This window comes from Hydra viridissima, unplaced genomic scaffold (genome assembly GCF_058129835.1).
Source record: "Hydra viridissima isolate aposymbiotic clone 2 unplaced genomic scaffold, HvirCarnegie_v1 scaffold_4, whole genome shotgun sequence".
NCBI lineage: Eukaryota > Metazoa > Cnidaria > Hydrozoa > Anthoathecata > Hydridae > Hydra > Hydra viridissima.
This window is the reverse complement of record NW_028324303.1, coordinates 10,560,292-10,691,491: the sequence shown is the minus strand read 5'-3', so window position 1 is coordinate 10,691,491 and position 131,200 is coordinate 10,560,292. Positions and strand designations below refer to the sequence as shown.

The 131,200-nt window shown below is 29.8% G+C and overlaps 17 protein-coding genes, 1 long non-coding RNA gene and 1 pseudogene across 37 annotated transcripts in view; 13 read left to right on the top strand and 6 right to left on the bottom strand.

Moving 5' to 3' along the window:
- The window catches only part of LOC145183328 (3'(2'),5'-bisphosphate nucleotidase 1-like), a 12,538-nt gene extending 3,580 nt beyond the window's left edge, over positions 1 to 8,958 (top strand). Inside the window, exons 2-6 of one of the 2 annotated variants that reach the window (XM_090084685.1) lie at positions 3,086 to 3,121; positions 3,931 to 4,044; positions 7,020 to 7,124; positions 7,202 to 7,250; positions 7,398 to 8,958. In XM_090084685.1, coding sequence (XP_089940811.1) covers positions 3,086 to 3,121; positions 3,931 to 4,044; positions 7,020 to 7,124; positions 7,202 to 7,250; positions 7,398 to 7,963 — 870 coding nt within the window. In that variant the 3' untranslated portion in view covers positions 7,964 to 8,958. The remainder of the gene's footprint in view (positions 1 to 3,085; positions 3,122 to 3,930; positions 4,045 to 7,019; positions 7,125 to 7,201; positions 7,251 to 7,397) is intronic. The other variant, XM_080058662.2, reaches the window with a different exon arrangement.
- LOC145183329 (transmembrane protein 229b-like) lies at positions 8,356 to 8,832 on the top strand. Its single transcript, XM_080058663.2, has one exon. The coding sequence runs from the start codon at positions 8,356 to 8,358 to the stop codon at positions 8,830 to 8,832; it is 477 nt and encodes a 158-aa protein (XP_079914789.2).
- A 6,346-nt stretch (positions 8,959 to 15,304) lies between the features above and the next one.
- Positions 15,305 to 16,788, bottom strand: LOC149889860 (uncharacterized). Its single transcript, XM_090084686.1, has one exon. The coding sequence runs from the start codon at positions 16,166 to 16,168 to the stop codon at positions 15,515 to 15,517; it is 654 nt and encodes a 217-aa protein (XP_089940812.1). The 5' UTR covers positions 16,169 to 16,788; the 3' UTR covers positions 15,305 to 15,514.
- A 2,045-nt stretch (positions 16,789 to 18,833) lies between these two features.
- On the bottom strand, positions 18,834 to 20,932 carry LOC145182936 (radial spoke head protein 9 homolog). 2 transcript variants are annotated; one of them, XM_090085359.1, is made up of 6 exons: positions 20,646 to 20,932; positions 20,265 to 20,427; positions 19,824 to 19,953; positions 19,557 to 19,645; positions 19,339 to 19,395; positions 18,834 to 19,113 (listed from the first exon to the last, which is right to left on the bottom strand). In XM_090085359.1, exons 1-6 carry the CDS (start codon positions 20,870 to 20,872, stop codon positions 19,066 to 19,068), a joined length of 714 nt encoding a protein of 237 aa, XP_089941485.1. In that variant the 5' UTR covers positions 20,873 to 20,932; the 3' UTR covers positions 18,834 to 19,065. The 2 variants fall into 2 exon arrangements, with proteins under 2 accessions (XP_089941485.1, XP_089941484.1); XM_090085358.1 differs by having other exon boundaries at positions 19,339 to 19,399; positions 20,646 to 20,931.
- Positions 20,933 to 24,205: 3,273 nt separating this feature from the next.
- LOC149889859 (uncharacterized) lies at positions 24,206 to 27,550 on the top strand. Its single transcript, XM_090086526.1, has 5 exons — positions 24,206 to 24,333; positions 24,498 to 24,537; positions 25,782 to 25,925; positions 26,061 to 26,294; positions 27,143 to 27,550. The coding sequence occupies exons 1-5, from the start codon at positions 24,241 to 24,243 to the stop codon at positions 27,241 to 27,243; spliced, it is 612 nt and encodes a 203-aa protein (XP_089942652.1). The 5' UTR covers positions 24,206 to 24,240; the 3' UTR covers positions 27,244 to 27,550.
- A 2,877-nt stretch (positions 27,551 to 30,427) lies between these two features.
- On the top strand, positions 30,428 to 35,415 carry LOC149889858 (glutathione S-transferase Mu 1-like). The gene is made up of 11 exons (XM_090085855.1): positions 30,428 to 30,566; positions 30,950 to 31,025; positions 31,433 to 31,497; positions 31,611 to 31,658; positions 32,566 to 32,599; positions 32,731 to 32,780; positions 32,888 to 32,950; positions 33,025 to 33,117; positions 33,215 to 33,304; positions 33,419 to 33,439; positions 35,246 to 35,415. Exons 1-11 carry the CDS (start codon positions 30,528 to 30,530, stop codon positions 35,336 to 35,338), a joined length of 672 nt encoding a protein of 223 aa, XP_089941981.1. The 5' UTR covers positions 30,428 to 30,527; the 3' UTR covers positions 35,339 to 35,415.
- A 12,453-nt stretch (positions 35,416 to 47,868) lies between these two features.
- On the top strand, positions 47,869 to 48,900 carry LOC145188296 (uncharacterized). Its single transcript, XM_080064879.2, has one exon. It carries the CDS (start codon positions 47,869 to 47,871, stop codon positions 48,898 to 48,900), a length of 1,032 nt encoding a protein of 343 aa, XP_079921005.2.
- Positions 48,901 to 56,256: 7,356 nt separating this feature from the next.
- On the bottom strand, positions 56,257 to 62,541 carry LOC145182111 (uncharacterized). 2 transcript variants are annotated; one of them, XM_090085586.1, is made up of 6 exons: positions 61,468 to 62,541; positions 57,745 to 59,473; positions 57,456 to 57,665; positions 57,013 to 57,219; positions 56,859 to 56,921; positions 56,257 to 56,580 (listed from the first exon to the last, which is right to left on the bottom strand). In XM_090085586.1, the coding sequence occupies exons 2-6, from the start codon at positions 59,325 to 59,327 to the stop codon at positions 56,511 to 56,513; spliced, it is 2,133 nt and encodes a 710-aa protein (XP_089941712.1). In that variant the 5' UTR covers positions 59,328 to 59,473; positions 61,468 to 62,541; the 3' UTR covers positions 56,257 to 56,510. The 2 variants fall into 2 exon arrangements, with proteins under 2 accessions (XP_089941712.1, XP_079913499.2); XM_080057373.2 differs by lacking the exon at positions 61,468 to 62,541 and having other exon boundaries at positions 57,745 to 59,794.
- Positions 62,542 to 63,610: 1,069 nt separating this feature from the next.
- Positions 63,611 to 66,248, top strand: LOC149889857 (uncharacterized). The gene is made up of 2 exons (XM_090086396.1): positions 63,611 to 64,829; positions 64,870 to 66,248. Exons 1-2 carry the CDS (start codon positions 63,637 to 63,639, stop codon positions 65,714 to 65,716), a joined length of 2,040 nt encoding a protein of 679 aa, XP_089942522.1. The 5' UTR covers positions 63,611 to 63,636; the 3' UTR covers positions 65,717 to 66,248.
- A 718-nt stretch (positions 66,249 to 66,966) lies between these two features.
- On the bottom strand, positions 66,967 to 68,670 carry LOC149889856 (uncharacterized). Its single transcript, XM_090086542.1, has 3 exons — positions 67,561 to 68,670; positions 67,237 to 67,389; positions 66,967 to 67,154 (listed from the first exon to the last, which is right to left on the bottom strand). The coding sequence occupies exons 1-3, from the start codon at positions 68,626 to 68,628 to the stop codon at positions 67,005 to 67,007; spliced, it is 1,371 nt and encodes a 456-aa protein (XP_089942668.1). The 5' UTR covers positions 68,629 to 68,670; the 3' UTR covers positions 66,967 to 67,004.
- Positions 68,671 to 77,754: 9,084 nt separating this feature from the next.
- On the top strand, positions 77,755 to 80,002 carry LOC145183496 (uncharacterized). The gene is made up of 3 exons (XM_080058858.2): positions 77,755 to 78,244; positions 78,325 to 78,575; positions 79,705 to 80,002. The coding sequence occupies exons 1-3, from the start codon at positions 77,923 to 77,925 to the stop codon at positions 79,819 to 79,821; spliced, it is 690 nt and encodes a 229-aa protein (XP_079914984.2). The 5' UTR covers positions 77,755 to 77,922; the 3' UTR covers positions 79,822 to 80,002.
- Positions 80,003 to 82,740: 2,738 nt separating this feature from the next.
- Positions 82,741 to 90,655, bottom strand: LOC145181992 (uncharacterized). 13 transcript variants are annotated; one of them, XM_090084231.1, is made up of 12 exons: positions 90,460 to 90,639; positions 90,199 to 90,290; positions 90,026 to 90,121; positions 89,854 to 89,945; positions 89,720 to 89,774; positions 89,386 to 89,518; positions 85,639 to 85,787; positions 84,821 to 85,424; positions 84,395 to 84,576; positions 83,732 to 83,885; positions 83,467 to 83,576; positions 82,741 to 83,184 (listed from the first exon to the last, which is right to left on the bottom strand). In XM_090084231.1, exons 6-12 carry the CDS (start codon positions 89,492 to 89,494, stop codon positions 82,876 to 82,878), a joined length of 1,617 nt encoding a protein of 538 aa, XP_089940357.1. In that variant the 5' UTR covers positions 89,495 to 89,518; positions 89,720 to 89,774; positions 89,854 to 89,945; positions 90,026 to 90,121; positions 90,199 to 90,290; positions 90,460 to 90,639; the 3' UTR covers positions 82,741 to 82,875. The 13 variants fall into 13 exon arrangements, with proteins under 13 accessions (XP_089940357.1, XP_089940358.1, XP_089940366.1 ...); XM_090084232.1 differs by having other exon boundaries at positions 89,690 to 89,774; positions 90,460 to 90,624; XM_090084240.1 differs by having other exon boundaries at positions 89,690 to 89,774; positions 90,026 to 90,117; positions 90,460 to 90,624.
- Positions 90,656 to 94,217: 3,562 nt separating this feature from the next.
- Positions 94,218 to 96,861, top strand: LOC149889855 (uncharacterized). Of its 2 annotated transcripts, XR_016452198.1 has the most exons (4): positions 94,218 to 94,713; positions 94,832 to 94,898; positions 95,000 to 95,229; positions 95,311 to 96,861. It is a non-coding gene; the product is annotated as an uncharacterized LOC149889855 (long non-coding RNA). The 2 variants fall into 2 exon arrangements; XR_016452197.1 differs by having other exon boundaries at positions 94,218 to 94,898; positions 95,311 to 96,860.
- Positions 96,862 to 103,347: 6,486 nt separating this feature from the next.
- LOC145182937 (mitochondrial import inner membrane translocase subunit Tim22-like) lies at positions 103,348 to 105,851 on the top strand. Its single transcript, XM_080058221.2, has 2 exons — positions 103,348 to 103,801; positions 103,981 to 105,851. Exons 1-2 carry the CDS (start codon positions 103,603 to 103,605, stop codon positions 104,325 to 104,327), a joined length of 546 nt encoding a protein of 181 aa, XP_079914347.2. The 5' UTR covers positions 103,348 to 103,602; the 3' UTR covers positions 104,328 to 105,851.
- A 1,151-nt stretch (positions 105,852 to 107,002) lies between these two features.
- On the top strand, positions 107,003 to 109,115 carry LOC145182830 (small ribosomal subunit protein uS9m-like). Its single transcript, XM_090085625.1, has 3 exons — positions 107,003 to 107,799; positions 107,908 to 108,074; positions 108,254 to 109,115. The coding sequence occupies exons 1-3, from the start codon at positions 107,604 to 107,606 to the stop codon at positions 109,013 to 109,015; spliced, it is 1,125 nt and encodes a 374-aa protein (XP_089941751.1). The 5' UTR covers positions 107,003 to 107,603; the 3' UTR covers positions 109,016 to 109,115.
- A 91-nt stretch (positions 109,116 to 109,206) lies between these two features.
- On the top strand, positions 109,207 to 110,590 carry LOC145182831 (uncharacterized). Its single transcript, XM_090085627.1, has 3 exons — positions 109,207 to 109,595; positions 109,836 to 109,956; positions 110,196 to 110,590. Exons 1-3 carry the CDS (start codon positions 109,311 to 109,313, stop codon positions 110,336 to 110,338), a joined length of 549 nt encoding a protein of 182 aa, XP_089941753.1. The 5' UTR covers positions 109,207 to 109,310; the 3' UTR covers positions 110,339 to 110,590.
- Positions 110,591 to 110,881: 291 nt separating this feature from the next.
- Positions 110,882 to 114,406, top strand: LOC145182982 (dnaJ homolog subfamily C member 17-like). Of its 2 annotated transcripts, none has more exons than XR_016451921.1 (10): positions 110,882 to 111,008; positions 111,167 to 111,236; positions 111,410 to 111,468; positions 111,561 to 111,648; positions 112,339 to 112,438; positions 113,291 to 113,407; positions 113,490 to 113,567; positions 113,676 to 113,753; positions 113,841 to 113,936; positions 114,014 to 114,406. XR_016451921.1 is itself a non-coding variant. In XM_090085626.1 (10 exons), the coding sequence occupies exons 1-10, from the start codon at positions 110,958 to 110,960 to the stop codon at positions 114,158 to 114,160; spliced, it is 861 nt and encodes a 286-aa protein (XP_089941752.1). In that variant the 5' UTR covers positions 110,882 to 110,957; the 3' UTR covers positions 114,161 to 114,406. The 2 variants fall into 2 exon arrangements, 1 of the variants encoding a protein (XP_089941752.1); XM_090085626.1 differs by having other exon boundaries at positions 112,339 to 112,415.
- A 1,437-nt stretch (positions 114,407 to 115,843) lies between these two features.
- Positions 115,844 to 118,790, top strand: LOC149889854 (uncharacterized; annotated as a pseudogene). The gene is made up of 5 exons (XR_016451969.1): positions 115,844 to 116,283; positions 116,357 to 117,578; positions 117,675 to 117,795; positions 117,907 to 117,950; positions 118,040 to 118,790. The product of XR_016451969.1 is annotated as an uncharacterized LOC149889854 (transcript).
- A 1,424-nt stretch (positions 118,791 to 120,214) lies between these two features.
- LOC145201014 (zinc finger MYM-type protein 1-like) lies at positions 120,215 to 123,993 on the bottom strand. Of its 2 annotated transcripts, none has more exons than XM_080074628.2 (5): positions 123,199 to 123,993; positions 122,432 to 123,074; positions 120,640 to 122,356; positions 120,405 to 120,567; positions 120,215 to 120,302 (listed from the first exon to the last, which is right to left on the bottom strand). In XM_080074628.2, exons 2-4 carry the CDS (start codon positions 123,057 to 123,059, stop codon positions 120,432 to 120,434), a joined length of 2,481 nt encoding a protein of 826 aa, XP_079930754.2. In that variant the 5' UTR covers positions 123,060 to 123,074; positions 123,199 to 123,993; the 3' UTR covers positions 120,215 to 120,302; positions 120,405 to 120,431. The 2 variants fall into 2 exon arrangements, with proteins under 2 accessions (XP_079930754.2, XP_079930753.2); XM_080074627.2 differs by having other exon boundaries at positions 120,225 to 120,302; positions 120,464 to 120,567.
- Between the last annotated feature and the right edge of the window lie 7,207 nt (positions 123,994 to 131,200).

Below are 131,200 nucleotides of genomic sequence, written 5' to 3'. Positions count from 1 at the left end.
TTTTCAGTTGGTAGAACTTTCACTTTTTGCTTATTTAAGTCAATTATTGTAAACAGGTCAATGTATTTTTTTAATATGGAAAAAATATTCCCAGTGATTGATTTCTTATTTTTGAAGGTGAAAAAATACTAAACAAATTCATGAACGATTATTGAGTGCATAAGAACTGTTCACCTTTGCTTGTAATAGTAACTGGGTTGCTGAGTTTAAATGTGGACATACAAGCCTTGAAGATGATACACAAACTTAGCATCACATACTTAGTGTCACAACACCAGAAATCATTTGAAAAGTCCATGATGAGATATTAGACGATCAACTATTAAAAGCATGTGAAATAGTCCAAATTCTTAAAATGCTTAATTCTCAAGCATGTTTGGATTGTTTTAAACAAGAAAATCATTTCATATCTGTTGATGAAACTTGGATTCACCATTATACACCAGTACAAAAGCGTCAGTTAAAACAATTGTTTAAAGCCAGTGGAAGTGCAACAAAGAATACAAAACTGATGCCCTAATAGATCTGAGTGCATGATCCAACAGCTGGTAAAGGTATGCAACAGTTTTCTGGAATGACAAAGAAATATTTGTTAATAGATTGTATTAAGAAAGGTAATCTGAATATCATACTTTTGAAGCATATCTTTTGGATCAACTGGATAAAAAATTTGTGAACAGAGACTGACCAAAGTTAGCAAAAAAAAAAAAAAAAAATCATGTTTCATTAAGACATAAAAAGTATTATAAAAAGTTCATAAAAAGTATTTTGACAAGGACTAAAATCAATGAATTAAAGTATAAAGTGCTTAGTCACCAGATTTGGTCCCTAGTGACTGTTTATCTCCAAACCTGAAGAGATTTAATCCTGGAAAGGCCTTTACATAAAAGGAAGAAGCCATTGTAGTGTGGGTGGTATTTTGTAGATAAACTGAAATTGTTTTATAATGATGAAACAGAAAAACAAAAATCTAAAAAAATTTAACCAAAGTATTTTAGAGTTGAGGGAAATTATTTTGAAAAATATTATTCATGCCAAAAATAATTTTTTTTCATTAACATTCTAGAAAGTTATCGTACACCCTTTATATGTATATGTATATGTATGTACATATGTATGTAATGTATGTATGTATGTATGTATGTATGTATGTATGTATGTATGTATGTATGTATGTATGTATGTATGTATGTATGTATGTATGTATGTATGTATGTATGTATGTATGTATGTATGTATGTATGTATGTAATGTATGTATGTATGTATGTATGTATGTATGTATGTATGTATGTATGTATGTATGTATGTATGTATGTATGTATGTATGTATGTATGTATGTATGTATGTATGTATGTATGTAAATCTATATAAATAAATGTATATGCTTATATGTATATGGCTATTTTCATAGTTCAATTACTTATCATGCAGGAGATTTTCTTTAATTAAAGTTTTTCTATAATTCAGAAAATTGTTGCTCTTACTCTAAAATAACCACAAATTAAAATGCTATAATATAAGTTTAATATAATTTTAATGTCTCAAAGCTGATTTAAGATAAAAATTAAACCATGAGTTCAGTGACGCAACAAAGAATAAAGTATTTTTTCAAAAGCACATTTTGAATGCAATTTCTTCTGAAATTTCAATTCTGGTTAAGCTAATTAGATTTTGTTATTATAATCTAGTTATTTGGCAATTACAAAATCATAAAAAAACATAATTACTAAGTTTTAATACTGACTTATTTTACTGAAAAGAAACTATCAGTTCAATGGCACAGCATTGAGCATTCTGTCAATTACTCCTTTTCCATACATTGCTGTAAAGAAATGCCAGTATAACTTTTTTTTGAAATACTTTTTAAATACATTAATAGCAGCCATAATATTCTTGTTTTTAAATTGAGAAGTGGTATTGTCTCTGTGTACTTCTTTGACGGACTTGTTGATGAATGGTATAATTTAAGATTTGGATGATCAGTTGAATCAAGAATTACAGCAAATGTTTTTAACTCAATGTGCTAGATTGCAAGACTCATAGTTATAATACTTTGATTAAAACAATTTGCGTTTTCAGCACATTTGACTTGTATTATTTGTATTACTGCAGTTTGATGTATATTTTCCATTGAAACTTTCTTTAATTTCTTGAAAATTGTTGATTGGTTTTGCTTAATAAGTTCAAGTTTGAAGAATTTCTCACATATTACTGCAATTTACTGGATAAGTTCTGGTCCAACAGACCTCTTCAAGGCCTTTTTGATGTTTGCACAAGATTTAGTTTAGAGTTTCCTCTACTCATGCAAGATACTTCAAAGTTAAGTGTTTCAACAGTTCAAATTGTTTCATACCTTTGCATGCAGTGGATTTGTCAATGGTGCAATCAGATGTGAATGGTTTATAAAGAAAATTTTTTATCATTTCATAAACAACTTTGATTGAAGCCGGTTGAATTAATTTTTTTTAATGCATCTAAATCTAATTGCATATTTTCATGCAAATGTAAACATGAGAATATTTTGTCATGTTTCATGATGTATTGGTGAAGCTTATAGAAATTGTTGACTCCATTTTTGATATGCAGATGCTTTCCCTTGAATAATCTGAGAGCTTCTTTAGAAGTATAATATAGATAATGAAATGGAATGTTGTGTGTTTTTCTGACAGGTAATTGTATTTGAGTGAAGTCTTTTTTGTTAATTTGTATTTAAGAAACCTTATCTTCATTATAAAAGTTAACAACTGCTAAAATATCACTTCAGTCCATAAAGCTTGTGCTGGAAATGAAAGTGGATTTTCTTTACACACAGAATTATTAAAAGGAATTAAAAGAATTTCCACTTGTTTTCCCTTTGCTTTAAGCAGGGCTTCTTTTTTCAAAGTTTTTTTCTCTTTGTTGAACATTTTTAAAAAATAAGTTCAGTCCTTGAGATTCATTTGGAGTTTTCTTTTCAGAGCACAACTTTTTTCAACTCTAAGTTTCGCTCTAAAAAAACAAGTTCTTTTTTTATGGGGATCTTCTTTTAATTTTTTTCAATATTTTTTAAACCTTTCTTCTGAAATTTTTTTCTTTCTTTCAGGACATTGAGAAACATCAGCCGCATATTCTGCATAAGGTTTTCCTCTTTCTTCCAATTTTGAATTCAATTCTAAAAAATAGAGTTTTGTAAGAAAATACAAAATTTATTTGAATTTTTCTCAAAGAATTACTGTTTAATGCACAATACAAAAAAAAAACTTAATCATGTAAAAGCCATTATAAAATTTGAATGAATTCAGCTTGATGTTTTGAATATATTAATTACCCCTTTGTCTTTGTTAAGTAATGTAATAGTTTTTAAACTATAACTATTAGTTTATCTAATGCACTTTAAAAACTTTTTGCAGAGAAATAGTAAATTTACTTTTTATTAAAGGATTTCTAAAAGAAACTCATAACTTAGTCTTAACTACATAATTAAACTTTTTTTATGACACGACCTTATTTTTTCAGACATGTGACAAAAAGCACTTAAATTAAAAAAATCCCCAAGTTTTTTATTTAAGTCATATATTTAACTTTAAAGGACTGTTTTAAATATAAATATGTTGTTTTTTGGTTTAAAATGTGGCAGAATTTGACCTCAAATTTCAGTTACTTTTCCAAACCATAGAGAGGAAACAATTGCTAACATTGAGTAAACACTATTTTCAAAAAAATTTTCTGCTCAAAATTTATTCTAACATAAGTAAGGTTTTTTTAATTAAGTTAAAGAAAAAAATTTATCTCTTCCATCCTGGAAATAGTCATATATATATATTCGTTTTTTTACTTTTTTCAATAAAATTTTTGTATCATTTTACTCATGACTTTTTATATAATATTTCAATTTTTGTAATATAAAAATTAACTGTAATTTGCTACATGATAATTTGTTCAATTTAGGCTGTGGAAGGAGAGCAGTTTGATCCTCAAACTGAAGCAGATCGTGCTGCTCAATGTGTCATTATAGGGTCTCTTAAAAATCAATTCCCTGGATTAAAAGTTATTGGAGAAGAGGTACTACGTTTAAACTATGTTTAATCTTAAGCAGAAAAGTTTTCTTATACATTTTTTTGTGGGTAAACAAATAATTAGTTATCATAACTTAAATCTAACTTAAATATTAAAATAAATGTGAAAGCTTAAAAATGTTTAAAAGCTTTAACTCTTGAAGTTTACTCATACACCAAGTAAATTGAAAATAGTTTTGTGCTGAGAACGCTTTTTATATAAATATATTTTCATTTAAAATATTTTAATTAATGTTAAATGATAATCATTAGTCTCTGATTTAATAAGTTTTAGAGTACGGGATTATTCCAAGTAAGAATTTAATCTTCAGCTATTAGTCTAATTCATTTATTCAAGACTTCAAGACATCAAGAGAAAAGCTATTCCATGGGATATGTCAATGTTTTGCCATCTTTTTTTTTTGTTTGACTAGTACTTACATTAAAAAATTGTTACCAAAATTCAAATCTTAATCCAAGAATTTTTTCTAAAGTAGTAGTCATCTAATTCCTGGATCTCAATAAAGAGATTTTTCCCTCTCAATCATCAGTGTAGGAGTAATAAAAGCAATCTTAAAATAGAAGAGATAAATGGCACTGTAAGTGATGTTTCTAAAGAATCAGTCTTAGAAGTTAAAAATAAAGGGGAAAAAAAAAACAATTCAACCTGATGATTTCTCCATTTTATCTGTTTTAGATTTTTATTGATAGTTCAAACAGTATCTTCTCACTCAATGCCATCACTTGATAAGAGAAAGCTGTTGTAACTGCTCTTAAAGTTGATTAAGATGGAAATTACAACCAATACAGATTACTTGTGTGAGTGTATGACAAGCTAAAGATTGAAGACTGAGGTTTTCATAATATTTTTCCAGCTTCTTACTTTTTGATCAAGACTGATCAGAAGAATGAAGATCTTGATATGGAGTTTAGTTTCAATTGTAATTAGAAAACAGTGCAGAGTCCTGAAACAATAAAAATTTGTTTTTGTGTTCGAAAAGCACTTATTGCATACTCATCTTAGCAGCAATCATTTTGAAGTGTGATGGTAGTCTGATGATAACTTCTTATGTATTTGCTATTACTCTTAAAGTCTTCTAACTTGGAAATGAATAAGTGAATGTATGAACAGTATAAATACATATTTCTCTTTCTAAACTTAAATTCTTAAGATAGACCATTTTTCAAGAAATATAACACTTAATAGAATAAAGAGTTTTGATGACTTTTACAAAAAAACACTAAATGCTTGGTTGTAATTTGGGAACAGTATATTTTTATGAAAATAACATTTGGCATTTTTTAATTAATACAGGGTGCAGCAGCGATTTGCAAACTTTTTAGAAAATATTTAAAAATGAATTTTTAAAGCACTAAAAAATCATATTCATGGAATGTTAGTAGAAGAAAAGTTGAAGATAGATGCTTTCCTCACCTTAACATTCAATTAGGTTTCCTTTTTTTTGATCACTGCCTCAAGTCTAGGATGGAAAGACTAACAGGTGCTGATTATATATAGTCCCTTGACATTAAGTTCCAAACATGGGTAATAGATGACTTTAGTTACTTAACACTTGAGTGGGTCTTTTTGCAACCCTTGTTCTCAACTACGCTCCACACACTATAGTTAAGGGGATTCAGGTCAGGGCTGGATGGTGGCCAAAAGTGTTTGGGCCAGAAATTAGCCATATTGTCCTGAAGATATCATTGAGTCTTTTTGGACCCATGACAAGGTGCATTATCCTGTTGAAGTATATAATTGTTTTCTGACAATGTGTTCTCCAGCTATGGGATATAACATAACATTTTAATAAGTTAATATGCACATCAGAGGTAACTTTTTCTTTCTCTTTGATTAGTGAACATTTCTCTCAATTAGAAGCGATGATTTCTAGCATCATGATGGACTGAGGGTACTTGGTTTGACTTACAGGTGGTGCTTTTTCACCCTTCTGCACCATGAATCTGTCATTTCACTTATTGATCACACAGTCAGTACTAAAATGTTTTTCATCTGAGGAAACTTTAACTGTTGACAAAGCATGGCTTTTTAGCTGACTCAGGAGCTTTTTTGATTGCTCCTGAGTTAGCTAAAAAATTGACATGAAGGTCAGGCCACACTGACTTTTCCAAGTGTTTTTAGAGTTCTTCTGACTGTCCTCTCATCAACATTGAACAGTTTTACTGTCTTTTTGATGGATACATGAGGATTCTTTTCAACATGCTTTTTAAGCTTTTCTGTGAACTTTTTATCAACTTTTTTTTTATCAACTCTCACTGGAGAGGGCATTTTGGCTCTCTCAGCACTGAAGTTTTTTCACTTTGCAAAATGTAGTTTTAGACACTCCAGAAATAAGAATCACTTCAGGTGCAGGCAAACCTGCGTGAATCAAATTTAAAACTTCGGTTCTTTTAGCTTCCAATGCAAAACCTTTAACTAAAATGTTTTTTATTCACAATTTGATTCAAATATAAGATGGTCATTGAACATTAAACAACAAAACAAATTGCGGAAGTCTTTTATTTACATCACAAAACCTAGCCAAAAATTAATTTGCGAATCGCTGCCACACCCTGTACAAGTAATTGTTGAACCAAGTTGCATTAAAATCTTAGATGATTGGTGCCATGGCTGTCCTGGTGACATGGAATGACTCCAATTTTTAGTTAGGGATGCTATGTTCAAGCTTTTACTCTACTTCCTGTAGATGCTGCATTTATTTTGATATCTGCATTAAGTCCAAAAAGGTAATAAAAAGCAAATTAGGGTGGCTTCTGCAACAAAAGATTCTTAATAAATTTCAAGTTCTAAAATTAGATATAAAGCTTATTTAAAGCTAAATGAAATGTAATGCAAACTAAATAAATATCTGTTTTTTAAAAGCTTTTTTTTGTCATTTTGTGGAGGATAATTTGGTATAAGTGTATTTATTTCTTGAAAACAAGTTAGAAATAAGTTCTCACTTATCTAACACTTTTTAGGATGATTGTGAAACCGCAAAAGAAGAAATTCTGCAAAAAGAGTTTGATGAAGATGTTCTTAAGTACAGTTGTCCTCCTGATTACGAAAATTTAAATGTAGATGATGTGAGTCTTTGTAAGACTTGCTTACTAATCTATATATATTTTTAAACGTTTTTGTTGATTGGATGAATATGTTTTAGATGGTGGTTTGGGTTGATCCATTAGATGGAACTACTGAATTTACAAAGGGTAATTTAGTCTTCATAAATGTTTTCATAGTATTTGTTAATTGTTACTAGCTGATTTTTTTTTTTTTTTTTTTTTTTTTGCAAAAATCTGATTTTGTTTGAAAATTTATTGGCTCAAGGTTATTTAATTTTTTTTTTTTTTTTTGAGGTCATATTGAACATGTCACTATTTTGATTGGTATATCTTCTGCTGGTAAAGCTATAGCAGGTGTTATACATCAACCATTCTACTCTAGTGAAAGTTTAAAATTCTGTGGTAGAACAATTTGGGGTGTACGGGGTATTGGGTCTTTTGGCGTTAACAGAAACCCGCCTCCTTCAGGTAGGCGTTTTGTAGTTACTACCTTATCTCATAATAACTCCTCTGTTAATCAAGCCATTGATTCTATGAATGCAGACAAGGTTTTTCGTGTTGGTGGTTGTGGGTTTAAAGTACTTCAAGTTATTGAAGGGTCTGCAGATGCGTATGTGTTTGCCACCCCAGGAACTAAAAAATGGGATACATGTGCTCCAGAAGCAATTATCACTGCAATGGGTGGGCGTGTGACAGATATGTTAAACAGAGACATAAATTATGGAAATACGGAAAAAAAGTTGTACATGAATTGGTGCGGCGTGTTAGTTACTTTTAATGATCATGAAAGTTATAGCAGTAAGGTACCTGATACACTGAAGAAAGAATTAAATGAAATTTATGAAAGTAAATTGCGTTAGGTATTTATTCAGATTTTTTATGCCAGAAAAAAATCACTATGTATTTTTCTTTTTTATTATTATATATATTTGATTTAAACAGACATTTTCGAAGCTATCTGAGATAATTGTAAAAGTGTTTTTTTACTTTTTTCTCATCTTTTAACAAAAATACTACCATCATATATTTATTTTGGGATATTGGATAAACACTCTTTTTAATGAAATACGCTTACTCGCCTGCTTTTTATTTTTATTGTAGAACTTTCAATCGTGTCATTTGTGTTTATTGCTAAACTCTAAATTTTAATAATCTTTAAATTAAAGATTTAAAGTTTTTGATTTAATTCATTGTTTAAGTCATTTTTATCCTTTTTTGTTTGAAATTGAAAAGTTTTTAGAAAAGTTAAAAGATGGGCAATGTAAATCATCAGGGTCTTCCTTTGTTTTCCAAACTCGCTCTCTACGGCATGTGTGGCTTCTTTGTAGAAGTTGTTTTTACAGCTTTGTGGTATTTTGTTGATCCGAAATACACATATGGATGGACCTTACACGGTTGCACATCGTTGTGGTCTTTTCCTATATACTCAATATCTACACTTGTGACAGAAAAAATCTACTTGTTTCTTAAACCTAAAGTTGTTCTACCTGTACGGATACTTGTTTACATTATTTGGACATACATGTGGGAGTACTCAACTGGTTCTGTTTTACGTCTTTTTAATGCATGTCCTTGGAATTACGAGAGTTACACCACATATCACGTACACGGGTTGATAACGTTTGATTATGCGCCGTTGTGGGCTGCAGCATTAGTTTTAGGAGAGTTGGTTACAATTAGAACGGCTTTACAACTGCAATACGTGTCAGATTCTGAGAAAAACGACTGATGCATCAGAAATCGACGAATTTCGCCATTTTTTTAAATTGTATTAAATGTAGATAAAGAGTACTAGTAGTTCGTTTTTGTTAGAATAAAATTTTTCAAGCATTTTGCTACATATCGCACACTAAAATATTACGACTTTATTATTTCCGTGTGCCGTTGTCTATGCAAAACATTAATCACCATGTCACACAATTTATCAACTTATTTATTAACAAATTAATCATGTCACAACAGTTAAAGTCACAACAGCGAGATAACATTTTATCTTTAACTTCAGCAATAGAAAATGTTTACTAAATTTTAACGTGGAGAAAAAAATTGTTAGGAAAAAATGTGAATAGGTAGGATCCAGGGTTTCATCAGGATTATGTCTACTCTGAGTTACTTAAGATTTTTTGTTACCAAACAAAAATTTTTTGTGTTTTGTAGCTAAACTAAAACTTTGGAGGCAAGTTATAACAATGTCAATATCTCATACCGCCATGAGTAGAGAAATTATATTTTTAAACAAAAAATGCTATTAGAGCCTGCTAAATATTAGTAAATATCAGCCCACTCCCACCCCAGAAGCTACTAAAAACTGCTTTCTATCTCTCTATTGTTAGACACGATACAGTTTAAGGTAATAGCTTTAGCTTATTGCTGGTGTGATTTTCCTTAACATATGCATGCTGATAATAAATGTGGAGACAGTAAAGTGTTGTGATTGTTAAGTCTTCCTGTTTAACAAAAATATTTTTTCAGTTAAAAGAAAAATTGTAAATGTAGTAAAAACAAGTAAGAAAAAGACTATAGAAAACCAGGAGCAGAAGACTTTAACTTGCTCAATTTAACTGATGAAAAAGGTGTTTGGTTGCATGAAGATAAAAGCATATAAAATCTTTAACAAAAGATAGAGCTTATTGTTAACATATCTCATAAAGTAAATGAATAATTTAATGGAAATCGTGTTTTTTTAAGTAACATTCCAAACTTTTGATCGTGACTATAAAGTCCTAGTGTGCTTTATAGTTTTCCTATAGTTCTTCAATATCGCCCAAAAGCATGTTCAAATGAGCAAGAGTGATCTAAACACCACGGGTAGGCTCTTTGATAAATTTTCATAAATATATACAAATGCCTAAAAGTAGCAAGATGACGAACGTTTTGAAAAGCACTTATATCTTATTCAATAACTGTTTCAATAAGTAAAACTTTATCAAAAAGTGGGAAAAAAATTATTATGCGTCACATATGTATAAAAAAAAAACCATATAAAAATTAAAAATAGCCTGGAAAAAACTCATTAACCAAAGTTACCTCAAATTATCATCTTGCCCCGTATGCGGGGCAAGATGGCGGCTTTAAAAAAATAAATTCCATTATACCATTACCTTCTCAAGTAACACGATATTATAAATTCTAGTTAATAAGATATGTAATACAAACGGTTATGTAATTTTTTCAACAATTAAACTATATATTTATATAGGGCTATGCAAGAAAAAGTCTACTAATCAGTTCATAGCAAATTCCAACGCAACAAAATAAAGCAAATGTCAAGCAAAACATTTTAATGCATAATAAAGCAATGCAATAATGACTAAGCTACACAAAAGTTATTACATTACAGGTTTATGGTAAAACATGTACTTTGGCGAAAGGACAAATGAGTCATCTTGCCCCCGTTCATCTTGCCCCTAGGCTACTCAATCTTCAAAGTGACTCAGAACTCTACATAAATAAGTTATCATAGCTTAATACTACTTAAATGGCTTCCAAATTGAAAAAACTGAAAGAGAAATTGTTGCTTACCTTGTGGCTGGTGATGTAATGATGAAATAAATCAAATACAAGTGGATAAATTTTTTTTTTCCTTAATATAGGAAAAACCTTTTAAATAATTATCTTTGATTCCGAAAATAATATTTATAAAGAAAGCATAAATAAATCTACTTCCCTTTCAGCTACAGTTAGATTTCATATTTAGTTGAGTTTTGAAGATAAAAATATGTTTTCATCTTGCCCCATTCGTCATCTTACCCCGTGTTCCCCTATCTTGCGTATTTATAGCTTGACGATGTGGTAGCATTATTGTGGCCTAAAATTTGGTGATATAATTTAGAATTACATCACAGGACTTGTAGCTATTTTGTAACAGTTGTTCAGAACAAAATACTTTCTATTATATATTTTTTTTAAGTGTACGTCATTAAATGTTCTCAATTAATGCGTCGTCACATTCCTTGAAAAAGATCGCTCCTTTATGGAGAGCAATCGAGACTTACAGATTGTAAATAAAAAGACAGACGCTGAGACTCCAGTTACTTTCTCCATTTTAGTGCCTATGAAAAAGTGTCATACTTATTAAAATGTGTTAAATATGATAGAAAAAAAATGATGGACCCAGCGTGACCATCAAGGAGATTATTTTCAAAACAATAATCATGATATATCGCAATTCCTGGAGGGGGGTTTATCAAATCAGTACCTTTAGCCGCAAAAACTGTTTGATCACATCAAGCCGTAAATGAAGAGTCTCAGTTACAATAGGCCTCTACCAATAAGCGTTGATCAAGTGTAATGATCTACAAGCCCTATAGAGTATTTGCAGGCCTGCAAACCATGTCTTTTTTACCAGCTTTCACATGATGACACTATCCCAAACATGCTTTATAAGGAGGAGGATTTCGATTCTGATTATTGTTACATTTTGTCGTATATTTAATGAGTATTAATTTTACTGCATGTATTCAAAGTATTTTATTTTAAGAATTAAACATTTCGAAGAATTATCATGTAGAATATCCTGTTAAAGTGGAAAATAGTGACAATACCAAAATTTTTGTACATAAGCTGTACGCAACCTGTAAGTAGGGTAACTCCATGTAAAAGTAGGACACTCATTCTACTCACCCCCTCAAATTTCCATTGAATTTGATCCTGTGGTACCTATCAATTAAACATTAAAAAAATGCAAAACTTGAGCTCTCAAATCCAGATGTTTCAAAAGTTATGATGTTTTAAAATTTAGCCTAAAATACCACATTTTTTTCATGTCTGCCATGATGGATTTTACAGCATCACCTTTTTTCAATAATTCAAATTCTAGTGGAAGAAATCAGCTGAAAATTAATACCAAACCATTTTTGAGGGTGCTGAATCCAAATATGAAGAGAAAGTAGACAGTCAATTTTTGATTTTAAAATAGCAAAGACAAATTTCCTGTTTTTTTTTACAATGGTTTACACTTTCACTTATTCCTGGAATTTCCCAACTCTCATGGGCTTGAATTTTCTTCAGATAAAAGAAGAGATGTTAAACCAGCTGAATATAAAAGGACGGTTTTGGTATTTTGAATCATTATAAAGATATGCTATTTTGAACTTTAGACTGAAAATGCCATTTTTTGGACACATGTTCTCCATTATGGATATTTTAGTGGTAACCCTTTCTTGAATAATTCAAGTTATAGTAGAAGATGTTGGCTGAAAATTGGTATCTGGCCATTTTTGAGAGTAGTGAATCCAAAGATAAAGAGATTATAACCCAATTCAAAATTTTGATCATCATTTTTTAATTTTAAATGGTCAAAAACTTCTACGCTTTTTTAAAGTTTACATTTTGAAAATATAATTTATATATCTGGAAAAATTGGGATGCATGGAGCTTTACCATGAAATCATTATTCTCTTTATCAATTTTTGGAAACCATATCAAGCCAGTAAAGTTCATCATATTGCCACAATAGATATTTAGATTTTGTAAAATTGTCAATAGGAACTTTTTTTTGAGGAAATCAAATGTTAGACCAAAATCATCATCCTCAGATAATCGTTTCATCTTTATGATTGAAGTAGATGAAGGTGAATATCTTTATGATTGAAGTAGATGAAGGTGAATATCTTTATGATTGAAGTAGATGAAGGTGAATATCTTTATGATTGAAGTAGATGAAGGTGAATATCTTTATGATTGAAGTATATAGATAGAAATTTCTTGTCCCAGTAACAGTGATTGCTATTGAAAATCTATGGGCAAGTTTCTTTCGTAATAGCTTCATTTCTTCCGCAGTGACATATACAAACTTGATCCCACTGATTGACTTTTGACAGTATTCAAACATTGTTTCTGCAAACAGTATTTCTGCTACGGTTGGACTCTAAAAACTAGCAGTGACAGAATCTAACCGCAGGTCAAATACTGTCTTTTTAGAGTGCCAACATACTGTCCTTTTTACAGTGCCAACATACATTGCCATCACATGGCGATTTGCCATGTCTTTTTGCAAAGAAATTCCAGATGCAACTAACAAAAAAAATCTTCAGCATGGTGACATTACAAAAATGTTTTTTAAACATTCATCAACAGCCATCAGAAAAAATAATGAAATTTTGTGATTATGAGACAAAGATTAGTTTTGATATAATCAATTTTTTGATGCATAACTTCATGGATAAATCCAACATCATAGTTTAAATCATCTAGATTAGGTAAAAAGAAGATGCTTCTCTTTTATGTAATAGATGACAATTGGGTGAAGAGAAAATTGTTTCTTATTCCAATCATAGCTCATAACTGTATCTCATCTTGTACTACAAAAGTGTAATTCTCAGCAAAATTTCCCAGAACAATAGCCTCATCAATACTAATTCTCTCTTTAAGATGCTTTAGATAGTTTGATTGTGACTTTGCAATAAATGAATGAGAAGTAATTTATCAAGTTTTTCACACAGAAGCTCAATGAATTCACTCAATGGAAGCTTCATTGTTAACAGGCCAGTTATATCTATTGTTATACATTTTTTGAAATTTACTATTGGCTGTTCATTTTAATCACTTTCACCACTTTTATGCTGTTCTTCTGAATCATCATCTTGTGTCAGATACTGTTGTAAAAAATGTTAGGCAGCTTGTATTCCGGGACAACTGTTGCATCGTTGAATCATGCGAACTTTCGACTCTCTGCTGGAGACAATCATTTTAATAATTTCATGGAATCCCTTTCAAGGCCTACGGTATTCAAACCATATTCAAATTTTGGTGTATTGTACACATACACACACACACACAGACACACACAGACACACACACACAATGTGTACCTTTTGGACCAGCAAGGATAAACATTTAGGCCAAAGACTGCAAAATTTAGAAAATCAAATTGTGTGGCCTAGGCACTTTATCTTACATGCTGCATAGAGTTCCTTCAGGATACACAAAATCAATTTTTTAGACATGTATTTATTTTGTCCAATATTAATGCAGTCTTTTTGACCAAGTATCTGCCTTGAATACTCATCATTACAATAAAAAAAGTTTTACGAGTTCTAAAATCGATTCTGAATCGATGTCGTTTAATCACGTCAACAAGGTATTCTAGATCGTCAGCTTTGGTTTGAATTTCCTTTTGAACTTCAATCTTCTCTGGTGCAGGAAGATCAGATTCAGTGACATTCAGAACATTTAAAATTATCCTAGTCTTTCTTAGTCTTCCTTAGTTTTTCCTTTCTTTCCTAGCTTCTTCTACTTGTTTTAACTTTTTCTTCCCAAGTGAAGGTTTTTTAGAGGATTTCACTAAATGAACTTTTATAGGAAACACTTCAAGTTCACACAAAGTACTGTTCAGCAATGATCATGTTGACTGTAGCATAATTTCTTTCTCTATATCATCTTTAATCCTCATCTCGTACTCTTCTGATTCTTCACCTGATGCTAAGTTATACCTGCATTGTGGACAAAGCTATTTACCTGGTACTATGAATTTGCCTTTACTTCATAGTGACTTCGCTGTTTCCAAGTTGATTTGACGAAGACTGCCAATAAAATAAAATTAACCCGTAATATCTATAAAAAAATGTTTATAACTTTGCGCTCAATATATCGCAACTGATTTTACATAACTATATTTAGACTAACAATATCTTGATAAAGATAAAATCTATTTTTAAACTTGTAACATTCTGCAACTAAAAAAATGACTTTCTATTTTCTCTGAATATTTGAATTCAACACCCTCAAAAATGGTTTGGTATTAATTTTCAGCTGATTTCTTCCACTAGAATTTGAATTATTGAAAAAAGGTGATGCTGTAAAATCCATCATGGTTGACGTGAACAAAAAATATGCTTTAGGCTAAATTTTAAAACATCATAACTTTTGAAACATCTGGATTTGAGAGCTCAAGTTTTGCATTTTTTTATGTTTCATTGATAGGTACCACAGGATCAAATTCAATGGAAATTTGAGGAGGTGAGTAGAATGAGTGTCCTACTTTTACATGGAGTTACCCAGTAACAAGAATACAAGTTTTTAAAATTTTAGAATTTCTAAACTAGATGAATTAAAATTTTAAAAATTATATTTTTGACTTGGAAGAGTCGTTGCCAAAGAGCCGCACGCGTCTCGCGATGAGTTAGAACACCAAATTAGAAAAGTGCATTTGAGAGATAACGATTAAAACAAGTTGTTTGGTGGCAAGAAAAAAAACCAGGTAATGTTAAATATTTCTATTTACATTATATACACGATGTTAAATATAAGGACGTTTACTAATTAATCACTAACTAAATCTTGATTTATCAATAAATGATATTTGAAAATGTAAGACTTTGTGTATGAAACACAATGAGTTAATATATTAGATGTTTTTGACCCGAATATTTCGACAGCTAAATATAATGTTTGAATAGAAAAATAAAAGATCAGATTTCTACATTAACTTTTAAAAGATCATTTCTGGAACGTAGCTCTTTGCTAATTTCAATTTCTGATAATATTGTCTTCCACCAATCAATGTATCCAGACTGATTCTTTGCAGAAACTTCAATACAAGGATGATCGGTACTTGAAACATATCTGTAAAAGCCAAACCTTGTTTTGATGCTGTTTTCGTCTTTTAACGCAATATCCAATTTATTTGCCAGCACAATTACAGGTTTGTTCAGGTTCGCGCTCTTCATGTATTCCAGGATATTTACTACGTCATCAAAACTTTTTACATCGCTTAAGGAGCAAACCAATAAGATACAATCGCTTGACAAAATTAAACTTTCGTACGCTGACGGAATGCGCAAACCAAATTCCCGAGGGATATCATGTATTACGACTTCGTGAATGCATTCTTTGATACTTCCATTTTTATTATCTGAACTTGTAGTCAGAAGAGACGAGTATATTTCTAATCCTCTTTTATATGCTGCAGGCAGATGGTCATTAGATAAAGCTCTGCACAAACTTGTTTTTCCAGAACCATATGCGCCGAGAACTCCGATGTTTGTCTTGATACAAACTGTTGTGGGGCTAACCTGGGTATGTTTCTGATGTAAAATATTACGAATACCTTTTAAAGATGGCATTCTAATAGAAAATAGAAGTATCTTCTTCACAAAACCTATTGAACGCAGTTCTGTTACACCTTAACGTTTAACTGATAACAACAAGTATGTGGGCACTATTTAAGAGTTGTCAGGATTGTATTTAAACAATGTTATCAGTTGTTGATTGCGTTGCCTCCGATATATATGTATTTTTTATCTCTATCAATTACATAAAACGGAAATCGAGAAATATATTTCTTGTTTTGATAAGTAGAAAGAGTTGGTCTTTCATCTAGTAGTAATTATACATAAACTTATATGAAACAAAAGTTTAGAACCGTAAATCGATTATAATATTGTACATGTTATGTTGAACAAATGAATTTCAAATTTTTTTTACATTGTTATTTTTAATTGCCCATCTCAATTAAAGCTTTTAAATAATTTTTCCTTTTTTTTATTTTCTGGTATCTATGACGTGATCGGCTTTATTCTTAAAACCAATTAAGTACCATGGTATATAACATACACATTTTAATGGTCATAGTGACTATTTTTGCGTAAATTCCAACATTACGATATTACGTTGACTTTCATAGATAAGTCGGATGATGGATAAATAGATTTTTATTATACAAAAATTTTCGCCTAAATTCAATTATATATAGTTATAGTGTTAAAAATGAAAAAAAAGTCATCCCAACCGACTCTTATTTTTTGAAAAATAACATTTGTAAAAAAAAAAAAAAGAAAAAAAAAAGAAAATTCAATCAAAGTTCTACAATTACCTCGATTTTGTTTACTGCTACATATAATAAACTAATGTAAAGCTACCCAGAACCACCTTTTTTTTATAATTTGTTTAGTTTCAATTCTTAACACAACATGTAATAACTACAAATAATAATAATGCAAATTTCTAACAATAAAAATCATTCAAAGTTGTAAACTACATTTCTTGTTAATTTATAAAATGATTCAACTTAATGAAGAGGATCTTCTGATCCAATTCATAAAGTTGAAGTTGAAAGCACATCATTAAAAATCATATTATAATTACAGCACGAATATCAATTTGGTATTGCAACCTTAAGCGTGTTAAGATTAAATAATTAAACGAGAACCTTTACATGTTCGCCTCAATTTCTTATTTCGATTGCTTAAATTATGTGATTCATCAAAGTTAAAGTAGAATAATAATTTAATAAAAAACTTCAAAATCTTGATAAACTTTTAAAAGGTTTTTACGGGGTAAAATCAGCAATAAAAACATACAATATATATGATAATAATTTCAAGGTTAATAATAATCTTTATAAGTTTGACTCCTGCATATGGAAAATAGTCTCAACGACAAACTACTTTTTTCAAAATTTAGCAAAATAAAATGCTACGAGCAAATAAAAATCTCGACAATTATACATCAAAGCTCTTCATCTGATCATCTTTTATCCTTATCGCCCCTGGTATTTAGTTTTTCAGTCAATAAATCGTTCTTTTAAACATGACTGAAGAGAGAATTTCTTATTTAAAATCTTTTAATGCAGCCATGTTTATTGTTGAAACACTCAGTATGAGGTTTATCGAATGTAAAGCCCAATGAAATGCATGCTATTAATGATTCATGTTAGTAAAAATTCTGGGCTCTTTTCTTCTTCTTAATATATGTAATCAGGTGAAATATCAAAATAATCTAATGGGAAAGAGAAAATCATTTTATCATTTATTTATATCTAAAGCAGTTTATTCATTATTTCTATAGTCACTACTTTGTTATCATGGTTACGATTTTTTAATGGAACACTGAGTTCTTTATGCTTTTGATCCAGATTTTCCAGCAATAAAATTTTTTTTATGCTCAGTTTTCATTGGCGTAACGATAGTTCAACTTATTAATAGTTTTCGAATATTTGGCGCTGTCAGTTGGCACAATAAAATTGAATTTTTTTCTCACAAAGTAAAATAAGTGAAGTCTTGCTTAAGTAAAAAGAAACAGCGGAAATGTTTTAGAAAATTATAGAAGTTTTTAATTTTCTTAAGCTTTTTTACAAATTCGTTCATGAATTGTTTTGTATGATTATGATTAAATTGTTTGATTAAAAACATTAAATAGAGTCGACCCGTTGGTGAGCAGAAAAAGATGTATTTTGCTTACAGTCATTGAGTAAATCTATACAAATGTCTCTACTGTATCCGTAGCATCAACCTAACAGGCCAATCTGGCAGTGTTCGATTAAAGGTCATTATGGTGTTTTGTTTTCGCACAGAATGGAGAGTTTCTCACTTTCAATATCTATGTAACACTTTCAGCTTGTCCAATTGACGTCATTAAGAATCAATCTTTAATGCATGTTTAGTTTTTGTAATTCAGCAAATTTTAAAATGATGCTTTATCTTTTAGCCATGTGGAAGAGAGCGATACTACTTACTTCTAAACACTTTTATATATATAAGTCGAAGATAGCACTCTCTTTGGTAAAAGAGGTTGTTTCTTTAGATAATCTTTTTAAAAAAGGCAGTTCTGATTTTATGTAATTATGTTATTTTATGTAATTATGTTATTTTATGTAATTATGTTATTTTATGTAATTATGTTATTTTACTAGATAAATTTAAATGAATATACTTATAATTTAAAGGATGTAAAAACTGTTTTAAATGACCATCATAAATTTTTAGTAATCATAATAAAAAAAAAAAAAAATTCAACCATAGAATAATTTATTGTTAGCAGATTGATATTAGTGTGCACATGTAAATGACACACAAGAAAACCTTATATACAACTTGAGCAGCCAATAACAAAGGTTTACTCAATTTTTTCTACAACATAAATGGCAAATCAAGATTCTTCTCTCCGTTTCCACAATAACAATATCCAAATATTGGTGTTCCTGGTAAATGGTAGGCAGTAAAGCCAAGCCAATGTAAACTCCTTAAAACAACAACAGCACCACCCCGTTCTTGTTGTACACTCCAAGAACCTAAATAAATGGTAACACTATACAAAAAATTAAATTGCTTATGTAATATTGTGCCAATACATGCTCTCTTTTAATAGAACAATATTTACAATATTTGTGAATATTGTTCTATTTGAATAGAAAATATTCAGACTTTTTGCATAAGAAAAAGACAATACCTAATATTAAGCCAGAAATAAATAGTAAACCATTTATTTAAAAAATGAATTTAAAAAATTCTCTCACCTCCCTGAGGAATATCAACATCAATCGGATCAAGAAAATCAATTGCTTTGTTGAGGTCTGCCTTAAATCAAAATTAACAGTTAAAGCTAAATAAATATTTATAAAGATAGTTATACAGATAAATTTTAAATAAATGATAATTAATTTCAAAATCAAAATCAATTTTAAAAATCTTTTATTTACTTGCATAAGTTTATTTAAATCAAAGATAAAAATACTTTTTCCATTAGAGATTTCTCTTGAAGGAGAACTGGATTGCGGAAATGAAAATAAGATGAAAGTTTAGTGGCTTCAGTTAGGGCTAAACCTGAAACAAGTAAAAAATGAACTATAATAGTGCTATTACTATTATTATGCATAATTAGATATTTCAACTAAATGTAATGAATTTATTTTTAATTGGACATCTTTAAAATGTTTAAAAGTTTTGGAAAACTGTTATTTAAAAAAAAAAAAAAAAAAAAAATCCAAGTAAATACATTTACCTGAAAATGATTTATTTTTATGAACTTGACCCAATGATGTGCGAACATATGCCCCACGAGGAACAACAGCAACATCATGGATTATATTTTCTACAACAATAGCAAGTCGATCTTCTTCTTTTATTGATATCTTACAACAAAACATGAAATTTATTAACTTAAACTTAACATTATACATACAGGAAAAACTGTTACTAATTTAATACCACTGTAAATTACTGTAAATTCATGCAATGCAATCATGAACAATAATTACAACAGATTTTAAAAGTTTCTATCTTGCTATTTTAAAAAAACTTATAAAAAGATTTTAGAACTAACTCAGCAGTCTTTTTATGAAGAATATATATATATATATATATATATATATATATATATATATATATATATATATATATATATATATATATCATTTTTTACTTATTTTACAAAAAATCTTACAATATTGACTCCTTCACTTGGGTGCTCATCGTCAAAGTTCTTCTCTGAAGAATTCTCATATATATGGGAAGGATCACCAGTGAAACGTCCTTTGAACATTGAACACTTCCGACGTGTTTCTTCATTTGGATTAGGAATTAGAGCCCATTTTATACAATCAAGACTAAGTCAAAATTAAAGACTGGAATAAGTGATAACATAAATATCAGCTCATGCAAACCAGTTCTAACCAAATAAAAGGACCTAGATATATAAAGAGATTGTTTTTCTTAAAAAAAAATTTTTTTTTTACACAGTTTAGTTATTTCAAATTCTTTAAAAAATATTCTTTTACTATTTAAAAAAGAAGGAAAAAAAGATTATAAAAAAATACATTTTTACCTATACAAATTTTTTCTATTACTCAATTCATCATTTTCAATACCTTGACATATATAATAATCATTATGAAGACCAATAATTTTTCCCAAAAAGTAGACTTTTACAAACTTTTGTTGAGCTTTAACAAGTATCAATGAAGCTTGAAGAGCAGTTTTCTTTTCTACACTGAGAACAAAGCCACTGCTACTAACATAATCACACGCAGATTGCAAATCATCTGCATTCATGTTACAGCTGATTGTGTTTTAAGTTAAATCTTAGAAGAAGAAAAAGGAAAAGAGTCTCGGACAGTTAATCATATAGAAAATCTAGTAAGAAATATTTGGAATTTGAACTAGAAAATTAAAAAGTATACGTGTCATTTTCATTAAACAATAGGGATTGCCTGTTCTTATCTATAATCATTTCTCAGTCATATTTATAATCAATTATACAATCTCTGAACTCTTCCATCTAATCAAGATTAAAAACTGTCTTTTAATTGGAAATATTTCACCTCAAAGATAACCAAAGAAAAGAATTTTATAAAGACAATTTTTACAAGAAATATTTCTAAATAAACTAATAATTTTTTAAAATATACAGCCACCATAAACACTTCTTTGGTTTCTGGAAAATAGGGGTTTATCAGCTAAGAATTTAGCTATTTATTACTTAGTTTTAGGCACTTAGTTTTTATTCAATACCTTGCTGATACAACACTTTAACTGTTAAACAACTACATAAATGATGCTTCTTCAACTTTTCCATAAAATATTTTTTTAAAAAAACCTCAGCATTTATTTTTATGCCACAATCAAATTAAATTTTGTTGCTGTTTAATACTTATAAGTCTTATTTCTCCTTATTTAAAAATAAAAAAAGATATATAACTTAAATTAATTGTTAACAAAAAATAAAATTAAAAAACTGTAATAGAAAAAATAGCTATTAGGTTAAGTAATTAACTGAAGATTTCAGATTTAAGAAAAGCATTTTTTTAAATAGAAGGACAGGTTTATCAATTAAATATTTACCATACACAACCTGAATATATTTTAAAGACATATCATAAAGAAACATACAAATTCTTAAATACATTATATACACAAATATATATACAGTACAGTAAGTCAATACAGTAGAATATTGGCAAATTCATTAAGATACATGTAGATACATTAAAAATTATTAACAAAAATTTAACCCCACATGGTTTTTTTTAGTTACTAATTTTTCTGTAGATTAACAGTTTTATTCCAAGCTTTAAAATTACTGCGTTTTTTAAAAAAAAAAAAAAAATCCATCTGCACTGATTCCCCTCACAATGAAGGCTTTTCCGCTTTAGCAACAAACAAGAGCCATTAATACGAGACGATTGTTAACGTTTGATTAAAACTATTTCTCCTTTTCACATAAGAACTCCCCCTCTGAAAATCCTCTCTCAGCTTTGTTCACCAAAAAAGTAGTACAGAAGTAGTAACTGTTACAATAAAAGTTTTAATAACTGTTACAATAAGAGATACAATCAGACAACCGAACATTCTCAATCATCGTAACAAGTTTGTTTAAAAGAAATTTTTCAACCAGGGTTAAAATGTTTTACAAAAATTAAGTAATAAAATACAACTTTTCATCAGTACGCGCTAAATCATAGTTGAGTTGTCATTCATAATTAGCTCCTCGGTCTAAAACTGATTACGAAAGTTTTATGAATCTAAAGAATATTTAGTCTTGGCAAAATATGGACTCAGGGTGGAGCAAAACTACATAGTTTTAAAAAAGTTGTTATAAAAATATACAAGAGGTTTTAGGTAAAGTTATAATTTTGTAAAAATTTTTTGTTATAATTATTTTTTATAAAGAACAGTTTTTTAGCTACATTATTTTCATTTATATTTTGATAAGTAAAGTCTATGTTATTTAATAACATAGACATCTAGATTTTAGATAAATATTTTAAATATGGTTTTACAGGAAGAAGACATGGATCTCTTGTAAGATTTAAAACTGTTTAATTAAATCAAAAGAATTTTTTGTTTTATGCTGCATATTTTATGACAAAAATTTTGATGATTTAAAGTTTGTCCCTCAATTTCTTACTGATAATAAAAAAGTGAAAATGTTTAGCTGGAATTACAATAAATGGTCCTTAATTTACTTGACTGCAAACTAGGAAGGAAAAGAAAAATAAAAGAGAGCACATTGCTTAATACATTAGTAGTAAGCACTCAATGGTAAGATATTTTAGAAAATTTTGCAATTATTAAAACGTTGAATACAGTAACCTATTTTTTATACACCTGTAAAATGGTTATCTGTTTGGATCTTCTGAGAAAGAGATTTTGAGTTTAGAAAGTTAAATGAACTCTAATTCTATGAATTCTATTAATGTGAACTGCACGCTGCAGAGGTAGAGGGGAGGGGGAAAAAATTACGCATTTTAGGGAGAAAATAAAAAGAGCGATACGAGGAAACCATTTTCATTACATATGATAGTACTTACATAATATACCGAGCTTACAGAATTTTAATACTAAAGAGCTTTATTTTAATCATACAGAGCTTAATCGCATAGAAATTGAATAGTGAAGTGCGAATAGAACTTTGTAAAGTTTTAAATATGAACATTTTGAACCATAACAAAAATACAAATGTGAGAGAGGAAACGAGCAAAAACTGGAACATAATTTCAAACGTTTTATATTCATGATGGCTGCATGCGGAAACCCGCAAAGTTCAAATTTTTCATCAGGTTTTTCTTTAATATTTGAATATGTTTTCTTATAATACATCAGGCTGAGCACAGAAATATTCCATGAACTTCAAAATATCAATAAGCAAGTATTTAACTTTGTGAAAAAAAAAACACCAATTTTACGTTAGTTTTTTAATAAAACGTTAGTTTTAATATAAAACGTTAGTTTTCATATAAAAAGTTAGTTTTCATAAAAAGTTGAGCTTTGTATGAAAACTAACGTTTTATATGAAAACTAACGTTTTATATGAAAACTAACGTTTTATATGAAAACTAACGTAAACTAATGTTTCGAATTGCGAGAGAATGTATTCTAAGCTGATCCAAAAAAAAAAATGCTACTGATATTTATATTTAACGTTTTTCTAATCAACTTTTAGTAAGATTTTTTGTTTGTTTATGATTCTAAATTTTTTTCACCAAAAGAAAAAAAAGTTATTTATGAATAATAAAGAATGTATAATGGTATAAATAAAAAAAAACTTTCTTAAATATTTTAACTTTCTGAGTAAAAGAAAAGATGAATAAAAAAGTGAAGGCAATTTTAAAAGACATTACTGTAATCTAGATAAAACAAACAGAAGAAAAATAAAACTTGATTTATTTTATCGCTTGGACGAAGATAAAACTTGATTTATCGTTCGTTCAAAGAAAAAGGTTGCAATTGAATTTTGATTCCGAATTTTATAAGGAACTGATTTTTTTTTGAATGTGAAAACCACTACCGATATTCACCAAACACAGCATCATGTCGATGCATGTAAAAAAGTCATTCGCTGCTCATTGTACCCTGCTGCTATTTATTTAAGCCAAAATGAAATATTTAAGAGGCGTGTGTTTAAAATAACAGTAACCCACATGATGAACATTTTAAAAATGTCTTCAAGATTAAAAGTAAAGTACGGTGATGAAATTCGAAGAAGTAAGATAAGCGAAGAGCAAGTCCTTCAGGTGATGACTTAAAAACTATTTGAGAACTTTCATCGATAAAAGAGTTATTTATCATTTATATAAAAATTTATTAGACATTAAATAAAATTTAGGCATTAAATAAAATTACTCTTTTAGACAAAATATAATTTTTAAAAAAGAAAATAGCATTTGTTTGTTTTTAGATGAAGCAGATGTTAGAATTGACAGATCATCAATTAAACGGTTCATATTGTATTCAATATTTATTTATTTGTTTTTTCTGTTTTTAAAACTGATTTTAAATTTAAGCTAATTGAGAAGCAAATTGCGAGAACGATTCGCATATTACAGAATGTGGACTGGTCAGTTTATCATTACAATTAGGGGAGAGCGGTGCTAGTTGGCTACAGGGGGTAAATTGATAAACTGCGTTTAACTTTGGAATTTTCCACCGGAAATTTCCAAAAATCACATGGAACCTTCTCACTTAACTAATTCATCTTTCAGTGTAGTATCAGGGCTATTAGCGTATGCGCATAGAAATTATAGCGATTTTTGTGTTTTTTTACTAATTTTGTAACTTTTGTGGCTATATTACTTTTTCAATTTTAAAAAGCAATAGTATTAGCTACAAGTAAACTCGAATAGATGTAGGTGCTGTATGGCTCACTCTAACCAGTCACATTTTGTGTTTCTCAATATTTTGCGTTTTTGGGGATTTATAAGCCATTTTGTGAGCAAAAAACCTTTAGGGTTAGTTGGCACAATGATTGCGGGGCTAGTTGGCAACATAGGCCAACTTACAACTTTTCGCATTAGCCGTAAATTCACTTAAGTTATATAACACTACAGATATACAAACATGAGAAATTATGAGTTACAAAAAATGCTGTTGATGCTATTTTTATAGAAGAAAAGTCTATTCGATCGACTTAAGTGTAATAAAAGTTAATGTCAAAAAATATTGTTGAATAAAAATCATCAAGAGTTTTCATAAAGAAGATGCGCTTGAAAAAGATGCTTAATGTTGCTAAACTTGTCTCTTTTAATATGGTGTGCCAACTTACCCTGAGAATATAGGCAACAAAGTTGGCACATATTTTTTTCTTTTTTGGAGGCCCTTTATGGGCTACCAAATATTTTTTTAATGTTTGACACTTGAACATGCTTGCCAAATTCGCATTCTTTTGAACTGCAATTTGATATCCTCAAAAAAGTTCACCCAGAAATGTACAGAGCTCAAAAACAAAAGCTGTAGCCAACTAGCCCCGGTCTCCCTTACTATCATGCATTTCAACAACTGCATTTCGATAGCTATCATACATTTTATTAACCAAAATGCAATTAGTTGCAGAATATTTTTCTTAAAGTTTGTTTTATTGTGTTCAAACTTGTCACTAAATTTTTTCAAAACCAAGCAAAATGTCTTTTAGAAAAATGTCTTTTAGAAATGTCTTTTAGAAATGTCTTTTAGAAATGTTTTTTAGAAATCTACGAATGTTTTAATTCAATCGACATAAATGGTTCTGGGAGCATCAGTAGTGTTGAGCTTCACAAAACTATCAACTTATTTAAAAACAATATATCATTAAAAGATGCCGAAGAGATAATCGAGGATATTGATACAGAGAGTAAGTTATGAGAAATGTTTTAATCATTACGTTCTCTTCTTCTCTTTGTTTCCACGCTCTTTCTTTTTAAACAATACTACTTATCGAGCCACTCATCAGTTTTTAAAAAAGCTTATTTAAAACTTTTTTCTTTAGATAAAGGTGTAATCGATTTTATAGATTTTGTTAAAATAGTGGGCAAAGAGTTTAAAGAGCCTCTGAAAGAAGAAGATGCTCAGAATGTCTTTAATATCTTAAACAGCAATCCAAGCGGTTTCGTAACTTCCTCCGAAATATACCCCCTCTTAACTTCGTTTGGTTTTGAACTAACTCCTACGGAAATAGATGCTACCTTTAAAAATTATGCGGATGGTTTGCTCGATTACACTGGTAATAACTAATCCACTTTCCTGAACTTTTTTGTTTGATATTTTTCAACTTTGTCTAAAACTGTATTTGTCTAATATTGTAAGCTTTTGATCCGGCCTGCAAAAAACAGCATTTGGAAAAATGTCATCTGTTGGTTTACTGATTTCAAAAATTTTTTTTTTTCAATTTTTAATAACTTATTTTTTTATTTTAATTTTTCTATTTTTTAATGACTTCTTTTTAACTTTTAATAAAAAAGAGATTTTATAAAGAAAACCGAAAAAAAATGAAATGGAGATTTATTAGTCACAAAAATACATAGAAAACCAGGAAGTCCTCAAAACAGGTGTTTATTTGTATCTTTTACAAAAAATTGTTTAAATAAGTCAAGCCACATTGTTTTAAGGTTCAATATTTGTGTGATAATGGGTGTGCTCACTTCTACTTTTGAAACAACTTTTTCGTAATAATAATTTTCGGAAATAAGATAAATTGAAAGCCAGCGCTTTCAATTTACCTTATTTCCGAAAGAGTATAAGATAAAAATCGTTCATTTTTAATTATTTAAAGAGTAAAAGATAAAAATCGTTCATTTTGAAATTTTCAACCCTACCAAGTAGATCTGAAAATGATCGACTTCATAGAGAAATAAAACCTTTCATATTATATAATTAAAAAAAAAAAATTGATGATTGAAATTTTCCAATTTTTTAAAATTTGCTCCAAAAAAAAAAAACCAAAAGAGTTTACTCTTGCTTTTCAGGAAGCCATTGCAGTTTTATAATTTTGGTTATATTTTTTATACTTTCAATTGAATTGGTGATATTAATTGATTATTTTAATCTTTTTTTGTGTTCTACTCAATCTAGAAATAAAGAAGCTTGTTCAGCAAGCGCATTTGAGTATAATTGGACCCGATGTAATTGGACTCGAAGAAAACTTAAAAGAAGAAACCAAACTCGATGACTAATATAAAAAGGAGTTTAGAGATCGTTTACCATAATAAGAATAATTAATTTATTAAAATAAAAACGTTTCTTCGAGTTTTTATCGTCGTTTACTACGAAAAAATGACATTATCGAGTATGATATGATTGTGTTAAGTTATCATTAGAAAACGTCGTTATTTAAATGCACAAAATAATAAATTATTGTATATAACACTTATAAACAATACATATAAATTGTGCATACAAATTTGTTTATAACTGTATTCGTTAAATAGCTAAATAAACTATACATTTTAAATTGCTTACAACTAGCCAAACTCAACAAAATGGATTGTTTCTTTCAATATGTTTTTGTTCCCCCACGAGTGGAGCTGATGAGTTATGATATATTTTTTGTTGATCCACTAGTTGAGCTAATGAGTTGAAATATGGAACACTTTTTCGAAAAGCTTGAAACCTCTTTCTTAGTCACAAATTTTGAAATGAATAAAGTAGTGAACCATAATTTTTTAAAGCTAGTTTTATTGACCATAAAAACATTTTGTCAATTGTTTTTATAACAATAAATAGTAAAACAGAAATTATAAAAGAGGCAATCAAAATACTTTTCATAAAGTTTTATTAGTGCAATCTCCAAAAAGAAACAAAAGGAAACATAATATTTATTATCTAATTATTTTGATATAATGCTTTAAAATTGTTTTCTTAAATTTACTTTCCAAATAGAAATTCTTTTTTTTTTTAATTCTATAACCATATGCTTTATTTTATTGTTTGTGAGTCAGCTGTGAGTGCTCCAGTTAATGCGAGTAGTAAATACGAGTTAATTTCTTTAAAGGTTTTTGATAACGTTACTGAAATTGCTCTCTTTAAAGTCATAAGGATATGTAAACGGTGTCATGGCAATTATTTCCGACAATCATGATAATACATTGTAAAAAGTGACACCGGTTTTCAATCAGATTACCACCGTTTTTCCTAAATTGCGAACAGCTGGGATGAGAACGTAATTTTACCGGTCTGAACACTTTTACCAAAGAAAATAACGGTGGATCCATTAAGGTGGTCGTCTAGTAAAAAAATATTAAAAAATAAAATTTTTGTTTTTGGTGTAGTTTAAAAGAGAAATTTGTGCTCTTTCAGAAAATATATACTTTTGAACATATTTTTTAAATAATTTTTTTTTAAATTTACTTACTTTAAAGACATGCATAAAATCTTTACCTTAGCAACACCTTAAGCAACAATGCTTTTGGTTGTTTGGGGCTAAAATTATTAACCAAAATTTATAATAAAAACTTTCTTAAGAAAGCAGAAACTTTAGCTCTGATATAGTGTAAACCGAGCTTTAAAATATATGGAACTTCAATATTAACATCTGTGATATGCAGTGATATGAAATCTGTAAAACTTGCTGATGGAAAAAATATAAGTGGAAAGGGAAGATTGACTGATAGACTCATTAACAAAATGCAAAACTTTTTTGGAATGGCTATCAGACAAAATCTTGGCAATTATATGCTATGAAGAAATCAGTTTTAGCTTGACGTTAAAAATCTTGACGTTAGGCACCAGTTTTGTCCTAGATCTGCAATTTCATGGTGCAAATATCAAGTTGATAAAATATCAGGATTGTCTAAATACAATTCAACAAAAGGTGTTATTTCTGAAATTGTTAAAAAAGAAGTTGAAAAGTTTTTGTTGATTTGAGTAGTGATAAGCTTTTGTCGCGATGCTTAGAAGGCACGAATCAAAATGCTTGTGAAGCATTTAATCAGATTCTCTGGCGGAAATGCCCAAAAAACACTTTTGTTTCAAAAGATGTACTAGAAATGGGTACATTTTCATCAGTAGTAAGCTTTAATGACGGATGTTTTAAGAAGGTTATATTTTAAGCATTTTTTTGCTGATTCAGAATTAAAAAACGTAAATTTTTTTTTTTTTAAATTTCTTTTTTTTGTAATACAAATATAACTTCTTTATATTGAAAAATAAAATAAACTTTCCAACAAATTGCATTTTTTTACTAGACGACCACTTTAAGATGTTTCATTCTGCATTCATCGGAAATAAAACTTTTTCGAAAACCGATATACTGCTTATTATCATAAAGTTCTTTCGGAAAATTTTGAAAACTTAGGAACTTCATTATGTTTTTTCATCTTAATCATTCTTGAATGGATTTTAAGAGTAGCTATAGTTTCAACGCACAATATTTTTAAACAAAAATAAACCTTTTGTTTTTCAATTGCCTATATAGAGTAATTATTGAGAAAAGAGTCATTTAATATATCAATTCTAAAGAAAATGCTTCTCGTGGACTTTATCCTTATACATTTATTGCATAGAAGTCTGTCAACTCGGACTTTATTTTTCAATGATGGTTTCCTCTGCACTCAGATGTGCGATGGGTTAGTCTGTATTGTTTACAGTGAATATCGATTTAAGTTATTTTAACAACTTTGGATGCCTTATGTTAGTTTCGTAACTACCGTTATACATTTCATCTTGTTATCAATAAATTTTGCTTTTATAAACATTTATTGACCTTGTAAAACAATGCCAAATGAATCGTTTTTCAGATTCATTTAAATCCATATTCTCGTCAGTGCTGGGCAAACATTTTCGGAGTTTTTTTTAACATCCAAAAGTAATTTTATCTAAACACTGTTGAACACAAACATTTTTATATAAAAAATCATATCAAATCATTTTTTTTTATAAACAATCATATCAAATCATATCAAAATTTACCGATATGTATTAACTTGCCAATAAAACATAAGGGTAAATCCACGGCACAATAGGACACACCTCCAGAAATGGTTTTTTTAAAAAATTATATAATTTAAAATTTTTTCTTATTATTACTATTAACTTTATAACTTTTTTATTGAGTAAACTAATTTTACATGGTCTCAGCAAATTTATTAACTTATATTTTGTTTATTCTCTACTTTTTCTTTTTTTTTTTTTTTATTTGACCTTTTCTTTAAAAATATTTCTCATGTGGGTGTTCCTTAGTTGCAAAACTGCACATGGTGAAAAAAGTCACAAAAGGCGGACTATAAATGGTGTAATTATTGAATGTACTTTAAAACGATATTTTTTTCAGTTTTTCTCTTGGATAAGCAATGAAAGTAATAAAGTTTCTTGAAGTAGATAGGTATTAGATCAACACTAAATTGAAACTCACTTAAAAAGAATAAGGGTATTTCAAACAAATGTTAAATATTTAGCATATTTATTTCTTAGTAAAATTCTCTTAAATTTTATTTTAGAGCAAAATAAAATAAACTGGGAAATGTCTACTGTTACTCTTGGTTACTGGAAAATAAGAGGGGTATGAGTAACTCTGTCATTTGTATGTATGTATGTATGTATGTATGTATGTATGTATGTATGTATGTATGTATGTATGTATGTATGTATGTATGTATGTATGTATGTATGTATGTATGTATGTATGTATGTATGTATGTATGTATGTGTATGTATGTATGTATGTATGTATAAAACAAAGAAACAACAATTATGTATGGTACCTAAAATTTCATGCCTTACTGCCATAAGGCATGAAACTCTAAGTACCATACATACTTGTTGTTTCTTCATTTTATATTTTATATATATATATATATATATATATATATATATATATATATATATATATATATATATATATATATATATATATATTTATATATAAAATACATTTTATTTTAGCTTGCTCAATCTATTAGGCTACTACTAGGTTACACTAAAACTGATTTTGAAGACAAAACATATGAGTTGGGTGATGGTAAAAAATCTGCTTTATTTGTTTCGTAGCTCATGAACTATCATTAAAAGTTTGTGAATATTTACTGTTAATATTTGTTGCTGAATTACTTTGCTTTAAATTTTTATTAATTAAAAGTCCTTGATATTTTTCCTGTTAATTATTTAACAGTGTCTAGACCATCTTTAAACTCATGGTTTTATACAAATTAGAAGTTTTAATTACATGAGTCCTACAGTAGCATGTTTTATTTTCAACCTCTTTTTGTTTATTTGTATATTTTTTACTATGCTATTCTCCTCACCAGATTGTTCTAAAATTTTTTCCTGTGTTAAGCTGTTGTTCAGGTGGTTGAAATCTTTGAAGCATGCATTTTTTCAATATTAACTTTATTGGTACTGACAACACTTTTTTTTTTCTCTTGCAAGCACCAACATATGATTCATCATCATGGACAAGTGTAAAGTTTACCCTAGGATTGGACTTTCCCAATGTAAGCTCAAAAATATTGATTTTTTTTAGCATCTCATTTATCTTTCTTGTTTGTCAGAAATCTATAAGATCAAATATGTGTATTAAAATTATAAATATTAAAATTACTTGCAGCTCCCTTATTTTATTGATGGAGATGTCAAGTTAACACAGAGCAATGCGGTAAAAGTTTTTCTTTTTTCTTACCATGCTTTGAGTTTATATACTTTTCATCTTTCTTGCTGGGTCTTGCATTTACAGTAAAATGCAGTTATTTAAAATTTCCCTGAAATGTTCATTGAAATTGCAAAAAGAAAAAAAAATGTTCAAAATAACTGAATCTTTATTTAAATCATATATATTGCGTTAAAAAAAAAAAACAAAACAAGAAAAAAAGTGTTTGAAGACAAGATTATCTTCGCTTCTTCCAATCATTAAACATTCTGACAATCTAGAGAATTTTGAATGCCTAATTTAGATATTTATAATTCTATAAATCATTCCAATTTCTTTAAACTGTTTAAAGTTTTATAATATATCAGAAATGAAAATGTTAAAATAAAATTTTTAATTTTATTTCTTGTTTTTACTTATTTTCCCTCAAAAGCTTGAATTAAAGGATGGTATTTTTGTTATGGGACCAGAAAAAACCTTTAAAATAAATATCATAACTTACAAGAACTTCTTAAGGAAAACTCTAGGGGTATAAAATTTTGTTCATACTTTTACGGCATGTTTTAAGTATTTTCATCTCCTTTTAAGATGTTTACGTAATATTTTAGCAGTCAAGTTAACTACTTTTAAATTTGATGGTAAAAAAGAAAGTTTGTTAAAGATTTAAAATTTTAGGCACTTTTCAGAAAGAATATTTATTATTAATAACTATTTTGTTCAGTTAAGTTTCTTCTTTATTATATTGCATAAATTATGTTTGCTTGTTTTTGATTGCTTCATTTTAATTTTTTCAATATTTTCCAAAGCTATATAGTGGAGAGTTTTTAAAAACTTCCTCTTAAGCTTTTCTGAAATGAATTAAGCAATATGGGTTCTATGCCAATTTAAATGAACTTTTGTTGTACTTATTAACTAGATACTTCGTTATATTGCCAGAAAAAATCATTTGGGTAAGGGATGTTTTTTATTTACATATAATCTAATAAATGTTCTTATTAACTGATGAACATAATAATACTTTCTGCTAAATAAAGTTTTTTTTAGAATTTTTTATTTGAAATTCAATTTTTACACTTATTAGATGGAAACACCGAGAAAGAAATATGTAGAATTGACATGATGGAGAATGAGGTACTTAAATATATAATATATAATATGTAACACTTTTAAAATGTTTATTCTTGAGTTTTAGTTTTGTATTAATGTTAGCTTTATGTTGTTTCATTCTGTTGTTTTAGTTAATGGACTTTAGAACAGGCTTTGTTACCCTTTGTTATCGTACAAAGCCTGAAGACTTAGATGTGAGTGATTCTTTAAAATTTTTACAAAGTTATTATATCTGAATAGTTAATAATTAGCTTTTGTATGTTCCTAGGAAGCAGTGAAAACTTACAAAACAAATGTTCAACATCGCCTTAAACTGTATGAAGATTTTTTGGGAGAGTTTCCTTTTTTAGCTGGGGACAAAGTAAAACTTCATTTGTAATTAGATTTGTTGTTTAATAATGTTTACTCTTGCACCGCTTTTTACTTTATTCTTAAGTGAGTTTAATTTAATTTTTTAGCTAACCTATGTTGACTTCGTTTTCTATGAGCTTCTTGATCTGCACAAGTTTTTGCAAGGAGATATATTAACCCCTTTTCCAAAACTGGAGGTAATTTTTACAAACTAATAAAAATCTTATGTTTTACATTGAACATAATATTAACTAATATATTTTTTCTTTGTTGCATTAAAAATGATATTCTTTTTAATTTGTTTTATTCAGGCTTTCTTCAAAAGGTTTGAGGTATGTATGCATGTACAGTAGCAGTTAAAAAGACCACCTCTTTCTTGTTTTGTAACTTTAAAGACTACAGTTAGAAATTGCTAGAGTTTTTATACTACATAGTTGTTAGTGCCACTTGTTTATCTTATTTGCTTTCTTTATTATTGTGGTATTTCACAATTTTTGATAACATATAATGAAAACTGCACAGAAGTTTCTTTTGGTAATATTTCAGAAATTTTTACATGCTTTATTTTATTTGAATAATTTTAAACAAATATTAAACTGTAAATCATGAAACTGCTGAATGCAAAGATCAAAAGTAGTCTTACAGGAAAGTGAGGAACTGGTTATTCAAGAAGTTATAACAGGTTTTTTTCTCTCTCAGTGTCAAGTTGCAGCTGAGTTTAGGGCTGTTAAAAGATGAATTTGTAATTTTATTAAACAATGTAAAGAGCAGGTAGTTTTTTGATTAAAAAAAAAAAAAGTACAGTATAACCTTATTACAAATAAAAGCAGACAGGATTATCACAAAGCTCTCAAAAGATGGTCTTAGAAAACCAGCTACTCAATGATTGTGGAATTATGCTAAAAGTACTGAATGAACTATAGTGCTAGAACTGTAAAATGATGTCTTCATACTCAGGATTGTTTGGAAGATGCCCTGCCAAGAAACCATTGATAATTTAAATGAATTGCATTACCTGAATCCAATTTTATAAACCCCATATTTAAGTATCAACTTTATGTCAAGCATAAAATACTTCTTGTACGGAACTATTGGTAAGACTAATCTAAAACACGCTGAGAAATCTGTTCAGATATTTTAATTCAATTGAAATTATTTGAAACTATGAAGAGTGACAATTTGAAGAAAGAAATTACAGAAACCTGGAATGAGATACCCCATAGAGACCCTCATTAAGCTTTTTTTCAATAATAATTAATAACAGCTATCTACCATAAAAATTCCATCAATCTCTAAAAGATAAATTTCAAAGTTTAAATGTTATGATTTTTCAAAGTTTTTCTAATAAGATGTATGTATTTATGTATGTATGTATGTATGTATGTATGTATGTATGTATGTATGTATGTATGTATGTATGTATGTATGTAGGTAGGTAGGTAGGTAGGTAGGTAGGTAGGTAGGTAGGTAGGTAGGTAGGTAGGTAGGTAGGTAGGTAGGTATGTATGTATGTATGTATGTATGTATGTATGTATGTATGTATGTATAGGCGTAGCCTGGGTACATGTATCTGGGATAACTCAATTTCACGAGGTAGCTCAGAAACAGATTTAGCACTAATGTTTTAAAATCTTAACTTCAATATACTTTTAAAGAATACCTAAGCGCATTAAAACATTCAAATGATGATCAAATGTCAATATATTTTTTGAAATCCTATGTACTTCTAATCAGTTTTTAAGACTCATAGAAGAGTAGAACATCTTTAAGTCAAAAAATGCATATATTTTCCATTTATCTTGAATAAACAATAAATCAACTTTAAAACATAAAAATTCTGTTTTCAAATAACTGGTCCATATTTGGATTATCATTAATTAGGAGGAAAGTAAGACTCTTTAAAACTTATTTAATGCTGCAGCTCGTCAAATTTGTAAGCAAAGCCTAACAAGTTTAAACTTGTGTAAATGGATAAACAATGTGATGAACAGCATAACTGCTGACTTTTAAATTAAAGTAATAACTTAGTGTTTTCCACCCGCTTTCACTGAGAATTCTGGCTACGCCTGTGTGTCATGTACTAAATCTTTTTGTATCTACTAAATCGTTTAATTAAGTTAAATCGTTTTTGTTTTCAGGAAATCCCGGAAATATCTGAGTTTATGAAATCCGACAAATTCTTTAAAGGGCCATTGAATAATAAGATAGCACTTATCGGTGGTAAAATATGAAATATGCAATTACTGTAACGAATGCTTAATGTAATGATTTTTTTTTTTGAAGAATAAAAATTTATAAAAAAATTTTACTTTATTCTTGTTCCTGTGTTAAAGCCAAATTTCCCAGCTCTTTGTAACTAAACAACATGAATGAAAACAGTTTCGGTCCTGAAACTTCTCATTTGTGGTCAGAGTAGTGAATTTTAAAATTTGACTTTTTCAAAATACTATACAAAGTATTATCAATTCTCATGTAAGCTTAGAATATTATACAAAGTACTATCAATTCTCATGTAAGCTTAGAATCTTACAAAAGGTTTCATGACACTATCATTTGTAAAATAAGGAAAACAAGTGAAAACAACACCAAATGACAATAGAAAATATTTGATCAAAGGATGTGAGATGGGATCAAGAGGCTGCAATCGTTCTCCAGATGCGTTCTGCTACATATGTGTTTAGTTCAACAAGACAAGACCAAAGAAGTTCTCAATGACAACCTTTAAAAAATTTTTTACAGCTTTCAAAGTATAATTTGGCATACTAGTTGGAGACCAAAACAAGACCTGGGCACCTCACTTTGCTTGTGAGCACATATAATTGCACTGCAAGAAATCTTTAGAATTTAAGAATAAAATTATCTTATTTTAACAGTGTAATCTAAAAGTAAGGTAAATCATAATTAAAATAGATGTATTAGAAACAAGTATATTACTACTATGACTTGCCGATTCTGGCGCATTGATATATTTTTGTATGCATTGATATATTTTTTGTATGCAATATCGATTCTGGCGCATTAACATTTTTTAATACTTAATGAATTCAAGATGGCGTCATGTTTTACTATTCTGGCGCATTGATATTTTTGTATGTCATATCTATTCTGGCGCATTGACAGTTTCTATACTTAATGAAATTCAAGATGACTTACCTTTTTTGTGTCCTCGTGTTCTAGACTGAAGAGTCCATAAATGTAAAGCACGGTTTTATAATTAAAAGGTGGGTGTGAATTTCCATCCGAGTTTCGCAAACAAGTGGGAGCAAATGTCGTCGTAAAATCTCTTCTAGTCGATGGTTTTTAAAACTGAAAAATCTTCCATGCGACACGGATGACTTCTATTTTGGAGCAGCTGAAACAAAATGTACTGCGCGTTCATGAAACTTTTTCTTTTCAACTCTTTTGGCTTGTCTTTTCCGTACACCAGATCGTATAAGAAAGACAATTCCTTAAAATCTTTGATCAACTGCTCCTCCAGATATTCTATATCGTCCCGTTTACCGACGAGCACGTAATAGATGTAGTTGGCGTTTTCATACTGATTAGTATAGTTGAGTTGTTTTAAAAAGATTAAAATGTGTTCTTTGGTGATGCGAGAATATTTTACATTGGTGTTTTCAGAATCAATCAGCAAGTTGAGCGCCTTGAATTTTTTCTCCAATTTTTCAAAGACTTCTTCAGGAATCTTGCAATTTTGTTTGCCTTGATATTGTTTTATGCACTCTTGAAAGTGAATGATACGCGAGTAAGTGTACTTGTTCACTGAATTGGATCGGTCGTAGTCTTTGTACGGAACAGTCGTCTCTAACATTTCTTGCTGACCCGAACACACGAGGCAGTATTTTTTATTGCTTTCGTCCATTTCAAACTGGCTCGGGTCGTCGTTGATGCAAAATTTACATTTGGTATGCAAGACGAGTTTTTGGGCAATTTTAATATCGATCCACCGTCGTTGAGAAAGCGTTTCTTCTGCAATGGTAAAATATTGACGTTGAAGCTGGTTTTTTTCTTCGTCAAATTTGGCGCGATCCTCAAACGAAAGCTGCGTCTGCAGGATGTCTTGATAACGCTGGATAAGGTGGTTTGTCTTGGCGATAAAAGTCATTTTCTCGGTCTTACGTTTATCCAATTCGTCTTTAGTCTCCATCAGATGCTTAATAGCTTCATCTGACAGGTCGTGTTTGTTTTCTAAAAGAAGAAATATGGATCTTAAGTGCGCTATATCGTCAATGTTATCCTTGTCAAACTTTTCCATAATTTTCGTGTTTAATAAGGCAATGCTCATTTTTTTAATGAGAGCGAGTTTATTCTTTTAATTCGTCATCGTATTTTTCTATTCTACAGTAAACGATAGTGACGTATATATTGTGAAGATGCAAATTTTATATATCTGAAAAATATATAAAATAGTTTTTTCTTTGTACAATTTACAAGAGTTTATTCATAGAATAGCACCTAAAAAGGGAATGCTATTAAAAGGTGAGTTAGGTCCGAGAAATAATCCAGATCCAATAGATTGATAGTCTTTTCCATTTTTAACAAAGAGTCCTTCACCAATAGTAGGTTTCACCCAAGGTCTTAAAAAAACTCCTGATCCTGCAGCAGTCATTTTCATTCCACTTCCATTCTTTTTCAAGTAAACAATTCCTCTTCCTGCAATTTTATCAACCATAGCAGAGCCAGCAGAAGAGCCTACTCCTGCTAACAATCCAGTAGCGAGAGCTGGAACTACTCTTGTTGCAAGTGTGCTACCTATCATACCTAATAACGGCAGAAGAGCTCCGATGAATCCACCTTCAATGGTTGAGTTGTGTGCAAGTTGTCTTTTGCTTAATTTAAGAGTGACTCCTTTACCGGATTCATACGCTTTTGTAATTTTGTTCAATTGCGCATGAGTAATAGCGAGAATATGTTCACCGTTCAAGTCTTGATGAGATAGCCTTATATTGACATCAGTCTTGTCTTGAATCGCTTTTTTTATTTTGTCAGATTGACTTTGTGAAATGTTTAGTTTTACTTTTTGGTAACTCATTTTTAAAATAAAAGAAAAAAATTATCGTTGAACAGCGCTGCTCGTAAAAAGGTCTTGAAGCACAGAGGTTATTCTTTCTCTCACGTGAAATCTGAGGATAATGTCTTCACCTCTAAAGTCGATCAAGTTACCGTTTTGATCTAAAATTCTTGTTTCCATTCTTGAAATTCTACCCACCATGATGGGTAAGTATATCAAGTGGAAAGGCTTTTCGCTAATTTTGTAGCCTGGAGGAGTGTCAGGATGAAAAGAGTAAATGTCAGATGTTCTTTTTCCGTTATCATAAGATGCTCCGATCGCATCGTTTGTGATTCTGATGATGGTCACATCGTCTATTCTCGAAAGTGCTTCAGACTCGTAATAGTCAATATAACTTGTGACTTTATCCGGATTAGCCGGATCTTCTTTTTTCTCTACATAGGTATATTCTGCTTTATTAAATCCAAGAACAGGAGCTAAACTGTTGTTCACGTTGAAATCCACCCAATATTTTGTTGTAGTTCCAGGTTTTCCAAATTTCAGAGTAGATCTTAAAGTCATTAGGTTTGCACCGATAACAACACCATCCTTTCTATACAAGGTTCCAACTTGTTTTTCCATTTCTTTCTGAAGATAATCATTAATCTCGCTAATTTCATACGCTCCTTCTTCGATGTAAATGGTGTAGCTGTTTGAACCGGCGTTGGGGCTGTATCTGAAAACATTATTTGTCGAATTGATGTTGGTATAGCTGTGAATAGTGTCAAAGCCGACAAGAGCCATTTCATACTTTTTATTAGGATCAAATTCAATGGGGTTGTCAAACTCGGTTTGGATGACGCTGTTTCTTATGGTTGGAGTTTCTTTTTTTGCTTTTGTAAGGAGATAAAATCCGCTCATCTTTTTATATAGAGTTGGGAAAATAAAAATTGTCGAATCCGCTTCGATATTTTCCACAATCCTTTTTAGAGGATAAATCAATGACGACGAATCCGTGAGGTTGAGACCAACAATATTTACAAAACTTTTTAAACTCTTCTTTTTCCATATCACTAGAAACGTGATCTTGATAAATGTGGTTAATGTTTTTAAAGTCTTGAGGAAACAAGAAAATGAAATTGGCATTTTCTCTGATGGTTTGTCTAGGTAGCATAAAATAGTTTTGAGCGAGGTAAAAGCAGTCAACGTTAGAATGTCTTCCTCGGATGTAATATTTTTCACACTTGTTTTGTTTTGTCAATTGCAAATCGTCAAAGATCATTAAATTGTTTTTGGATGAATCAAGATCTTCAGGATTAGGAACATCGTCAGCCGTTTCGAAAAATTGACATTCCATATCCTCTGTGTTATCCCATTTTTTTGAAATTTCATCAATAACACATTCAGGGCTTACGTTTAATTCCTCAATTTTGCTTTGAATGTTAAACAAATCAAGAATAACTCCCTTTGGCAATTTCTTCTCGAACGAGTTTTTGAGTATTTTATATTCCGGTTGAAAAAGAGATTTTCCAAACACTTGCAAATGATTATAGTCTAACCACCCAGGTCTTAAAAGTAAATTGAGTAGCAACGTTGTTTTCCCACATCCTGATTTCCCAATAATGATTCCGCGTATACTTTTAGGCAAAAGCTTGTTGTTTTTCCTTTTGCTTTTATTTACATTCCATGACAAATCAATCACTTCCATTTTTTATTTAAAAATATTTTTTTTTTAAATAAAAAAAAATGTATTGTGTCAAATGCAAAAGAATAACAGAAACGAACAACTTGTACCATTCTATAAGCAAGAGCAATAGAAATATGCTTAAAGGAACTTGTGCCGTCTGCGGAAGAGGCAAATGCAAGTTTGTTCCTGCGAATGAAGTCAATGGAGGAGACTTGGTGGAATCGATCAACAATTTTTCAAAAAAAATAAAGCTTCCATGGGCAAAGTTTCCAGGAGAAATGCACATTCCAGGGATGAATTTTGCAGGACCAGGAACCAATTTAGACAAAAGACTCACATCCACCGATATGTATCAAGATTGGAGCAAACCAGTAGATCGAGTGGACAATGCAGCATACCACCACGATTTAGCTTACAAATATTTAAACGATGTTAAAAGCAGAAATGTAGCAGATCAAATGATGCTTGAAGAAATGAACTCCATTCCAAACCCTACTCAAAAAGAGATTAACGAAAGAAAACTGATCACTCCCATCATCAAAGCCAAAGCTAAATTCGGATTAGGTGTATCCAAAGGATTTAAAAAAAAGCACCGGAGAACCTGAAATGGACGGATCAGCTTGCAGAGGAGCTTCATAAACCAGTAATACATCATTTTAAAAGAAGAAAAGTGTTTGTGAACGACATGGATGAAATATGGGCTGCTGATTTGGTTGACATGCATTCGTTTTCAAAATTCAACAACGGGGTAAAATATTTGCTCATGGTGATCGACGTGTTTTCAAAGTATGGATGGATCGTTCCGTTAAAGAGTAAAACTGGAGTTGATGTAGCTAACGCTCTAAGCAAAATAGTTGAGGAGAGAAAGTGTACAAAGATGTGGGTGGATAAAGGTAAAGAGTTTTACAACAAGCATGTGAAAGCGTTGGGAATACAATTATACTCCACTGAAAATGAAGAAAAAAGTTCTGTTGTTGAACGATGGAATAGAACGATGAAAGAGAGAATGTTTAAATATTTTTCAGCCAACAACACCAATAAATACATTGACGTATTAGATGAGATGGTGAAAAATTACAACCACACCAAGCACTCTTCCATCAAAATGACTCCAGTGGAGGCTAGCGATGAAAAGAATAAAGGTAGGGTATGGTGGAATCTGTATGGAAAGGATCAAACATTACCAGCAAAACCAAAATTTTCAATGGGTGACAAAGTGAGGATCGTAAAAAAGAAGTCTCATTTTGAAAAGGGATATACACCGAGATGTACTGAAGAGGTTTTTACCGTGACAAATGTTCAGCATACGAATCCGCCTACGTATAAAATCACTGATGCTAACAATGAAGAAATACAAGGTACATTTTATGAACAAGAAATGCAAAAGACGCAACAAGACATATTTAGAATTGAAAAAGTCATTCGTAAGCAAAAGAACAGATCACTAGTCAAATGGCTAGGATATCCAGACTCTTTTAACTCTTGGGTGAACAATAAAGAAGTGATCTAAAAAATCGTAGATTTTCATTATTCCGAAAAACGAGTTAAATAATTTTCTTTTATATAGAAAAGAAATGAATTTTATTACAATTGAAAGTTTTGATGAGAGTAAATTATCAGTTGGAGAAATTTACGCAGCGACAAAACCAGTTGTATATCAAAAATTGCCATTAAAATATTCTTATTCAAATGGAGATGGTCCTCTTGTATTACGAACACCTATATTATTTTCGTATGGTGTGTGTGAGAATAAAGATCCAGCAACACAAAAATTGACTGGGTATTCCATGTCTTTTGTCTGCTTTGATGCTAAAAAAGGAAAGACAGAAGAAGAAGCAAAGTTTATTAGCATAATGGAAAAGATTACTTTGTTCATTAGAGGTGAAGTAGATAAATTGTCAACCAAACTTAAAAAAGGAGGAAGAAAAAAGCAAATTAATTCAGAAGAATTGAGTATTTTAAAATATAAAGCTGATAATGCTGAATCTGCACCAGTCTTTTATGCAAAGACGTTTACTAAAAATGTGCAAGATGAAATATTTATTACTTCTGTATTTCATAGAAAGAAAACAGATCTTGATATAAAAAATGGAGTCAAAGGAGAACGTGGTAATAAAAATTTGGTCAACTCTTCTGGACACGATTTTATCAACCAACGATGTTATGCTATTGGAGGACTTAGAATTGAGGGGGTGTATATTGGTCCTTCGATTGTGTCTATTCAAGTTAAACTATCCGAAGCTGTCATCGTAAAAAATGCATCTTTACCTCATAGCATCATGATGTGTGAAGACATGAATTTAGAGGTGAAAGAAGATGAAATAGAGCAGGATTAAAAAATTTTTTTTAGATTCTTTGAATACATAGAATTTCACATGTGAAATTTTTAAAATTTTTCTGAATTTTAAAAAAATGATCAACGTTGAAGGAATTGTACTACCGAATAAACCTCTTACCAACTTTCAATTAATAGAGGCTGCAAAAAAGCTTAAAATTAAAAACTTTAGAGGTGTTTTTGTGAGGGATGAATTACCTAAAAAGCCAAGAAAAAAAGAATGTGGAATTACCAACACGGGAGATTCTAGCACAGATGGGTTTCATTGGGTGTGTTGGTATAAAGACGGTGATAAGAAATACAGTTTTGACTCTTATGCCCAGCCTCCTCTTGTCGAGCTAGTTCATTATTTGAAAAGCTCTGTTTATTATAACAGCGAGAGAGTTCAATTTGGAAACACGTCTTATTGCGGTCACTTGTGTCTATACGTCTTGAAAAAATTACAGGAAGGGGTGAACTTTCAAAGCGTTGTTAACACACTTTGGTGAAAAATTTTTTCCATCATTAAAAAATGATTGACAAATTTGGAAGAACTGAATTAGGGAGGTATTTTTATGATCCTTATTCAGCAACAGCTATAACAGGTGATCTCTATGTCAGAACAGATGGAAACAGCACCATCACTGCAGATTTAGATTACAACTCTCATAAAATCATCAATTTGGGTGAACCCACCAACGCCCACGATGCTGCTACGAAAAACTATGTAGACACGCATGCGTCAGGTGGAGGATCATCGATTGGAACTGCAGATTTGGATTTGAACTTTCACAAGGCGATCAATTTGAACGAACCTACTAATTTGCATGACGCTGCCACCAAAAATTACGTCGACGTCAGCTCGAGCATGAATGTGAAAGTAGATGGATCAAGCACGATCACTGGAGCCTTGGATTTAAATAGCCACAAATTGATCAACGTTTCCGATCCTACCGCTTTAAAAGACGCAGCGACAAAAGGGTATGTAGACACCAAAGTCTCTTACAACACTATTTCATACACCGACATTAACATGACAGCTCATAAACTGACTAATTTAGCAGAACCTACATCAGCTTCGGATTCAGCTACGAAAAATTACGTAGACACGCATGCTTCAGGTGGTACAACTGTAGGTGCAGCAGATTTGGATTTGAACTCGCACAAATTAATTAATGTGACTGATCCAACCAACGCGCAAGATGGATCGACAAAGAATTATGTAGACTTGCTATTGCAAAAATCGAGTTTGACCAGTGTCGTTCCAGGATCTAGTTTTACCAGTTTGGGATTCAAGTCTCAGACGGTAGCAGCATTAACCACTTCGCCAGTGTTTGCGTTTTCCGGAAAATCCGGAGTGTTGAGAAGATTGTGGTTGGCTTTATACAGCTCCTCTGGTACGAATATTCCTGGTCAAGTTTTTATTCGAATCTTTACTGACGGAGAAATCAATGTAGGGAATTATGCAGAAACCACGGAAGGAGTTGGAGTGGATCAAACAGGACTTGCTGCCGATTTGCTTTTTTCACCATTGGGAGGAGCTTTTTACGCCAACTCTTTGCAAGGATGCAACATGTTTAACACCACTTCCTTGGGAGGATATTTCACGTTGGACATGCCTTTCAGAAACGACGTCTCCATTCAACTCGTCAACAGAAATGCCACAGCCATCACGTATTGGATTCAACCGTTCATTTCCACACTTGCTTCCATTCCTGCAACCATCCCTCTTTACAAGCTGTACTGCAGAACGTTTCGATATTTGAATACCACTTACGGCAGCGAATACGTTTTGCTGAACACCAACGGAAAAGGAAATGGTGTGTCGTTGAAATACATCAGGATGCACATCATTGGCGCTTCTGGAAACTGGTGGGAGTCCAGAGTCAGAATGTACGACGGAAATCTACCTCCAGGTAACGGAACCGTTCTCACTCCTTGGACACCATACAACACCAACAATTACACCTACTTTCCAGGATATGACGGTGACAGCACATGCATCTTTTCCTCTTCTGGACTGGAAGATTTTTACTTGTCCTCATGGAATGGAGCAAATTTAACTTCCTTCAACAACAAATCGACTGGACTTTTGTATCAATCCACTTCATCCATCGGTTCCACCACCACCATCTCCTTTTACAGAAATTTCGGAGAAGCAGATTCTATGCCTACTGTCGCAGCTGGTAGAAGACTCGTTGTCACGCTCAACTCTGGTGATGCTCAAGTCGGTCAATCCGGAAGCTTTTACCTTCTTCTAGGACAAGTCTATTATTACGCTTAAAAAATCGCAGATTTTCCACGGTTTCAAAGAAACTAAAAATCACTAGTGATTTCCATGAGCCTAATGTACAGATAAAAGAAAAAATTGAAAATGAGTTAAATAAATTTCTTTTCATATAAAAAATAACAATGAGTATGTCAGATAATGAATTTTTAGAAGATCTCTATGAAAGCGAAGACGATGATAGTTCTGTTGCTGAGGATAGGCCCAGCAATTGGTATATGTTGGTTGACCCTGAAGATGATGATCCAGAGGATATACCTAACAATAATATTGAAGCGAGTGCAAACAGAATACGTCCTCGCAATAGACTTATATTTGTTGACGCTGATGAAGATGATCCTGAAGATTTACCTTACAATGAATTACCGAGGGAAGAGAGACGAGAAACAATAATTAGACGTACCCAAGGAGGAAATTATGAAACGAGAGCAAACAGAATACGTGATGAGAGAGAAAGAAATCAAGAACATGATATTATCGAACGACGACGAATAATTGAACGTCCTCCGTCTGAAATAATTATAACAGAGCCTACTGAACCTGGTGGAAAAATTAAAGTTAAACTTATTATAAGGAGACCGTCTGTAGTTGAAATTACATTAGAAGAAAAATTAACTCTTAAAAAACAAAAACGATATGAAATAATTGAAAGAGGACCAACAGTAATACTTAATGGACGCAGGCAATAGTCATTTTATTCTTTACATGTGGAGAATAAAATGGTGTATTAAAAATAATTTTTTTGTAATAATAAAAATGGAAAATAGTGTGTATAAAAAATTATTTAATAACGACCGAAAGGCTCGTCATAAATCATATATTTTTTTCGACAAGTATTTGAAGCATCCTCCTGTAAAAGTGGGAAGTAAGTATGAAATATTTGCTCAAAAAGACATCACACTACTTCGTCTGAGTTATCAGAAATTAGATTTTATGTTTGGAATAAAACTTAAAAGCGGATTAGCTTTAGTGAATTTGAAAGAAAGCATAAAATCTAAATTGGATTATTTCAATAACATCAGGATGCTATCAGAGCCGGTGGATAATGTGATTATGGATATTTATAGTAACAGCAAGTCAGATGTTATTATTAAAAAAGGAGAAAGTTTAGGATTTGTCAATTTCATTAATGAGTGAAAAAAAATATTTTTTTTGTAATAAAAATGGAATACAATCACGATGCTAAATCTAAACTTTATCCAGGTCTTCCAACAGCTCCTGCAGATGATGGACACATTTACCGTCTTCAAAAAATAAGCGAGGTTCAAAAAGAGATGGACAACGAGAGGAAAAAGCGAGTGCATCTCAGCAAAAAGTATCATCGCGCTTTCAGAATCATTTCTTTTGTAGACTCTACGTTGCAAGCAGGTGGTGTTGCACTTGGAGTTGTTGGAATTGGAACTTTGAGCACCATCGCTGCTGCTCCTATTGCGATTGCGTGTGAAGGTGTGGCTATTGGAATGGGGTTTTTATCCATTGTAGGAGGACAAGTCAACAAAAAACTAGCATTAAAAGCGGAGAAGCATGAAAAGATTAAAGTGTTGGCCGAGTCGAAATTGAACACCATCAACAGTCACATTTCAAAGGCATTAGTAGACAACATTGTGAGCGATTCAGAGTATGAATTGATTTTAGACGAGCTTCAAAAGTTTAAGAGTCTGATGAAAGAAATAAGAACTAAAACAAAAATCAACATTGACGAGATAACTAAAGAGTCGTTGATCCAAAAAGGAAGAGAAGATGCAATAAAAGCGTTCAACAACATGTTTAAAAAAGGATCAACGTAGTCGTAAAACGTAGTCGTAAAAACGCAGATAAGTTTGCGTTTAAGTTTTTTTCTTGCGTTTTAAAAAATGTCCTTTTTTAAAATGCTAGACCCTAACAAGAGGGATGAACTGGTGAAAGAATTTGTTGAAAGAAGAAAAAGAATCTATCAAGATAGTTTGAATGAGAATATTTATGATGCTAATCTTCAGACTGATTTGAGCAAGCTTTACAAGCCTCTGATTGAAAGCAATGAAAAGATGATCAAGAGCATCGAAGAAAGTAGCCATGAAAAATCACTTCCAAGTTTTGATGAGACAAATCATTTAGGAGACATTTCATCCGTTTATTTAAATAGGTATAATAAGCGTTTTGTAAAAAGTTCTAAAAAAAGAGCTTATGAAATTAGTAGAGATGGTAAACAAATGCACATTGGAAAAATGGGGTTGGAGGTGGATGGAAATGATATCATTGTTGGAGGAGAAAAGTATGAAGGAACACAAGGTCTTTGGGAGTTGCTAACCAATCCGAACATTTCAAAAGAGTTTTTGAACAGCAGCGTTATAAGCAAAGAAGATAAGGATAACTATACAAAAATTCTTTTCCAAAGTAGATCTATTTTTTCAGAATCAAATCCAAACAGGATAATATCTTCAAGAAGTCCAAAATACACAGAACTTATAAAGCCTGTTTGGGAAGAAATTAAAAGTGAAACCAAAGTCAAAAAAGGCAATGGTGTGATTATTCTTCCAAGCGATCCAAATGCTCTTGTGGAAAATCTCAACTTGAGCATCGCTGCATGGCATGCTGGAAATAAAGGATCTAGAAATGTGGCTGTTTCCATTTGCGATGAGCTGTTGAGGCAGAATAGGATTAATAAAGACGAGTACAAGGCTATGATGGCGTATATCGATATGAAATAAAAAAAATCTTTGGAAATAAAAAAATGATCGTTTATAGAAATAGATATGTTAAGAAGCATATTGTGGGTGGAAGTGGAATCATGGACACGCTTAAGAATTTCTTGAGAAGAGCAGCATCTTCAAGCGCTTCAAGAGCGGCATCTACTTTGGCTAATAAAATTGCAAAAACTGAACTAGGAAGAGAAGCCATCATGGCTACTAAATCTGCAGGGAAAGAGCTAGCTTCAACAGCCATTTCCACTGCTAAAGATGTTGCTATTGATAAAGGTAAAAAGACCATTGAGAAATTGTATGCAAAGACTGGAACTCCAAAACCGCGTGAAGCTGCAAAGAATGATCTCAGTATTAAAAGCAAGGAAATTATTTCAAGCATTGTTAACAAAGCAGCGGCAGCAGCACCACCAGTTATAGATGAATATTCTATGTTTGGATCAGGATTGTCAAAGAACAACGCGATTAGAATACAAGACTTGGTAAAAAGAGGAAATGGACTTTTGATTGCATGAGGATGTAAAAATTTTTTTTCTTTGATGTATAAAAAATGGCAAATTCCGATGTTTTAAATTTTACAGAAGAGATTATTGTTGATGAAGAAATTGAGAGATTCGAGTTTCACGAATACGAGCCTGTGAATAAAAATCTAAACGTGGATGGAGAAATAAGAATCAATATTGAACAGCAAGATTTGTTCACGCTTCCATCTGAGGCATATTTTTTGGTTGAAGGAAGACTTTTAAAAGCGGATGGAACTTCCTACGCTGATGCAGATGTCGTTACTCTTGTTAACAACGGTATCATGTTTATGTTCAGTCAGATTTCTTATCAGTTGTCGAATCAAGAGGTGGAGACCGTTTACGAACCTGGACAAGCTACCACCATGATTGGATACCTTAAATATCCAGTAGAGTTCCCAGTGTCTGAAGGAATGAATCAGCTGTGGCAAAGAGACACAACAGCTTTAGCAGATCTTGTCAACAACTCTGGATTTAAAGCTAGACAAGACTACATCATCAAGCAAACTGAAGAAAAAGGAACGTTTTCGTTTTGCATCCCTTTAAAACACATTTTTGGATTTTGCGACGATTACGATAAAGTGCTCTATGGATTTAAGCATACACTTGCTCTTGTGAGAAAAAGCGATAGTGATGTTATTTTTAGAAAAGAAGCAACAGCTGCAGGAAAAGTAGATCTAACTAAATTATCTTTGTTTATGCCTCATGTCACACCCTCTGTGGCAGCTAGCAACAATCTTTACAAAATCATTGAATCAAAAGTAGATGCTCCATTTTCGTTCAGATCTAGACAATGCGACACCATCGCTGTTCCTGTATCCAACAACTTTAGTTGGAGGCTAAGCGCAAGATCTGCTAGTGAAAGGCCTAGGTATGTTGTTGTTGGATTTCAAACCAATAAATCTGGAAGTCAAACAGAGAATCCTGCAGTCTTTAATCACTGCGACTTGAAGAACATATATGTCACTTTAAACAGTGAAAGGTATCCCGCTGTGGATTACAATTTAGACTTTAATAACAACAAATACTCAAGAGCTTATAGAGATGCTTCTAAGTTTGACAATAGACTTTATGGAACAAACGAAATTATAGCTCAACCCAATATATCTGCTATGAATTATAGATACATTTGTCCTCTTTTTGTTTTTGACGTAAGCAAGCAAGCTGAGAGGTTAAAAACTTCAGTGGTAGATGTGCAAATAAAAGCTACATTTAATGCGAACGTTCCTGCAAACACTCAAGCCTTTGCCGTTCTCATTTCCGATAAATTGCTCAGAATTAAATCAGATGGAAGCAGAATGAATGTTGTTTATTGAAATGTTTTCAAAATAATATTTTTTTAAAATAAAAATGAAGTATACGAAAAAGGATTTGAAAAAATTACTGAAAGAAAACGGAATTTCCAAAACGTCAAACAATAAAATGTCATTATTAATGCTTGCGATTGAAAACAACTTGATTGATAAAAACATATTGATTAAAGACGTGAAGGAAGATCGACCTGTGGGTAGACCGAAAAAGGATTTAAATCTGTTAAAAGAAGAATAAAATGAAACAGTTTTTTCCATTTTTTCTAGAATGTAGTATCAAAGAGACTGATATAAATAAAAAAAGACATCTTGAGCTTCTTGCATTTGAAAGAGCAGGTGTGTTTCGCGAATCTGTTTACATCACTGAAAACGGAGATTTTAATATTCCAAAAGAGTACAGTGATGAAGAGAGAGACAAGCTTTACCTACTTGTATGGAGTGGTGAGACAGAATATTCACGAATGGAAAAGAAAATCAAAGAGCATCTCAGTACTTGGAAAGTCTTGCCTAAAAAAGAAAAACTAAGAATGATTGACAATTATGTGCTTGGTTTGGATTGTGATTTCGAGGAGAAGAAAAAGATTTCTGGAAATCTAAAAAGCGCAATTTTAAATCATTCACTTGATCCTAATGATATTGTATATAAAAACTTTAGAATAATTTTCATCAATGACATAAATTTAAAAAAATCGAATTTGATTTAAAAAAAATCTTTACAAATAAAAAAGATGAAATATACAAGAAAACTTTTGAAAAATTTGTTAAAAGAAAACGGTGTTTCCAAAACGTCAGACAATAAAATGTCTCTCATGATGCTTGCAATTGAAAACAATCTGATTGATAAAGATGTCATTTTGGAAAACTCGAAAGACAAGAAACCTGTTGGCAGACCTAGAATACATGAGAAAAAAGAAAAGAAACCTCTTGATCCAAAATATGCTAGACTTGGTTTAATTAGAAATAATCCTTTACATTTAAAAATAACTCATGTGGATACTGGTGAGGTGACTGAGTACAAGTCTGCTTACGAGACTCATAAAAAGACAGGACATAGCTGGCAGTACTTTGAATGCAGAAATGGAAAAGTGATAGATGGTTACAAATATGAGATTTCTGGAGGTAGAAATTTTTAAATTTGATATATATCAAATTTAAAAATTGAAAATGGCTTAAATAAAAAATCTTGTGTTAATAAAATGGAAAACAAAACGGTGAAAGAATTAAAAGAAATTGCTAAAGAGCAAAAAATAAGAGGATACTCTAAAATGAGAAAAGAAGAACTTATAATGGTTTTACAACCTCCTAGAGTTGTCTCTGCTCCTGCTGCTTTTCGTAGACCTACTGTGGTTAGGTTTGTTCGGCCAGCTGAAAAAGTTTCTATAAAACCTACAAAAGTTTCAATAAAGCCAACAAAAGTAAGGATTGTTCCTTCCGCAGTGCAAAAGCCTCCTATTGCTCCAAAACCTGTTGTGCGAAAGCCTCCTATTGCTCCAAAACCAATTCATTTGCAAAGACCTATCCTTGACGAACCTGTTTCAGATTTAACACCTGCTATAACACCAAAACCAGTCATTCCACCTAGACCTTCATTTTTTTCAAGTCTGAAGGCAACTACAAAAAGTGTGGCGTCCTATGTTAAAACTAAGTTAAATGATGTTAAAGAATGGGTGGAGCCTTACGTTCCTGAAGTAGTCAAGAATCAGGTAAGCAAAGCAGTGAACAAAATCGATGAAAAGATAAAGTCTATCAAATCGCTTGTATCAAAAACAGAGTATAAACAACCTGCTGTAAAACAACCTGTGGTAAAACCAATTAAAGTAAAGTTTAAAATGACTGAACATTCGGCAGAGAGTTCTGTAAGACAATTTTCTTACGAGCCTTCTTCTCAATATCAAGACATTGCATCCTTTTTTAATTTGGTAAGAGAGTCTGCCATTCAAACCATGGAAGGAGAAAGGAATACAAAAGTAAGAATTATTTTAACGTGTGAAATGAAATCTGTAAGCATGATGACTGGTGAAGAAGTGACTCGGGAAGCAAGCTTTTCATCAAGATCAGAGATTGTTCTAACAACTACAGATGTAAGAGAGCTCATGGGTGAGATGGAAGGAAAAGTCTTGGAAAATAGTGTTAAATACAATGCTTTAGGATCTAATAGTATCCTTTCTAAGATTTTAAGGATGGACATTAACTTTACTGATTATGAGCCTATCAGCGGTTCTTCCTATATGGAGCTGCCTAAAGAGCTGAAAGACAAAAAGGCAATCATCAACATGGAAAACAAGGACGATCAATGCTTTAAATGGTCAGTCACTAGAGCGTTGAATTTAAAAAATAGAGACAACGAAAGAATCGACAATGATCTTATTTTAAAATCAGAAGAGCTGAATTGGGAAGGAATAGAGTTTCCTGTTAAGCTTAATAAAATCAACAAGTTTGAAAAGAATAACCCAACGATTAGCATTAACGTCTTTGGGTATGAAAATAAAAAACTTTATCCTTTGCAAATATCTGACTTTGTAGATCGAAATCACTGTGTTGATTTGTTGCATATTTCAAACGAAGACACTGACCATTACTGTCTCATTAAAAGTATGAGTCGGTTATTGTCTACACAAACATCAAATCATCAGCACAAAATGTATTATTGCAGAAATTGCTTACAAGGTTATGACCAGGAAGAAAAGCTTCAACAGCATCAACCTTATTGTTATGACAACGATGCAGTAAGAATCGAACTTCCTAAAGAAGGAACGACAGTTCATTTTAAAAACTATCAAAGGAGTATGAAAGTCCCATACGTTGTCTATGCTGACTTTGAAAGTTTCATCAAACCTCTTAACACTTGCACACCGAATTCTAAAGAGTCGTACACCAAACAATACCAAAAGCATGTTCCAAGCTCCTTCTGCTATTATATCAAATGCTTTGACGATAGCCTTTACAAAGGAGAACCTGTCATGTATACAGCTAAAAGCGGAGAGGATGATGTAGCTCAAAAGTTTATAACCATGCTTGAAGCTGATCTTATAAAGATTCTTGACAAGATTGATATAGTAAAAAAGAAAGTGGTAACGGATGAGGATAAAAAGAATTTTGAGGTTGCAACCCTGTGTCATATTTGCGAAGATGATCTTAACAGTGATAAAGTATGGGATCACTGTCATTTGACTGGAAAGTACCGTGGTGCTGCTCATAACAAATGCAACTTGAATTATAAACTTCCAAAATTCATTCCTATTATTTTACATAATTTGTCTGGCTATGACAGTCATTTGTTTATCAAGAAATTAGGTGGAAAATTAAAATGCATACCCAACAATGAAGAAAAATATATCAGCTTCACAAAAAGCATCAAAGTGAGAGAATTTACTGATAAGAAGGGTAAACTTCGTGAAGTATGGAAAGAATTAAGGTTTATTGACAGCTACAGGTTCATGGCTGGTAAATTAGAAGATCTAGCTAAAAATCTAAACAACAATCAATGCAAAAACGTTGCTCAATATTACTATGGAGAAAAGTTTGATTTATTAAGAAAAAAAGGAGTTTACCCTTATGACTGGGTGGACTCGATTGAAAAGTTCTCTGAAACGCAATTACCTCCTATTAAAGCTTTTTATTCTAAACTGAATGATGAGGGGATAAGCTGTGAAGACTATGCACATGCGCAAAACGTTTGGAATGTATTTGGATGTAAAACGTTTAAAGATTATCAAGAACTGTACAACAAGTCAGACGTTCTGATACTTGCTGATATCTTTGAAAATTTCAGAGACGTGTGCCGTAACTATTACAAGCTTGACCCTTCTTGGTATTACACCTCACCTGGTTTGGCTTGGGATGCCATGTTAAAACTCACTGGAATTCGGTTAGAGCTTCTGTCTGATATTGATATGCTTAATATGATAGAAAAAGGGATACGCGGTGGAATTTGCATGATCAGCAAACGACATGGAACTGCTAATAACAAATACATGAGTGATTATGATCCTTCACAACCATCGAAATTCATTCAGTATTTAGACGCAAATAATTTATATGGATGGGCTATGTGTAAGCCTCTTCCAGTTGGAAGGTTCAGATGGATGACTGAAGATGAACTTTTAAATTGGAAATCCATGCCTTGTATTCTCGAAGTTGATTTAACCTATCCTAAAAGTCTACATGATTTACACAACGACTATCCTTTAGCTCCTGAAAGACTAAAAATTAATAAAGTCGACAAGCTCGTTCCCAATTTAAACAACAAAGAAAAATACGTCATTCATCATGAAAACCTAAAACTCTATGAACGACTTGGATTGATCATTACCAAAATTCATCGAGGTGTTACCTTTGAAGAAGAACCTTTCATGAAACAATACATCGATCTCAACACTGGATTAAGAGCAAAAGCTAAAAACGAGTTTGAAAAAGAATTTTTTAAACTCATGAATAACTCTGTCTTTGGAAAAACCATGGAGAATATTCGAAAGCATGTTGATATTAAACTGGTCACCACTAAAAAAGAAATCTTAAAATTGTCAAGAAAGTCTTATTATGATAGAAATACCATTTTTGATGAAAACCTTACTGCGGTTCATATGAAAAGAACAAAACTCTTTTACAACAAGCCTGTTTACTTAGGACTGAGCGTTCTAGACATAAGCAAAACACTCATGTTTGATTTCCATTACGACTATATCAAGCCTAAATACGGAGATCGAGCAAAATTACTCATGACCGATACTGACTCGCTCATCTATGAAATCGAAACGGATGATTTTTATCAAGACATTTCTGGCGATCTTGAAACCAAATTTGACACGAGCAACTTTTCTAAAGACCATCCTGCTATTGAAAACGTTGGGTTTAAAGCAGGGTTAAATAATAAGATTATCGGCATGTTCAAAGACGAGGCTGGTGGAAAAATAATTAAAGAGTTTGTCGGACTTCGTCCTAAGCTCTACTCTTACAAGATCGCTAAAGATGAACACAAAAAATGCAAAGGGGTTAAAAAGAAAGTCGTTGATAAACACATTACTCATCAAGATTATAAAGACTGCTTATTCAGTGGAAATGAAAAGCTTGCAACCATGAACGTTATCCGATCACATCAGCATAACATTTACACCGAAGAGATCAACAAAGTCGCTCTCAGCGCTAATGACGATAAAAGACACATCTTGCAAGACGGAATTCACACCTTGGCTATTAGACACTACATACTAAAACCGTGCTTTACATTTATGAACTATGATCAACTCTTTGGTCCAGAACACGAGGACACAAAAAAGGTAAGTCATCTTGAATTTCATTAAGTATAGAAACTGTCAATGCGCCAGAATAGATATGACATACAAAAATATCAATGCGCCAGAATAGTAAAACATGACGCCATCTTGAATTCATTAAGTATTAAAAAATGTTAATGCGCCAGAATCGATATTGCATACAAAAAATATATCAATGCATACAAAAATATATCAATGCGCCAGAATCGGCAAGTCATAGTAGTTATATTCGTTCTTTTCCAGGGCTCAGAGAGGAAAAATTAGCCATTTATTAGTCAAAACGAAAAATTCACATAACCAACTGCTATTTTTGTATGGTGGATCTTTCCAAACGCAGAACTGGAAGAAATGTACCATCTATTTCTCATCCAGATGTTTCATCTTCTATTGCACCAGTACCACACAGTGCAGATCTTCCGGCACCTGCAACTTCAGCAAGGATTGAACTATCAGAAGAAGAAAGGAGTAGTTCAAGAGACATTAAGGTATTGAAGAAGAGGTTATGATCTTAATGGCTTGGTGGTTGGCAGAAATGCTCACAATCCAAACCAGGAAGAATTCAATGACCTTATCAAAGATCTTCGCTTCACAAAGTCAAATGTTGAACTATTAATTTTAAGGCTGAAGGAGTACGATATGTTGGATGAAAGTGTACAAGTAACAAGCCAAAGAAAACGTCACCAGCAGTTCTCACGCTTCTTTACGAAGCAAGATCTGTTTTGCTACTGCAATGATGTATCAAGCTTGTTTGAGGCTATTGGAATTGCATGTAATCCAGATGAATGGCGACTCTTCATTGACAGCTCTTCCAGAAGCCTTAAAGCTGTGCTTCTGCACAACGGAAACAAGTATCCATCCCTCCTCTTGGCGCACTCAGGGATCAAATATGGTGCTACACAGTGTTATTTATAGTTTTCTCATGAGTATTTTAACCAAAAGAATTCTTGCTCGATAGATTTCTTAAGTTTTTCTAAAAATCTTCAAAAGTTCTTAAAGAATTGTCTTCCATATTCTTCTCTTACTTCCATCAAAGATACCTGCCATCTATTAATGTTTTTTGCATAGGGGAGAGGGAGGGGTTAATTTGTGACTTGTTTTGAGTGTCAAAAACGGCTATCTCAAAAATTTTGCATTATGATCTCCTAATCAAGTTGTAAAAGAATAACAGAAAAGGAACATGTTTTGATGCTCCCCTTTGGTCTTGAATTAATTTGAATGCCATAGTTGAAGAGCACAGTATTTTTAATTTGCAAGTAAATTGATGAGAAAAATAATTTCTTGTAAGCTAGAGGGGGGGGGGGGCCTTTATATCATAACCAACCTTATTTAAACTTTTATAAATCATTACCGATATAAAAAAGCAACTTTTTCTCACTATTTGAATTAAAATTCTTTTTCAAAATCAGTTTTTTTTTAATATTTTAAAAAAATTTGTTTATATTGTTAAAATTATTTTAGTACTTATTTTTGTTATTGGGTCATTCCAGTAGAATTCAACAAAAGGTTGGTGGCACTATGTCTCAGATTTTGCTCTTCTTTTGAAATTATGTTAATAATAATAAAATATGAACAATTTGAAAATTTCAATGCATTTGCATTATCCGTTACTAAATTATCGGCATTAAAAGATTTGCGATGGAAGCCTACTTTTTAATAAACTGTATTTTTGGCATTTTAATACGTTTATAACTTTTTTCTGTAATATAATAAATGCATATTTTTTTATTTACTAAATAAATGTAACTTAGCCTAGATAAAAAACAAGGTGCAGCTTATTTATTTGATTTCAGAAAAAAAATATCAGCACACAAAACTTGAACAATTTTCATTAAATTGAAAAAAGTACTACTTTTATGCCATTATAATTTTTTTCTGATGTATAATAAACTATGTATAATTTTAGAACTATAATCTTTGCCATAAAAGTAGAATTAAAATTTAAAAAATCTTCATTTATTGTTTAACAGAAAAAATATATACATCGTTAAAAATTGCCATTGATGGAAATCGACAAATTTTGGGCTTAATTAAAATAGTCAGTAAAATTTTCTGATACCTTGTACCAAACTAATAATGACAGCAAATAATATTCATGTATAGTATATTATTTAGCAAATAAAAGTTTTCATTTATTCAGTAACATGTTAAAATGACAGGCCATTATATATTATGACATAATCTTATAATTTAGCACACTAATCTCCGCCATAACTAATTTTTAGAAATATTTTTACATAAACTGATATTACAATAAAACATTTTTATTCAACAATACAAAAGTAATGATGCCATCCATACATTATTTCAAATCAAAAAATATAAAATTGTCTTTTATTTGTGCTTTTAGGGTACAATTTCGGCTTCCCCAGAATTTCTTAAACTCATGTCACAGGTTCCCATAACAGGAATCATGCTGAAAAGTAAATTTATATATAAAAATAAAGATTAGACAGTAAACTAATCTTCTTCAACATAAAATTATGAATGTCTTAGATTATTAAATAAAAATAGGCTGTACATGTTAAGTAATGACTGAATATCTGATTAAATTCATAATTTAATATATTGCACATCATTGTTAAAAAATTGATCATCAACTAAACTAATCATAGTTATGATGGTTATTGACAATTATAAATAGTTTACTAATAATTTATTTCTCATATTTTATCGGAATATATATTGCCTCACCTGATGTCAGTCAATGTGTTGGATACAGAAGTGGATTGTATATTTTCACATACTTTGATTTTTCTGAAATTTCAAAAAAGGAATAAATCACAAAAATGTATGCTTCCTGTTTATTGTTATTGCTATTATTTCTTTTAATTAAAATTATATTTACTTTTTTTTATTAAATAAGCTTTCTTTAACTGGAATAACAAGCGTTCCATTGATATGCAAACAGAGAGTATAAGCAGCAAGACCATTATCTGTTATTCGAAAGGCATGGAAAGATCGGGTTCCTCTTATTGGATCAGTCATCTTTTGGTATCGAGTCTGTAGAAATGATTGGCATTGAGAAACAGCTAACTTATCTACATAGATGAATCTAAAATTAAAAATCATATTTATTCATTACTATATCATTTTTACTAATTATTTTTCATACTTTTTCATTCATTACCATTTTTTAATTATTTTTTTTTTATCATTTATTTTTCTATTTCAATTTTATTATTATTTTATTTTTGTATTTGAACAAATATTCATGATATGTTTGAAGTTGAATTGTAACAATGTTATTGATTCAAAATAAAATACAGTTAGTGAGTGTAAAGTACTTACTCTATTCCTTTAATCTTGTCAATACAACAGTTCATAAATCTTTCAGCATTGTTAAGAAGGTGTCCCTGGAGTGATAACTTAGACAACACTCGTTTCACAGTACCTCCAATACCGTCACATACATTTTTGCCGTGGCTTGTGGCAAAAAAATTCCAGGAGGCTTCTACACCAAAATCGTGTTTGTGGTTTGCAAGATTCACTAAGTTGTATCTAAAATCGTAGAAATGTATGCTGTACAGCTTTACAAAGGTTGTTAATAAGCCTATTATTACAGGTATAGATTACTCACCGATTTTTGTATTGTGCAGCTGATCCATCACTGAAATAATGAATGTGTTTCAATTCTGAAACCAATGATTTGAATTTTGGTAAAAGTTCTTTAAGGAATGAGTGAACTGCAACATGGTTATGATCCATGGAGTTTGACAGTATGCAGTAACATTTTGATGTTAAGCCATTGGTTGTGTTGTAGTAGGCAGCAAATGGATGTAATGTCACTTGAGTGGCTGAGAAGTATGCTGCTTGTATGGAATTTTGAACAATACATGTATAATTTTCGGCAAAGTCACCTATAACCAGAATTTCATTTTGCGGTAGAGAATCCTTCAGATTTCTAAGGTATGCAGCTTGTCTATGCCTGACAAATTCATGAATGGATAGTTTCCAAATATCGAGACTTAAATTTTCAATGAACACATGTGCATCTTCTGTGATTGTTGTTAATTCACTGCGGTCAACATTTACCCATTGTTTGAAAGTGTAAGTGTCACTATTTGTAGCATATCTTTCCAGTTCCATCTTTACAGCGTTAACTCCGCCACAGTTTTCACACTTGTGGAGCATGCATTCTTCTGAATTTACACTGCATACTTGTATAGCCATCATGGTTTTTAGCTCTAAGGTACTATCAAGAGCACAAAGTTTGAGTTTTGGGTTTTCATGATACTGACATACGCAAACACTGTGTGTACCAGAAGACCCTGCCAAAACACACCATTTAGGCCTTAAACTGGCAAATGTGGAGAAACCAACCTTTATTTCTGGGTATTTTAATTTGAACGCAGCATAAAGTTCCTTTAAGTTGCATAGAATTAAAATTTTTTGTTTATGTGATTTTCCTACATCAGTATTAACACTAATATAGTCTTTCTTGCCGGGAAGTAAACAAGAATTTTCTTTATTTTCATAAAACTCTTTTATTGTTTTAGTAACATCAGGTGTCAACTTCTTTGGTTTGTTGTTTTCCAATATTCGATCTCCAAGTATGCCTTTTTCATCCCTTAGTTTTCTTGCCTCTCTTACCATATACTGTGTAGTGTTAAACTCTTGCATTGTAAATTCAAGTGTCCAATGTATTGGGACAAGTGTCAGCAATTTTATTTTTTCAGTTATGTTAACTTCTCTGTCATACTTCTCCCTTAACTTCATAACAAAATAGTCTAATGATTCTGCTTTAAGAGTTGTTTCTGCATCACTGGCTTCAATGATATTAACAGAGTTTACTGATTCATTCAGCCTTCGAACTTTAACTTTGACTCTACTTTGAAGTTGTTCATAGCTTCTTTTTTTGCTAATTATAGGGGAATGTCCAAACGATGTTAAACTTATGTTGAGATCTTCAACATTTTTTTTTATATGTCCATCATCTATATAATCAGGATCATTTTCTATTTCAACACTGATTCCATCATTTTTTGCTCTCAGCTTTCTTAAGCAGGGACAACATATCTTTTGGCCAGGAATTAGGGAGTTGTGGATGCTGTGATGAACAAGAGTTATAGGGGTTAAATTCTTTTTAATGACCTTTGTGTGAAGATTCAGAGGATTACAACAGCTACGAAAATTATTGCCATAGTATCGAAAATATTCCATTTCATGATGAGTGCAAATTGTCTTCAAGTTTTGTACACTAATTCCTGTTCTCACGCTAAGCAAATATTTATGTTCATGTGTTATATCACAAACATCTGACTTTGAGACATAGGATAATTTGTGGCACTCTTGATTTAAATGATCACCTAATGAACACGTATTGTTAGTCATTATGCCTGAATAATAATAAATTTTTACTATAAACTAAGAGTTAATAGTAAAAATTTCAAATGCTTATAAACTAGTTTCTTTAGTGACTACAATGTCTTTAAAGTGTTTATAATAATTTAAAACTAAATATGTTTTTAAAGATGTTTTACTTCAATTTAACACATACTATGAAAGAAAAACAAAAACCTAAGTACTTTATTAAAAAAAATTCTTTAATTATGGCTTAAAGTTTTCTACATTTTACTTTAATTTACACACACACACACACACACACACACACACACACACACACACACACACACACACACACACACACACACAGATATATATATATATATATATATATATATATATATATATATATATATATATATATATATACATATATATATATATATATATATATATATATATATATATATATATATATATATATATATATATATATATATACCCAGCAAGCACACAACGTTGAAATAACGTTGATCAACGTCGATCAACGTTATTTCAACGTTGTTTCAACGTTGTGTGCTTGCTGGGTATATATATAAATATATATAAACGCTCATATCTTTTAATAGGTGTCATTTTAACATGTTACTGAATAAATGAAAACTTTTATTTGCTAAATAATATACTATACATGAATATTATTTGCTGTCATTATTAGTTTGGTACAAGGTATCAGAAAATTTTACTGACTATTTTAATTAAGCCCAAAATTTGTCGATTTCCATCAATGGCAATTTTTAACGATGTATATATTTTTTCTGTTAAACAATAAATGAAGATTTTTTAAATTTTAATTCTACTTTTATGGCAAAGATTATAGTTCTAAAATTATACATAGTTTATTATACATCAGAAAAAAATTATAATGGCATAAAAGTAGTACTTTTTTCAATTTAATGAAAATTGTTCAAGTTTTGTGTGCTGATATTTTTTTTCTGAAATCAAATAAATAAGCTGCACCTTGTTTTTTATCTAGGCTAAGTTACATTTATTTAGTAAATAAAAAAATATGCATTTATTATATTACAGAAAAAAGTTATAAACGTATTAAAATGCCAAAAATACAGTTTATTAAAAAGTAGGCTTCCATCGCAAATCTTTTAATGCCGATAATTTAGTAACGGATAATGCAAATGCATTGAAATTTTCAAATTGTTCATATTTTATTATTATTAACATAATTTCAAAAGAAGAGCAAAATCTGAGACATAGTGCCAACAACTTAGATGGAAAATTGTTGAAATCTACTGGAATGACCCTATTATTACTTCTGATGCTTATTGCTTTTATCATACTTTTAAAATTCTTTGTATTACTGTTATTACTATTTATTATTTTCATTATATTTTTGAATTCTTTTTGTTATTAAAGGTTGTTGTTATTTATCTTAAATAATAGCTAATTTTTGAATATATTTTTCAGTTGTTTTTATTTACTATAATTGCTTATGTATTTTATTTACAGATGCTGTAAAAATATCATTTTCTGGAAAAAAAGAGTTATAAATGCAAGATCGAGCAATAGTTAAGCTGAAAAGTTAACCAGTTCAAAAGATGTCATGAAATGTATATTAAAGCATTATGTTGTGTAGTTAATATAAACGTGGTTTGAATTAGTGGACACTCCTAACAATCTAACCATATGTATTTGTATTTTTCAGCTACTTTATTTATAGGATAAAAGTAAATAAGTATTTCTTGTTAATGTTTTAAATATTTATGATTGGTATTTGTACATTTATATTTCTATTTAACAGTTTTATTTTTATGCAACTCTATAATCTAACTGGTATAAGCATTGATATATACATAGTTCTGTGTTGTTAGCACAACTACAGGGTGCGGCAGCGATTCAAGAACTTTTTAGAACATTTTTTAAAATGAATTTTTAAAGCACTAAAAAATCATATTCATGGAATATTAATAGAAGAAAAGTTGAAGATAGATGCTTTCCCAACCTTAACATTCAACTAGGTTTCCTTTTTTTTGATCACTGCCTCAAGGCGAGGACGGAAGGACTGGCAGGTGCTGATTATATATACTCTCTTGACATTAAGTTCCAAACATGGGTAATAGATGAATTTTGTGACTTAAAACTTGAGTGGGTCTTTTTGCAACCCTTGTTCTCAACTACGCTCCACACACTATAGTTAATGGGATTCAGGTCAGGGCTGGATGGTGGCCAAAAGTGTTTGGGCCAGAAATTAGCCATATTGTCCTGAAGATATCATTGAGTCTTTCTGAATCCATGACAAGGTGCATTATTCTGTAGAAGTATATGATTGTTTTCTGGCAATGTGTTCTCCAGCTATGGCACCACATATTATTTTAATAAGTTAGTATGCACATCAGAGGTAACTTTTTCTTTCTCTTTGATTGGTGAACATTTCTCTCAATTAGAAGCGATGATTTCTAGCATCATGATGGACTGAGGGTGCTTGGTTTGACTCACAGGTGGTGCTTTTTCACCCTTCTGCACCATGAATCTGTCATTTCACTTATTGATCACACAGTCAGTACTAAAATATTTTTCATCTGAGAAAACTTTAACCGTTGACGAAGCATGGCTTTTTAGCTGACTCAGGAGCTTTTTTGATTGCTCCAATCATAAAGTTTTTAGTCTTTCTCTCAAAAGTTGACATGAAGGTTGGGCCACACTGACTTTTCACAGTGTTTTTAGAGTTCTTCTGACTGTCCTCTCATCAACATTTTACTGTCTTTCTGATGGATACAGGAGGATTCTTTTCAACATGCTTTTTAAGCTTTTCTGTGAACTTTTTATCAACTTTTTTGTTCACTGGAGAGTTTATTTTGGCTCTCTCAGCACTGTGAAGTTTTTTCACTTTGCAAAATGTAGTTTTAGACACTCCAGAAATACGAATCACTTCAGGTGCAGGCAATCCGCGTGAACCAAATTTAAAAATTCGGTTCTTTTAGTTTCCATTGCAAAACCTTTAACTAAAATGTTTTTTATTCACAATCTTATTCAAATCTAAGACGGTCATTGAACATTAAACAACAAAACAAATTGCGGAAGTCTTTTATTTACATCACAAAACCTAGCCAAAAATCAGTTACCGAATCGCTGCCGCACTTTGTAGTTCTGTGTTGTTTGTTTTTTGTTTTGTTTTTTTTTTTTCAATTTAATGTATTATTATAATGAGACTGACTGAATTATGTTTAAATATTAAATGAATAAGTTTATATTTTTTCCTTTTTATTTAACACTTTTTATTGAACACTTGTATTTTTATTGAACACTATATTTATGCATTTCTATAATTTAACTAACTATAAGTTTGAATAGGGCAAAGTGACCTAATAATGGCCGGGTCTTATTAAGAGCCAAATTTGGGTCAGCTTTTGTTACATTTATTTACTTGGCGGGACATTTACCTAGTTGATTAATATTATTTCGTGTTTCTTTGATATATCTATGTTTTATTTGAGCTTTTGTAAATTTTTCTATTAGTCTTGATTTTGTAGAAATCTTATTTTTGTCAAGGTTAGTAGAAGTTAATATTTTATACCGGCGGTACTCATTTTTGTTTTTTTCAAGCAACTTTGAGACGCATTTAACGAAGTATTCCTTCGTGTACGGCTTTATGATATATTTTGATCTGTTTTGTTAGTTTATTATGTTTATGTAAACTGTTTTATTTGTCAACACACGAAAGGAAGAAGCATAAATGTAGCCCAAGCTCAAAGATCTCAAATAGTCTCATTAATAGCCACTCGTTTGACCAAATAAGAGCCGTGGCTCTTGTATGGTACTAACGTGGCTAATATTAGGATCTTAGTGTAATTTATACTGTATAAACACTATAAAGTAAAATTGATTTCCAATTTATTTCAAATGCATCAGCTATTTATATAAACATAAGATATAGGCAAGTGCTGATGTAACATTAATTTAGTATATAGCTAGTAAATATATAAAATAGTAACTTATCTATACAATACATGTATATACTTTATATACTTTATATATATATGTATATATATATATATATATATATATATATATATATATATATATATATATATATATATATATATATAATCATTTTTAAGTCTTATGCTATATTTTAAAGGTTGTATGTTATTTCTTTAAGTTGATTTTAATCATGGAAAGCACAAAAAGGAACAAGAAAATAAAAAATAAAACTGCCTCTAGTTTTAACTCAAAGTTTACCCAGAAAGTGACAAAGATTAAGAGATTTCAGTGGTCTAGTGTTGATATGAAAAATGCAATTACAGCTGTTGAAAATAGTTTAATGTCACAACGAGAAGCTGCATTACAATTCAATGTTCCCCGGTCAACTCTTGGTAAATATTTTAGAGGAGATTCAGTTCTTGGTGTTAGACCTGGACCTAGTCCAATATTATCTAGCAATTTAGAGAACAAGTTAGTTGAATATGCAGCAACAAGGGCTACACTTGGATTTGGATTTGGAAAAAGACAATTTAAAAAATATGCTTCTGATTTAGCCATGAAACACAATTTAAAGTTTAAACATTCAACTCCTTCAGAAAAATGGTGGCGCTCATTCAATAAGCGACATAAAAATTTAGTTTTGCGAAAGCCTGAAGGTACTTCATCAGTTCGCCATCAATGCATGTCTGTTCCAAAAGTAGCAAAATATTTCTATTCACTTCATGAAGTTTTGCAGGAGACTCATGCACTTTTAAAGCCATCTTTGATTTGGAATATGGATGAGTCCGGGTTACAGATGGACTTTAAACCTCCAAAAATAGTTGCAAAAAGAGGTACAAAACACCTTCAATCTCGTACTACAGGAAAACGTGAAACCATAACCATTATTGCTGCTATAAATGCTGCAGGTGATTTAGTGCCTCCACATTTAATAGCAAAAGGTAAAACGATTAGGTCTCTTCAATCTTTTAATACTACAGATGCACCTTCAGGCTCAAATTGGAGTTTTAGTGAGACAGGTTGGACAAAGCAAGGGATTGCTTATCTTTGGTTCACCAATACTTTCTTGCCTAACATAGGCAGAGATAGGCCACAAGTTCTCATAGTTGATGGTCACGATTCTCATAACTCAGTTGAATTATTGTCTGTTGCAATTGAAAATAATATTCATATTGTGGAAATGCCAGCACATTGTTCGCATTGGCTCCAGCCTCTAGATCGAACAGTATTTGGTCCTCTTAAAACATATTACAATCAAATCTGTCATGAATTGATAAATGAATATCCTGGAGTTACTGTTGACAAGCCTAATTTTTGTGGTCTTTTCAAGAAAGCCTGGGATCAAGCCCTCACAGCTGATAACATTATTTCAGAATTAGGCAAGTAAGTTGTTGTATGGAATAGACAGAATTAGGCAAGTAAGCTGTGCTATTCCAAGCACAGCTTACTTGCCTAATTCTGTCTATTCCATACAACAACTGCTTGATGAAAATGATCTGCTTGAATCAAGTTTGCAACCTATCAAAACTGACACTAGAATAACAACATCAGAAAGTTTAATAGAAGTGGGAGTTGATTTTGAAATAGAATCAAGCGCAAACAAATCTGAAAATACGTCTGAATATAAAAAAACATATAACACTGATTTGGTAAACCTTTACAATAATACTGCTTCTTTGGTTTGGGATACTTATTTAACACATGAGCAGTTTACAACTTTCAACTTCTGTATCCAGAATTGTTATGACATTCCAGATCCTTTGTATAAAGTATATAAAGAATTCAAACTGAAAAAGAGTTCATGCATAAAGGATGTTTTTGACATAGATATTCCAGTGTCAAATGAAAACACAGATCTTCCTATTCCAATTCTAAACGAAACCATTGTTCAGTCAAATTCTATGCCAAATGAAATCACAGGCCAGCCTTGTTATTTGACCAATGAAACCCCCTCTCATTATAATCAGATGCCAAATGAAGCTATTGTTCAGCCTATTCTGACACCAATTCAGTCTTGTACAAAGGGTTCTGCTAATGATAGTGACAATGATATTTTGCCTTATCCAAAGATATATACTATCAAGTCAAAAGAAAATCGAAGAAAGGTTCAAAAATATTTTGTATTAACTTCACAAGAAGCTATGCAATCGAAATTGAATAATGAGGAAAAGAAAAAAAATAAAGTCAAAGCAACTGAAGAAAAAAGATTAAAAAAGAAAAAGAACAACAGAAGAAAGAGACACAAAATTTATCTAAAAAAGCTAATTTAGTTCAAGAGATTAATAGCAATTAAAAAATTTCTCAACTGATTTTTTTTATTTCCTATTTGATACACTAGCTAAATTTGAATAACAAATAAACACTCCGTTAAAGTACTGCTATAAACCAAGAAAAAAATATTTTTTAGCAAAACAGAGTATATTTTACTATACTCTTTTTACTAAAAAATTTTTTTCTTAGTATCTAGTAGTTCCTAGTTCATTATTAGGCTATAATCATCTGATAAAATAATACTTTTTGATATATAAGCATTCTTAGATATGTCAGTTATAGGTTATGTAGGTGGCTCATAATAGGTACCATTTCTCAATTTGCTGGCTACTATTTGGTCTACCCGGCCATTAATTGGTACGAAATTGAAATCTCTGTTTAAATACATTTTTCTCTGAATGAAGCATATTTTAGTACTAACTAGGACTTTTTTTAGGTAAAGCCGTTTGTCACCAATGTAACAGTGAAAAAATAAAAGCTCCGTTAGATTAAGGCATTCTTCACGGCTATCAATAAGAAATTTATGGCCATTAATTGGGCACTTTGCCCTATAGTTCAGTGTTGTCTTCTTTTCCAACAAATAATGAATCATTGTAATAATGTATTTCTCTTTAGATGTTGACATGTATTGTGGTAGTAAAACTTTTTCTATTTTCAAAATATACGTATGACGGGCATTAAGGTGTGTGTTCACTATTATTCTAATATTCTTAACATTATGAAAAATGTTTAGAGCTCTAAACATTTTGCATAATGTTAAGAATATTAGAAACATACTCTAAGCTTTATTATTCTTCACACACTTTTCTTACATAAAAATCTCTTATATTATTAACATCATATTCTTAAAAAAAAAATTAGTGATAAAGGTTTATTATTAATTTTCTCTTATTAGTGTTGAATTGTTAATAAACAAAAACGTGAAAATTTAGCTTTGATAAAGAGGTCTTAAAGATGCAATCTAGAGACCTCTTTCAAATATCTTTTAAAGTACGTTTTTCTGTCCTGATTTTGTATTGTTGCAATTTTTGATGTTATTACTATCTGATCATCGATTCTTTTTTGTCTTAAATGTATAATTGTTTTAGATTTAAACTCACGGGAGTTATAATTGAAAAGAGAAGTACACGTAGAATTTTTAAATGGTTGATTTCAACCTCGTCCCTAGAACATTCTCCTTAAAATAACAGCAATCAGATAGTCTGAAAATCAATACTAAAACCGACGCCTGAGCACGAAATCAACAAAGTTCCCGATTAAGTCAATTAAAAAATAATCACAAATTTATTATTTATAATAGTTCACATTTTGCCGATACAGCCTTGAAGAACTTCCTGCATCTTTTGCAGCTGAGTGTTTTCGCAATACCGCCATCTTTAGAATGTTCTGTAAATTTAACCGCTCTCTTTCAGCAACAAAAAGCTGCGCATCAATTTCCTGAAATAGTATTTTCACTTTGATAATTTTTATGATTGTTAAACTTACATTAAAAAAGGATCTCAAATGTAATTACGATTACCATTCTTTTCTTCATAAGAGCATTCGACCGGCGCGTTGCAGCTTTTAACTTTAAATTGATCAATCTAAAATACTCATAGTTGTCTGCATCAAGCAAAAAGTTTTCATCAAGTTTACCTTGAAGCATTTGCTGATATTCGAGAGTTTCTTCATCCTAAAAAAAAAAAAAACCATCATTTCGACTCGGAAATATCTTAACAAAACCAAATATTTGAAATGTTTGAAACGCACGTGTTTTATCTCAAAATATTTTTAATGATTTATTACAAGTAATTTTTAATTTTGAAAAAAAATTCTACAAGTATTATTTTTCTAAAACGGTTACTATTTGATCTTCCGCTCTCCACAAAGTGTTCCGAATGTTTCTACTTTTTAAAGATCGAGTAGGCTCTTCTATAGAAAACCTTTCTTTTTTCTCTTTTGGATTATCGTGTTCCTCTTGATTTTCATCGGAGTTCATATTTGAGAAATATGCGTCTTTTGATGGGAGTTTATTCTCTACATAATCAAGTTTTGATGTCACATAATCGTTTGGCATATAAGTCATGTAACTTTCATTCACTAAGTAACTTCGATAGTTTTTTGTTTCTTGCATATCGTATGGTTTTTCATTTCTCATTTCTTTATACAGATTTAAAGACTTTGGTCGTGCTTCCTTTAAGTTATTTGATATTATTTGCGCTGAGTGTTGTTTACTTTTGTCCAAAGTTTTCTCTTTAAATGCTTCAGTTAAATAATAGAGTGGATTTTTTGTATTGAATCCCGAATTTATAGAAAAGTTTATACGATCAGTATTTATGTCAGACAAATTACTATCTTGGGCTTCAGCATCCAATCCGGGATCTGGAACCACTTGGTTTAAAAAACCATTTCCTCTAGTGAAACACCAATCCTGTTGTTCACCATAACTTTTTTTTTTCAGAGTGCTCTCTTGCTTAAAACTTGAGAAAGTTCCGTTTTGTTTATGTTGTCTCCAATAATCTACTGGAAAATCTTTATAAAAATTGCAGTTTTTTAACTTTTCTTTTGCAAACTTTGAACGCAAAACTAGTTCTTTATTTTGAAGATACGGAATCGGCTGATTTCCATACAATCTTGGTCTGGAAAGTTTACGAACGGACTCAACTGGAATGTCTGTATTGATATTATAAAAGTTTTCGGTGTATGACCTCGGCGTAGAAATCGCAGACTTTAATTCAGCGTTTTTTTCTTTGCTTTCTTCTTTAAAACGATTAAAAAGTGGATCAACAGAAATTTTTTCCTCTGTAAACCACGGTATGTTAGAAAGATCGGTAAGAATGTTTTCTTTTTCCAAGTATTTATTATTACTATGGTAAAATTCTTTCCCAATTTTTCTTTCGAATTTCTCCTTTAACTTTTGTACAGAATACATCTTTTAAATAAGTTTAGCAAAACTATCATTAATGTGGTTTACAAATAAGGCGAGTCATTAAAGATTCAAACTTGTAAGCATGAATTATTTACATTTGTTTCTCAATACTCGTTTTACGCCTTAATAATGAATATAAAGATAAATTAAATTTAGATTTAAATGTGACTGCCAAATCAAATGTGACGTTCTCTGATTCTTCAAATTAAAAATGTTCGTATTTAGCAAGTTTATTCAGTCTTATTATCTATTTGACATGCTTTCAGCAACTAGTTTCTGAGTAAATTTCTAAGCAAAAATAAATATGTAACTTAAAATCTACGAACCATTTATCCAATTCTCTAATTTAAAATAAGTAGCAAAAGTATTTCTTTTTAATTTATTTGGATGTAAAAACTTTTGAAATTAACTTTTAAAGCTGTAATAGCTTCTTTAAAATCGAGAAACTTGAAAGCGAGAAACAAGAATTTGCAGAAAAATGCTAGATAATAACATTATTTGGATGGATGCAAAATATTATTTGGTTCTAGTGGTTATAGACCTAGTGGTTATAGACCTAGTGGTTATAGACCTAGTGGCTAGTTTGTAAAAACGAAGACTTAAAAAAACACGGCAGCCTTAAAAATTACGAAAAGCCGTTATTTTTAATAAAATAGCGACGAACTTTTTAAACAATTGTTATTCACAAGCAGTGCTGTCTTATCGCATAAGTAAGGTTGGCCTCCAAAATTTATTTGAAATTTTTTATTTTCAATATTTTGTATTGATTCCAGAGTTTACAGAAAAGGTTATTTTGTTTATAGTTGTTAAAAAAAAGGCATATACTGTTAATATATACTGTTAATATATATTGTTAAAACTCAGATAAAGAAAAAATTGTGTGTGTGTGTGTGTGAGTTAGCAACAGTGCAACTCTTAGAAACACAAACTTAGGGTGGAATGCAAGAACCGAACTTCAAATTTGAAGTCGAACTTCAAACCTAAAGTGCGACTTGAGCGAATGCACAAAGCGAACTTCAACTCAAGTCAGACTTGAAAACCGCTAAAAATAGACCTTTTTCAAGTCTGACTTCAAACCAGACTTGAGAGAGCAAAAATTCCTTCCGAATGCAAGAACCCAACTTGAAATTTCAAGTCAGACTTCAAATCTCAAGTCTGACTTGAACGGAATGCAAGAAGCGAACTTGAACTGAAGTCAGACTTGAAAAACGAGAATTTTTGAATTTTCAAGTCATTTTTTCAAGTCTGCTCCAGACCAATCTTGAAACCAAACTTGAAAAAAAAAAACAGACCGCCATTATCATTTTGCTGATGCGTAACAAAACTTTACTATTACTATATAACTTATTACAACCTTTGCAAGTATGAAAATGAGTTTTTAACAAGCAAAAGTAGTTACTTGGGCATATTCACCTAATTAATTTAGAAGGTTACATTGTGAAAGTATATTTTTAAATGAATTCATTACAGAAAACTGAATATTAACATTGCGAAAACGTGTGTCTTTTAAAACATCCTGTAACTCGTATGTAATGATTCAACATGTCATATTTTGATGCCATTAGAAATGTTTATTAGCTTTTTGAAATGTCGAACATCCTAGCATTATAAAAGGCTGTTGATTAAGGCACATTTTTGTGATACAGTATAAAAGTAAATTCCATTTAGTAATAAATAGTTGCAGTTATACAAAGAGGTGATACGTGTAAAAGGAGTAAAAGAGAGTTCATGAGAAGTAGTTACAATTACATGAAGTATTAAAAAAACTTTTTTTTAAATGTTCAAAAATGAATCGGTATGAGCTGAATTTTAGAAGAAGAAGAAAAAATAAGCCAAGTCACATACCAAGGTTTATTATTGACAGAGCTAATCCTTTAGAAGTTTACCACGGTATAGAATTTAAAAGGTGCTACAGATTTTCCAATAAAAACCTTTTTAATATTAGCTAATGACATTATTAACAACAATTTTAACAATCGAGGGTGCCCTCTTTCAACTGTACAACAACTGGCTATTGCATTTCGGTTTTATGCTACTGGTTCATTCCAAGTGAGTAGATATTCAAGAAATGGTATCAGAAAATGGCACCTTCTTATTGTAGATTTTACATTACGTTTTTAAATAACAACATTTTATACCAACAAATGATTATAACAATAAATAAACTCTTTTAGAGAATAATAGGAGATTTGGAAGAGCTGAAACTCAACTGTTTGTCCAGTGGTTTAGAACATTTCAATTCAAATGGCTAACAAAAGATATCAGTACATAAAGTTTCCAACAGAAGCTGATTTTTTGATAATTTAGCAAAAGTGCTTATAAGTTTTCATGGATATCTGATTTTGCTATTTCATACAAACTTCAAACTTTTCTTAGATAAAGAAAATATTTATATTTATCAACCATTATTTAGATTTTACCAAATTCAAGGATTCCCAGGATGTATAGAAGCAATTAATGAACACATATTCCTATAATAATTCCTTGTGGAGAAAGTGCAGAAATTTATCGAAACAAAAAGGGATTTTTTTTTTGAATTGCCAGGTCATTGCAGGTGCTTCATATGAAATTTTATCTGCTTGTGTTCAATGGCCTGGAATTGTTCAGGATTCATTTGTTTTTGCTAACTCAGCTATTAAACAAGTTTTAGAAGCTCGCCAACATGTTCATGTTTCAGGTGATTCTGGCTATCCTTATAAACAATATTTAATGACAACTTTTTCTAACCCAAAAATGAAAATGAAATCAGATACAATTACAACATGAGAAGTACACCCATGTTGAATGTTGTTGTTGAATATTGTTTTGGTATATCAAAAAAAAACAATACCCTTGTCTTAACATTCCCTTAGGAACAAAACTGCAAAATTCCATAGCTATAATAATACCCTGTTTGGTGCTTCACAACATTGCCCTTCTACAAAATGATTATTGTGGAGGCAATGAAATACAAAATAGCAATGAAGAATGTGGTGCTAAAACATTCACTAAAGATATTTTTGCAGAAACAAAGCAAAAGTCAAATTTCAGACTTATTTTTTTAAAAAAAAATTTGTGTCTGATAATGGATAAAGGGTGTAATAACAAAAACATTATTTTCAAATATTTATACTACATATTATTTCAAAAGAATTACATTTTATATTTCAAAATAGTATTATATATGAAAAAAACAATTTCACTAAAAAATAAAGTGATAAATTAAAACATTCCAAAAGCAATTTGGATCTGATATTGTTAGAAAAAAATAATCCTCACAGAATAATTCTGTTGTGTTGCTTTTTTAAAACTTTGTGAAAATTTTAACTGTGAAAATTTTCACAAAGTTTTGTTTGTATTGTTGCTTTATCTGGAGAGAGTTTTTTTTTTATATCATCTATTTCTATTTGTTTTTGCATTAGTTCTTTATCAAGATCATGAATTTCATTATATTGCTTTTTTGTATTTTTTTTTATTAAGAGATTTTTGTTTAACGTTAAACTTTGTTCTTTTTCATGTGTTAATGAGCAAGATGCTATCAATGGTTTTTAAAAGTTTTCTTTTCTGTTTCTATAAGTGGCCCAATAATTTCAGAAGACCTGTCTCCATATGTGATCTCTATTGACTTACATATGTAAATGGTATACTTACATATGTAAATGGTATACTTACATATGTAAATGGTATACTTACATATGTAAATGGTATACTTACATATGTAAATGGTATATATATGTGTAGGTATATATATATATATATATATATATATATATATATATATATATATATATATATATATATATATATATATATACACACACACACACACATAGTATTATGTAGTATTAGTATTGAGAAAACTAATTTTGTTTAAAGTAACTTTCTCAGTATTTTTTTAAAAAAAACCATTATTTTCATTAAAGTATTAGTAAAAAGATAAATAAAAATACATTGTAGTATAGTATCATCCCCAAAAAGCGTCAAAATAAGATTCTGCATTTTCTAGAACATTTCCATGTATTTTAATTCAAATGGAATCTGTTAAAATGGAGAAATCAAGAGAAATTGTCTTGATCACTTAAGTGGTACATATGACCAACCGTTGTTTACCAACAACTTAGGATTTGGAACTGAAAGTGCCAAGATGAATTTGTTTTTCTGATGAAAAATACATAGCAAGAACTTTTTTTTTTTTTACTGTTATTAACTTTTTATTTAATCGTATACTATACAAATATCATTACACGGAATTTGTTTCAGTAAAAGGTTTTTCCCGTAAAAAAAATCCATTACCGCTATTGGTTGCGAAGTGCATTTTCCGATAAACGCCCTAAATTCAACGCCTCGACTATTTTTCAAGTTCGACTTTCTCAAGCACGAACTTGAAATTTTCAAGTCTCGTTTACGCATTCGCTCAAGTCAATTTTTCAAGTCTGACTTGACAAAGTCGAACTTGAGATTTCAAGTCGAACTTGACTCAAGTTCGGTTCTTGCATTCCACCCTTAGAGAAGTTTTAAATGGATTTTAGTGTCCAGATCTTTAATTTATTCCATCTCATAACTTTCTTTTTTCTTTTGACATTTTCATTTTCAAAATGAACTTTAAATAAGAAGTTTTTGCTCAGATAAAAATCATTTAAACCAATAAATAAACTACTGTATTTTATTTTTTGTTCGATTATTTATTTTTTGTATAGTTATATTTATATTTATTGATTAGATATAGATGTTATATACAATACTGCTCAAAAATTTAGCACACATAAGATTTAAGTTTCATTTTTCTTCTTTTAATTGAACTTTTAGGCGGTAAACTTCTTATGCCTTTTCAATTTTTTTTATTTACAGTTAATTAAAACATACCTTATATAGAAAAAAAAAATTGAAAAAAAAGTTACGTTAATTTTACCATCTATTTTTAACTTAAACAGAGACCGCTAATTAAAGCGGTGTAAAAAAGCTGCTCATAAGTTTAGCACACTTGCACTTCTATTGTCTTTTAACTGCCGCTCTTTACTTTTTGACGACAAAATTTTATTAAAAAGTAAATTTAACTATCCATTTTTACATAAACAAAACTGAACAAAAGTTTCAAAGATATACATAGTATGTATTACCTCATTTGAAATAAACTTGGTATTTTTCGCTTAAATTTTGTCCATAATGTGACCAATAAGACGGGAAAAAAATCAATTAGCTCTGAAATAAAACAGCGTGTTGTAGGACTACAACTTGGTGGTTTCAACAGCTCTGAAATTGCTCGAACTCTTAAGTCTGTATCTTGTTAATGTGTACTCAGAACAACTCAGAAATTTGAAAAAACTGGTACTGCTGCAGACAAAAACCGATCTGGACGACCAAGAATCACAAGCATCACCGATAATAACAGTATCTATAGAATTGCAAGAAAAAACCCTAAATACTCAGCCTAAGAGATTGCACAAAAAATGAACTTGGCTCTAAAAAATCATATCTCAAGACAAACTGTAAATAGAAGATTGATTGATCGAAAACTTTGTTGCTACGTTGCTGCTAAAAAACCACTGCTTAAACCAACAGATCGGTTAAAACGTATCAAATTTTGTAGAGCTATTTTGAAAATGACTAATTATGAACTAAGAAGAATAATATTCAGTGACGAATCCAACTTTACAGTTATTAACCGAAAGAACAGAGTGATTATCCGAAGACACTATAATGAGATGTTTCGTAGTCGCTTCATTGTGCCGCGATTACAAGGTGGTGGAGGTTCGGTAGGCATATGGGGTTACATCACTTATGACGGCCCAGGTCTCTGCTACTTATACAATGGTCGTATGGATCAACATAAATATATCGAAACGCTTGAAAATCATTCAATCCCGACTAGAGACATCTTTTTTAGCAATGAGTCAGAGTGGCAGTTTCAACAAGATAACGCTCCTTGTCACAAGGCAAAAACGGTGACTATTTGGTTTCAAGAAAACAACATTAAGGTACTTCAGTGGCCAGCTAGATCACCTGACCTTAATCCAATCGAAAATGTATGGACTGTACTGGACCGCAAACTCACTAAAGCTCCCGTAACATCAGCTGACCATCTTAGGGAAAGTTTGAAAGAGTCGCTCGACAGCTTATCAACTGATTATTGCCAAAAACTTTTTGATTCAATTAAAAGAAGATGTGAACTATGCATAAAGAACAAAGGTGGACATATCCCTTATTGATCTTGCTATTAAAGCAAACTTAAATCCAGGTGTGCTAAACTTATGAGCAGCTTTTTTTTTAACTTATTTATATATATTAACTTTGATTAAAGGTATTTAGTGTTAGACATTTGTTTTTTTTAGTTTTTTTTCTCTTAATGTAATTAAAAAAGTCAAATAAATATTTTTTGTTTTTTAAAAAACCTTGAATTTCTTATTTTTTACTTTTATTTCGTTTTTAAAGAAAAAAACGCAACTTAAATCTAATGTGTGCTAAATTTTTGAGCAGTATTGTATTTACATCTACATTTACATATTTTTTCATATTTTTCAACAGTTAGTAAGTTTTTCGCGATATTGCTATAATATCCATTAGAAAGGAATTCAGAAATGGCCGAGATATATTTTCATCTGTGCTTCAATTTGCTGGTTCAAAGGTGTTGCATCAACAACTTTATGCAAAATTTCAAATGTGTTTTTGTCCGACTGTTTATTTAAAGTTTACTTATGTAAAATGTTCAACTTTATGACAGGGATTTGTACTTTTTTTTTTTAAATATCAAAAAATTTTTTACTTTTTGTGTTATGAGGTTGAGAAAGAATTTAACAGAAACACTGCTGAGTAAGCAAAAAAAACTGAAGAGTTGTAAGTATTAACTCACCATTAGTTAACCAATCAATTAACAATTGAAAACGTATCAAAGTTTTCATCACGCAACTTAACAAATAAAAACTTTGATGCCCTAATGACATATAGCAAATAAGAACGAATAAGAACGAATTTTAAAACAATACCTATTACAATATTTATTTTACTGGCATCATTTTTAAAACTTATTTATTCCTGGTAAAGAAATGAACCGAAAACTTATGTCATCTTTTTTTTATCTTGGTCAAAGTTTGTTTAACAAAGGAAGAAGTTAAAATGTCGATTTGATCGTGAACTATAAATAAAGTTGTTCCATTGAAAAATACCTTAAATTTTTTATAGTTTTGACATCAAACAACCTGTAGCAACAACCTGGAGCATTCCGGTTTCCACCATGTAGAGTCGGTGTACCTTTACTAGTTTAAAATGAGAGTTAAAATCAAATGTTGAAATAAAAATACTAAAAATGGTGGAAATTTTTATGCGTTAAGTGTGCGGTTCATATAGCTTTTTTTTATTATTAATCGATACATATATTGAAGGAGGTGGATATGCTTTGTGCATCATTACTAATTGCATACAAGTTAAATTGCAACATATATTATCGGTTCATTAAATCTTACCGGTAATATAAAAGAGATTTTAACGCAAGACAGCGCGATATAGAAGAAATACCGCACTAACAATATATATCAAAATCCGTAACCATTGTTTTAATGGTTTAGTTAAACAAAAGAAGATTTAATAACAAATAATCCAAAAAAACTAAAAAATCATTGATACCTTATCAATTAAAAGAAAAAAAAATTCCAAGGCTCGTGGAAACGATAATTCATTTTATTAGAACCATTAAACTCGGTTTGGCATCTTAATTAGGATAGTTTGAGGAAAATTTATAATTAGTTAATCTTAAATTCTAAGATTATTGCAACTTAAACATTTTTCATCGCGTTTAATTTTGAAAATTTTTATTTTGATTCATCAAAGCAAAACTGTTACCAACCAACAGTTGACAGCTGTTGACTAAACCACAGTTCAGTAAGTTTTACAATGCATAAAAAAAAAAACAACCCAAAATTAGGCGAATTAAACCAACAAAAAATCAAAATGCATTTAACAAGAATTGCAAAGATGTTTTAATTTCAAACTCTAATAGCATTTCAATATTTTTCCATTGTAAAATTCCTTCTGTCTTTGTCGAGGAAAATTATTGGCCCCGTTCCGTTCCCCATGAATCTTTTTTATCTTCTTAGTTCTGTATTTACTTATAGTTTTAAATCAACATGAAGTAAACTCTAACCACAAACATATAAAAGCAATAAATTAAAAAAAAAAACAGTTATGTCAGCAATCATAACTTCTTCACTTTAAACGATTTTAAAATCTCCATTAACTTTATTTCGTGTTTGACATTTTGATCGAGACCGGTAGTCTAGTATTACATAATGTCATTTCAACTTTTATTGCCTTCCTGAATGGAAATAACGACGTGGGAAAGTTTAAGAATAAATGAAATATTAAACATTGTAATAAAGATAAAAGTTTGCATTATTTTATGGGATATACAATATAATATAATATAATATAATATAATATAATATAATATAATATAATATAATATAATATAATATAATATAATACAATATAATATAGTATAATATAATATAATATAATATAATATAATATAATATAATATAACATAATATAATATAATATAGTATAATAAAATATAATATAATATAATATAATATAGTATAATATAATATAATGTAATATAATATAATGTAATATAATACAATATAATATAATATAACATAACATAATATAATATAATGTAATATAATATAATATAATATAATATAATATAATATAATATAATATAATATCATGTAATGTAATACAATAAAGTATAATTTAATGTTATATAATCTAATGTAATATAAAAAAATGAAAAAGCATTTTTTAGTCCAACAAGTTTTGTACTTTTTTAGGAAAGCATCAATATTGCAGCAATCCTTAATTATTCCACGCTTTATTTGGAATTTCTCAATTAGCCAATTATTAGTTCGCCACTATATCTACTTTTCCATAACGAGTTTCGGATTTCGTGGTAAGTTTAATTCAAAACCGCTGAATACCTCATCAACCCCAATTTAAACATCTAAAAATGTATAGTAGTAAATATTTAAAGAAAAAATGGTATGATAAAGAAAAACAACTTGAAATGGAAATCCTTATAATGCTTGTGCTATCAAAAATAAAAGACCAATCAGAAACTTATAATGCAGATTAAACACTTTAAGTAGCGTAATGATGTCTTCGTGACTATTAACTTCTGCACAATGTAATAAATTGATCAATAGAACAATTAATTGGAAAGCATGAGTCGAGGTTGCTATTTATAAACCAGAAAAGTATCAAAGATTTCTCATTTTTAAGCCAACCGTTTAAGGTAAAAGATATAAGCTAGCAGTAGTTAAAAACATGGAATCTTCAAGATCAAAATTATCCTTTTCGATTGAGCGAATATTAACTATCCAATCTTCTAAAAAGAACGAACTCAGCTCAGCTACTCAAGGTATGTTTATATGGCAACCTTACGAGCTGGACAAAATTTTTTATCCATCTTATGACCATTTAAAAAACGAAAGATATAATCGAAACAAATCACCCTACGAAAAAAAAGATATAAAGTGTTATTGCAAGGTGCTGAAAAAAGAAAAGATTTGCTTTGGTGTAACAGAGAGATCAATTTCAACTGAAAGCGAGAGCGTTAAACAAGAAGCCACTCCTGAAAAGTTAAAAGGTAAAATTTTTTCGTTTTTATTGTTTGAACTTTTTTTAATTTTAAACTAATAAATTGGTAAATAGAATAAGTTTATTTAGGACAAAGCAAGCTCTGTCAAAACAAGTGTTTGGGGTCACCACCTGAATATTCTGATATTTCATTTTGTGAAATCAGTTCAAACCCTGATGACTCCAGTAACCTGATAGAGAACAACAGGAGAAATCGAACAATATTCACAAAAAGACAATCTTATATTTTGGAGGATGTTTTCAAAACTACACATTATCCAGATTTAAAATGCCGGTACGAAATCTCTCAAAAAACGAAATTAGCCGAGAACAGAATACAGGTATATTTTGTTCATCAAAAAGATTAATATTTTAGCAAATAAAAGTGACAGTTGACGACAACAAATTGTTTATGGTGGGACAAATTATTAAATTTAATTCGTTTTTCTTTTAGCTTTTACAAGTTTTTGTTTTTTTTGATCATTTTATAAACAAATAAACAAACAATTTAGAATGTTTTAACATAATTAGCTGTATAAAAGAATCCAAATACGTTTAAGCCCAGTGCAGAGATAAGAGGCTCTTAATAAGATCAATAAACTTGCCAGTTGATATTGTAATTTCGGTTAATCATTTTATGGTTCTTATAATAAAGCACAAAATGTTTCATTCCAAACATCAAACCTTCTCGTCATAGGCTCTGGAAGACTCATGTTTTTACTTTGTGGGAAAAAAATCATAAATTTATGAAATGCAACAAATAAAAACAAATTTCAATCACTGCAAAAAAAAAAAAAAAAATAGAATGTAAAATGGCGGTTTTTGTTTGAAGTTTGGAGACACGCTTGCTTATTTCCGGCAATTAATACAGAGATTATGCAGTTGTTTGAATATTGTTTTTCTTTCTCTAAAAGAATTGTTCTATCTAGCATAATCTGCTTACTACTTTTTCTGTTCCACCCTTAATGTTTCAGACAAAAAATGTTACGTAAGTTTTTAGTATTCGTTTTCGATTCATAAAATTATGCCTAACTCTTCGATTTATTATGTTCTGTGATTACTATTGGTTTTAAGGGAATTTGAAAGAGAATTTTTTTTTTGAAAACGAAATAAAAAGGCGATACTTGTGGGCAGTGTTAAGTTACATCATTTTTGAAGGGGGATGAAAAAAAAACCGCCGCGCTTCGTGGTTATTATAAATGCGCAAAAGCAATTGACAGTAATAGGTGCGTCCATCAAGCGGAATGTAATTAACTTCTGGTTAAACCACAGCCACGCGAGACTCGACCACTTTCTTCTAACATTCTGGTAATAGGGGGAAAAAAAAAAAATCTATTTACAGCTTAAAATTAAATGTCATGAACTAATTACTATTTTAACATATTTTTAGCTTTCATTATTGTTTTGTGTATAATGTGTTTTGGAAAATTTAGTGCAAAAATAGTCTTTTGATCGTTTTGATTACAATAGGTTTGGTTTCAAAACAGACGTGCAAAGTGGCGTCGTACCGAGAAAGTTTGGGGGGAGGGCTCTGTTATGGCAAAATACGGACTTTACGGAGCAATGGTTAGACACTCTTTGAAATAAAAAGAACTTGATCTCTTTGATCATAACTTTAACGTATGTTAAATTATTAACTTGTAAATATATTTTATTTGTATTACAAATTAAGAAAGCTTTATCGACAACAACTGCATTTAATAGATATTTAGAAGTTAGCTATTCAGAAGGAAATAAATAGTAATTAAGAAGTCATTCAGAAATATAAAACTGGATTTTATTTATGTTGTATTTAAATCACCCCACGAATCTGTACCCATTTGAATTTCGCACTTCAAAAAAATTGAGTTACGAACAGCAAATTAGTTTTGTTGCTTTTAGAAATCTCAACACTTTTAAAAACTAATGATTAGGCTTCAGAGAAAGGAAAATAATGCCCATTTTTACTTTGTCCGTTTGTACTTTTAGAATTAGATTTCTTTATTATTGTTATTTTCTAAGCTTTCTTCGAAGTCTTATTTGAAGCGCTTTAGCGGAAACACTTTGAAATAATAAGTATAGCTATAATAGTTTAAATAAATATATATAGCATGTTTAAAAAAAAAATGCAACTGAAGGTAGTTAAATAAGGATTAAAAATCAAGATAACGTTAAAAATTTCTCATAAACTGAATTTTTAACGTTATCTTACTAATCTTAGTTTTAGTTCAAATGTTGTACATTCCCTTTTGTACCAACATTTGAATCAAAACAAGGATTCGTAAGATAACGCTAAAAATTCAATATATGACGTTATCAATTTTTCAGCAGTCAAAAATTTCGCTAATTCAAGCTTCTGATCGAAATCTGCTCAGGCTTATCATATTCTATTTACTTTAGAAAATCTTTCTAACATTTGGTTACATTTTTTATGTTAGTAAAGATCTGGACTCAGAGAAAATATCTTATTACAAAATTTCAAATACTTGTTTTCGGTCTAAAAATCTGCTTTTTTCCGTCTAATTTGATAATAAGCTGTAAATCTGTAAAACCTGGAAGCGAAGTTGGTTAGAGAGAAACTATTTTCCAGACTACTAAGGACTGATTTTAATTACATCTGTTTATATCATAAACAAAACAAACTTTTTTGATGGCATTTGATAATGTGAGGGTGGCGATTTTATATAAATAATGTGAGTAAGAGTAAGATGATGATGTAAGGGATTAGGGAAGGTTTAGACTCTAGGTTTATGTGGAAGGAGTATTTGGAAGATTGGGATCGAGATTGATGGTCTTGGGATTACTTGGTTAGGAAAGGGAAAGGTTTAATTAAAAAGGTTTAGGTTGTGTTTGCCGTTCTCAGTATATTTTTTTATGCAATATATCTCAATAAACTTGCAATATTTGTGTAATGGTTAGCACTCTTTTATTCATTAAGTTATAAAATGCAAATAATACTCTCTTACTCTACTTGTAGTGTTCAATACTGTTTTTATCAATAACTCCTCTTTAGCTCTTATAGCTTTAAACAAATATCTTTCTTCTTTTTCTTCTTTATTAAAGACGGAGAAACTTCTGCTAACTTTTCTTCAATCAATTTTCCTTCTGGCTTCTATTTATTTCTTTACTTCTTCTGTTTTTTCAACAATCTAAAATTCTTCAATAATGAAACTCTTTCGCTAAGAATTCTTCTTAAAAATCTTTCTTAAAAGTTCAGACTTCTTCTCTTTCTTTTTTTCTATACATGAAGAGGACCTTTTTCTCCTTTTTTTTTGTTTACTCAATAAGAGTAAGAGTTGTCTCTAAGACTTCTCTCTTTTTGTTTATTCAGAAGTCAAACTCTATTCTTGAGCTTTTATAGTTCTCCATTATCATTTGTTTCGTTGCTATATCTATTTATCATTAATTTACTTGAAAGGTAAATAGGTCTCTGTGTGTACGTTTATTCGCTGTTTTTTAACTTTTCTCCCTCCTCACAGTAAAAAACACAAAAGTAAAAAAGTATTTTATATCTTTATGACTGTTGCAGGTGTTTATGTGTTTGTTGTAAAACCTATTTTTATGGGATGATGGGTACTATATGCATTAAACCAGCTTTGATATATAAAACAATGAACGAAAATTAAAAAGGTGGTTTTAAAGACAGCAAACAATGTGTTTTAAAAAAAATGTTTTTTAAAAAAATGTTTGATTTTAATTGACATTCATTTCATATTGTTTTTAAATGTAAAGTGAATTAAATTTTTAATTATTAATGACATCATTATGTCAAAAATACCCATAATTGCTAAATGAGTTGGTAACTCATCAACTTGATCATCAACAAAAAACTGAAAATCTATTCAATAACTCATTATTGTCAGTTCCCCGAGCAGTACGCAAAACAAACCTGAGAGTCAATATAAAAATCCGTACAACAGGAAGAAAAACTGTTGTTCAAACTAAGAGCATTAATACACTCAAAAAAATCTTTCCTTATTTTTAAGGAAAAAATTAAGGAAATAATCCCTTATATTTGACACTAGGAAAGATTCCCTTAAAATAAGGAATTTGGTTTTTAAGGAAATTTTTTTCCTCAAAAATCTTTATTTTTGAGGGAAAAATTAAGGAAATATTCCCTTATATTTGACACTAGGAAAACTTCCCTTGAAATAAGGAAATAGATTTTTAAGGAAATTCTTTTCCTCAAAACGAATTCCCTTAAAATAAGGAAACCCATAATAATTCCCTTAAAATAAGGAAACCCAGTAATAATTTTCTTAATATTACAAACATTCATTCAATGTATTCAAGGCGAAATTTGATAAATTTATGTAATATTACTGAGTTATTTTTAGGCAGTTATTTTTTTTGATAAAATCAAAACTGAGAAAAGATTAGTTAGAAAAACTTCCTTACTGAAAGTAAATTTTACTATAACTGCTTAAAGCAGATTAAAACTTCCTTGCTGTCATATTAATTATTATTGTAAGTTTAAATCTATTTTTGAAAAACGCATAACCGATATCAACAACAAAAAAATACATATACATATTAAAAACTATATTCTACAAATAGTACACCGTAAAAATTTGCAAATATCTGGATCACAACTTAAGAGTGGCAAAGTTACATTTTTAACAGTAATAAATACATATACACAGGACAACAACAAAAAAGTTGTTAGTTCAATTGAAAAAGTCGATCGACACTATTAACTGAACTGGGGGTTTTTTCTTTTCCAAAACTTAATAGATAAACTTTGTACTGTAGGAATTTAAAAAACATTTCCAATCCATTTGGATATTCTAAAGAAAACACCCAAAACATTTTAAACAAATAGTCGACGCACTCAACCATGCTAAATCCTGCCACACAGACTTTGCCATCACAAACAATACTTCCATTTAGCTGATTATTATCATCAGCAGATTGCTCGATATACAACTTTGGATGAGCCAGTTTTTCTGTTAGATTAATGGAGCTACCTGGCTAAATTAGGAATTCAAAATTAACTTTAGATAATTTATTATAAGCATATATTTTTTCTAAATACATATATATATAATTTTTTTTTAATAAGTATTTTAGCAAATAAACTTATTATTACTACTTGCTACTTATAATAAATGTTTGAAAATACTGATAAAAATAAAAGATCTTTAGGCAGCATTAACTTTGTTTCCAAATAAAACTTCAAGAAATACAAATAACTGAAATATTATTCATACTATTATTCATAATATACTATGCATTTAATTAAAAATAGTCCACCTCCACATATGTAATCAGCAAATCAAATGATTCTTTTGCTGTTAACCGTTTTTTCCCAGTCATCGGTAACAAAAAGATCAATGCTTTAATTGCAGACATTACCTGAGCATCTATGAAAAACAAAAACATTAGTTAGAGCAAAAACTTAATCAGCTGGAAAATTTGGCAATTGTGAGTTCACAAGTCTAAATATCATTAAATAAATTTTTTTTCATTGCAATAAAAAAAGCTATTATTGAAATTAAATATTTAAAAAAAAACTAACTTGACCCTCCAATAGCTGCATCTTTAGTACATTCTTGTAGATATTCCAGTGTTGAGTTCGAACAATGAGCAAGAATTGATGGAACCAATGTCAACATGCGTGTAATAAAACAATCAGCTTTGTCTGGATGCATGCGTCTAAAATCTTGCAGCAACTAAACCCAAAATCATTGATAAGTAAATGAGTAAAGTAAAATAACATATATCACATTTTTACCAAATGTGAGATTTCCACAAACTAATTTGTTACTAAGTTGCCTAACAAAAAGAAAAAAGTTGTCTAACTGACCACTAGCCATCAAACCAGAGACACATATTATCTTATGTTCAATAGGCACTATGAGATATGTCCAGGACAAACAACAATTAGTAATATATATTTTTTAAGTTAAGCATTTAAAAAATACTATAACAGTAAAAATCTTAATATTTTCAGTTTGTAATTAGAAGCTATAAGATGCTTTACTAAAAACTTAAAAAAAATAACTATTTATCCTTAAAACCCATCAATCCTCTACATAAAACCATATGAAAAAGATAATTAATGAAAAAAATAAATAAATAAACATTACTCTAACCATTTCAAGTGTCTTTTGGTAAATAGAATAAAGTTATGACTAAATTAAAAGTTAACTTTAAATTAGAAATAGTGGTTTACACTTACCAGTTGTGGTAGTAACAAATAACATGGCATCTGCTGAGCACATTCAAGATATGACGGATGCTTTTGTTCTATTTTTTTCCGTCTGTAACAAAACGTTTTCTTTGCGGCAATTAGCAAGTCTTCAGAAAATACTGTTGCAGACAATGTTGCCAGTTTAAAAATTTCAGTTTTAACATCAGCACCTGTTCATTCATTAAAATAAAAAATGAAAAAGCTTTATTCCATGAAAAGAAAAGAAACACATAAAAAAATATAAAGAATATTTTATAGGTTGGATTTATGACAATTAATCATTTGAATCATATTCACTATGAAAAAAGTGTCTACAAACATAACACATTATAACATAACCTTTTAACATTATACATTATATCTATATACCTTATAACACTATACCTATGAAAAGATTGTCTACAAACATTATACCTTCGCAAAATTCACATACTTCTAATCCTCTATAGCAACCGACAAATGAAAAATCATCTTCTGTGAATACACCACCCTTTTTTTGAATTTCTAATGTAGTAATTTTATCAAAAATTCTTTTTCTATTTTGTTCCCCTCGTTCATTTTTTGGAGACCACGTCCAGCGTTTTTCACTGCAATTAAGGTTTCTGCGAGCATTTTCAATGCATTTTGCCAAAAAACCTTTGTGAGATTTAGGCTCAAAAAAATCTTCCGGTTTTAGACCAGTGATTCCTGAAAGGAAGACACTTACCATATTTAGCTTGTCTTTTGGAGGGTAAAAACCATACAGATCAATAACTTTAGCAGCTGTGACATAGGTGATGAAGACTCTTTCAGCAATGCCGTACCCAACAGTTTTTAAGCGCAACATATGCAGCTTAGACTTGCTATGTTGGAGCAAAAAAGACTCAAGTGATGCTTGAGTCATAAAAACACCAGATACAGCTTTAGAAGGTGTTTGAGTTAACTCTATGTTACTGTTAATGGCATCAGTAATACTACTACTGGTATCAGTTCCAGCAGCAGATGCTGCCATAACAGGGTTTTGAATTTCTCTCACATTCTAAATATGGAATTGTTTAATAATTGTTTAATGCAATAAATATTAATATATCACAGTCTGTAAAAATTTGGCAAAAATATTTCAATATGTGTTTCTTGGCAATACCCACTCCATTTTATAACTTTATTTGAAATTACCCACTTCATTTTAAAAAGTGGAAAAATTCAAATAAAGTGGGTAATTCCTCATTTAGACATTAAATACAATACTTTACCTGATTCCAATTTTCATTTGCTTGTAATACAATAATCGAAGTATCAGAGCGTACCACAAATGGGAAATCTTCTGGATCAATTTCACAACCATTAGATTCCAAAACAAACCTTAGTGGGATATCTGTATCTATCTCAAATTTTGTGTGCACTAAAAACAAAATAATTTTTAAATAGTTAAATATATTAAACAAAATAATTGTAAAATATTATTGTAAATACTGATTTGAGAGTTTGAAATTTTTTATTAATAAAAAACTATACTAAATATAGAAAGAAAACTATAAGACTATTAAACATTAACTATATTAACTATGAAACGATTAAAACTATTAACTATAAATAAACATAAAACCAGGGTTGTTTTGATTTAAAACGATTGATTTGAATCAGTTGATTTAAATTGATTTAAATCATCAAATCAGTCAAATAAAAATCATGATTAAAATTAAATTTTTGGATTTCAATTGCTTTTAATGGTTATTTATTGATTTAATCTACTTAGAATCAAACAAAATAGATAAATATAACTCATACATAAATTAGTATATTAGTCAAATAATGCATTATATGATACATATTAGTCAAATAATTTGTTATATTAATGTTTATTGAAGGATTTTTAATAGGGTTATCAGCTATATGATGAACCTATTGAAGGTGAAACAGCCTGTAGAAGGAAAAAGATAGATAAGTGTTTTTACTAATTTAATACTTCTCTGTTTAAGAACATTGAGAACTGTATTTGTAGAAATACATACATACATACATACATATATATATATATATATATATATATATATATATATATATATATATATATATATATATATATATATATATATATATATATATATGAAATATTTAATAATAATTAAAAAAATAACTACAATTAAAATTTAGAGCATATACAATTTGTTAACATTTTCGAACAAACCAAGAATAGTCAAACCAAGTCATCAAAATCGTCTACTGAAGACATACATGATACAAATAGTATTACAAAACCAAAAAACAAGAATGCAATTAAGTATGCTCATGTTATGGTCATATATATTACACTTTAAAATGTAAAAAACATAATTGCTTAACTTTAAGCAACAAATGGTACATTTTAAACATATATAATACAAAAACTACTTAAAATAACAAAATGTTGGAAAAAAAGGCTAAAAAATAACATATCTGGGAGCAACAAAAAATAACTCTTTCTCTTCATAAAAAACTTGATGAATGTTTAAGGGAATATGATCTTTCAGTTCATGGACTTGCTTACAGAAAAGTGTTGATTGTGGATTGTAATTAACTAAATAGCCATGAAAATGGCTATCAAAGTAGTAAACTGTAAGCATCCGCATTATCATGAAAATCGTGTTATTAAGGTAAATTACACTTTCAACAAAACCAAATTCAGGTATACCATCATTAAAATTACATACCGTAACACTTTCCTTTAAAATCTTATAATGCCCAATTTCAAACCATTTCAAAAAATGCACTGTTTCAGTTTGAGATAATAAAAAATTAGTCTGCAAAAAATGATTAATGTCACTAGGCTCAACTTGATTAACAAACAATTCATATGTTTTTCCATTGATGATGCAATTGCTGAATACTGAGTGAGAAATGAAAGCATTTGCTAAAGCAAGTTGACCCCGCTTACTTAATGAAAATGCAATGTTTTTAAAACAGTGGGTACTTCGTGAAACTTGTTTAAAAAAATTGTCAAGATTCAAACCGCATGCACCAGTATCTGCATGGAGGTCCACACTTCAGTAGAGCTGTAGGATAATGCACAAGAAAGTGATGTTTAGGTGTTAAACGTTTATATGGAAATAACTGGAGATAACTTTGATGATGCTCTGCTATTAGGTGTGATAAATAGCTTGCTAACCCAACATTAACTTTTGGAGCAAAGACTATGTCTAAAATATCCATAAGCAACAAAAGTAAATTCCAATATGGTTCATCTCGTGGAAATTTGTGTCCTATAATGAATGGTATATTTCGGATTAAGCACCAGCATTCTGAAGCAGTCATTTTTAATCGTTGAAAAGATACAAAAGTTGTGGGTCAACTATTTCTGTCAGAAGATTCAAAATTAAATTCAGTCAACAACAAATTAAATTCGCTAAGAGAGATATACCCATCGGCACTTAAACTACCTAACACATCACTTAATTCAATAGAAACTATCCCTTCCAATAAATCATGCATTGCATCAACAGCAAAATTTTCCATAACATGAAAGAACTTTAGCTCATTAAAAATGCACCCATTTTTAATTCCAGTTTCAGACTCCTCATAATTGGGTTGACCAACTGAATTAACTGAATGATCATAAGACTGTTTAGTTCGTTTAACATAATTAGTTTCAAGAAACTTAATTTGACTTTCCTCCTTAATCACTTCACATAATCTGCAGAATTTCCGTGCATTAAAACTCTAAAAAAATCCAAACAATGAATGGTAACCCAAATTATCAGCAGAAAAAAGTGCTAGACATGCTCGCACTTTTATTGTTTCATTGCAGATGGAGACATTTACACCCTCGTCAGATTCTAATTGCTTTAACATGTTTATTAATGGGGCAAGAATTATATCATACGACCGTGTTTTATCTTTAGCATCTAGAGCATACCACATGCCCACCAATAAAATTGAAGATTCTTTAGAAAGAAATCTGGAAGGTAAATTTCTCACTGTTGTATAAAGAGCCTCCATTTTATGTATCTGTGTATGCGGACCAAGTGGATTTGTTGTTTCAAACTCATCAATATAAAAATGTAAAACCATTGCATCAGGAAATTTAGAAAAATAGGGATGTTGCTTGAATGAGTCAGTGTCAAAGTAATCAGTTATGTTCCCATCATTATTTGCATGGTCATAGCAATTTAAACTTAAGGAGTGATGTTTACATTCAATTATTATTCGTGCTAATAATAATTCAATAGGAATGTATTGAGCAGTATCCAGTATGTCTTTCATTTTGTAACTTCCTAATGAAACTGATTTGCATTTCTCTTTCCTTACTCCAAGAAACACTGGTTGTGGAACTATATAAAAATAATCTTTTTTTAAATATGCTATCAGCTTATGGTCAGTATCAACTTTATCAATGCAAGTAGTCACAGTTGCAAGATCTTCATAAAGATTTTGGACACAAGTAACATTTTCATCAATATTTAGTTCATTAAAAACGAAGCAAACATGCTCTAAAGTTAACTGCAGTGAATCCTGCAGTAGTTCCTTAACACCATCAGTTACAAATTGTGCATTTGTCAAAAGAATGTTAGATTGTGCTTGAAGCTTTGCAATAAATGAAACAAATGATTTCTGCATACTATCTTGTATATTGCTTCTATCTCTATCATCTAAAGAATCTACACTGCCTTCCAATTGCTCATCTGTTGAGACATCATTTGTATCATTAAATAAATATTGGCTAGAAAATTCACATCTAGATTCTATATTGTTTACATGTATCAAATCCTGGTGATACTTGCAAATATGCACTCTTAAATTGCGAAAACTAGAACATCTTTTAGGACAGTCACTTTGGCCACATGGAATATCATTATGTGCATAGACAGCATGTGCCCGTTTTAAATGCCATACCATTAAGTTTACAGCACCAAATGATTTTCCGCAGACAAAACAATGCAAACTCATACTAAAATAGGGTTTTAAAATATTTTGATAGTTCTGATATTTTCTGAATTATGCAACTATTAGACAAAAATATTAACCTGACGATAAGAGTCCAGCTATGCCTTGATCGTACTTGTACACTACTACTTTTTTTTTTGATCGATCTTGGTTGAACATGTGAAGAATTAAACACCCAGAACTCTCCATCAATACCAATAAAAGAATACTCAGCTAAATAAGAAACAATTTTCAATTTTTCAATACTTATTACCTTTTGCATTAAAATATTATTTATTTCAACTAAAAAAAAAAATTAATTTATGGTAATATTAAAAAAGTAGAAAGTAAAAATTTAAGTGCAGTTTTAATCATTGCACAACAAAAAGTAAAAGGATAACAAACCTAAAAATAAGTTTAAACTTATCTACTAACTCAATTAGATACAACTATCTTGTGGATAGGTACAGCTGATACTCCAACAATCAAGCTGCATAAAAAAACATATTAAGTAAAAGTTAAATGCAATTTTAATTATATCACATTAAAAAAGTAAAAACATAACAAACCTGAAAACCTAAGTTCAGTATAAACTCATCTACTAACTCCTATACATACAATTATCTTGTGGACACGTACAGCTGATACTCCAACAATCAAGCTACATAAAAAAACACACATTAAAAAAAAGTTAAATGCAATTTTAATCATTGCACAGAAAAAAGTAAAAACAGAACAAACCTTAAAACCTAAGTTCAATTTAAACTTATCAACTAACTCCCTTAGATGCAACTATCCTGTGGATAGGTCTAGCTAATACTCCAACAATCAAGCTGCCTAAAAAAAACACGTATTATATAAAAATTAAAACCAATTTTAATCATTATACAGCAAAAAGTAAAAGCATAACAAACCTGAAAACCTAAGTTCAGTATAAACTTATCTACTAACTCCTTTACATACAATTATCTGGTGGATACATACAGCTGATACTCCAACAATTAAACTACATAAAAGAACATATATTTAAAAAAAGTAAAATTAAGAACAGTTTTCAATGAACTATTTCGATATAAAAATTACATTTTAGTTTGTTGCAAGTTAAATATAGTTTTTAAAAGTTGAATAGTAACAGAATTTAATACATATCATTTAAAACTGAAAATACAATAAACCTTTTTTTATACGCTGCTATACACCAGTATTGGAGTAATAGTTTGATTATATCAAGCCAAAGCTACCAATAAATTCCAACACAAGAAGTTCAATAATTTAAAAAAAAGTATTTTAAATGTACTAAAATAAAAAAATACAGGTTAATAAGACAATTTTTCTTCTTTAAGTTTTCTTATTTTCCTGCATTTTTAAACTGAAAACAAATTTATGATCAATTTATTTATAACAATGATAAGAGGACGCCAAATCTCCCTTGTTGCAATAGAACTGTGAAGTTTCTTTATTACCACGAGGTAAAATTTCTTAAGCATTTCCTTATTTTACAGCTGAACCGTGATTGAATTCCCTTGATTTAAGGAAATATATTAAAGGAATAATTTAGTTCGCTTAAAGTAATAGCTTAATTTCCTTCCTTTCACATAGTTTAAAAAATTAATTTCCTTAAAAGAAGGAAAGATTTACCGCAAAACCCGTAAGGAAATTTCTTTCCTTACTTGCGAAGGAAAGATTTTTTTGAGTGTACAAAGCGTGCCGTGATACCGATCCAAGTATTGCAAGAGGTATTAATAGAAAACCGCTGTGGGCATTAAGCACACATAAAAAGTTTTTTTATAACGATTTTTATTATTCAAACTGATCCTAATTGTTTGCAAGTTCTCTTCAACTGTAAATATTTATTTAAGAATGAGGACCGTTAACCCAATGTTTTGTGACAACCAAGACCGAGATAGGAGACAATAGTTGATCATAATTACTTTGAAATGTTGGTTGAAAAATAATTACTTTGAAATGTTGGTTGTTGGAAAACTATACTGGCGCCCATTTTTTGGCTTTAAAAATCAAACACACACTCCATTCGGTGTTTAATAAAAAAAAAGCACCATTCAATTTTTTTTATATAAAAGTGCACCAAATGAGAAAATATAGCAATTGAGTTCCATTTTGTACAGTCCAATGAACCAATAAAAATCGACCAGAATACTTATAAAAATTGTATGCCTAGCACAACTAAAAGCAGATTTTGAAATTCTTTAAAACTACTACCACTTCTGCTGTTTATGTTGATTGAAGGACTTTTATTAAGAATGGTATCAATAAAATTCTAGTTAAGATTTGGTTTTTGTGATTATGTGGCTGAAGTCAAAAACATGTTTCAATATTAAATATATTCAATATTCATAATTCATGATTTTGACTAACAACATTTTGTGGCTTGAGAAATCTTTTTACATCAATTCTCATTGTAGATGTATAGCAGATCACTTTTTTTAACATTTAGTATTTGTGTCATACAGCATCATTCTAACGTTTTTCCATCAAAACTTTGTTACTTGAAAAAGTTGCACGATTCACTGAACCTTCAAAATCTGTTACCTTCACAACTTTCTGAACATGTCACCATCAAAACTGTGGAGTTTTGTAGAGAAGGAAAGTTTTTCTACTCAAGTGGTAGCACATTTCGCACTTTGGTACTATCTTTTGTTAGTCATTTCAATTTCATCTGGAATAAAAATTGAATGATCAAACTTGTTGTTCGTCACCTGATTCGTAATCCATGTACTCTTGATTGATATTCACTCTGCAACTTTAAACTTTTTTACAATTTATCTGTTAACTTTTTAACAGATAAAGTGTAAAAATAGATACAATTTTTGATTGCAGCCATTACTACCTTAGAACTAAATTTGAGTTACATACAAAAAATAATTTTTGTAATTCATTAATTTTTGTATTCTTTATCCTCACAACACGACCGTTTTTACCAGTTTTTTTTACTAATCAAAAACCTTTTTACAAATTTGGGTTCTTCTTCTTTTGATAATTGACGTACCCATAAACTTGGTGAGTTTTTATTATGACATACCTGATAAATCTAACTTTTTCCCTTAAGTTTTCAAGGATGTAAGAGCATAAAAGCTTTTATGAAATTTAATTAAAAACACTCGAGCCAAAACCAGTTTTAATTAATCTTAATAAAAAACATTCCAGAAAATCCAGTATATATGGAACTTAAAAACACTCGAGCAAAAACCAGTTTTTATGAAACTTAATTAAATACACTCGAGCAAAAAACAGTTTTAACGCAAGAAGTAAAACTTTTTTTTTAGAAATAACAAAAAAAAACAACTTTATCAAAACCATCCCTAATCTAAGAGGGTTCATACTCCATAAATCATCCCTAATCTAAGAGGTTACGTACTTCATAAATCATTTATAATCTAAGAGATTACGTACTACATACCAGCAGTAATCGTATTTTATTGTACTAAGTATATAACTTTGCTTCCGCCGTTTTTCGATAGATGTCGTTAGAGACACGTGGTGAATAGAACTGTCGGATCTAAAGTGTCATTTGGCAACTATAAGTCTGTCGAAAGCACCATTTCCAAACATAAATTATATTCTACTCGTTTTATGTATTTTTAATCGCTTTAAAATCCCAGTTTATGAGGAAAATTCTCGTCAATTGCGGGAAGTTTTACTTTGCGCATTCAATTCAAAGAAATCTACGGCTTAGGCTCATCGAATGCTCTTGGTTACGTATGATGAGGCAGTTATTAGTGAAAGAACGTGTCGTGAATGGTTTCAACGCTTCAAGAACGGTGATTTCAACGTCGAAAACCGGCATTGTGGTGGTCGACTTTACTCGACGAAGACTCGTGCCAAATCCAATAAATGTTGGCAGAATCATTGCATGTGACTCAGCAATTTCCAAACGCCTCAAAGCCTTAAGAATGAATATTACGAAAAATTGGATTGATTCGTGGATCACCTCAAAGGAAGATAAGTTCTTTCGACGCGAGGTTCGTTTTCTGCTTAATAGATGGGAAAAATTAGTGGTTAGCGATGGACAATACTTCAAACCATAAAAATGTACTTTCAATTTTTGAAAATAAAGCCTTAAATTTTGAGAAAAAAACGGCGGAAGCAAAGTTATACACCTAATATATATATATATATATATATATATATATATATATATATATATATATATATATATATATATATATATATATATATATATATACAAAATATATAATGTATTGTTATAGTATAATAATACAACTCTTGTGCGTTTGAGAGTGCTCGATACTATTGAATAATAGAGCAATATTTCTTTGCATGTCGGCACTTTGATATTATTTCATATCTTTTGTTAAGTAAGTTTTCTCTTTTGTATGATAATATATGAAATTTTTCGCGGAGACAAAGATTACAAACTTTTGCTGCTTGATTGTAGGGCTTGCATTGTGCTACAATCTTCCACACTGTTAAAAATTTCCGTTAAAAAACGGAAAAATATTCTGTTACTTGCACGGAAAGTATCCGTATATCCATGTATGGGATGTACAGATACATTATGTACGGAAATTTTCCGTATCTGCGGCCAAATTTTCAAATACGGAAGTTTCCGTTGTATTAATAACTGCAGTTATAATCAACATGTTAAACCGCCATAAGTGATGATTTTTCAAACTTATATTTGGGTACACATTTAGCTTCAAAAAGAAATAGAAATATTTATAAAAGTTGACAATTGCATCTTCTTCTTCTTCGATTATTTACTGAAAAATTTGTAATGCTTTTATCAAAAGTTGGATTTCATTCTAGATATAATATTTATAACATAACTTTTTATAAAATATAATAATATTATATATTAATTTATATAAATATTATATATATATATATATATATATATATATATATATATATATATATATATATATATATATATATATATATATATATATATATACTGATGTATTATCAACTCCAGGGATATTAAATTAATTATTTTTAATTATTTTGTGTTTAGCAAAAATATTAGTAATAAAGAGAGATATAGTGGTTTTGTAACAATTTTTAGCTTAAGCAAGAAAAAGTTAATTTTCAAACATTCTTAGAATAATGAAATGTTATTTCATAAATTTAGTTTTTTTTTTAGCGATGATTTAGGACCAGATGGGTTAAAGTTATTAATTTTCTGTTATAAAATATTCATTTTTCATTATATTATAATATATAACAATGGTATATAAAATAAGTAAAATAACTTAGTATAAAAAATTTAAAATTTTATTTTTTAAATGGTTTTATAATAAATCAAAATAAATTTTTATTAAAGATTAGAAAAGAACATTTAGATTGTTAAAATGTTTATTAGAATGAATAATTGTTATTAGAGTTAAAATAGAGTTTTAAACTTTTTCTTAATTTATCTGCTGCTCAAAAAATCATCGTATTATTTGGTAGGTAAATTTAGTAATTGATTATTAGAATTTGATTTCAAAGAAGTTCTAAAGATTTTTATTTACTTAATAATATAAAAAAATCTAATTTTCTAATTTTAATTTAAATCTAATTTAGTACTGGCACCAACAATGGTAAAAAATTGGCCTTCGCTAAATCAGTCATATAGAGTAACAACTTTAAAGTAATCAATCATTGCACACAATGAGTTTTTTTTTAAATTTATTACTTTATTAAATATTAAAATGTTTCCTTACTCAAAAACTTATGCATTTTTATTTTTAGTTGATTCGAAATGGATAAGAAAGGAAATACTATATTTTTTTGCATTTGAGTTGATTTATTTATATTTTACGAAACTAATATATATATATTAGATAAAAATAAATTTTTATGTACTGTGGGGTGCAAAAAAAAGCCACACTGATATTTTTTCTTGATTTCAAGTATAAATTGTATAATCAAGCAAAACAAAAAAAATTGGATGTGGCAGTGAAAAATTCAGGAAAGAAGAGGTATGCATATATATAAACTAATATTTATATAACAAAAATCATTAGAGATACAGAATAATATGGGCACATTTAATATTTTAGAAAACAGCAAACGGATATAGAAATTGGACGAATTATTGAAGCTGCTGACCGAGGAGAGTCTCATAGAAGCTATGTAGAGCGTTTTAAACTCCACTATTAGCAGATTGGTGAAGAAATATAAACAAAATGGTACAACTGAAAGCTCTATTGGATCAGGGAGAAAACCTAAAACTTCAAAAAAGGAAGATCGCTACATTCTTAATGTTGTCAAAAAAGATTGTAAAATCACATGTAGTGAGATAAAACTAGATTTGAACCTTACTAATATCTCAAAGTGGATAATATCTCATCGAATAAAAGTATCAGGTGAATTTTTTTCTGGAAAGCAAATAAAAAAACCATTTGTTAGTGAAATCAATCGCAAAAAAAGATTAAAGTGGTGCATTGAGCACAAAGATTGGAGATGTGAACAATAGGCTAAAGTTATTTGGAGCGACGGGTCTCCTTTCATCTTGTTTTATAATGGTCGACCTCACTGTTGGAAATTAATTGGGGAAAATTCAACCCCCAAACATGAAACGCAACCATTAAACATGACAAAAAGGTCAATGTGTGGGGTTGTTTTAGTGCACACAAAGTTGGACAACTTTACCGGGTGAAAGACACCATGGACCAGCATTTGTATCACAAAATCTTAGTTAATCAACTTGGACCAAGTATAAAAGAATTTTTTCCTAATGGTGACTACATCTTTCAACAGGATAACGATCCCAAACATACAGCACGGTTGAATAAGAGATATCTAGAATCTAAATTGATACCAGTTATGTCTTGGCCAGCACAGTCTCCTGATTTAAATCCAATTGAAAACCTATAGTCTATATTGGATAAAAAGTTGAAAGATCGTAGGGCAACAAATGAAGATAAACTGTTCCAAACTCTTCTTGTTGGTTGGAATGCTTTGCCAAATGACTTATTAAAAAGGCATGTAGATAGTATGCCTTCTAGATGCGCAGAAGTCATAAAAAACAAAGTGTGGCTAATTAAGTACTTATACAACTAAAACTTGAAAAATACTTCACAAATCCTAATTTCTTTTTATTATATGCAATATAGAATAATGTCAAAAGCATTTCTATCAAAATTGTCTTATATCACTTTTATTATATGAGTTTGAGACATTTTTTATTGCTTTTTTTTTATTAAAAAATTGAGTGTGGCTTTTTTTTTGCACCCCACTGTAAATTTATATAGGATTATGTAATATAATTATATTATTATGTACTAATACTTTATTAACTATTTTTTTTTTTTTTTATTTGAAGTTGTTTATTTACAAATTGATTATTTAATCACGGAAAATTTAATATTTTATTGTAAATCAAAAATGATTTGTTTTAGATAATATTTTCGATAACATTCAATCTATTTTACATTTAAAATGTTCACTTTTTAAATTTTCATATGAACAACATTCCTTTCATTTACGAAAACTATACGGCAGTTGAGTTGCCACAACCTTTCTGTTGTTTAACGGGGAAAACGCATTGATTTTCAACGGAAATTTCAGTTTATATGCGGAAAATTTCCGGCAGCTACGATGACAAAACCTCCCGTTATTTAACGGAAATAAACGGAAAAAACCCATTGTATTTAAACGGAAATATCCGTTTATTTACAGAATTTCCGTTTACATGTGATGGGTTTTTCCGTAAAGTAACGGGAAGTTTTGTCATCGTAGCTGCCGGAAATTTTCCGTAGAAAACGCGATATTTTTTTAACAGTGCATGTAATCACCGGTTTCAGATTTTTAGATTTTAGCATCCATATTTCTTTGGAAAGTTCGGTGTCATTTTTATTTTTAAGTGCGTTGAAAGATTTAAGATGGTTGGCATATCTAAGTTTAAATGTAGTTTCACTTATACCGAAATAAACTTTGTCTTTGAATTAAGGATCCCCAGAATTTACAGTGGCTTGGTATACGACATTGCTAGAAAGGCATTGGTTATTTAACGGACAATTTTTTTTGTCTATGCAGTTGCATTCTTTTGTTATTTTATATTTATCGCTTTGAAGAATTTTGTTATTATGTGCATTTATTAAAGAATTGATATTAGGCATGCAACTATAACTAACTTTAATATAGCTTCGATTAAAAATTTTATGAAGCCTGTGTCCTACTGGAAAGTGTTGGTCGATTAAAGCTAAGAAACGCTTTCCAATATTAGTTTCAACAAATAAATAAATAAGTTTTAATAAATAAATGAATAAATAAATATATATATATATATATATCGAATTTTATTATATCGAATTTTATTGCTCCATTTCCAATTTTTTAAAAAGTTCTCTGATCCATCCGCCATTCCAAAACAAAAAAAAAGCTTAAACAACGATTAGATTTAGACCAATCGTTGAAATTTTCAAACACCAAAAAACACGTACTACGACGTACATAATAAATAACTCTAAATATTACCACACTTAAATACCAAAATGGGAAGCTGAATAAGAACAATTTTATTAACAGCGAACTAACGTAAGTTCGAACGCGATACGGAGACAGAAATTAGCCTCAAATTTGAATAAGTGGGAACTAGAATAAACGTGCCGCACATATTTTTAAACAAATTGCAAACGGGTGTGAGTGTTAGCATGAAAAAAAAACTAAACCAAATGCGCGTTTATCGAAAAATTGCTCTTTCTTGTTCAAGGTTTTCAAACCTTTATGAAGTTTGTTTTATTATGAGAGAAAAAATGTTATTGCTGACGAATCAAACTAAACGCAGGATTTCGTTTTATTTGCAAATAGAAGCAATATTTCAAAAAATGTAAACTAAAAGTTTTATACAAAATTTCGGGTAACAAAACATTGCATTTGAATTTAATCAAATATAATATGTATAGATAGTGTATAGTACACAAAAAATGTCAAAAAAATATCGTTTTTAAAATTTTCTCGTTGCATTTTGCAGCTCTGCAAAAGATGTAAAAGAATTTAAAGTTTAACTTTTCAAATGTTAACGTATCTCAGCTTTATCAAACTAGGAAATGAAAATTCTTAAGGTAAGATAAAAGGGTCAAAGATTTACTACCAAAATGGATACTGCTACCTTAATGATAATCAACCCAGTAATGTACGATAGCGTTTTCAAATACAACAATAAATTTTCTACAAATCGTATAAAAAATGAAGAAAGAATAAAGTCAACAACTACTCTGCATTGTTATCCACCGAATCAGAAATAGAAAAAAATTTTGAAATTAAAATTTTAAATTTAAATATCAACTTTTTAGATATTTATATTTATTTATATTTATACATATTTATATTTATTTTGGACATTTATACTTAAAACTCATTTATAAAAACTTTCTACTTTAGTTATAAGTGGATAGATTTGTATAAATCTTGTTTTTATATAAACTTGTATAAACCTTGTTTTTATATAAGCTTGTATAAACCTTGTTTTTATATAAACTTGTATACACCTTGTTTTTATATAAACTTGTATAAACCTTGTTTTTATATAAACTTGTATAAACCTTGTTTTTATATAAACTTGTATAAATACAGTTATTAAAAATAGATTACTTTTTGGTGTTACAGACTGCTTTTATTCTGGCCAAAAGAAAAAGCAAGTGTTTACCACGGATGCTGGCAGAAGTGACGGAATGTTGGGTATCACTCAACAAATGTAATCATGCAAGTTACTTGCTAAATTTTCTTCCATGAAATTGCCAAAGCAAAGAATTCGGCATAGAATTACAGTTTAAGAATTAAAAACCCTTAAGCTAAATTTTATTTTTCTGATCATTTTATATTATTAGTTATTAATTTCTTGATTTAGTATACGTTATTAAAAGTATATTAATATAATAATTAGCATATCTGACGTAGTATATAAAATGAATATAATAGAAAAGTATATAATATAATTAGTTTATTTACATAACAATATACAAAATTGCTATTAATGTGAACTTATTTCATGAATTTTATGCTGCAAAAAAAAAACAAACTAATGTCATGGTTGTCAGGGCGACAAAATGATTCAGATTTTTTTTTTTTTTCTTATTCACAACGTTTTTAGCTAAAATTTAAACATTTATAAAAATATTTTGAAAAATAAAGAACCAGAATTAGTTTCCGCGATTTTTTTTTAAAAAAAGTCTAATACCAGTTTCTCCTACAGAAAAAATAAAAGTTAAAAAAGTTTGTTAGCAAAATTACTTTTGACAGCTTTTAGATTTAAAAACTAAAAATTGAAATGAGAATTATGATGATACATTATTTAATAAAATCAGTACAAGAATGCTTTTAGAGGTCTTCAGAAAATACTGCTATTGGGATGGTTTAATTATATCGAAAGCGAATACAGATGCCGTTGAAATTACCTCTGTGGTGTAGGGAGGTGGTGCTCCATCAAGTGGTGGAGGATGTAAGTATGAGTCGTTACTGAACGAATAAAATTGACTTATTCTATTTTCTCTGAAGCATTCGTAAATAGACATCACATTAAGGTTCTCCGTAGTTTCACAAAGATCGAGTTGAATCTAAATGAAACGAAGAACTAAGTTTATTACAATATTTACATATGAACTTGTATATATGTCATCATCATCATTATCATCATCATCATCATCATCATCATCATCATCATCATCATCATCATCATCATCATCATCATCATCATCATCATCATCATCATCATCATCATCATCATCATCATCATCATCATCATCATCATCATCATCATCATCATCAAACTGCACATACCTTTCTAAAACAATGAGTATATTTGTTGAAAGTGAAATAAACACCGAAACCAAAAAATATAAGAGAAACAGCAGAAAGAGACAACAGGCTGACATAGAACATAGCAAAGCTGTTAAAATAAAGCCGCTCTTGAGAGATGGCTTTACAAACATATCCTATGACTGACAAACTGAGTATAAATCCAAGCCCTTGGATGGAAACAGAGGCTATTATCTGAAAAAAAAAAAGGGAATTATTTAGTTGAAGAAAAAAAAAGATAAAAACAATAATATTATTTATTATTACTTAATTGCTTGATGAAGGTACTGAATATAATACCTGGTACTTTTTATTTGTTGCATTCGTCACAAGACAAAATAATCCACAAGTTAAACACTAAATTAAATAAAGCAAATAACTGTTTTTTTGCCTTTATTAAATTATTGGATGCAAAACCTTCCACTTTTAAAAGTTTACAGTTCTCATTTTTAAATTTGTTGATATAAATAACAAAGTTTATTGCCTTATAAAAAAATACCTCGCCTCCTGACCAAATGTGTATTCCGCTGGATGCTTTAAAGCGATTGTAGTCGCTTTGAATCGCCCAAATACCAAAAATAATGGTTGAGATGGAGCAGAGTACTTCTCCCAAACCAACGGTAGTCAAAAGAATTCGATCTTTTCTAGTTGTCGCTTGATGGGAAAGCGTTAGTTCAAAAGTCATTTCTTCTGGATGACTTCTCAAATAAAAGTGAAGTTTAAAGAAATTTTCAGCAATTTTTATTTCTATGTGTTAGGTGTAAAATTAATTACGTAAGTGTAAAAACCTGCTTTTTATAAATAACATCCCAGGTAAATGAACGGAAAAGAATACAGAAGCTGTAAAAACAAAACCAAAAAAAAAGATTTCTGAAAGGATATAAATAAACAATGTCATTAATTTTTTCACAAGATTTCAATCTTTTTGTATTTTCGTCACTCGAAATAATAAGACGACAATTTTCTATTCGTACAGAGCTTCTAACTGCTTTTGAAATGCTTCTTTTTTTTTTAACATGACATGATATAAGTAATACATGAACTTATGTTAGAAACTAAAAAATGTCTTTGTGTAATTTAAAAAATATAAAAACTTTATACTCGTGTAAATCAACTATTAAGGAGATAATGGCGATAATGGCAACCTTTACACTGGGTAGGCAAACTAAAAGATAAACCATTGGTTAACGATACAGGATTTAAATAAATAAACTAATTATGACTACTTTTTCTTTCTCATCCAAAATTAATTGCCACAGAACTTTTTTTTGATTGACAGGGTTTTTCATTTAAATATTTTCTTCCTCTCTGTGCGTAACGAATTATTATAGGTAGTGTGATTTATGTGTTATCCATTTTCTTGACAATTATTTTTTTTATTGGAAATTAGTTACCAGGTTTTTTCACGCTGCTAATTGTTTTATGAGAAAGTAAATTATATCAGCAATCATCATGATGAGATACGTTTATTATTCATTACGTTTATTTTAAAAAAAACTTCTCTTTTGGTGACAAAAAAATAACTAGTTATTAATAAAAAACAACTTTTTAGTATCAAATTTGCTGATAAGTCACCTTAAGCTTTTTTTAATGTCAAACTGACTCAGTAACTCAAATAAATTTAACAAACTTAACAGCTATTCTCATCCTTGATATTCATCTTCATCCTTAATTGCTATCCTCGGCAACTCTTATATTTTCATTTCTTTAACAATTTTTTTAGCTTTAATTGAAGTAACCAGAAATCTAGAGCTTCTGTTTTCATACAGAAATGCTTTGACGCGTTAAACTCGGATTGTATAACATTTAGTAAAGAATCTTTGGTTTGCAAAATATTTTTGAATTGACGGTCTCAATATATGTATGGTAACCATACTTTATATCAAGTTTAGTTTATGGTAACCACAAACTTTGGAATCGAATGGTCTGCAATTCTTGAAGATTTTTCAATCACTTGGGATTATTTCTAACAATTGAAGAGTGAAAGTTAAATTGATTGCATAACGTACGTCGAAATATGTGTACTTACGCCGATATACGTGTAAGTACGGTTACTATCTTCAAAATGTATTGTTAGTGAATCTGTTCAACTGTTTCCAAACAGTTGAAATATTTTCGACATGATATAATAATTTTCAACTTAACATAATCTTATAATCAATGAAAATAATATTAAGTATTTGCATAAATTTATATTTTCACGTTGCAACAAGAAAGTTTTTAAGTTACTATACTTGGCTTTCACAATTTTGTACAAAATTTATCCAAACAAAACACATCATTATCCAATAATAACTAAATTAAACTGAAAGAGTTAGGCCAGCCTGACATCAATCTGATTTCAAGCATTACTCCCGGGATTTCAAGCACTACACAAAAATCGCAAAAAGTGAGTACTAACTTTTTACAGTATGACACTGTGGATTAAGAGGATCCAATACTCTTCTTATTTGTGTACCCCTCCCCCTCCAACTTTTAAAATGCTTTCCCCGACCGTTCATAGTCCTTAAACTCTCCAAATTTGTCATCAAAGTTAAGTTTTCTGTTATCTGTGAGACATGGTTTATCAACGGCTGACCCATACGCCTCAGCCTATACGATGCTGTAAATGTGCGCCAAATCTATCAACGTGCAGCTGAATGTATTTGTAGGTTCAACACTGTTGATCTTTACAAATTTTACATATTACAAGCTATCAGCTTTAAATAAAATCTGCATTACTTTATTGTATTATAAAAAGTAACAAACTTTTTATTGTATTTTTTCGGAAGAATTTTCATAACTTTCTTTCATAACTTTTTAAGGTAATTTTATATTTGTAGTGTTTTTTGCGATGTTTTTTTTATTGGGAAAACGTATTTTCTTTACCCCCTTGAAGGTAAACTTTAAATGATTCTACCGAATATTGTTTGTGTGCATGCGCGCGCGTATGTCTTAAACGCTTGCAATTATTTGTTCGAACTTTTTTGGAGAATGCAAAATTGTAACTGGAATTTCATCTTTACAATTTAGTCCGCATTTAAAAATCATTTTAAAATATCCCACTTCATGTAGAAGACTCCCGTAATTCAATTTAAGCCCGATTTATAAAATAACACGAATACTCTGACTCACATGTTATAGAAATTTAGGAATACGCTAAAAAGTGTTCAGAAACCAAAAAAATTTCATCTAAATGTGTGTATATATATGTGTGTGTTTATATATATATATATATATATATATATATATATATATATATATATATATATATATATATATATATATATATATATATATATATATATATATATATATATATATCTATCTATTGCAAGTCGTATTATTTTCAAATACAAAATCTCATGCTCATATAAGAGTGCTCAATATTTTGTATAAGTAGAGCGATATATATGTATTAAAAATAAAACAAAGAAACAATTTAAAGTTTCATGCCTTACGGTAATCATCAATTATGAAATACATGAAATAATATTAATTGGTGATAATTTTTTTTAGTGATTGATGCTTTTTAAATGTGTATTTCTATTTTTAAGGTATAGTTAAAAATTTTTATGGCAAAAGACTCCATTTACCCCCCTCCAAATATTCAAATAAGTGAAATTTTACCTCTGATTGAAGAAGTTCGACGTGCTAATGGACGCTTTGTTCCAAATATTGGCATTCCAAGTGCTACAAAACAGAAAGAAGAAGTTATTATTGAAAGAGTAATGGAACATTGTGGTTTTAAAACAGGAATGGCACTTGTTTTAGGTAACATGCATATATTAATTTTACATGAAATTTGCATACTTTGTATTGTATCTATGTTTATGTATTATTTATGTCAATGGGAGAATTTTTAATTAAAACATTTTACTAAATTTATTGAGCTATGAAACTATTCTATGCTGAATAAAAATAAAATTGCTAATAATATTTTATTTGTTTAGGCTATGCATTAGGAGGTGCATTTGGTTTATTTACTGCTGGATTAGATACAAGTATGCCTTCTTATGTAACCGGTCAACAAGAGCAATCAGCTAAAGCTATTTTGCAAGAAATGAAAAATCGTGCTGGTTCTTATGCAAAAAATTTTGCTGTTGTTGGTGCAATGTTCTCAGCAACAGAATGTATGATTGAATCATACAGGGGTAAAACAGAACTTGTTAATGGAACAATGGCAGGTTGTTTAACAGGTGGTTTGTTGGGATTAAGAGCTGGTCCTCAAGCTGCAGTATTTGGTTGTGCTGGATTTGCAGCTTTTTCTACTGCAATTGATTATTATTTTCGACATTAATGATAATTATTTTCATGTTTTTCTATAAGTTAATAGCCATCATGTTTTCATGATGGTATAATAATGACCAGCCTTATAAAAAAAATGCTCACAGGTAAACAATAAAGTTAAATAAGTAGAGAATTGTTTTAATACTTTCATAAAACTTATAATCCTCAGTTTCATTCAAATTAAATTTTGCAACAAAAGTTTTCAGTTAATTAAAGATTTCAGCTTTGTTGTGCAAAAGTTTAAGAATTTTTTTCCTGCAAAATTTAGTTTATTGAAGAGATATTGAAAAATGATCTGAATTAGTCTGAAAGATCTGAAAACTAGAACTCTGAAATGTTTTCAGTGAAGTTTCTTAAAAAAATTTTTATCTAAATTTTAAAGTCCATTTTAAACAGTGTTCCAGCCTCTCAAACCCAACAGTTTACTTGATAAAATTTTTTTTTTTTGAGTCTACAGCATACAGTTGTTTAAAAATGAAAGGGAAAAAAAATCTGGGATATCTGAAAATATTCAATGGCTGCTTGTTTCATGAGTTTGAAAATACCTTACTAAAAGTTCTGATATTTAATCATTTGTTATAATTATTTATTGTATGATAATTTTCTTAAGACCATTGTTACATAATAGTTACACAATGTAACAAATATTTGTTTTTGTTACATAGTGTAACTATTAAGTAACACTATATAATTTATGTCCTAAGGTTGAAAGTGTGTTTTTCTAACCCATTTTGACAAAAACAAATAGAAAATAGCTGTTGTTCATCAAAAACTTTGCTTATGTGACTGGGACAATTATATTTTAAAATTTGTGTGTTTTCAAGAAAGTTCTCAATTTGTATTGAATAATGAGCATTTTTCTAGAATATTCCTGAACTGCTAGAATTGTCCAGATGATCCAAGAATTTTTCAGAACATTCTAGAACTTTCTAGAATGTTCCCGAATCGTCTAAAAATAGTAACGCAAGTATAAAAGCACAGTTGGCTGAAATCAACACTTCAGATCATGTTATTGGTGAATAAAAGAGTAATGAATTTTATTTGAAAATGAATTATTTAATTTGATTGTATCTAGAGGTTGTTTGAATCTGGCAGTCGTATTTTGCTACATCTGTGGCAAGTTTATTAAAACTAGAGCTGAAAAGTTCTCTGTGAAAAGATGTCCGAAAATCCATGAGGCCTACAAAGTATATTTTGGCATGACCTTCAGGGATCAGGACAAACCTTGGGCACCTCACTTCACTCAGTGGTATTGGAAATGAGATGCTTGCTTTTTTTACAGGTTGCTTTTTTTACAGGTTGAGAGGAAAACAGAGCTATGAGATTTGCAATCCCCCAAATTTGGAGGGAACCAACTGATCACTCAAGCAATTGCTTCTTCTGCATAGTAGACCCTTCCAAATGTTGCACAAGCAAAAGTTCTCTTCCTATAATATGTCCTGATCTTCTTTCATCTATAGCACCAGTGCCACACTGCTCTGAGCTCCCCATACCCACTCCTCCTAAGAGAGAGCAGCATTGTTTACAAAGAAAAGAAGAAGATGAAGACACTGACTCAGACTTCAGAGATATAACTGAGCAGAGAAGTGCATATTTCCCCTTGCTCACTCTGTCCATCTTAAAGATGAATATATGAGTGTTAAGATTTTGTTAAATGCCTTGAAATATGAAGGGAGGTTGGGAGGTTATTGTAGACTTCAAAATGGTTGCTTTGCTAATGGGTCTCCTAGGCAGCTTTATCAAATATCCTTATTATCTTTGCTTTTGGGATAGCAGGGATAAAGAGAAAAACTACCACAAGGAGGACTGACCACAGAGGACTGAGTTTAGTTTGGGGATCATTCATGTCAATGGGTGTCATTCTTAGACCCCATTAAAGTAGTATTTCCTCCACTCCACTTAAAACTAGGTTTTATGAATTATTTCATCAGAGCTCTTGATAAGGAGTCCCCATCTCCAAGATTTCTTTTTTTAGCTGTCTGCAGCAAAAGTTAAAGCCAGTGTCTTTATTGGTCCACAAAAAAAAATGGCTACAGAGTGCAAGGAGTTTTGCAAAAAAAAACTCCCGAGGAGGGAGAGAGCAGTGAACATTACAGGAGCATACTTGGAGGAGCAAAGCAAGCACTTCCACCAGGATATATTGAACTTTGAACTTTGTAGTTCTAGAATAAATAAATGCTACTATTGCATCATGTGTTGTTTTATATCTACTTTTATGCATATTAAACTTTAAATTTGCTACTTTTTTCCTATGATAATATGTAAATTTCATAAATATTATCCTGGACACAAAAGCAAAATTAGAAATGAATACAAGTATTTTTTCATGTTTTCTAGACATAAGGAAATAGAAAATAACAATTTCAACTCAAGGTCAAACCTCTGTTACATGTTGTTATTTTTTTCCTCATTGTAACTCTTGTAATAAATATAATGAAAATAATAATAACAGCAGTAGTAATAATAACGATGATGATGATGATGATGATGATGATGATGATGATGATGATGATGATGATGATGATGATGATGATGATGATGATGATGATGATGATGATGATGATGATGATGATGATGATGATGATGATGATGATGATGATGATGATGATGATGATGATGATGATGATGATGATGATGATGATGATGATGATGATGATGATGATGATGATGATGATGATGATGATGATGATGATGATGATGATGATGATGATGATGATGATGATGATGATGATGATGATGATGATGATGATGATGATGATGATGATGATGATGATGATGATGATGATGATGATGATGATGATGATGATGATGATGATGATGATGATGATGATGATGATGATGATGATGATGATGATGATGATGATGATGATGATGATGATGATGATGATGATGATGATGATGATGATGATGATGATGATGATGATGATGATGATGATGATGATGATGATGATGATGATGATGATGATGATGATGATGATGATGATGATGATGATGATGATGATGATGATGATGATGATGATGATGATGATGATGATGATGATGATGATGATGATGATGATGATGATGATGATGATGATGATGATGATGATGATGATGATGATGATGATGATGATGATGATGATGATGATGATGATGATGATGATGATGATGATGATGATGATGATGATGATGATGATGATGATGATGATGATGGCGACAACTTTTACTATTATTCTCTTATTATTCACTATTTTCTTATTAATGTTTTTTATTTGTTTGATTCTTGAAGAAATGAAATAAAGTAAAGATGTTTAGGTCCGTAAAAAAGTTATCAGGTAAAGTTTCAGTTATTAGGCCGCTACAAGTTGTGTGGAACCCAATATTCAACATTCAACAGCATAGGTTCATTCAAAATACCCAGCTGCCAGTGAAAAATGAGAAGCCTTTGCCACTAAAAAAACCAGATGATTTTATGAATAAAGAGATTGAGAGTTATAATTTGGGTATTAATATTTATTGTAATAATACATATTAGTATGTTAATATTACTGATTATTTTTGCATTGAATTCTATTTGAAAGTGGATAAAAAAATAAGGTTTTTTTTTTAAGGAAAGAGATGGCTAGCAAAAATGATGGGTGAAGATGTTGACACATTCACTCAAAATGATATTGATGAGGCAATAAAATATCTTCTACCAAGTCGTCTCTTTGCCAAAGATGCACGACCAATGATGAAACATCCATCTGAAATTTTTCCTCCAGCAAAAGAGGATGAGGTAAAAAAAATATGGTGGTTAACTAATTTGGTTCACAGTAAGTGTGTCTTTAAAAAGAGTCTTGTTATACCTTTAGAATTAATTTAACTTATGTCTGAAATAAAAATATTGTATAAATTTAGTTTTATTTTGCTTTTATTTGCAGTTTAAAGTTAAAGCATTTAGATACTTCATTTTAGTTTGATGTCTATGGGCGCCCCCATTTGTCAGGATTTTATACTGGAATTCCAAAATTTTATGATCTTACCTATGAGATTTGGCAGATGAAAGAAAAGTTAGCTTCACCAAAACCTATATCATACCAAAGTATTCATGATAACACTGAAAAAGAATCAAAATTTGTTGAGTCTCAGAGAATGCAATGGATGAGAAAGTTTCAGCTTGAAGAAAAATTAGGCGAGAAAATTAGTGATAAACACTACGAAATAGTGATATTTCGCTTGAAAAAACTTGCTGCGCATTCAAGAGCTGATGAGATTCAATATTTTCTCAAACAGTTTCAAGTTCCAATTTACACCCCTGGAAGAGAAGATCTTAAGGATGTTGAAGTTTTTGATAGAGCTGCTAGATCAATGGGATTTCGTAAAAGTGCTAAAGCTGAAGTGATTATCAAGGAGGGTAGTGGTATTATAACAGTTAATGATAAACCATTCTTAGACTACTTTATTATACCAAATGATAGAGAGCAAATCATGTTTCCTTTAGTAGTGATAGGTGAGTTAAACAGATTTGACATAGAAACTTATGTGATTGGTGGTGGAACATCTGGTAAATCTGGTGCTATACGACTTGGCTTAAGTCGGTGTATTGCAGGATTGTGCCCTGAATATTTTGAAGTTTTAAATAAAAATAAACTGTTGACAAGGGATTGGCGCTTCAGAGAGCGTAAGAAGCCTGGAAAAAAAGGTGCAAGAAGATCTTTCCAATGGGTTAGGCGATAGAAAAATCAGTTCTACAGTAAAAAGCAAAGCATTTGAAACTAATAATTTGAAAATAGAAATTTGTTTTATCTTGGTTTAGAAAATATTAAAATTTGTTTTCTTTTTTTTTCTTTTTTTTTTTTTTTATTTAAGATAATTAAAAAAAAAAAGTTTAATGAATAAGTTCCTATATTTAGGTTATTTTTTAATTTTTTAAATTTAAACGATTAAGGTATAATGAGGATCAAATGAAAAATGAAAAGCTGGTGTTCCAATTCTTTCTTATTTTTATTTAACAATAGATTTTCAATTTAGTATGTCACCAGACTCTAATATTGAGAATATTAGCAAAAAAATTTCTGAGAATGTTTCAGATGTGCCAAACATAAATTATATTGTTAGCACTGAGGATTCATCCCATAATGACAGTGCAACTAGTGAGGATGATGATGATAGCTATCAAACTGAATACGCAGGTTACCAGCTACTATCTCAAGAGAACTTGAGCAGTGACAATGAAAGTGAAGAAACTAAGGTAGATGTTGACATTGATGACTTGCATACTGCTATGGAAAACTTTGATATTTGTATTGACTATCAGGTAAACAACTTTGATGTATGCATTAATGTTAAAGTTCAAAGCTGTCTAAAGCTAATTTTTTTCAAAAATTTTAATACTTATTCTGTTTATTTACAAGAAGTGTGCAAATAATTTTTTTTTTTTCTCTCTCTTCCTTTTGGTTTTTTTTATTGTGTAAAGTTTCTATTTTTCAATCAAAGTTCAAGATTGGTATTGTTTATTTTATTTGTATTGATTTTTGTAAATTTTTGTTTTGTTTAGGATCTTGTTTGTTCTGCCATTGAAGATGGTTTACCCAGCACAGGGTTGGGTTTTCCTGAATGTGATAGTGATGCAGGATTTACTATCCACTATAAGAACACAGATTTTGAAATAACTGAAAGTAAGTCTCCTTATGTTGGCAAATAATAGTTCATAAATAAAATGTTGAAAATCTCTGGCTGCAAATAAAAGTTTGTTTTTCTAAATTCCCAGAATTATTTAAGTCAAATTCAACACTTAAAAAATATCTTCAGCAACTAAATTAATCTAATGCACTTCATAACAATAATGTATACTAATATATTAGGTTTGTGGAAGAATTTTCAACAGGTTTTTTTTGGTCATTATTTTTGTACATAGGTCATGCAGAATTGATAAAAAAATCAATGATTGGTTTTTCACTTCCATCTGTAAACATTCCTGAATGGGCAAAAAACATATCTGATGATCAATTGAAAGAAACCCTACAGATAGCAAGGACTGAAAAATCTCATGTGAGATAAATTCACATGTTTGAAATAGTTATACCCTATATTTCTATGTCTAAGTATTTATGGATTTTGATGTATGGTTATCACAAGTATTTCTTGAAAACTCTGAATCTTTGGTTGAAATTTGACTCTAGTTTTTAGGTTATTTTTTGTATTGTTGATCTTTATATCGATTTATTTTTTGCTGTTGTTTAGTTGCATGTTAGTATTTATATCTTACTTTGTAAATATTTCTATTAAAAAAGATATTTTAGTTATTATATTGGGTTTTGTATTTTTGTAAATTAACTTGTGTTTAAAAAGTAATAAATGCATATCCTTGTGAATGTTAGGGTTTATAATTAAATATTTTGGAGGCTTATAAACAAATGCCATTTTCATAGACTACTTCTAAACAAAAAAATAATTTTATATTATTTTCAATGTTGACAAATAAAATAAGTTAGTTTGTTTATATCATAAAATTTATGTTTCTGAAAAGGTTATTCGCATTTTACTAATGTATATGTTTTAAGTAAGAAACAAATCTTTTGGAATTATGGTTTTGCTATTATAGTTATGATAAGAGTTTTAACATTCAAATTTTTGTTTAGTTGAAATTAAGTATATAAATTCATTTAAATAACAATAAATGAATTATTATGAGTTGCTTGGGGTCACTTTTGAGAGCACGGAAAATGAGGTCAGTTGCTTTGTTATATGAGTTTCATTGAACCTTATACTTGCTTAATAATGGTTGCACTTTAGTTTTCAATGATTGCTTTTAATTTAAAACCCCTAGTTTAGCTCAATTGATTTCTGAATTACTGACTTCATTATCAATGATGGTTTTTCTATTAGATTTTAAAAGCTTACAGAAAGAAAGCGCTATTATGTCACCCTGATAAGAATCCAGATAATCCAAAAGCAGGTATTTCAAGATTTCAATGACAAAATTACAAAGTTAACATATAGTATGATAACGGTTATTATGTGATGCTAGAGGTAGTGTAATGGGACGACTTGAGGTACTTTGCAGTGGTATTTGTAGTTAAGTGGAGTTCACTTCATTTGTGTCTAATTATCAGAATTAAACATTTTCAGCTGAGCTGTTTATCCAAATTGCTGAAGCATTAAAGATTTTAACAGATCCTAAAGCTCGAGTAAGGTTTATTACATTTTGATTTTGTTCTGTTCAAACTAATCTTATAAGACTGCAAATTTATTATTGCAAATCTTTCCTTTTTTCAACTAGGAAGCTCTTAACAAAGTCATAAAAGCAAAAGAAGCTGCTAAGTTGAGAACAAAAGCTTTTGATGCAAAAAGAAAGAAATTTAAAGATGGTTAGCTTGTACTTCAATTTGCCTTTTAAGAAAGCTGTTTTTAAAATACATGTCATCAATGTTAGTTTTCTCATAGTGGTCAGAACATATGATATGGCTTCAATTTCTCTCACAGTGATTAGTACATATAATGTGGCTACAAACTTTCTCACAGTGATCTGTATATATAATGTGGCTGCAAACTTTGTAATAAATGTAACTTATTACAAAGTTTGCCTGTGTCTTTCTAAACAAATCTAATACAATGGCTTTCACTCCATATATCTGGCCAACATCTGTTATGGTTTTAGCCTTCTCTGGTCATGTAGTCTCAACTTACCTTTTCATTAAATCCGGCTATTAAATTGATGATATGATTGCTTCAGAGAGCAGCCATACTGAATAGTTACTCTATGTTTAGTCAACTATAAATTAATATATCAATCAATCAATCAATATCAATATATATATTTCGTGTTAAGGATGTAACAAAAAACACAGGTCATTGCAAATAGTAATTCACTAATAAAACGCAATGACTAAATAATATAATTTTTTTTTTTGATAACCTGTTTTAACATTAAAACAGGTTGCCAAAAACCTTATAGTATAGCACATAGCATTCATACTTTTCATATTTTTAAAGCTTAAAACTCAAAATACAAGCATAAATTAAAAAGTAAAATTATCTTCTTACATTTTTTCTCACAGATTTGGAACACAGAGAAAATGCAGCGCAAGAAGCAAAGAGTAATGATGCTTTAAATGCTGAAAGACTTGCTGCAGAGGTTTACGCATAATTTTATTTAAGGTTGATTAAAATTGTGTTTATGTGTTTGTTTGGCATTATATATATATATATATATATATATATATATATATATATATATATATATATATATATATATATATATATATATATATATACACACATATGTATATATATATATATACACACATATATATATATATATTTATATATACACACATTTATATATATATTTATGTATGTATATACATTTATGTCATAATTATGACACCTGTTTGTTTTTAAGTAATTGTAGATTGAATATTATGCACGTTTCGTTTCTTTATTTAAATAAGTATGTAAATGTGTGTGCATGTAGTGCTTTTGTTTGTATGGATGTGTGTTAGTGCATATGCTTGCATGAATATGCTTAAGCGTGTTTTCATATTTTGATTGTTTTAACTTATGTTGAAAAAATCACATTAAGTTATTAATATGATTTATTAATGAGAAGTCGCTGACTAAGTTATATACAAATAAGATGTTTTAAAAATGTAAAATATTTTTCTATTAGTGAATTGATCTCATAGCAAGTAGTAATGTGATCTGTCCATTACAGGAGTTGACTTTTTATTAGAAATGTTTCGTTAAGTAACTTTAGTAAAGTAAAAATCACCGATTCTCTCAATTATTTTCTTTCTACTCAAGTGATAAAAGTTTTTTTTTTTTTTTATAGGAAACACTTTTTTATAGGGAATTTGTTTCACTTATTTAAACATTAATTTGGTTTTTTTTTTTGGTTTTTTTTTTGCATCATTTGAAAATCATAAAAACATAAAAATTATTATCTATGCCTTCTTCGTTCGTTCAATGTTTATCATATGTCAGACATAATTTATTGGTTATTTTCACTAGATCAAAAGATTGCGAGAGGAAGGATCTCGTTTGTTGAAAGAACAACAAGTATTGGTCGAAAAGCAACTTAATGAAGATCGAAAAAAGAAGCAAGAGGAAACTTCACCGAAATTGAAAGTAATTTTCTACTTAATATTGCTTGTGTGCGTCAACTGAATGAACGCATCCTCTTATCTAAACCTCATTACTTTTATATCAGGTAAAATGGACTGCTAGTGTAAAGGACCATCAAAACGGTGGATACAACGAAGAGGTCCTGATGCAATTCTTCGAAAAGGTTTATTTAAAAGAAATTCTGTTTAGTCTTAAAAGTTATGGTTCTTTTTGAAGACATGAAGGTTTTGAATACAGAATGCAAATTTTAGTTATTTAAAAATTGTTTTAGTACGGACCCGTTTCTGCAATTGTGTTATCGAGCAAAAATGGTCTCGCTATTGTTGAATTCAAACATCATATTCATGCTGTAAGTTTCTTTTTTTTGTGTGCGTTATTTAAATTTGCAAATGTCTCAGGTAAAAATTGCTTCATCAAACTCTGCTTCATGTTTCAGAACATGGCTTTGGAGTTTGAGAAAGGCCTTGAAGAAAATCCGTTTGTATGTTCTTGGTTGGAAGGTGCGAAATTAGGAAAGACATCACAGAGCAAGGTACATTGACTTGTCCGTTGTGTACACTTTTGTGTTAGTATTTGCGTGCTGCATGTAAATGTAATAAATTTTATTAGGTTCCATCATCACAAATGGAGGGCACGGGTGGTCTTCTCAAGGACAGTGATTTTGAAAGTATTGTTCTATCAAAATTAAGACAAGCTGAAGAGAGGAAACGCTCAACTCAAAAAATCTTAGAAGAAGATAAAGATGCTGCTTCTTAAAGAAGATTCTTGTAATTTACCTACAAATTCACTTCTCAGGATGGAAAAAGCCATATTTTCTTGCTTCTTGTAAAAGAATTAAGCTGGATTTAATTATCCAGTTACAATGGTTGATACCAGTTAATGGTTTCGTTAAACATCCACGCAAATTGAAACTTGTTTTGAAAATAAACCCTCAGTTTATATAGCTACTACATATATATACTGTATTGATAACTTATGGCTATATATATATACGCATACAAATTTGGTTGTCTTATATTTATATTCCCCGTTACATTTTACTTCACTGTAGAGCAGATTATAATTTAAGAAAGACGTGACATAATCTACATTATTTGTTTCTGTATAGCTACTTGATTACCGCCTTCAAAACATAGTTAAAAAAAAACCACAATGAACCAGCACAATACTTTCTTTTATTAATACATATCTAGCATATATAGACTGAGTATATATATATACATATATATATATATATATATATATATATATATATATATATATATATATATATATATATATATATATATATATACACACATATATATACATATATAAATATTCGTTAAGCGGCAGTGGTGTCCACCTACAATTTTGACGAATTTTATATTTTCAATTTTTGTAGCAAGATACCAGATATGTACATGCTGCATGAACTATTAGCTAAGTGCTGTGAGTACACACAACTCAGGGGTTCCTTTTTCAACTCAGGGATTATCTATTATATGAATAAAATTAATGGGTATGATATTTAATAAGAATATTAAATACAAAATATAGTTTTTAAAATATGATATATTATTTTTTGATAACATATATTATGTATGCTATCAAACATTATCAACATTATGTGTGTTATCAAAAAATGTATGATAAATGTAAATCTATATCTTCAATTATCCCTTGTTATGTTAATTACCCCTTAAAGTTTAGGGACAATTACTCCTAGTTAAAGATAAAAATCCATGTAAAAACACCTTAAAAAAAAAGTTCATAATCTACTAATAAATTTCTGAAATTTTTAACTTCTCATGTTTGACTCAACTATAACTGATAGACATTTAATTTCATTGACTAAACTTATTTCAGAAATCTATGCAAAAATACGTCTTTATCATCTGGGTAAAGAACAAACTGACAAACTAACTGGAAAAAAACTTAGGAAGCAATTAACAAAACTTATCCTATTCAAAAACCAATAACAAATATTTTTATTACATTAAATGATACAAATGGTATGATATGATATGATGTGTATATATATATATATATATATATATATATATATATATATATATATATATATATATATATATATATATATATATATATATATATATATATATTAGGGTGTTTCAAAAAAAAGTCATGTCTGAAAAAAAAAAGAGCCCTAGCTTATCATCTGCCCAGACCATGATTTAGTACTAAGGATTTTTTTTTTTATTATTTTTGAAAATCCTAAGAGTCCCTCCAGGGGGTAAAAGGGGCAATTTTTAGAGCGTTTTGTACCATTTTTAAAAGAGTTTGGAGGAAGTCTTAACATTAAAATTTTCAAATGTTTTTTTCATATTTCTGTTTGTAAAGACCTAGTTAATCTAAATAAAACGAGCTCTATTCTCAAAAAAATAAAATAAAATTCTAAAAACTGTTTTAAAAAACCCAAAAATCCATAAATATATAACAAAAACAAATATTTTTACGGTGTACTTATTTATATATTTTTTTAAATAAAATTTTAAATCTTTTCAGTAAATAATGTTTTATTTAAATATATGTTATATAAAACTTTGTTTTTAGATTAAAAATAAAAAAATTGTTAAAATGCCACCGAAAAAAAAAGTTAGAAGTAATAGATTGGTTGAAATATTTTTAGTTAAAAAATATATCATAAAACTTCCAGCAAATAAATTTGCAACTGCTAAAGAGGTAATTCAATATTATCTCTTTCTACGAAAATTAAGATGTGAAGCAAAACTTAAGTGCTTAGTAGGTTGTACTAACAAAAGTTCCTCTTTCATACCTAACTGCCCAGTTGATCAGTTTGACTGCTGCATATTATCTAAACTAATGGGTCCTTGGATACGTGGTGGATTTAAGGTGCTTACAATACAAAAGCTAAGGTAAGTTTTATCATTGAACTCTAAATCAGTTTAATCCATAAACCATTATACAAACAAATATTATTTTTTAAAGGAATAAAGTTGAGAAACTGTTAAAAGAGTGGATGAAATTAAAAGATAAAAGAAAAAGAACAAATCTTGCTGAAGTAAAAAAAAGACATTTATTTGAAGAACAAATGAATAAAGTATTTTGGATTGGAAAACATCCTCATGTTATGTTTGAGGAAATATTAAAAGATAAAATGAGAAAAGTGAAAGACAAGGAAGAAGATATTGCTTTCTTAAAAGACCAGCTTTGGGAAAGGAAAGGAAGTCTTGGAGGAAAAGATAAAAGATATGAGTATTCTGTAGGAAGAAAGAAAAGAAGCAAATCAAATTTAGAAAAAGAGCTATGTGTAGAGTTAGATAAAAATGGTTTAGATTATCTAAGTTCTTCTAGTTACACTAGCGACGATTTAGGCCAGGAAACAGATATCGACTTTGATTTTAATGAGATTCCTAATACTCAAAATTCTGTTCTTCTTCCTAAAAATATACTTCAGTCTACTGCTCATACAGCAGTGGGAGAGGGTATAACACCCCACCAACATACAGCTTTGATTAGTAGTGTTATTGTCATGGCTGGTGGTTCTGTAGCAAACTTTAAGTGCTCTAAATCAACATCTTATAGAGCTGCAGAGAACATAGTATCTGCCGGAGCAACAGAAATAAGGGAATATATAAAAAACAGTGTAGTATCATCAGATTCACTAATGACCATACACTTTGATGGAAAAATAGTAAATGAATTGACGGAAGGAAAGCAATTAAAAAAAGATAGAATTGCAGTTTTGGTAAGGATTGATGGGAAAACAGAACTACTTGGCATTCCTCCAATAGAGTCTAGTTCAGGGGTTAATCAAAAGCAAGCTATTTTTGAATTAATGGAGTTTTTTGGATTAGGAGATAAAGTTAAATGTCTCTGCTTTGACACAACTTCAGCAAATACAGGAAGATGGCAAGGTACTTGCATGAGATTAGTTCAACAGATTCAACGCCCGTTGTTGCTGATTGCATGTAGACATCATGTAATTGAGCGACACATAACTCATTTCTGGAAGATTTACCCTAGCAGCGAAACTTCTGGTCCAGAAAACAAACTATTTGAATTTCTAAAAAAAAATTGGAACTGTGTAGATAATGAAACTAAGGAGCTGAAAAGACTAATAATACCACCTGGAACATGGATATATAATCAAAAATTAGCTGCTATTCAGTTTTTTACTAATGTGATCAATTCAAAGATCTTTAAAAAGGTGCTATTATAATTTTGATTTTGTTTATGTCTATTTATTCTAAATATTTAAAAGAAACGATTGTAACAAATTAAAAATATATTAAAAATTTATTAGGATGGAAATGTTAGAAAAGAATACCATGAGCTAGCTGAACTTACTTTAATGGTTCTATCGTCAAATAGGTTTAAATTCCATTTACCGGGACCAGTTCACCATTCAAGATTCATGGGAAAAGGTTTATACTATTTAAAATTGTATCTTTTAATGAATGAAATTCCAAACCTGACTAACAAAGAAAAAGAAGAAATAACTGGTATGGTTTTATTCATATCTCTTTTCTATACAGAGTGGTTTCTAAAAGCAGAGTTAAGTTCTTTAGCACCAGCACAGGTATATGGTCTTTTAATAATTTATTGAGAGGTTAGAAAGCTTGCTATTGATTAAAATGATTCAAAATGTTTATTAATACTGTTTATTAGGATATGAAAGCTTACTGGCAAATGAAAAGATATGAGGAATGGAATCTACTTGGCTCCCAAGCTGTTACGAGCTCTATTCTTAGACATACTTGGTATTTGGATCCCACTTTGGTAGTTTTTGCTCTAGCAGATGAAGAATGTAGGGAACGTGGTGATATGGCCAAGAAACTGTATAGTTTACCAAGATGTCCAAATGAAAATTTCCCTTTGGAGCGCCAAATAATGGACCAAGCTATATTAAAAAGCCTTAACTTCAGTAAAGATGAGCCTCCTAGTTTAGCTCCATTAATAACAGACAAGTCGTGGCTAGTTTTTGATATGCTTAGACATGGAAAAGCAGAAACTCAATGGATGAAAACACCACCAGAATTTTGGAAATTCAATGATTTTTATCTAGAATTTAAAGCAACAGTAATTGGACTGATGTTGTTAATGACTGCTCTGAAAGGGCGGTAAAATTAGTTCAAGACCTAATAAACAGAGCATATTCTGAGGAGAAAAGGCAGGACACCCTTCTCTTCACAAATGATTACAAGAAAAACAGAAAAAGCAGAAAAAAAATCGATTATGAAAATGCTGCTAGCAGAAAAAAAATCTAGTTTTTTATTTTACATTTTTTTCTTTAACAAATTTTTAATCTGTTTTTAATTTGAAAAATTACTTTGTTTTTAATAGATAGCTGTAATAAAGATGATCATAAATTAACTAAGATTACTGTATTTCAATTTAAAACAAATTTTACATTGGATTTGAAGTTTTTTGTAGTTTCATAAATTTTTATTTTTTTTTTAGTTTTCGGAAAAAACCATTTGGTTTTGAATATTTCATTACAAAAAATATTTAATCATTTCCTTATTATTCATTCCCAGGCCCTCTTTTTTTATTATTTCCTAGAATAAACTCTGTAGCTGAATACAAGTGAATTTAATATAATACTGCATCGAAAATTTAATCGAAAATAAACCTACTAATATGAATTTCAAAAAAATATTGTTTAACATTTATGGGTTTTATAAAATCAAAAAAACCCTAAATTTAGGATTTTTTAAAACAGTTTTTAGAAGCTTTTTTTTTTTTGGAGAATAGAGTCCGTCTTATTTAGATTAACTAGGTCTTTAAAAACAGAAATATAAAAAAAAAATTAAAAATTTTAATGTTAAGACTTCCTCCAAACTGTTTTAAAAATGGTACAAAACGCTAAAAAAACTGCCCCTTTTACCCCCTGGAGGGACCCTTAGGATTTTCAAATATAAAAAAAAAAAAAATCCTTAGTACTAAATCATGGTCTGGGCAGATGATAAGCTAGGGCTCTTTTTTTTTTTCAGACATGACTTTTTTTTGAAACACCCTAATATATATATATATATATATATATATATATATATATATATATATATATATATATATATATATATATATATATATGTATGTATGTATGTATGTATAACAAGTATTTACATAGAAAAACTCTATACAACCAAATAACTTTAGAAGGAGTCTCTGAGTTGTGTATACTCACTGCGTTCAGCTAATAGTTCATGCAGCATTCATAACTTTGTAATACCTACCTGAAAAACTAATGCTTAAAAAATATTTTATCTTAAAAAGAAAATCAGCTGCCTACCACGCAGTTGTGTTACTAGCCTTCTAGCATGCAGATTTTGGTAATTAAGAACTAAAAGACAATATTTGAAAATATTCAAAAAAATTTTAAATCATTTAAATGAAACCATTCCAATTCGATGGAGTTTTAAACAAAACTTGTTTATCGTAAAACGAGTTTTATTTAAAACGCCATTTTGCAAAACTCACAGCCTTTTACTTTACAATAAAAAATAAAGTAAAAGGTTGTGAATGGTGTAATTCGTATATATAATATATAAGTGCTAATTATTTGAAATTTGAGATTTTTGCACAAGCAAACAAATACTTTTTCTTCACTACTATTACACAAACTATTATATAGCCGTTTGTTAATTCCAGCGCCATCTTGGGAGGCCAAAACTGGCTTCAAAAAATTTCCCGCATACGTTATATAAAAACATATAAAACGGTTATTAACACTAAGGGTTTTTACATAGATCAGAGAAAGTTACAAATAAATTAACCAAATAAACATGGTGATTTAATGTAGTAAAACTAATTAAAGTATTTGCAGTGCCGTGGCGTGGTACATTTGGGCCCCCCCCCAAATCATTTTTTTGGGCCCTATTTTTGTGGCATCACATTACAGGATATATATGCGTCACATTTTTTCTAAAGGCTAAAAACATCAAAAATAAGACATATAAGTATAGACAAACGTATATGTACGGATAATTATCAGAATAATGTTTGTTATATTATATTGGTAATACTTCAAAACCTGTAATAAATCACATATTCACAATTGTCACAGAAATGACTTGTGGCGAACTTTCATACTTGCAAATTTGTTGATTATCTCCTCATAATTTAATTTTCTTGCCACATCGTTCTCAATTGACAGCATCGCCAGAGAAGACAAGCGGTCATCAACCATTGTTGACCTATAAAAAGTGAAAAGAAATGCATAGAGCTACATCTATTATGTATAAAGTAGCAAGATTAAATATACTGACCTATGAAAAGTCTTAATCAATTTTAGCTTGCTGAAGCTACGTTCAGCACTTGCGACAGTTACTGGTGAGGTAAGGATTATGCGTAACACAATGGCAAGATTTGGATAAGTTTCTTGCAGCTCTTCTTTATAAATGTAATTAAGAAAATCATGTGCAGATTTCATGTGAGTACTTTCTTTCTCCTGTACCACTATGACAAATCGTTTTAATTCCATTTCCAGATCATCCGAATCTATATCGCCAAGCTTTGCTTGCAAATTTTTGCAATATAAAGACAAAGAATTTTCTTTACAGATTTGAATAAGATTCTCAGAACGGTATAGGAAGTCATAGAGCTCTGTGATACTACTGACTTGTTCAAAACGCTCCTTTACTGATCCCATTGACATATCAAGGAGTGGTAAAAAGAAATCAACTTTAAACTTCTGTTCTAATTGGATGGTGTGAGCTTCATCGGCACACTCGTATGAATGAATCATCTTTTTTTGTCGGGAACGCACTTCTGGAAAAATTTTTGCAATGTCCAACACTTCTGCGATTTCTGATGCTTTCATGTGTGCGTCTGAAAATCCAGTTTCACGATATTGCTGAAGAAATGCATATGTGGCCTTTATTTCACTATCCAAGACATCAAGGGAAGTTGTAGAGGACTGCAGAAGCTTACTTGATTTGTTAATTTGGTATAAAACGTCATACCAAATAACGATTGACAATATGAATGGCCATGTCATCATATATTCCATCAGCGAACATACTTCTGTAGCTGTTGCGCCATCTCTCTTCTCTAGAGCATACACTTCCAATTTTTCTAATGCCTCTAATATCTCTTTCAGGTGATAGCGAAGAGGTTTCACACAGTTTATTCTACTTTCCCATCTGGTATCGGATTGAGGCTTGACAGAAATGGGTATACATGACTTTAAAATATGCCATCGAGCAGGAGATGATGAAAAGAGTGTATACAATCTTGAAAGAACTCCGAAAAAAGTAATTGCACTGTTGGATGACTTTGCACCGTCAACAATGACTAGATTAAGTGAATGGTTTGCACACGGAACATATAGAGCTTTGGGATTCATTTGAAGAAGCCTAGCTTGAACACCCTTTGCCTTTCCTTTCATGTTAGCACCGTTATCATAGGATTGGCCTCGACAGTCAAGAATATTTAATTCCCACTTTTTTGTCTGATCTAGAAAGGCATCCAAAAGCCCTTTTCCAGTGGTATCATCTACCTTGAGATATCCAAAGAAATTTTCAGAAATGTTGATACCTGTCCCAGGAATGCAAACTACTGATCGTAGGATTATGCTCATTTGTTCTTTATGTGAAACGTCTGGCGTACAATCCAAAATAATGGAAAAATATTTCGCTTTCTTTACTTTGGAAAGGTTTTCGGCTTCAATCTCCTTGGCTAACAATTCAATCAACTCATTCTGGGTATCATTGCTCAAATAATGTTCATTAGTTTCTTTCTTCTGAATCCGACGTAAAAGTTCATCGAGCACACTATCATACTTCGCCATCAATTCAAACAACCCAAGAAAGTTTCCATTGTTCTTGGAACCAATGACCTCTTGTGAACCACGGAATCCAAGATTCCTCGCAGAAAGAAATAGAGTGATGTCTAGTAATCGTTCCAATACTGCTCTCCAAAATTTTCGCTCTTTTTGAAGCAACTTGTATTGATGCTCATCAATGGTTGTTTGATTCATTATGCCTGCAATGTTGAATTTGGTAAAATATATAAATATTTATTATATTTAATGACAAAATTTTTTTTAAAACAGTTTACCTTTTCGTAATGTCATCCACTGTTCAAAGCACCTGAGATGTGTACTTCCTGTTTCATGATCATTCAGTTTTTTGGATAAACCTTCCCATGTGTTCATCCCTTGTCGGAATGGTGAATCTGATATACCAAAAAGTTTGCAACAGAAGCAAAAAACTTTATTACTTTTCATAGAATACACAAGCCATGACCGTACAATAGTTTCTCCATTCTTCATCTGTCGTTTATAATAAGTCACTGAAAATCGTCGTCTTTCTTGATTGTGTGGAAAATCTATCTCAATTTGCTTTACACCACGTTCAACAATGTCACACCTCTGTGCATCAGAAACATTTTCTGGCCAATCAGAAGGATCATCACTGAGAAAAAGAAGTGGCAGTGTTGTGGCAGTTGGTATACACTCACAGATTGCCATATTAGAGTCTCCTTCAGCAGACAAACCAAAACAAGAAACAGAATCATTTTCTGCATTGGCTGTAACATCATTATTGGTTTCTGTTATTGCTACTGATTCACCATCAGCTTGAACTGCTGGTTTCAAAAATTGTGTAAGTTTGGGGTACTTAGTTATTACTTCCCTGGCTGCAGCTGCTTCTCTTCTCTTAGCTGCACCACTTTTCACTTTCTTCATTCCAATAATTAATACCTAAAAATAGAACAGATAGTTTATAAAATTTACTTTTAGGTCCTACTATAGTACTATACCTATTTAATTTATACAAATAAATTAAATGAAAAATAATAATGTCTCCTAAAAATAATAAACTTACCGGCTCAGCTGATTCAGCCACGCTCACTACGAATTTTGAATAATGACGATTGCGTTTCGGTTTAACCAACTACACACACATCATACAGTCAAATGAAGCAACTGACACGCAGAAATCAATATTTCAAATCGTATTTCAACTCACAATTTTTTATTACTATTCTAGAAAGTTATTAAAAAAATTAAAGAAAATACTTTTTAAAATATTATAAAATTTTAAAATGTTGTATTGCTGACGGCCCACCGGGAAATATCCCGGTGTGAAAACTCCATGTGAAATAGGAAAACTCATCTTTAAATAAACTGTTCATTATAATATAAATTTGTCAATCTAGTTTGTTTTATTTACATAATTTTTTGCATGCTATTTATGATATCATAATTTGTATTATAATTTTTATTGGTTTGTAACAATTCTATTTGTCGGTTAATATTTCTCTGTAATGTCTTCAAATTTTGATTTTATATTTATATCCAGAGTTTTAAATTGTTATTTAATCTTTTGAAAATGTAGTATGTTAACTACGAAACATGTCAAGATTAAAAAATTCCGTGTTTTTCATAAAAGTATGAGTAAAAATTTTAGAGTTAAGCTACTATATAGATACAGAAACTAAACAAGGATGTCCATTCTCATCAGTTGTTTTTTTTCACATTAAAATTGTCTTAGTAGCATTTATTTTATTTTATAGTTTGAATATAATTGATAATTATCTGTTAAAATAATAAAATGCCATAAAAAATTTTATCATTTTTTAAAAAACGGGCCCCTTATATCTCGTGGGCCCCCCCCAAATGGGGGGTTTGGGGGGCCTTTGCCACGGCACTGAGTATTTGAAGCAATATCAACTGCTTTTCTTTTTTAATTTTCTAAGCAGAATAATCATTTATCTTCCTATGAGGTTATTCATGTCATTTTTGTTTACCCAAAATACTGGAAACCATTTCTTCAATTTTTGATAACATTTTTTCTACGCGAAGCTACCGCAATAAATTGCCAATTAAATGTATAACAAAGGTAACGAGGATGGGGAAATCAAATTCATTAACGGTAATTAACTTTCTCTTAATTCTTATAAATTCATTAACGGTATTTAACTTTCTCTTAATTCTTATAAATTCATTAACGGTAATTAACTTTCTCTTAATTCTTATAAATTACAAAATTTGACGGTGATGTTAAAATTTGAAATATGAGTAAAGTAGTTTGCAACCTTTAACAATAAACTTCACGACCATTAAGAAACCAACCTCTGTTCGACATGAATAGTGACCACCATTCATAACTGTCCAGAGGTTCACAAGAATCGTACAGTTACTTTAAAAAGTTTTTAATTTCTGCAGAATACCGATTTCATTACCAATCTTCGAACCAATTAATTGACCTAATTTTTAAATTCGTATTAAAATATTATTATCATACTTAAATCGTTTAAGAATTTATTATTACAATATAAACGCTTATTAAGATAGGCATTTGATTTGTTAATAATTAATAAAAATTAAATAAAAATTGTTGTCTCGTTGAGACAAAATAATAATTTTCAATTATTAGATGGTTTTTATTTTGGTAAAAAACTTTTAGAACATGAAGAAGTCTTAGCTACAAAAGTTTAAAGTTACTCGCACATGGTTAAATTTCATATTTCCATAGAGTATTAAACATAGTTATATAGCATATTTTTTTTATACTTCCTTCGTCCCATGTTAATTGTAAAAAGTAAATTTTGAAATACAGCTGTAAGATATGTTGTAGCGCAAAGTTACCTTCAATGAAAATTAATGTTCTATAACATCTTTGATATGTTTTTTGGAAAGAAAAGCTACAAGAGTAAAATGCAATAACGAAATTAAACACTCAAAATAACGATGATGAGTAATATTTTTGATTTATTGCTCAATTATAAGTATTTTTTTTAATAATAAATGTTATGTTCAATTATTATTTTTATTGCTGCAATTATTATGAGACAAATTAAATTCCTCAACTACAACTTTTATTATAGGGCGGAGGAAGTATAATTTTAAGAAATTTCCTGTTTTAAAATGTCTTTTTTTGGTATAATTTGATATTGGATCACCACATATTTCTCTTGTTTTATGTTGTTGTTTATGTGTTTGCTTTTTGATGTGTTGTATTTTAACTCAATGTTAAAAATGGCGGTCTTTTGAAGTTATAAAGCTTTATCATAAAGCTTTTTTTTTTTTGTACAAAATGGGCCATTTTTTTAATGCATAATCTAGCTTATATAACCTAGCAATCCAAAGAATTGACCTAGGGGACTAACTAACGTCTTTTCAAACAGGCTGGGCGCCTCCCGTCCTCCGTCAGTTACTCTTCTGGTTTAGACCAGCAAAACGGCGACAATTTTTACACAAGATGAGCTTTAGCATGTGAAACTTGCATTTTACCTAACGAAAGGCGCATGTTTGTATAGATTTTTTCAAGCGTTTTAAGACAAACGTTGTTTCGGTTTTCCATCACAGTCTTTTTTTTTTTTTTTAAGGCTGAGAAAATCCTTTCGATAGTCTAGAAAGTAGATTTAGAGTTGTAACAACATTTTGCTTGTAACTTAGGCTGTTCGATAACACATCACAATATAGAAATAATGTCAAATATTATGATTGAAACTAACAATATAAAATATTTCTTCATACACAAAATGATTAAATAAAATCTATTCTAGTGGACTTCAGAATTAATACACAAAATCATAAAATACGAATATTTATAATAAATAAGATTATTTAAAATATAATACAAAAGCTTGCAAATATTTAAGTTTTTTTTACAAATTACACCAATAATAACTAATACTTATTAAATTAAGATAATAATACAATAATATTGATTCCTTGGATTTCATATAATAATACAATAATAATATTTCCTTACATTTCATATACAAATTTACAGCAGTCTTAAATTAATTAGACTTACAAATTTCAACATAATAAATGCAAAAATATACTTACAAAAAATCGTTATCCGATTACATGATCTATTTTATTTATATGATTTACTAAATATGTATAAATAGTAGATACATATAAAAAAATTGTTTTTTTTTTAATATTTCTTTGTTTATCTATGTATACATCTATATATACGATAGAAGAATAAGAATGTGTTTCCCATGTGTTATTTACATAAAATCCTTTATAAAAGGTATAACCGAAAGGGTGGGGATTAATTGCACGGTTGGTTGTAGCAGAGTGAGTTCGCATTTAATTTTGACTCTAAAATATGACTGCTAACGATTTTAACAGTCTGTTGATCAAAATGGATTTGGATGTCACCTTTGAAATCGTTGATATCTGCTCTACAAACTATGCATCTTAATGCTTGATGATTTTTCAAGCAGGTTCCGATATACATCCACGCACACCTCCCACACATGACTGCATGATGACAAGGGTAAGTAATGGTCTGAGCCTCGTATTCATAGCAAACGAGGCAATTATTACAGCTTGAAGTAATTCTATTTTGCAAGTACTGTTTTTCTTTGCATTTTGACATGAGATATGTTAATTCAAGAGAATTTAATTGAAATAACGAGTCAACCAATCGAGAAAAGTATCTTTTAGAAATCAATGTCACAACTACGTAAATCGACATAGATAATATTGCTTGAATTAATAGAAAAACAAGAATGTAACTTGATACTTCTTTACCGCATTTAATAAAAGTCCATTCGCTGATCGTGTAGTTCAAAATAAAAAAGAATGGAGTCATCAAGCAAAATAAAAAGTAATGTCTAAATAGTAGTTCCATGATGCCCAATTGAGCGAAACCAAGATTGTTATCTAATTAAGTAAAAGTAAAAACGTTTCAAACATACTTTAACGAATACCATTCGTTTCTTGCGTTTTTTAAATATAGTTTTCTGCTTGCGGCAGAGTTTGCTAGTACCGTTCCTTTTTGTTAACTGCTCGTCGTCGAGTGTGTACTTAACAACAATAAGCGAACTTTTGTCTGTTGACCTACTGCTGTTTAAATATTTTCATAGCTGAGAAAATCTTCAATTTTTCTTGGAGTCTGGATTTATGTTTGTCTCGAAAGACTTTTTTTTTTTATCCAATTACTACAATTGCTAGGCAACAAATTAACTAACAAGTATACTAATTTATTTTTTTATCTTTTTTGTTCAATGCGATTTTTTTCTTCTCTATTGTTATGATAAAATTTACTCGATTCTTTTATAATTCAGCTTTGTTATACAAATTTTAAAACTTGGCAAATTAAAACCGTAAACTTGTGTTCAAATATAAGCAAGTAGATTTTAATTTTGGTTTCGCATTTGCCGTTTGTATAGGAAGCTTTCTGCATGACTGTGTACTGTTCTCAAATAATTTACTTGAAATTCGCCGACGACTTTATCATATTTTGTACAGACTCGTCCCTAAAAAATATTTTAACCCTTTCGTACCGGAATTTATTTAGGCGATTTAAAAAGCGCAATAATATGCGACGTAAACACTTAAATAGATGGGTTTCCTTACAAAATAAGTAAAACAGTATATATCATTGGAAAGCAGGCAAAATATAGAATCCAAAAAAAATAATTAAGAAAGTAAAAAACTTTACATATATATTGTTATTTATGTATATATAAATAACAAAAATATAAATATAAAATATTCGGCACGAAAGGGTTAAAAAGTATTAATATATTGAGCTTAAAAGAAAACCGTTCATTTTTTTAATATCATACAGAAAAAATGATAGATATAAAAAAGGAGTTGAAATTTCAACAAGGTGGAACCTTTTCGCTATTCCGCATGTTATCTCAAGTCAGTCATTACAATAGCTGTTAAAGACTTAACTTGGTCAGAAATTTTTTCCTAAAACTGTGTTAAAAAAAAACTCAAAAAAGAAATATTACTTTTACTGACGGCATTGCTAAAAATGTAAAACAAAAAAACAAAATAAGAATTAAAATATGGAGTAATAAAACTGAACGGCGAAACTTCTATGCCATGGAAGAGAAATATAAAGAAAAGAATAAAACGATGAAATAACTAAAACGACAAAATAATCTCAAACTTTTTATCGAAAAATTAAAAATAAGGCCATCAAAATCTTCTCTGTATTTAAAAAAACGATTTTTAATAATGTGCTTAATTTAAGTTGAAATGCAGCATACAAATTGTAAAATTTAAGTTAAAATATTTTCATCTAACTTTACTTCTGGTTTTTTAAAGAACATTTATTATCTGTTGGAAAACCGTTATTACTACAATCTACCGCTCCATCTAAATCTATTGTGCATTATAGAGTATTTAGTAGGAGAACAACAAAATACATATGTAGAGTGCTAGAAGTTATGGATCTTGTTCATTGTAAGAAGTCTTACTCGTAATATGTTTACTGGTGGCACTTATATTGTTCCTGTCTAAAAACTTATATCGCAAAAATGGGGCGCCATTTTTTCTGAAATATTTTTTCTTCTTTTAAAAGGTTTTCCAAGTTGTATTTTTGAAAATGGTTCTCATTTTAATTAGATTTAGTGAACAGTTAATACAAGTATATGTTTCTATGGCGCATGGAAGATTTCAAATCTTCTGCAGTAGCTTTTTACTCAGTTAATACAGGCCCAAAAGTCACAACATTTTAAAGTGGAATAGCTTTTTCATTTCTTAATTCACATTTATTGGTTCATGAACACAAAACCTTTTTCTTGGAAATAATTTTTATTTAGTTTTTCAAAATTACATTCTTTAAATAATCGCTATTTTTGTTCTTCGCACTGACGCGCTCTTTCTACGACGTGAATCATAACCTGTCGTAATGTTTTTTGGTTTATTCCTTCAATTTCTTCACGGATATTGACCTTCAATAGCTGAATGGTTCGAGAATTGTTGCAGCATACTCTATCTTCCAAATACCCCAACAAGTAATTTCAAAATTTCGCGAAATTATACTTATCCCAAAAGTTTGCCATTAGAGTTAAGTTGTCAGGTGAGCTGTAGGGCAGTAGCACCATCTTGCTGCCACCATATAACAGGAAGATTCCTACAGTCTTGTACATCATGCCTCTGGTGTGTCCAAGACTGTAGGAAGCATAACACTTTCTAGCTGCTTTCGCTATCTTTCCCCAGTGATGGTTTTCACTTAATTGTTTTCTATATAGAATTCAATTACTCTAACACGTTGCTTAGTCGTAAAATTCTCCATAATTAATTTCTAAGGATGATAATTTGATAATTTGAAATTATTAAAAGTCTGCTTGCTTTTTTTGTACAAATAATGTTTTGTCAGTAAAACTTATTTATTTGAAAAACATGTTAAGGAAATTGACCATTTATAACACGGGTCATTACACTAAACTTTTCTTTCTTTAACACAAAAAAGAAAATGCACTAAAATTAACACAAAAAAGAAAACGAAGTTCAAGATTTTGAATGACACATTTTAGCGTCAATATATTTTTTGTATATCTCCAAACTTTTATGAGGTTCTTCGCCGTATAATTCCTCGCTTAAATAGATTCTAAAAAGTTTTACAATACGTTTATTTTTCTTAAAAAATATTTCTTGTCCCTGGGACAAGCCCTTTTATGTTGGGACTCGAACACTAACAGCAATCTTTATCATTTTAAAGGCGTATACTTTTAAAGTTACCAGGTTTTCTATGAGCTTTAAAATTTGACCAGATAGGACCTCTAACCAAACAACAATTTTTGATTATAATGTGATGGTTATTTTACCAAAATATTTGTATGTTTATGTAAATACTTCACTCAAGCATTGTTAAGTTCCAAAGTAATCCCCTACTTGCCAATATATAATCGAATAAAAGCCAAATAATGGTTTATGTTACTATTTGATGCAAGCGTATAAAGTATTAAATACAGCTGATTTGGCTCAATACCAAGTTGAAAGTATTAATGGTTGCTCTCATTTTTCTTTAATCTTGAGAACGTAAAGGTAACTATTAGGAGCTACCGTTATATCTTCGAATGATAATTAACTTCGAAGGATAAAGTTCGGTTATAAGACGAAAAGTTTTTCTGAATTTCTCGTTGCTCTAAAAAAACATTTTTGGTTAAAAACAACCATAGAGTACTTTTTATCAAACAAAGTACTTGGTATTTTTCATATTTTTCTGATGATATTTTTTTGTTGAGCCAGCCGACTTAAAATTGTCTTGTTAACAATAGGTAGGCTGAAATTTAAAATCATTAGGTTTGACTGTAAAAAAAAACTGTAAGAAAACAACATTTAAATAAAAAAGATGGTTTGTTTAAAGCATTTAACTGCACTCATATCTTGTGCATCTTCAAAGATCTCCCGATTAAAAAACATTTGTTTCCCCAATATTTCGGTTATATATACAAAAATTTATTATGTAACATATAGCAATGTCTTAAAGCCTTCTATTCTGATTAAATGTAACAAGCTCAATATCTTACCTTTTACAAAGTATCACTGGATCCGGTAAAATTTTGTAAAAGGTGCAATTCTGCTCGAAAAAATATTAGGGATTGTACAATTCTGCACGAAAAAGTATTAGGGATTGCACAATTCTGCTCGAAAAAATATTAGGGATTGTACAATTCTGCACGAAAAAGTATTAGGGATTGCACAACTCTGCTTGAAAAAATATTAGGGATTGCACAACTCTGCTCGAAAAAATATTAGGGATTGTATAATTCTGCACGAAAAAATATTAGGGATTGCACAATTCTGCTCGAAAAAATATTAGGGATTGCACAATTCTGCTCGAAAAAATATTAGGGATTGCACAACTCTGCTCGAAAAAATATTCCTCGTTGGATTCTTTAAATTTTTTATTTTTATCAATCTACGAAAAATCTGCTGGCATATTATATATATATATATATATATATATATATATATATATATATATATATATATATATATATATATATATAATAGGGTGTTGTGATTTAGTTTCAATTTAGTTTCCCTTCATTTCAATTTGTCTTTTTTTATAAAATCTAAATAAGAATGAAATTAAGTTAGAAATTGGTAAGTAT

Coding starts and splice junctions, on each gene's coding strand:
- LOC145183329 (XM_080058663.2), top strand. CDS start 8,356: ATGGGCAATGTAAATCATCAGGGTCTTCCTTTGTTTTCCAAACTCGCT.
- LOC149889860 (XM_090084686.1), bottom strand. CDS start 16,168: ATGCCATCTTTAAAAGGTATTCGTAATATTTTACATCAGAAACATACC.
- LOC145182936 (XM_090085358.1), bottom strand. CDS start 20,872: ATGAATGCAGATGATTTGCAATCTGCGTGTGATTATGTTAGTAGCAGT. Junction 20,428..20,645: donor AATAGAAAAAATTTGTATAG/GTAAAAATGTAT, acceptor ATTTTGACTTAG/TCTTGATTGTATAAAATGGG. Junction 19,646..19,823: donor TAAAAATAAATCATTTTCAG/GTAAATGTATTT, acceptor TACTTGTTTCAG/GTTTAGCCCTAACTGAAGCC.
- LOC149889859 (XM_090086526.1), top strand. CDS start 24,241: ATGATGAACATTTTAAAAATGTCTTCAAGATTAAAAGTAAAGTACGGT. Junction 24,334..24,497: donor GCGAAGAGCAAGTCCTTCAG/GTGATGACTTAA, acceptor GTTTGTTTTTAG/ATGAAGCAGATGTTAGAATT. Junction 25,926..26,060: donor CGAGGATATTGATACAGAGA/GTAAGTTATGAG, acceptor TTTTTTCTTTAG/ATAAAGGTGTAATCGATTTT.
- LOC149889858 (XM_090085855.1), top strand. CDS start 30,528: ATGTCTACTGTTACTCTTGGTTACTGGAAAATAAGAGGG. Junction 31,659..32,565: donor AGTTAACACAGAGCAATGCG/GTAAAAGTTTTT, acceptor CTTATTAACTAG/ATACTTCGTTATATTGCCAG. Junction 33,440..35,245: donor CTTTCTTCAAAAGGTTTGAG/GTATGTATGCAT, acceptor TTTTGTTTTCAG/GAAATCCCGGAAATATCTGA.
- LOC145188296 (XM_080064879.2), top strand. CDS start 47,869: ATGTTTATGTTCAGTCAGATTTCTTATCAGTTGTCGAATCAAGAGGTG.
- LOC145182111 (XM_080057373.2), bottom strand. CDS start 59,498: ATGACTAACAATACGTGTTCATTAGGTGATCATTTAAATCAAGAGTGC. Junction 57,666..57,744: donor GCTGCACAATACAAAAATCG/GTGAGTAATCTA, acceptor CTACGATTTTAG/ATACAACTTAGTGAATCTTG. Junction 56,581..56,858: donor AACACATTGACTGACATCAG/GTGAGGCAATAT, acceptor TTTACTTTTCAG/CATGATTCCTGTTATGGGAA.
- LOC149889857 (XM_090086396.1), top strand. CDS start 63,637: ATGGAAAGCACAAAAAGGAACAAGAAAATAAAAAATAAAACTGCCTCT. Junction 64,830..64,869: donor ATTATTTCAGAATTAGGCAA/GTAAGTTGTTGT, acceptor TAGGCAAGTAAG/CTGTGCTATTCCAAGCACAG.
- LOC149889856 (XM_090086542.1), bottom strand. CDS start 68,628: ATGTATTCTGTACAAAAGTTAAAGGAGAAATTCGAAAGAAAAATTGGG. Junction 67,390..67,560: donor GGAGAGCGGAAGATCAAATA/GTAACCGTTTTA, acceptor TTTTTTTTTTAG/GATGAAGAAACTCTCGAATA. Junction 67,155..67,236: donor CTCTTATGAAGAAAAGAATG/GTAATCGTAATT, acceptor ATACTATTTCAG/GAAATTGATGCGCAGCTTTT.
- LOC145183496 (XM_080058858.2), top strand. CDS start 77,923: ATGGAATCTTCAAGATCAAAATTATCCTTTTCGATTGAGCGAATATTA. Junction 78,245..78,324: donor CACTCCTGAAAAGTTAAAAG/GTAAAATTTTTT, acceptor AAGTTTATTTAG/GACAAAGCAAGCTCTGTCAA. Junction 78,576..79,704: donor TAGCCGAGAACAGAATACAG/GTATATTTTGTT, acceptor TGATTACAATAG/GTTTGGTTTCAAAACAGACG.
- LOC145181992 (XM_090084238.1), bottom strand. CDS start 89,494: ATGGAGAGTTCTGGGTGTTTAATTCTTCACATGTTCAACCAAGATCGA. Junction 83,886..84,394: donor ATTTGTTACTACCACAACTG/GTAAGTGTAAAC, acceptor TTTTGGGTTTAG/TTGCTGCAAGATTTTAGACG. Junction 83,185..83,466: donor TGCTGATTACATATGTGGAG/GTGGACTATTTT, acceptor TTCCTAATTTAG/CCAGGTAGCTCCATTAATCT.
- LOC145182937 (XM_080058221.2), top strand. CDS start 103,603: ATGGCAAAAGACTCCATTTACCCCCCTCCAAATATTCAAATAAGTGAA. Junction 103,802..103,980: donor AGGAATGGCACTTGTTTTAG/GTAACATGCATA, acceptor TTATTTGTTTAG/GCTATGCATTAGGAGGTGCA.
- LOC145182830 (XM_090085625.1), top strand. CDS start 107,604: ATGTTTAGGTCCGTAAAAAAGTTATCAGGTAAAGTTTCAGTTATTAGG. Junction 107,800..107,907: donor GATTGAGAGTTATAATTTGG/GTATTAATATTT, acceptor TTTTTTTTTAAG/GAAAGAGATGGCTAGCAAAA. Junction 108,075..108,253: donor CTCCAGCAAAAGAGGATGAG/GTAAAAAAAATA, acceptor ACTTCATTTTAG/TTTGATGTCTATGGGCGCCC.
- LOC145182831 (XM_090085627.1), top strand. CDS start 109,311: ATGTCACCAGACTCTAATATTGAGAATATTAGCAAAAAAATTTCTGAG. Junction 109,596..109,835: donor ATATTTGTATTGACTATCAG/GTAAACAACTTT, acceptor TGTTTTGTTTAG/GATCTTGTTTGTTCTGCCAT. Junction 109,957..110,195: donor AGATTTTGAAATAACTGAAA/GTAAGTCTCCTT, acceptor TTTTGTACATAG/GTCATGCAGAATTGATAAAA.
- LOC145182982 (XM_090085626.1), top strand. CDS start 110,958: ATGAATTATTATGAGTTGCTTGGGGTCACTTTTGAGAGCACGGAAAAT. Junction 113,408..113,489: donor AAACTTCACCGAAATTGAAA/GTAATTTTCTAC, acceptor CTTTTATATCAG/GTAAAATGGACTGCTAGTGT. Junction 113,568..113,675: donor TGATGCAATTCTTCGAAAAG/GTTTATTTAAAA, acceptor AAATTGTTTTAG/TACGGACCCGTTTCTGCAAT.
- LOC145201014 (XM_080074627.2), bottom strand. CDS start 123,059: ATGAAGAAAGTGAAAAGTGGTGCAGCTAAGAGAAGAGAAGCAGCTGCA. Junction 120,568..120,639: donor TTGATTAAGACTTTTCATAG/GTCAGTATATTT, acceptor CACTTTTTATAG/GTCAACAATGGTTGATGACC. Junction 120,303..120,463: donor GATAATCAACAAATTTGCAA/GTATGAAAGTTC, acceptor TGATGTTTTTAG/CCTTTAGAAAAAATGTGACG.